Source organism: Marmota monax, unplaced genomic scaffold (genome assembly GCF_021218885.2).
Source record: "Marmota monax isolate L192 unplaced genomic scaffold, Marmota_monax_Labrador192_F-V1.1 WCK01_AAM20220418_F8-fsc00071, whole genome shotgun sequence".
In the NCBI taxonomy this organism is placed as follows: domain Eukaryota; kingdom Metazoa; phylum Chordata; class Mammalia; order Rodentia; family Sciuridae; genus Marmota; species Marmota monax.
The window spans coordinates 3200-147378 of NW_026695217.1; the positions used below are offsets into that span (position 1 = coordinate 3200).

The window sequence follows — 144179 nt, forward strand, 5'->3', positions numbered from 1 at the left end:
AGACTTAATGGAGTATCTCTTCCAGAACTTTCTGAAGTAAGGAGGCGATTAGCGTCTAACCCTCCCTGGCAGGAGGAAAGCACCCTGGTTTTCCCTCTGGGTTAAAACAGAGATCTGAGAAATTCCCAGGGTTTCCCTAGAGGGCCTAGCAGTCAGCTGGACCTCTGCTGCCACCCAGTGTCTCATGAAAGGAAAGTCCCAGAGGTATCTACTGCTAAAGACAAAGAATTACTAGGCTACTGCTAGTGAAGGAGCTGGGGCATCCCTAGGGTTCAGAGGATGAAAGCAAATGACTTCACCCGTGAGTTTCCCTTCTCCCAACTCTTCTCCTCCTCGGTAAAATCCATAGGGAATGAGCAGAAAGAGTACGCATTATCCCTTTGTTCTTCACTGTATGCCCCTTTCCTGCCCATGGACACCTCTGTGTGACCTTCTAACCTGATAACACATCAAAGGGTGCTCTCATTGGGGGTCCACAGCTGGTGTCTATATGCAGTTCCCAGAAGAGTTAGGATGGATACAAGCACCAGTGGCCTAAGAGAGTACGAAGTTTCCCAGTGGTGGACTGCTGGTGTAACTGGACAAAAGTGTCCTGACGTTGGCTGGGATGGTCTTTGGGAGACCACCAGAAAGTGGGAGAATGTCACAGAGACCATACTGAGTTTGGAATCCTGTGCTCCTGTTTCACTAAACTGAAGAAATGGAAGAGGAACGTGAAACAGAACCAAGAGCAACAGTTACACCTTCTTTACGTCACCCACTGGAATTTGAAACTCAGTCCGACTGAAGGGCAAACAATCTCGGAAGAAATTCAAGGTCCATCTCTGGAGGGAATAAAAGTTCAAGGGGAGGAGATCAGAGCTGAGCTCTCCCCCTGCCTTTCCCAGTCAAGGACACTCCAGCAGGCTTTCAACACAGGACACCAAACTGGTTTCTTCCCCAAAGTGGGGGACCCTCGGGGTGCTGTACTGGGGATGAGAGCCATCACAAAACCTGGCTGGTGGGAATGCCATCCATACACTTAAAAAGTGTGACCTTAAAACATAAAATATCGATACCAGGAAACCTTACTACCCCATAATTATGTGTTCAACTTATAATCTAGTTTTGGATAAATTGGCATCAAAGAAACAATAAACCCATAAATTTAGCAAATTGATTTTTGGCTAGCTGGGCATTCTAAAAAGCAGTCATTCTGTGAATGGATTTTTAGCAGTTGGCCTGCTTTTGGATTTGTAACCTAGGCGGTGATCACATCAGCCATGTCCATGTCTCAGTACCAACTAAAATAATCAGTTCAAAGCGACAAGTGCCAGGAGCAACAGAGAAGGCTAATACAGACCAGAAGCCTTTGTGCAGGGGTATGCGGCCATTCACAGTCAGGAAGGTGTGAGCAGGGAAGGGAAGGAGGTGCTTCCTTGGTAGCAAAGGAGCCCTCAGGGCGGCTGCTGACTTTACCCAGGACAGAAGGGAAAAGAGGTTCCTCAGGAAACCACCATGAATCAGGATAATATGCCTAGTAACAAGCATTTATATCATAGTTACTCTGCGATATACTTGATATGCATTTACTCCTGAATCGTCATAGCAATGCAGAGTTGGAAACTCTTATTACCACCCTGGGTTTGTAGAAGGAAACTGAGTAACAAAAGGTGAAGTGACTTGCTAAGGTCCTGAAGCCCCAACTGGTAGAACTAGGTTCAAACCCAGGCATCAGGTAATCCATGACAAATCGCCACCCCTGTGTCTGCCTCACTAATCAAGCTCTGACCTGAAAGTCCAGAGCCTCCTTCGGAAGATGGAAGCAAGGCAGGCACTTCCTGGGCCATAGACCCTACACAATCCTTCAGTGAGTGAAGAAAGATTGCTTCCCAGTCCAGTCGGGGTTCCTCCAAGGCCCGTGTGGAAACACACTGTGTGGAATGCTGGGCCACCTCTGGATTTCGAAGGCGGGTTCTCTCCTGCAAAATATTATTTTTTAAATTTAATCTGTATTGAACATTACAATTATTATTTTTTGGTGGGACCTGGGGGCCTGCAACAAGCTCAAACCCTGGGTATGATCTGCTTGCTCCTCTTTCCCAAGCAAGGGTCTGTGCACCCAGAAAGGCCCCATCTCCACCAGCTCGACTTACCAGGGCCTCTAGAAGAAAGAAACAGGGAGGATCCATACTCCAAAGAGGAAAAGTCTCTGGGTAGATCATTGACAGTTTGACATTTCTCCTTAGGGATTAATGATATTGGTCCAAGAAGATTTGTAACAAGATGTAAATTTCTAATATGAAGTGTTCCCTACCCCCAAGAAGGGCCTATCTGTCCAGATTGGCACCTGGGTCTCTGGCAGAAAATCCAGAAGCAAGGAAAGATGAAGAGGACATAAAAGGAACGTGTGGTGGGTGTGGGGAGCATGGAGTTGATTCGTTTTGCTTGTATTTTTGTTTTTGCTTTGAGAAAAGTGGCCCATGAGCAACTTCATTGTGTGTGGGCATTGGATGGCAGGGTTCTGGAAAGGGGGGCATTAGATAAATATTGCCAGAGACTGTTGATGGTTTGAATTAATTTTCTAATTATCATGACTGGATGGAATTCATTTGGTTGAGCATAATTCCACTGTAGTACTCAACAAAGGGATTGTGGCTTCAAATTTTTTTCAATCTTTGCGTTTTTCAAAGGAAAAAAAATGACCTAATGGAAGTCAGTCATAATTTGATATCCATAGGGGTTGCAAGACAGATCCCAAAGACACCAAAATCCACAGATGTCAAGTTTCCCATATAAAATGGCACAGTATTGGCATATGACCTACACAAATTCTTCTGCATACTTTAGATCATATCTAAATGACTTATATTACCTAATACAATATAAGTGATATGTAAATAGTTGTTATACTGAATTGTTTAAGCACTAATGACAAAGGGGGAAAACTATAATGTTCAGTACAGATTAAATTTAAAAAATAATATTTTTGATCCAAGGTTGATTGACTCCATGATGCAGACCCAGCTGGCACACAGGGCTGACTGAGTGCCCAGATCTCCTGGCTCAGCCAGGCACCTCTCAGTAGCTGGTGTTAAATACAGATGTTCTCCTGGAGAGAATCCATGCAACACTAGCCATTAAATATGGCCCTGCATCCTCTTCCATTTCCTCTGCCCCAGTGAATAGTAAGTTATTACAGTCACCAGAGGTCTTTAGCCAGGCTCCTTGAACCTAAGAGAATTGTAACAGAATTGTTTATTACATGACAAGATCTCAAAGTACAGGCTGCAAAACAAATGGAGTTTGGTCCAGCTGTTTTCAGAACATGCTACCCAGCCTTCTGTCTGAACCCATTGGTCATCCATCTTTGAACATTTTAGCCACAGTCTTATACTTTTTTTTTTTTTTTTTTGGTACCAGGGATTGAACCCAGGGGCACTTAACCACTGAGCCATACACCCAGTTTTTTTCATTTGTTTATTTTTTTAATTTTGAGACAGAGTCTCACTAAGTTGCCTAGGCCCTCTCTAAATTGCTGAGGCTGGCCTTGAATTTGCAATCCTCCTGCCTCAGCCTCCTGAGCCACTGGGATTACAGGTGTATACCACAGTGCCCCACTGTAGTCCTATACTTTTTAAACAAACATTTCCCTAAACCCTCAGTTCAAATCTCTTTTCAAATGTGTTTACCTGTGTTTCAAATGAGTTACCTGTTGCTTTTTTTTTTTTTTTGTCAATATTGCTGTTGTCTTTCTTTCTTTTTCTTTTCTTTCTTTCTTTCTTTCTTTCTTTCTTTCTTTTTTTTGTATGTGTGTGTCTCTAATCCTTGAATTAGGCAATGTTTCATTTAGAAAAACAGGAAATGCATGGAAAGGATGCAATACTGGTTTTCCCAGATGTTATCATTTACCTAGATAAACTTAAAGCAATCCATAGATATTTGAAGAAAACCTACCACATGCACAGAACTATACACAATGTTAGACAGGATCTTACTATAGTAGAAGCTCATTAAATAATTGTCAAATTAGTTTGAGTCAGAGCCCAACAAATGTCCCTACATTTTGTAAAGGAAAAATGTGGTCATTTTAGATATTAAAAAAAGCCTATAAACTAATGAATAACATAAAGTATAAACTAATAAATTAATTCCTATCTGGAAAAAGCAAATTGAATATTTTTGTTCCTGAATATATTCCCTGTTCTGAGGTACCTGGAATAAATTTTGGTTTAGAAATGGAGGTCATGTAATAATGGATCTCTGTGGATTTTAGTGGAAAGGGTGGTCTTGTGATAAGGGAGTTGATTTAAAAATAAATATAATTGAGGAGAAATGAGACAATAGTAGTAAGGGGATAATAGAAATTGAAAGAGATGTTAGAGATTCCATTTTCCATTATAATAATGACAAAAACCTGAAAAGTGGAAATTACCAAACTGCTTTCATTAATAGGAAACACTTTAATATGAAAATATTGACTCTATTGAAATTTAATTACCTAATATTCGCTTCTAGTTATAGTCTTTCTCCAAGCAAATCTCCCATGAGGGGTTTTCTACCTTTGATTTTTGTAAAGCAGTTCACAATTTACCAAAATATCCAACACAAAATCCAAGCTCATATTAATGTAAGTGCCTGAGTTGGATTACCCAGGACAGATGGGGAAATGACCAGAGAAATGATCCCACTCTCCTGATCCACAGAATGTCTGGGCTGCCAGCCACTTGCACCAGGGAGAAGTGGGCTGAGGTGGCAGGGTACCACTTCTGTCTGCAGGTGTGTCCAGCTAGTGACAAAAATCCACTCCCTGTGTGATTCCCTGTCAGAACAGTTTTTCCCCAAACTGATTGCAATTTGAGGTACTCTTTCCTAAAAGGAAATATATTTTTAAAAGCCAGTGAGAGCTTCTGAGACCAACTTAGGGCTGTCTTAAATATTCAGTCATCCTCTGAAGATCTGGATGAAGGTGTCCTAAGAGAAGAACTGGTATACGGGAATCTGCATGGTGAGAACAGAAAGCAGAGGCTGGGTTAGAAAGGGGAGAGTTTGATTATAGGCTGGAGCATTGTGCTGACATTAAAAATTAGGATGTTGAATAATATATAAAAGCCCAGAAAGTACAATGGGTAAAATGCAGATCTGAGAAGATATTAAGTATAACCATGTCTTTATAAACATTTGCGTAGAATTAGTACATAAGTGAAAACATCAGACATTGGCAGGGGCTGTCTCTGGATATCAAGAAAATAGAGGGATTGTGGATACCATAGGCCGTCCACCACAAAAGTACTAGAAATGGGCTCTCGTTGCCGTGTCTGGCATCACTGTTCATCTCTTAACCAGTTCCCAAAGGGGAATGAAATGCTCTCATTTGCCAGGTCTAAAGTGGAGATGAGTCATCTGCTCCAAATCCCATGATTGGAAGTGTGTGCAATGGGGGAGGGGAGGCATCAGGCCCAGAGTGTGGGTGGGTCAGCACCATCATGGCAAAGTCAACCCCTGTCCCCTCCAGACTCTGCGCACACGGCGTTCCCACTAGCACCATGCCTGGACACCCAGACTGTCAAAGACCAAGCAATAAAGCCCCACACAAGACCCAGGTCACTGGAGAACTCTCCTTGCCTTTCCATTTATCTACAACGACATTGGCTTTGTTTCATTTTTCCTTTTTTTAAAAAGGCCAACCTACCAGAATACAGCGGTTGTAAGTTTGAATAATTGTCAGAAAAGCAATTTTAGTAAAATAAATAAGCCACATAAAGGCCATATTTACTCAAAAGCAGAATCCTTGCCAAGGAAATTATAAAAGCAGGCATCTAGTGACATATCCTTTTTATATTGTTGCTAAGAGTAAGTTAATGGATTTGGGAATACAATTTTACTTGTGTGAAAATCATTTTATCAGTGAGAGGAAATCAAATGACTTAAGAATATACATTATTTGTTCCTTTAATAAAAGACAAGACCTACCTGGAAATTCATGGATGGGATAATAATGCAGAAACATTTTCATTTCCTCTCTTAGGCCTGTGTTGGACTCAACCTTGCTCCTGGCTCACTACCTCACCCTGCAATATATCAGTGGCAACATTTTCTACTACTGGATTTCACTAATTTTAGTTTGTGTGTTTATTCACATTGCAGTTACCCAATAATACCACTACTAGTCTCCATCCAACCAAGTGAATACATCTTAATTATGGAATATTAAGTGCAAAAAGCACCTTCCAATAATTTGCTTCCCATATTATATTGTTTAATCAACTAAAGGTTAAATCAATAAAATAAGAAATATGTATGCTTTAATTCGATGCACACATGTAATAAACATATGTGAAATGTGAAGCAAGAGAACAGTTATCTTGGATCAGAGAAGGAGGAGTATCGTTTTGGGGAACAAATATGCCATTTTCCAGATTTCAAAATAAGACAAAATGTATAAATATATAAAATATACTTACCATGTATTAGTTCAGATACAGAAATTTGTATTCCATCATCAAGTGCATTTCCAGCAGAATTTTTGTCATATCTGATGTTAAGTCAAGTTTAAACAGCGGCAGGAGAGAACCCGGCCCAGAGGGGCAGGGCAGGAAGATGGGGTTACAGGGCATTTATTCCCTGCTAATGCTTACAAGTTTCAAAGAAAAGAAGTGGTGTTTATAAGTTGCTGTTCTTTCCTGATATATTCATTACTGTATAATTAATTCATGGAATAACAGAATTGTTAGAACAGAAAGGGACTTTAGAGGTATGCTTGGAGCTCTTTATTTTTTGCAGAAAAGGAAACAGCAAAGAGTAGTGACACACACCTATAATCAAAGTGACTTGGAGATTGAGTCAGCAGATCTCAAATTCCAACAATTTAGCAAGATCTTATCACAAAATAAATAATAAAAAGGACTGGGGACATAGCTCAGTGATAATGCACCCCTGGGTTCAATCTCCAGTACTAAAATAAATAAATAAATAAATAAATAAATAAATAAATAAGCAAATAAATGGAAAAGGAAAACAAAATGGAAAGGAAATGGAATCCAAGAGAAATTTTGTGAATTTCCAAAGCCACACAGCTTGGTCAGAAGAGCACACAGAGTTGAACTCTCAGCCCAATGGGCATTGAAATGAATGCTATTGCTACCTTTCAACAATTATTTAGGACTGGAATTATGTCCATGACCTTGTTGGTATTGCTTTGTCAACATTCAAATGACATATGCAAAATGCCTGCTAAAATTCTAAAAGAGTTTATTTCTGAAATCACAGATGAGACAGATGCTATTTGTAATACAATTTTTTTTCTATTATTTTCTGAAAGTAAAAGGAATTTATGGCTCATGAACAGACTACTTTTTCTTTTTCTTGTTTTTTTTTTGAGAGAGAGAATTTTTAATATTTATTTTTTAGTTTTCGGCAGACACAACATCTTTATTTGCATGTAGTGCTGAGGTTTGAACCCAGCGCCGCGTGCATGCCAGGCGAGCACGCTACCACTTGAGCCACATCCCTACCCGGGAGACTACTTTTTCATATTAAAATTTTCATCAAAATATTCCCACATGCAGATGTATTAATGTGAGATTGTTAGATTTTTACATAAGTTGTTATTTATTAACAATAAAATAATATGATAAATATTCATTATTAAACATCAGCAAAAATATCTCTTCAGAAAAAAAGATGAATCAGCCTATCAAATTTAGTATTCATAGGAAATAAAATAATATCACCCTGAACATAAGAGACCATGTAATACGTGATCAATATCAAAACAGACCTGTCATTTACATTTTTAAAAGACATTGAAATGAATATTTTGCTATAAAAGGAATGCAAGGATTTCATAAAGCAGAAAGCATTGATGACATTCCTTGCCTTTGTCTGGAAAATCCTCCAACACCTTTCACTCAAAATGAGGATGATTTAAGCTCTGAGTGCCTTCCTCATTCAGCACAGGCCTTGGATAGTTGATTCCATTTTTCTAAGCAGAATTCAGGAAGTGGAGAGCCATTCAGCTCTATAGCTGATGGACAAGGGGTCCATCAGAAGCTAGCGTGTGAGGGAATGAAGAGAGTGAACCTCAGGAATATTTTTAACAATCACAGGAGGGCCACCACCCTGTGCTTCCATGGTGGCCCTGAGGGTCCATAAAGAGGAACCAGAGGTCTCTGCTATTATTGGAATGCAGGTTTGTATAGTCCAACACCTGTTTCCTCATTTCCTGTGCTTAGTCTTTGATTTCTATTAGAAATTACTGGAGAGGGTTTCTGATTGGCTCAACTAGTAAGTATTGATTAAGATTGTTTGGGCAGAGTCTGTGGCATCAAATTATATCATGGACCTCAGTTATCAGACGTCAGTGACTCAGGTGCATATATCTAAATCAGTTGGAGTCACTTCCTCTGTCACATATTGTTGCTGCCTCACACTGGCTGCCCCAGAAGGGACTGACGGATGGGCATATTCCGGGGGAGGTGCTGTGGATACCTTAGATGAAATGACTCATTTGTCTAATATATGCAGTACTTTAAGAAAATATACTCTCTCTCTCTCTCTCTCGGGGGATGTGGCTCAAGCGGTATGCGTGCAGCCCAGGTTCGATCCTCAGCACCACATACAAACAAAGATGTTGTGTCCGCCGAAAACTAAAAAAAAATAAATATTAAAATTTCTTCTCTCTCTCTCTCTTAAAAAAAAAAGAAAATATATTTTGTAGGCTTTTTGTAAATGTAACATAAGCTTTGTTAAGTAGCATCCGGGAAAGAGCATTGCTGCTCTGATCTTTTTGCTCTGAGCAATGGTAGGGTAGTTGTATTGTTTAGTTAATATCTTTGAAGTTCAAAAACACTTCTATCATAAAACTTTAAAGTATGTGCAGGAAAGAACTAAGGTAGCCTAAAGAGAGTTCTTGCCTTTGCCCTTACCTCCTGGGAGGCCATCTCTAAGGCTTAAGCCCTTGGAATGTCCTGATAGGAATGCCTGGGGGTCATTCAGATTATCTAATGAAGTAATTCAGGAAGAGCTTTTGCCAGGGTTTGAATGGCAGTGTCTCCTCCAAAATTCAAAATCATTATTTTTTGTCTATCAATCTCTTTGTCTGCAGTTGACTAGGATGGTTAGCATGATTTTTAGGGGTGGCTGGAGCAGCTTATCTGGGGTTCAAAAGCTATTATCAATATCTCTGCTTTCTGGAACTTCACTTGGTCACTGAAAGTCACCTACAATAGTAGCATTTACATCAAGGGAATCTGCAAATGCTACAGAGAGGGGATTTCCTCTCCCCACCCCTTTGGAGGGCCCACTGTTAAACATTTACCTACTTAACACATGTTTGTAAGAACACTATTTCCATATTCGTTGGCTGAGTTTTGTCATGAACTCAAAATGTTTAGGTAAAATTGCCTCCTTGATCAGAATGCTTGTCTCTGTCCAAACATTTTCCATCAGGTCTTAGTGTTTTTATGTTCCCAGTTGCACCTCTGGGATCACACTATGTGAGAAGGGATTAGTAGCCCCTGTCTAACAACTTCCTGAGTGGCAGACACCATGGAGTGTGGGATGGGGCAAGGAACACACTGAAAAAGAGTCCCTCGTTGTACAAACAGCATGCCTCTAAATCAGGGCTTCCCAAAGTATATCTGTGATGAAGGGACATCTTGTTTTGTTTGAATTTCCAATCCCGGTGGTCCGATATTTCTAAAAATACAATGAAGATTATTAGGAAAATAAAATAAATATAAAATCACAGGCACACACTTTAAATCTTGGATTTAAATTAATGACATTTTTGTTAAAGTATAATGAAAGTTTCTAAACTTTCTAAAGTCAATTCAACTTTCTAAATTCTACCCTTGATTTCTCAATTTCTAAACTCTTAGCTTTACTATTTAAATTTTTTCTCAGTTCTAAGGTTTTGAATTTTCCTCATTTTATACCAGAAAACTATTGTGCAGCACAGATCTGCGGTACCTCTGTACAATGACACAAGCAGGCTTCTTGAGTGTGAGATTTACTGTGTAACTCTGGCATGAAGGTTTCCCATTTGTATTCCATGTCACTAGACACCAGAGCTACTGAATGAAAATAAATTAAAATATTAAACCTGGTTTGATTTCACGTAGTGACTGATCATGGACCAGCCTTTGAATCCTAACAAGATTTTCCAATTAAGTAAACTTATCTATAAATCCACTGCATACTGATTTGGAAGCTAAATCTCTGACAAGCAATGAATGAACTCTGTTGGAATTACTTTAGAAGAACACTGTCCTTATGTGGCAATTAATCAACTCACCCACTAGATTGTTCAAATCAACTCTTATGACAACCCAGGCAGCACAACCAGGCTCATTGATGACATACATATTTTCTCTGAATATTAGGTTCAATGTTCCTCTTTATAACTTTCTTATAACTCAAATATTCAAAATGCCTCCAAAACACCAGGAGCCATGTTTAAAATAGTTTATGTATAATTTCTGCTAGGAAAGAAAAACCTGAATGAGATCTATCAATGCAATGGGTAGATACAGGAACACAAGGGAATAAACAAGTGTACAAAACTGAGCACCATGATTCATTTGTGAAAATTTGGTGGTGCTCATCACAATGGGCAGCATGTTTATTCCAAAAGAGACTTTTGAGAAAATATTCCTAGAATCTGGTTAATACTGATACTGCAGTATCTTACTGCTCATATGATCATCTTAACTAAAGTGGCAGAAAAGAAGCCAGAAGCTTTGGTCACCTTAAAGAAGCTGAAGTGCTGGAGGGAAGGACCAGAGCAGTTAGCTCCAGGCAGCCTGAGCTCAGGGTCATCTCAGGGGCTGATTGCACAGCCCCGACCAGCACCTCCCACGTTATCTGCTCAATTTCAGCAACACCCTATGAGATGAGCACTGGATTATTAGCCCCCATTTCATATTACAAGCAAGAGTCATTTCATGGGACGTGGATTAAAGATTGAATGCTGTATTCTAAAGAGCATATAAAAGTCTACTATTTGGGTTAATTGAAACTACCACAAAACTATTAATTTCGAATTTAGCATTTCCAAGGGAAAATATTTTAATCATATATTAATAATGTGAAGAGAGGTCAGATTATAAATTGTTATGTGCTGTGCACATGCATTTTAAGATGACTTTTTTTTTTAACCAAGAAGTAAACCTGTTAGGTCCCTAGGCCAAAGTAACTCATTTTGAATGTCAAAACCTGCTCACCCAGGCATGCCCTTTCCATTAGGCTAGTCGGAGAAGAGTCCATAGCTATCTAAACCACAACAAAGATGTCAAATAACTACAGGACATGATGAGTTATTCTTTAACTACTCCATTGGACATGACTATATAGTTAAGAAGTTTTCACCAGATGCTGCCGTGCCTTGTAGAAGGGCAGCCTGGCAGATATTCTCTATCAATAAACCTTTGCTTGAACTCACAGCTGGATATTTGCACCAGCTACCCTAACAAAACTAAGAAAACTGTTTGAAGTGGGAAGATTGTTGAAATGATTATTATAATCCTTAAGGTCATAAAGAGACAGGGGCAAAGGACAGGTAACTGATTATCAAAGAAAAGGAAATGGGTAGATAGCCCTTCCTCATCAACTGGTTGCTAACACCTCTGGGGGAGGGGATGGATAGAACTTTCCAACACAAGCTATTACCTCCTTGGGCTACTCTTTCCTGCCTTTTGGGCAAGTTCCCAGGGAAGAAAGAGGTGGGAGTTCATAAAAATGCAAGACACCCCCACTCTTGGCACCACACCAGCTCTGGATTGTCTCTCCCTCTCCTTCGAACTCTCTCTGTCTCCCTTCCCCTCCCCACCTCCCTCTCCAGTTTCTTAAATAAAATTTGCTTTCTGCTCTCACATCAGTGTTTCTCTGGTATTTAATCTTCAGCTCTGGGGGAATAAAGGACCCGATCCTGATTTTCAAGACTGGTATCAATACTTGTTAATATTAGTTTTAATCAGGGTTAGGGTTAGGGTTAGGGTAGTAAAGGATACTATACTAAATATTTTACGTATTTTCTGAGATAGGTTATATTATCCCTATTTTAGGGAAAACTAAACTTAAAGAATTTAGGCAAAGTATTTAAGGTCAAATAGCCCAAAAGTATTAAAACTGAAATCTAAACTCAAATCTTTCTGACTATAAAATTCCTTTGATATAACTGCTTTGGCTCACTTTAGAGGAGAATCCTAAGCAATTTGATATAAATTATATTTTATGCCTATTGTATAAAAAGTAGGAGAGCAGATGAAGAAACTTTACAGGAATAAAGGCCAATTGAAAGATTTTAGTCAGGAGGATGCAGGACTTTCCCATAGCTTTTCTGTCTTGACGGAAGGAAGAGAGGAGAAAAAAGGAAGAAAGAGAAAGAGAAGGGGAAGGAGAAGGATAGAGGAGGAAGAGAAGGAGGAGGAGAGGAAGAAAAATAAAGAAGTGGAGATGTAAAAGAATAATTATCTTTTCCAAGTGTATAAGGGGGGTGGGGGGATTGATCTGAGCTTAAGTTATCTTTTCAGGAATTAACAAGCAGGTGAACAGTAACAGACACTAAATGCTTTCTGCACTTCAAAAGGATATAGGAATGAATGGCATGAATGTGAATGACAGGTGGCCCTACCTTCCAGGAATTCTCAAACAAATGCATGAATATTTATGAATATGGCTCCTTCCCAGGAAAATGAACACCAAAATACAGAACCTGTGAACAGCACATCTTAATTTCACCCAAGAAAGGAGCTATGTAGAGACCTAAGGGCTTTCTGTTTTCATGTTTCTATTAATCTATTGCAAAGCAGTATATAAAAGTCTACAGAAATTCCACTCATGCTTATTTTTGATATTCAAGAAATACATACCCATGGGGGGGGAGGGGAATAACCATTTCAAAAGCCTAAAAGGTGAAAAGTCAATGTCTTCTATCTCCCCATTCCATTTCTACTCTTTGAAAATAATGATTAGTAGTAGTTTACATGCTCCCAGATACACTACACTTTTATGACAGCTGTATCTATATCATACTTTAAAAATTTTTTATTTAATAAAGCATCACACAGGTGGTTCTTTACAAAATTAAATTTTGTAAATTTACAGATGATCTATCAAATCCACTTCTAGGTAGGTATACACCCAAAAGCAGGGTCTCAAAGAGATATTTTTATACTCATATTCACAGGTGTAGTATTCACAGAAAATCAAAGGTGGAAGCAACCTATGGGATCACCAATGAATGGATGGATCTGCAAACTGTGGTTTCTCCATATAGTGGGATAGTGTTCAGCCTTTCTAACGAAAGAAGCTCTGGCACAGGCCGCACATGCATGGACCTTGGGACATCATGCTGTATAAAATAAGCCAGTCACAAAGAGACAAACGCTGTACAATTCCACTTATATGAGGCACCTAGAGTAGTCATTTGCAGAGACAGAGAATAGATCGGTGTTTGCCAAGGGCTAGAGGGAGGGAGGAATGAGGTGTTACTATTTAATAAGTATGAAATTTCAGCTTGGGTCAATGGGAAAAGTTCTGGAGAATGGGGACACAACAAAATGCATGTGCTTACATTGCAGAACATTAAAAAAAATTGGTTAAGACAGTAAAGTTTAAGTAATGTGGCCCTTATTATCACAATTAAATTTTTAAAAATGTATTCAAGGATGCTATTTTCACTGATTGGGTTTTCCCACAACACTATAGATTGGCCATTGGTAGGTACTATGAGCACTTGGAGTGGCCACATTGTGAGAGAGTATTGAATGAGTTTCCTAGTTCTTCTTAAAAGCTGTTCAAAGAAGGGAAGGACAAGGTGAGAAGAGGTTGACTACTGTATCAGAGAGCATGTTCCATGTCTGGAGGTCCTAGGGGAGATTTTAGAGATGTCCTACTCTCTCTTTCATGTATGATATTAGCACAGCCCCCAGCCAGTGCGTCCCCCAGCCAGCAAAGTCTGAGATGGCTAGGAAGTCCTTCCCAGTCCTTCAGTATGAGTGGATTGGGGAGGAGGGAAGGCTATGAATTTAAGTCATAACCTGGAGTAAGAAGGATTGGAATGCACTATTGTAAAACCTAAAATGACTGGAAAGCATGGCTTCTCTGAAAAATGGGGTTCAGAGATGGAGCACTTGGAAGACACTTCTTGATTGAGCTTCACTGAGCTCAGGATGCTCAGTCCACCAGGCACAGTGTTTAGGATGGTGTGCTCTTCCAGTAAAACTCTCTTTAGATGAGTATACAATAATCTGTCAGCTGACGTTTATGTTTGTCTGTAGTTACAACTAGGCTGTACATAAAATTTTTGCAGTCTTTTGTGAATGTATGGGTATTGAAAACAGTGAGAGGCAAGATGTCTGTTCTCAGGAACATGTATTATTTTACTTTCTGATTAATACAGTCATCTATCGCTCCAAAATATTTGTAGTAATTAATATTTCCATCAACTGTATAAAGGAGGAGCTTCTCTCGACACTAATAATTTCAAACATTTAAATCTTATCCAATTGAATTAACTAAGAATGGTGTCACTCATCATTACAAGATTAAATTCCCTTTGAATTTGGACTTCATATTTGCATTTAGGTCTTCCTACTTTTGTATCTTCACTCTGGTCTCTCTAAGAACCCTGAAATTGGAAGTAGGACCACTCTTCTCCTTCTTATTCAGACTACCTATGGAGAGAAAATAAAGCCGCATCCTTGCCCACTGGGACCCATTCTTTGGCACAAATTTGTTTGACTCCTAACCTAAAAGACATTTACTCTTTCCTTCAAAGGGCATTTCAATGTTATCAATAATGAAGTAATTTTAATGATTACTGTGTTGAGAGGGGTGTTGAAGTGAATCTTCCTTAATGATGATGTTGTCTGAATCAAAAAAGAATCATTTGAGAAATTTTAAAAAAAGGTTTCTCTCTCACTGAACTTTATGTTCTATAAACATGTTTTCGCCTCTGGCTTGTTTTCACTAAAAAGACGTTTCACTAATGAATATTTATTTCACTGCCACAAACAATAATGCATAAAAGGATGTATAAATGCTATCATGGGTATTGTTTCCCTTCCTCCATCCTCTGGTACATACCCATTCATTCTTTCTAGAACAGAGAGGTATTTGTTTGAAAGCTCCAAAAAGTGATGTCTAAAAATGAAATTACAAGATTTGTTTCCTTCTTTCTAGGTCTAGCATATCAAAATCCTTCCTTCATACATATTTCATGAAAAGTTAGAATATTGTAGAAGGTTTTGCTGAAGATACCAAGAATTTGCAATAGACTCTTCACGTTGCACCTGTAAAATAATGATTCTGAACACTAAATAAAATTGAAGGAAGAAGCTTGGGGGAAAAATGCAAAAAAAAAATGAATTGGTATCAATCAACTATCATATTTTAGAAATGTAAATCTGACCAATGTAGTCTGAAATAACAACAGATTAATAAAATGTTAATTTTGTTTCACAAACAACCAAATAATTTTTAAAGTTCTTGTACTTCATAAGGAGGTTTTGTTTTAACTTTGTGGCAGGCAGAATAATGACCCCCAAATATATCCTTATCCTACTCCCTAGAACCTATGAATAGGTAATGAAAAGTGGCAAGGCGGAATTGAGATTGCAGGTGGAAATTAAAGTTGCTGTGCAGATGACCTTGATATTATTTGGGTGGACCCACTATAATTGTAGGGTCCTTAACCGAGGGAGAGAGATCAGAACATCAGATCCAGAGATACAGTATCAGGAGGAAGTCTTGACCACTGCTACCTGTGAAGTTGGAGGAAGAGACCCCCAGCTGAAGACTTCTTGGGAGAGAAAGGATTCTCCCCTAGAGTTCCAGAAGGGAGCACAGTCCTGCTTCTAACTTGACTTTAAACCAGTGAGTTCCAAATTAGACTTCTGACTTATAAGATTATAAATTTGTGTTGTTTTAAGCTGCTAGCTTTATGATAATTTGTTACAGCAGCAATAGGAAGTACACAAAACTTTTGTTTCCCATTAAAGTTTTGAAGCATCAGTAAATACATGTCAAGAAGAACAGGTGAGCAGAAGGTCCTTTCTGTCTAAACTGCATTCTGAACATTCAACTTTGAGTTGAGAATTCAAGCTAATGACTTATTCAGAGGTCACTTATGTCTTGAAAAAAAAATTTTTCCTATTGCAAGAATCAGAAACAACGTTTAAACCATGCATATTCAAAGCATGTGTGACAACAGTGAAATTGTATAATCCTTAATATAATATCACTATGGCCTTATGGTTAGGTGGAAGGTGATTTAAAAAAAATTTTTCCATACAAACTGCAACATGAATTGAATCTGTTCTTGAGTAAGCTATCTCTGCCATTCTTCCTCTCTGTGCATATGAATGTGTCTCCTTGTAGGAATAGATCTACTCTGGCCTTCTGTATTCTGCCTTTAGCTTCTATATGATTTGGATTGGGAATGGCCCCCATGGCTCATGTGTTGAGGTTGGGTCCTCCATACAGCAATATTCAGACGTGGGGCTTTTCATAAAGTGATTGGAACCATGAGGGATCTGATCTCACCAATGGGTAATCAACTGATGGGTTCATAATTGAACGAATTATTGGGAGGTGGTGGAAACTGAAGGTGGGGTCTGGTTGGAGGAAGTAGGTCAGTGAGGCCATGCTCTGGAACAGGTATTCCTTGTCCCAGGCCACTTCATTCTTGCTTTCTGCTTCGTGGTTGCCATGAGATGAGCAGCTTTGCTCTGCCCACCTCTGCTGCCATAATATTCTGCCTCACCACAAACCCACAGCAAAGGGGCCGGGTATCTGTGGACTGAAATCTCTGTAACTGCAAGCCAAAATATACCTTTCCTTCTTTAAGTATTTTTTTCCCCTAGGTATTCTGTCACAGAGATAGAAACCTGACTAACACAGCCCCTTTGCCTATCTCTGTGCCAATGCTACCCTGTCTTATTTACTATAGCTTTATCTATTAGTCTGTTTTCTGTTGCTCTAACAAAATACTCGTAGCTTGGCTAAGCACTTTAAAGAGAGACTGGTGTAGCTCACATTTTTAAAGTTCAAGATTGAGCAGCCTCGTCTATTCTTCCCATTGGTGAGAGTCTCCCTGGTTATATCATGACATGGAGAGGGGCAGAAAGGAAAACTGACATATTCAGAAAGGGTCACAGGGTTAGACAGGAAACCAGAGAGTGGGAAGGACCAGTCTTGCTTTTTAATAGCAATTCTGCTCTCATAAGAACTCACTCCATGACATCAGCATGAATCCCTTCCAAGGGCAGGGAACTCAATGACCTAATTTGCCTCCCAGAGGCCCCATCTCTTAAGGTTCCACCACCTCTCAACATCCCCACACCAAGGACCGAGCTTTCAGCAGGTGTGCCAGTGGAGCGGGGCATGCACTCAAAACCAACACACCTCAGAAGATTTAATAAGTCTGTAAGAAGCAGCCCTTAAAAAGAAGGGCTTATTATAATAGCTGGCAAAAATAAGCCTTCCACATTTTTCTTCTTCAAAGCTGACACCTGTTTTTTTTTTTTCTTTAGTTGTAGATGGACATAATTCCTTTATTTTATTTCCTTTTTTTTTATGTAGTGCTGAGGCTCCAACCCAGTGCCCCATGCATGCTAGCTAGGCAAGTGCTCTACCACTGAGCTACAACCCCAGCCCCTGACATCTGTTTTTAAATCTTTCTCCTTCATATTATATTTTAGGATCATTTTGTGTCACTATTCTATTGGGATTTTTACTGCAATTGCATTGTGTATTTGGAGAGAATTGAGAACTTTATCAAACTGGGTTTCCCATCTGTGAACATGGAATGTTTTGCCATTCATTTATGTTTTCATAAATACCTTTCATCACATTATTATATAGTAGGGTCATGGGTTAAAATCTCATTTGGATTCTTTCCAGTTAAAACAGAGGATGTTTTCGAATTCAAGCAAGAGCTTCATCTTGCATCTGGTATCTATCTAGCCGCTGCTGATTTTTGCTTACTATTTTGTAATATGTCTGTGAAAAATTATATATGCACACATATTTATCACTGATTTTAGTATCTTCATAGTATTTAGTTACATGTATGTGTTACATTTTATTCAGGAAAACTCATAATAGACTTTTCTGTTGTTCTGTGTTTCTTGTAGTCAAAAAACGAAATGCTGCCAGGAACATCTTTATTTATCCATCAAGTGCCCTTGTGAGACTCCAGCTGGAGGATGAATTTCATGAGGTGAAATTTCCAGTGACAACATACACATTTAAATTCATACAAATATACTAAAATGCTTTACGAAAGACAAGAAATGTATAGCTCTGAATATACTCAGAATATGAAAATACTTGATGCCCATACCTCCACAAACCTCACTACCCTTAAGTTTTATCAAACTGTTACATCTGCTAGATAAAAGAATAAATATCACATGGTTACTGTACTTTCTGTTTATGAATAATCCTGGCATTTTTTCATATCAATTTGTAAAGTTTTTTAAATTATCAAGGGAATTAGCCAAGAGGAAATTCAAAATTAAGTTTTCTTAAACAAGTATTTTCAACACTAAATTTAAGTTAATTCAGGAGAAGAGATGATCTCCATCAAAGGAAGATATGAGGGACCATAATTTGAATCAGAAAGAAAATCAAAACAGCCAAATTAATTTTCTTTTCTTTTCTTTTTTTTAAAGAGAGAGAGAGAGAGAGGAGAGAGAATTTTTTAATATTTATTTTTTAGTTCTCGGCGGACACAACATCTTTGTTTGTATGTGGTGCTGAGGATCGAACCCGGGCCGCACGCATGCCAGGCAAGCGCGCTACCGCTTGAGCCACATCCCCAGCCCCTAATTTTATTTTCTTAATGGATAATTTTAAACAGGCAGAAAATAAAACTGAAGGCTAAAGCCAATTCTATCATCAATGCTTCAGTAAGACCTGGGATAAAAAATCTATAGAATTTTAGAGTAGAGCTGGCTGCATTGGTGTTTGCCTATAATCTCAGCAACTTGGGCAGCTAAAACAAGAAAATAGCAAATTTGAAGCTACTCTCAGCCATTTAGTGAGACTCTTAGCAACTTAGTGAGACCCTGTCTCAAAACAAAAAATTAAAAAAGTTGAGGATATTTGAGCTCAGTAGTAAAGCATGCTGGGTTAGATTCTTAGTATTTAAAAAAAAAGAATTTTATAGTTGAAAAGAGAATTCAAGAAAATCTGGTCTCCTCTCCTTTTACAGTAAGCCATTTTTTACAAGTTCAACAGAAAGAAGAAATATTTTATATAAATTTACCAGTAACAAAGTTTACCAGTAACAAAGTTGGCAATTAGTGACATTTGATAATATCTGTTGAGTGATAAAAAGATGAATGGATGAATGAAGGTGTGTAGGTTTTTCTGGTAGTATGGAGCTTTCTCCTTATATTGTGTGATCTGTACTAAGTTTGTGGGTATTCTGTACATTTCAATAACCCTAAATTTGAAGGCACTGAGCTTATTCTTTATTTTGGATTTGCAACAATCATCACTTGGGTTTGTGATTCAGAAATTAAGTATTTCCTAAAGCACACCTTACATCAATGACATGCAATACTGAAAAATACCAGACTTGGTTATATCACTTCATATTATTTTTCAGAGACTAAATACCTCTTGACTTCTCTGTACTAGTTTGCTAAGGCTGCTCTAACAAAGTACCATAAACTGCTTGACTTACAACAACAGAAACCCATTATTTCATAGTTCTGGAAGCTAGAAGTGCAAGATCAAGGTGCTGGAAGAATTGGTTCCTTCTGAGACCGTGATGGAAACTCCGTTCCAGACCCTTCTCCTGGCTTTTAATGATTTGCTGTCAGTCCTTCGCATTCCTTGTCTTGCAGAAACATCATCCTGATTTTTGTTTTTATATTCACATTGCATTTTCCTTGTGTATGCCTGTCTCTGCATCCAAATTTCTCCATTTTCTAAGAACACCAATCATACTGGAGTGACATCCACCCCCAAAGACCTCACTTTAGCTTGATGACCTCCATACAAGCCCTATCTCCAAATGTAGTCACATTTTGAAGTACTGGCATGTTTGGAGAGACACAATTATATATACCTAACACTCAATATTCACTTGATTACCCTTCTAAGATTTTGACAGGGCACAGTCTATTCTATTAAAAAAGCTTACTCAATAATCTTACTAAAGCAATGATTTTCACTATACCATGGGATCTGTTTTTGTAACATAGAAAATTGCATACATAATTTTTACTTCTACATTGTAATTACTTATATTAATATTTATTTAGATTTCATTTAAGTCTTAAAATTAGGTCAGGTATTACTCAAGATAACTATTTATAAATTCTTGTTGTGTACATGTATCTAGATTATCCATCAGTGAGGTTGTGTCCTATGGGAACATACTAGCAGGTGGTAATTACTGGATTTATATAGCATCTATTCTAGAGAGTGAGAAAAATACTATAACACCCCCCCCCCAAGTGCCTCAGTTTTCTATACACTCACAATAGGGTTAATAATACCCAACTATCTCCCCCAAGATCACAGAGATGTTGTGATGACTCAAGTACTCCCTAGAACAGATCATGTCTGTAGGGAGAACTTCTTATTATCGCCTTCGTTATGGTTCATTCGAGTTCATCAGTAAGAAAGTACTTGGTTAACTGCAGAATCCCCTGCGCTATAGACATTTTGTGGCTTTTCCTCACTGTATTACCCTCTACATTACCGCCAAAAGGAAGGTAGAGGAAGATTTGGAGTCTGCATTAGTGGGCTCAGGGAGAGGAGAGAGAAGAATGCAGGGAAGAGGCAAAGTCTCTTGAGACCCTGAGGTCAGTCTAGTCCGTAGATGTTTTCCAAGTTCCATTTAAGCACGTCCCAGGTGTCGTTAATTCCAAATGTCCCTGCCAACCCACAGCGGCAGGGCTCACCCCGCTCTGTTTCCAAGAAGGGCCCGTGGGTACTTCGGGAATCTTAGAACACAGAGGTGCAATCTTCCTACACACGAAATGCAGAGAAGGAGGTGGGAAGCCATGGGCCACAGAGCGCGCGGGAGCTCCGAGCGTCCAGCGGAGTGCTGGGGAAATCCTGCCTAACACTGTAGCGTCGTGGCCCTGGGAACCGGCCAGGGCAGCCTGTGGGCCACGTCCGCAAGCCACGCAGTCCCGCAGGTTAAGGACCTGCCCAGGGCCCGGCGGAGCATCCTTTACTCTCACCCTACCCCTGCTAGCGGGCGAGCGAGCACGCAGAAAGCAGGCTCATCAGCCTCAGCCTAGTCGGGTGGGAACCGACCGCGAGTCCCAGCCCGCAGGCCGCCAGGCCACCAAGCCGCGGAGCCCCTCACCGGCTTGCTTTGAGTCCCTCACCGCACCTCGCTACCCTGCGCCCCGCCTCGTCGGAGCCCCGCCCAGCATCGGTTATAGCCACGCCCTTAGCCACGCCCCCACTAGGGATGGGCACCGGCTCAGCCCCCTCTAGGACCTGCCCCGCGCCCCGCCCTTAAGGCTGGCCCCGCAGCAGGGGACCCGCCCTTTTCCTCCTTAGCCTATCGGAGAGTACGTTGCCGTAAGCGCCGACCAATGAGAGTTGCGGCAGTCACGCCCCACTGCGCCGTGCGTCGGGTTAAGAGCAGTGTATCCGCTGTCCCGCAGCTAGTCACACGCCATGTGGCGCTGCGGCGGTTGGCGGGTGCAAGAAGCACTGCTGCGGCTGAGGAGCTGGTGAGACCCTTGGGGTGGTGGGGACGCTGAGACTGGGGAGGAAACTTGCGGGGCGGCGGGGACCCTGGGACCAGGGAACGGGCGGTGGCGCGTGCGCGGGAGGCGTCAGATTCTCTGCCATCCCAGAACCTGGGGTGACAGCTCCTGGTTCTGCAGGCACCTGCACCCGAAACTTCTTGTCTAGAGTTCCTGAACTCCGAAACGCCTCCTGTAGGGTCCCAAACCCAGATACCCCAAGTCCAGAGGGAGTGCCCCTAGGGGACTGCCAAGAAATCTTTTTAGCTTCTGGGAATGGCAGAGCGTTTCCTCCCAGGAGTTTCTGTCCCAGCTACCAGGGCTGGGGTGATGTATCCGGGAAGTCTATGGTCTAAGGGGGAACCAGGCCCAGGAAATCATCTGACCCACCTTCCCTTTCCTGACCTCAGGTGATCCCAGGGTGGGTGGCCCTATGTGTGGGTTGTCAGGACTTTTTGAAGTGGAGTTGGTCATTGATGTAGATCTTAACGTGTAAAAAAAGTAACTGGCAGTTTATAGTTCTCATTAATAGATTCACTCCCATTTAATTTTTGTTATGAGGCAGAGTACTTTAAAGGCCTGAGGGTTCCACAAGCTATACTTTAAGCTGCTATATAAAATTGTAGCCTGGAATTGAACTTTTTTTTTTAATGACTCGATTTACAGAAAAATAAAGATGATTTAAAAAGTGTTTAACTTTCACACTAATCCACAAAATCTAATTTAATTTATGGTGCAGTCTAGGTACTTTTTGGCCCGTTTAGGGAAACATGGGGGTATCAATGATTGGGAGGCCTCTATGGACTGTTTAAATTTGGCAACAGGAACTTGATTCTTGTAGGTAATAGATTACAATGTATGTAGTAGGTTACCAGAAAGTATAAAGGGGGAACAACCTTAGTTTGGTCTCTCCGGGTTTTCATACATATTGTGCTTTTGGTAAGAAACAATTTATTAAAATTCTTCTCTAACTCATAATCTAAAATTTACTAAATTAATAAGGAAATGTGGGTTCATTTTATTGTATCTCCCTAATATTGCCAATGACTAGTGATTTCCTTTTCCTGGGTATATAACCTTTAAAACAAATATCTCTGAATATGGTGTTAATATAAATAAATATCTTATAAAACATGTTTGAGAGAGTAATTATTAAAAAAAAAAGTTGTGTCACCATTACTAGGCTTGATTTTACCCTGATTATAACCCTCTACTTCCTTTCCAGGTAATAATTCTCCTGAATTATAATTACTTCCTTGCTTCTTCTTTATATTTTTCCCAGCTGAATACATTCCTACAATAGTGTTACCTGTTTGAATAATACCTGCTTAGAATAAAATTGTTTTTTTAATCTTGTAATTTTTTTGTTTAACATTATGTGACCCACATCTTTTTATTTTTAATGCTATATTTTATTGAATGAATTATCCACAGCTTTTATCCATTCTCTGTTGATGGACGTCTGAGTTGGTTGAGATTGGGATTGTTAGGATTAGTGCCACCATTCTGTGTGTGTGTGTGTGTTGTGTTTAAGCACAAGTTTTCAAGGCTATAGAAAGAGGTGAAGGACTTGCTGAACTCCAACTTTTCTAAATACAGTGATACCACAAGGTTTTCCAAAATCATTCCAGTTTACACCCCTAGTCTCAGTGTATGAGGGTTCATGGTAATATTAAGCTTTTAAATTTTCACCAACTTGGTAAATAAGTTATGGGATTTTATTGTAGTTATTACTTTACTGTGAAGTATTATTGAGTTATTACTTTACTGTGAAGGCCTCTGAGAATTCTGTCATGGAAAGAAACCATTTCAACATAAGAATTGTTTGTATTCAATTAATGAAAACTTGTATATTGTAGTTATTTGTTAACATGTAAAAATAAAGTTTTCAACATTTCATTGATAATTGATATTATGAAATTTATCTGAATTGAGATATAAGGTTACAATGTAAAGAACTGTACTAGAAATTAATTTACTGACATGTTCAAGATTTTGGAGATGTGAAATGTAATTTCTCTTTAGTTAATCATCTTTATCACAGCAGTATTTTCAGCATACTGCTGAATTATGTTAACCAAACAATTTTCCTAAGTTGTTTTCCTGACTTTGATGATGTTTCAATGCAGCAGTACACAGCACAGAGTATGGAGGGGGATGAGTAACCCAGCTTGTGAGAGAGCGCTGCAGTATAAGGTGGGAGAAAAGATCCACGGCTTCACCGTAAACCAGGTACAGTCCGTGTTCATTTGCTCTTTCTAAAGTGAGGCAGATCATGTACACAACTTCTGCTGGCATTTGAGATTCTTCAGAGCCAAGACTGAAGATCTTATTCTTGTGTTCCCAGACCCTGAAGACCAACTGTGCAAATGAAATGGTCCCAGTCCCTTACTTGTGTCCCTTCAAGCCTGACACCTTTTCAGATTTTAGGAAGTGACATTCTTAGTAGTTTCTTAATCAAACACTAATGTTCCTGTAGCCAAATCTGGTGCTTCTCTTGGAGTGTGATCAATTAAAACTCAGTTTCCTATATCTGTCCAGTCAGGTTTTTGCATCAAATAGAGGACTAAACTTGCATTTAAACTTGTTTTCTGAGCCATCTGGGTCTCAAAATTTTGGAGAAGAGATTGTAGACCAGTATTTACTCAATGTATCTTAAAATGGATTTTGTTGATTTTTGGTTTTTGTTTGTTGTTTAAACCTTTTGTATTGATTTTTTTTTATTTAATGTAAGTTGAAAAGTATATATTTAAATATTTGGTGGTTGGCTTTGTGCTGCGTTATAAAATAAAAAGAAAAAAAGCTTGTAAGATAAGGCATGGCTTGATGAGCAGTGTGCAGAGGTGCTATGGGCCAGGGGAGAAGGAAAGCTGATGGCAGGAGAGGGAAAAGCTTATGATGAGGGTGATATTTAAGAAAGAAAGCCTCTGACTCTGGGCAGGCCAGTGACACGGGAATTCCAGGCAAGTCTAGGAACGATAAGTCATGAAAACAGGGTCAGTGCATTAAGTCCCTTGAAGGCCATACAAAGAAGTTTGGATTTATAGTACAAGTTACCATTTAAAAAGATCTTATTCAGAATGGTTGAGTCCTTTATTTTTAAATTAAAAAAAAATAACTTACTTTACGATAAACCACAATTCCTATTTGAGAAATAGTTACCCTGAAAGCTGTTATTAGGATAACTCACCATGTCTACAGATTTTGAGTATATTAATCACCTATGTTAAAGTGTAATAAACTTGAGAACATAAGTAGTAACTTATCTGTAAATTATGCAGGAATCAGCAGACTAGTTTATGTGTGTCATGTATGTGACAGGGCTCCTCATTAGATTCCAGTTCTGATTGCAGTTCTGTCAGTAACATCCTTTTTAATAATGGACAGGTAACTTTGATGAGCATTGAAAAAAGGGGATGGTAAGTGGTGTGTCTACCACAACAATATGGCGTTTGATTAAAGGAAAGAGGGCTGGCATAGTTGAAAGATAGGATACTGTCTTTAAGATTAAGAACTCTGGAGACGTATGTGGAGGCTTACCTAAAGTAAGATATGATTGCCCGCTCTTTTGCTATCCCCCTTCCCTGTGGAGTAAAGTTTCATTCATTTTCATTGAGGGCATTTATACCCTCTTGGTTCTTATCAGGAGGTCCTGGTTAAAGGTCCTGCTTATGTGCATGATCATCCTCCCAGGAGGGATCAGCAGCTGGTAATAACCCCTGCTTACCTCAGAGAACTCATCCTAAACTAGAACAAGCAAAGTTTATTTCTAGGAGAATCCTTCTACTTTCACACGCTCAGGGCCATTTCTACATTTACCTTCCCTGTAGGACAGTATTTAGCATTAAATAGCACATATGTGCAAAAGCCAGAGATGCACAGTAAACATGCGGAGATTGAGCCACTGCTATTTAGATGTGACATAGAATAATGGGGAAGAGCAGAGACACCAGGGAATCCTGGCTATGTGGCCTGGGCCACTTTTTCATCACTCTGAGCTGTGAGTTTTTCATCTACAAAAGGGGATGAGAAAAATCTCCTTCACAGGTTACATATGACATGTTTAGAAAATGCTTAAGCAAATGCTTAACTTAAAAAGGTAAGTGCTTAAGGAAAACAGAAACAGAAACATCAGCCTTTCTTCAGGTCTTAATTTTCTTGTTTGCAGGATCAGGGAATTGGACAAGATGGTCTGTGCATCTAGCTTTCAAGTGCTGGCTTCCTGGCACTGTCTAATTTAAAACAGAGCAGCCTGTTCGGTCCATGTGTTGAAGATAACCATTTCTCCCATGTTTTCCACTCATATTGCCTCTTCTTACCTCAGGTAACATCTATTCCTGAACTCTTTCTAACTGCAGTGAAGCTCAGCCATGACAACACAGGAGCCAGATATTTGCACCTGGCAAGAGAAGACACAAATAATGTGTTCAGGTGTGTGATGCACTGTACCAACATATTCTTTCTCTTTAAAGCATCTACTGTACATTAAGTAATTTAAAATGATATCACATGGATATTTTACTTTTATAGACAGAAAGACCTGAAAACATAAGGAAAAGATTACATGAATTTCTATCCTTATTTCAGAAACACGTTAAAATCTTACAGTCTGACTCAGTGATTTCAACATTATCAGAAATGATAATGCTGAAAGACTGTGATGTTAGAATAATTCTTTTTAATAATTGGAGGTGATCCCATGTTTAGGATTTCTATTGGACAGTATTAAGCTTAACCTTTCCCGATTTGTTTATCCTTTTTTTTCTTAGTGTGCAATTTCGTACTACCCCAATGGATAGTACTGGTGTTCCACATGTTCTCGAGCATACAGTCCTGTGTGGCTCTCAGAAATATCCATGTAGAGATCCTTTCTTCAAAATGTTGAACAGGTCATTATCCACTTTCATGAACGCCTTCACAGGTAAGACTAATCCTGAACCATAATCACTATTGGGTTTGCCAGATGCAAACACTGACATTCAGTAAGTGTCTATGAGTAAAGAGAGTTGTTGGCCATAGAATAAATCACTGATCTCTAATCTAGTGGAAAGATGTTAGAAATTTATTCCTTTAGGGTAGCCACATCATGGTTAGATCATAAAAACTGGAGTTTTAGAAGAAAGATATCTGAGCATTTTCTGAAAAAGTTCAGAGTAGTTTTTTTTTCAGGGAATATGGCTATATTTGGTGCCTATAGCATTATGGTTAATGTCAAGAGTGTGAATAGGCTGGTGTGCCCAAGTATTCTAGGAAGGAGTGAGATTAAAGTGTAAATTAAAGCAGTGCCTATGCAGAATTAACACTGCCTTTCCAGGAATATGAACATCTCTCTAAAGGAATTTGAACTACATAAAAATCTACTGAAAATTAGTGCTCATGTCTATTAAGGGAAAACCTTGAATCTGGTAGGTCTCAGCAAGTTGGGGTGACAGCCAAGGGTGGAAGTGAAGCGTGGATCCGGAGCTTGGGTTTTCTGGCTTCTGTTCCTCTGACAATTCACACTCACTGTTATGGTGAGGTGAGGCTTGAAAACAACTTCTGCAGAAATTTCTTGTATTTTAAAATCTTACTTTTCATTGGCCAAATGTTATTGTTATGTTGTGCACATGTATGAATATGTAACAATAAATCCCATCAATATGTACGGCTATGATGCACCAATAAAAATGAGGAAATTAACATGAAAGAAAAAAAGTTAAAAAAATAAAATCTTACTTTTTATTTGTACCCAGCTAGTGATTTTACTCAGTATCCGTTTTCCACACAAAATCACAAGGATTTTCAGAATCTCCTCTCAGTATATTTGGATGCAACCTTTTTTCCATGCTTGCGGGAACTAGATTTCTGGTATGTACAGATTAACTGATGGTTAACTTAGATTTTAGTATTAGAATCACTATTTTATTTATTTATTCTTTCATTTATTCATTTTATTTATTTATTTATGATTTAGGCAGGAAGGATGGAGACTAGAACATGAGGATCCAAGTGATCCCCAGACGCCTTTGATCTTCAAAGGAGTTGTCTTTAATGAAATGAAGGGAGCATTTGTAAGTATTTTTTCTTTTATCTATTGAGTTAAAATCATTTTACCTGTATAACATTTTGAAATATAGAACTGCTTGAAGGTAGTTAACATTTAGTTGTCTCACATTCTCATTTTAAATAATAACATTGTATTAGCTGGGTCAGCGCTGTGACCAGAAATGACCCTTGGTTGAAGGGCCAGGCATCATCGTGTGTCCTCTTGGCTTGGAAGACAAGCCTTGTCTGTCCTAGTCTCTGTAGGGCATGGTGTGGCTTGTGTGTTCCATGTCACTTCTTGGTTCTTGTGGCCTCTTTCATCTGGCTAATGTATCCTTTCATGCCCCACTTGGTGTCATGTCTTCCAAGACACCTTCTCGTCCTCAGGTCCTTATGGCTAGTGGACGGAAGGATCCTACACAGCCATTGTCTTGACGTTAGTGGTTCAGTCTTTCCCCCAGAGCATATTGAAAAGCCAATTGCTCTTCTCTTCCCAGAGAGCCAGTTGTTGGATCCAGTACACAGATAATGAGTAAATTAAATGTAACATTAAATCATAACTGCACGGATATCATTGATTACCTTTAGAATAGTTTTATTTGCCATGTGATATAGGGATATGGTCCAGAGTATGATTAATTTGCTGCATTGTAACATAATAGTGTGTTTTATAGTCATATATCACTTAGTGCTGAGAAAAGTATTAGTAAATGATTTTGTTGTTTTGTGAATGTCGAAGTATGTGCCCACAAACCCAGATGGCACATCCTACTACTCATCTAGGCCATATTGAAATATTATGGGACACCATTGCACTTGTGATTCATCATTGACAGAAATGTGGTTATGCAGTGCATGACTGTATTTTGCATATGAATTATTATTTTTTAAAATTTCAAGACAGATAATGAGAGGATATTCTCCCAGCACCTTCAGAACAAAATTCTTCCTGACCACACTTACTCAGTGATCTCCGGAGGTGATCCACTGTGCATCCCAGAGCTCACATGGGAGCAGCTTAAACAGTTTCATGCTACTCACTACCACCCAAGTAATGCCAGGTAATATTTTGTTTTATTTTTTATTCATTTTTCATAGTTTTGTTTATTTTATTTATTTTTTAAACCAACAGAAGCCTCATGATTTCAACTTATTTATTTATTTATTTTGGAGGGCTTTTTTTCAAGCAGATGACTGTTCTTGAGCCCTTGGTATCTCTGAATATCATTTTCAACTCACATACTTGTTTTTAGCACTCTTTAACATGGTGTTTTAAAGGATTAATGGTAAATTAAGAATTGATTCGTTTGTCTTCTTACACTGAATGACTTGGCTTCCCTCACATTTAGCAAAGAAATGTTCGCTTAAGAAGTAGGTGAGGCTTGGGAAGATGATTTGTTTAAGTTTCCTGCCTAACTTATTTTGATGTTCATTCTGAACATGTGTGGTGATAATGGTCATTGGCACACAACATGGTCATTCCAAGCAGTCTTTGGAGTCACCTTGATGGAGAGTTCCAGTGCTTCTCTTTGGCCTCTGTAACAGCTTCATTACTTGTAAAATGGGAATGCTTGTGATGGCATCCACTTTGTAGGGCTAATTTTCACAGTACCTGAAAAGCTGAAGCTTTCCCTTGGCACATTAAAGGGGAAGATGTAGTAATTGTTGCTGGCTTAATATATCACTAACAATTCTATTTACAAATAAATATTAGCGTAAAATCATACTTAACAAGGTTGTTCTGTAAAAAAATAAAATAAAATTTAGTTATGGAAAGTTTCAAGTATATATAAAAGTAGAATCCCCATACACTTATTATACAGATAATTTTTAAGTTTTTTAAATTAAATTATAGACATCACAATTGTCCACCTTTAAATAGTTTGTGACCCAAAAACATAAGAATGTTTTCTTGCATAACATTTTTACACTTATTCAAACTCTCCATATCCCCCAAAATGTGTTTTCAGTCCAAATGAGGCCCACATATGGCATTTTGTTATTCAGCATGTCCTGGTTACCTTCTCAAGGAGGACGATGGGAGATCAGGCCCGGCTTCCTCTAGACTTTTTCTACTTTCTGAGTTGTTCCACTGCTTCTTCGTGGTGTTTGTTGACTTTTCAAGAACTGAAACTTGGATTTCAGGACTTGGTTAGAGGCAGGTGAAGCCTTTGTACAGGGAATCTTTCAGGCTGATGCTCATGTCATTTGCTGCATTCCAGTCAGACACTCTGATGCCTGTTGATGCTCCACAGGCCTGCTGAAGTCAGCCTGTAGGAGGGTGACACCCAGCCTCTATATGGTGAGAGTTTGCTTCTCTCCACACAATCACAGGCCATCTGGCAGGTGGAGGTTCTGATACTCCATGAAAATTACCGCAGTTCCTTTTCACCTTATTGATAACTATTTCATTAATCAACTACTTTATTAAAGTTTGCTGAGTCTTTCCATTTTGTAATTACTTCTACATCTATTAGCTGGACTTACACAAAGAAGAGCTCTTCCTTATCAGTTGGGACTCTTGCGTTACCCTGAAATATGGTCTGGTGGGATGAGAACTGCTTTTTTTCCAACTTTAGTGGGACAGATGGTTGCATGTTGAAAGAGGCTTATTTCCTGTCTTTCCTGCCCTTCAGCCATCTTCATTTTGCTCTGTTTTTTAAATAACACTATGATCTTATGAAAGTATTTAAATATATATATCTACATATATATATATATATATTTTTTTTTTTTTGAGATTGTATGATCAGATGAAACCTATATATTTTCATGTTCAGAATGTCCCAGCTGTGAGCCTTGGTAGTTTATTTCTAACACTTTCTTAGCTTTCATTGAGCATCCCCATGCACATCCAGGCGCTTGTGCTCTGAATCTTCTGCTAGTCCTTTATCCACTGGATTCTGTGACTGAATGGCAAAAGGTATTGAGAGATAAGTGTCTCTAGGGATGTTGATTGCTAGTGGATTATCCAAGTCCTTGTCTGTACAATTTATTTCTAAACCCTTGAGCATAAAAGTTTTTAAGGAATCTTTAGGCTAATCCCCAAATCTTAACCGTAGCTCAGACAGCTTTATAGTAAAGAAAACAATCAACTCTGGCATTATAAGACTTCTCTGGTTTATATCTATAATCCGAAATTTGCAGCTTAAAATTGAATTTTATGAAATTACTTGTTTTTATCAATATTAGATCAATTATTGTAGTACTGTAGCTAGGGTGGTACAATATTTAACAAATAACTCATTTGGTTTTTGTAATTTCTTTATACTAGTTTTAATACAAAAAATATTTTTTGCTGCATTTGCATTTAATAAAGCCCTCTTATGGTTTGTGTTTTGTTTGAGCCACCTATCTTATTAAAAAGACAAAAGAGTCTATCAGTGTTTGCATTTAAACTAAGCAAAACAATATATATTGGTTGCAAAGTTTACTTAAACATGGAGAGGGTTGTTAGTTGTTATAATACTGCGTATTCTCTGTTTCATGCAAAAAAAAAAATCACTGCCGATTATTTTTTATTCTAATTAGTTATACATGACAGCAGAATGCATTTTGATTCATTGTACACAAATGGAGCACAACTTTTCATTTCTCTGGTCATACACTGTTATAGTTAAAGCTTTGTCCCAGGGTTTCATAAACTGACTTCCAGACCACTCACATATAATCAAATCAAGCCTTTATTGAAGCACACCTGTGGTGGCTGACCAGAACATAAAGCTGTTCCCCTGATCAGCCCCGAACAATTGCAAAGGCACTCCTTATAAGCCTGAAAACCGCAAAAGGCATGTTCAGGGGGGTCCAGCCAATGCAAGCAAGCCAGGTTACAGAAGCAGGACAGTGCAGTCAAGCGGAGGGAAGCCTAACCAATCACAGTTATCCCAGTCACCCCAGTTACAGAAACAGAGCCCGTTACCCTAGTTACAGAAACAATACTCCATTAGGTAGTTCCGTGTTCTTAAAGGTTTCTATAGCAAAAGAAAAGAACATCTTGCTCCAGTCATGACTCTTCTACTTGGCATGGTTGTTTTACAGGATGAAGTCGTAAAACAAAATGGAATCACATTTGCTCCTACTATCACACACAATGTTAGAGTCACACCATATGTGCAGTCATACATGTACCTGGGGTAATGATGTTCATCTCATTCCACTATCTTTCCTGCTCCCATGCCCCTTCCTTCCCTACCCTCCCCAAAGTTCCTCCATACCCCCCCTACCCACCATGGATCAGCATCCACTTATCAGAGAGAACATTCAACTTGGGTTTTGGGGGATTGGCTTACTTCACTTAGCATGATATTCTCCAGCTGCATCTATTTATCTGCAAGTGCCATAATTTTATTCTCTTTTATTGCTGAATAATATTCCATTGTGTATATATACTACAGTTTTCTTTATCCATTCATCTATTGAAGGGCAGGTTGGTTCCACAGTTTAGCTATTGTGAATTGAGGTGCTATGAACATTGATGTGGCTGTTTCACTATAGTGTGCTGATTTTAAGGACTTTGGGTGTAGACCGAGGAGTGGGATAGCTGGGTCAAATGGTGGTTCTATTCCAGGTTTCCTAAGGAATCTCCATACTGCTTTCCAGAGTGGTTGCACCAATTTGCAGTGCCACCAGCAATGTATGAGTGTACCTTTTTCCCCACATCCTTACCATACTTATTATTGTTTGTATTCTTGATAATTGCCATTCTGACTGAAATGAGATGAAATCTTAGAGTAGTGTTGATTTGCATTTCTCTAGTTACTAGAGAAGTTGAACATTTTTTCATATATTTGATGATTGATAGTATATCTTCTTCTGAGAAGTGTTTGTTCAATTCCTTAGCCCATTTATTATTTTTTTGGTGTTAAGATTTTTGACTTCTTTATATATCTGGGATGTGCATCTATCTGATGTGCATGTAGTAAAGATGTTCTCCAACTCTGTGGGCTCTCTCTTCATATTATTGATTATTTTCTTTGCTGAGAAGAAGCTTTTTTAGTTTGAATCCATCCCATTTGTTGATTCTTGATATTATTTCGTATATTTTAGGAGTGTGTTAAGGAAGTCAGAACCTAATCCAACATGATGAAGGTTTGGGCCTACTTTTTCTTCTACTAGGTGCAGGGTCTGTGTTCTAATTCCTAGGACCTTGGTCCACTCTTCAGTTGAGTTTTGTGCATGGTGAGATAGTGGTTTAATTTCATTTTTGCTACATATAGATATCCAGTTTTCCCAGCACCATTTATTGAAGAGGCCATTTTTTTGCCAATGTATGTTTTTGGCGCCTTTGTCTAGTATGAGATAACTGTATTTATGTGGATTTGTCTCCTTGTCTTGTATTCTGTACATCACTGTTGATTTCTAATCATTTAAACTAAAACAGACCAACATATTCCTTCAAAATTTTAGGTTCTTCACTTATGGTAATTTTCAATTAGAACAGCATCTGAGACAAATTCATGAAGAAGCACTGAGTAAATTTCAGAAAATTGAACCAAATACTGCAGTGCCAGCTCAGAAGCACTGGGATAAGCCAGTAAGTGCCTCATCTAGTTTTTATTACTGTTTTATCTTACCTATTAAATACATTGAAATGAGGATGAACTGTGTACTAATAGTTATATTCTAAAATGCAGTGGTCATTACAATATGCATAAGAGCTTTTTAAGACTAGGGAATTGTTATTTGTTTAGAAAGAAACTTAGTGAAAAGTTTCTTGTCTTGGAGCATTTTATATATCCACACATAACCCTGTTTAAGTTACCACCATTCAGATTCTCTTCCCACTAACGCAATACATCACATCATTTTGCAGAGGGAATTCCAGATAACATGTGGCCCACATTCACTTGCTGCAGACACCTCTAAACAAACAATGGTCAGCGTTAGCTTCCTCTTGCCAGAGTAAGTATACATTGCTAAAGATTTTACTAGCTGAAAACAGGAAAATACCCAGCATAGAACATTAGGAGGAGAATTTGAAAGTCAATTATAAATCAACATACAGCTGGGATTCAAGAGTCAAGCAGGTTTTAAGAATGAGAACAAAATGTCAAGAACATTTTTATAGCATTGAAAGTGGTTATGTGGTTTAATTTCATGGGAAAACCGTTTTTGTTAGCTGTCCAGCAGAAAAGTGATTTACTTCCTTCTATTTTAAAGCTGTAATCCTCCAGAGGAAAAGCTGCCTTAGAACTTCTAGCAATTGTTTATATTTGCATGGTCAAAGGTCTCTTTGATTGTGAGAATACTGTGATATCTTGCATGGAAAAATATACCACGTACAAAACTTTGTAATTCTAAAGACTGTGGAGACCAGGCGAGAACTGGTGCCTCGAGTATTGAGGACAGGGAGGACACCGGCTCAGTCCCACCTGTGGCTCCATGTAGTATAGCAGCTGCACAGTGGGGACTCTTTGTGTCCTCTCACCAGTCGTTTATTGTGTTGCTGTGATGTTGTACCTGTAATTGAAATAATGTATGTGAAAGTACTTGGCAAACTGTCATGTGATGAGCATTCAATATACATTTAGAGTATGGGGTTTGGAGTTAAAAAAAAAAAAAAGCAGCCTGATATATTAAAAAAATTTTCTCTTTTGTTCATATAATGATTTAAAACAAATGTGAAACACAAGAATTTCTAGAAGAACTTCAGTTTGTTTGGACATAAAATTGTTATTTTAGTAGTGTTTTTTAAATGACTTAAGAAACATTCATAATTGCTAAAGATTTTCCCTTTTGCCTACCCCCATTCTTTTTTTTCCCATAAAGTATCACTGACACATTTGAAGCCTTCACATTAAGTCTTCTGTCTTCACTCTTGGTTGCTGGGCCCAATTCCCCCTTTTACAAAGCTTTAATTGAATCTGGACTTGGCACAGACTTTTCTCCTGATGTTGGGTAAGTTTTATTATTGGCAATTTTGTACTGCCCCACCCTGGAACACTTAACACTGTCAGGGACATTTTTGTTGTTGTAACTGGAGGGAATGTTGTTTGTGTTTAGTGGGTAGAGGCCAAGGATGCTACTCAGTGTCCCGCCATGCTCAGGACATCCCCCCTCCTAACAGGGACCTCTGAATTAGGTTATGGATCCAGAGACCTTTGGCCGAAGTGGAAAAAAAATAGCATTTTTGAATTCTCAGAATATCATACTGATGCCTGTTTTAAAAGTCACATCATGAAGAAGTCTTGGAAATCTTAAAAAGTTTTTCTAAAACTCAGCAGTTCTACATTTCTAGATTTTGCCATAGTTCAAAAATTCTACTGATTTTTATAAGTATTTGAAAAGACATAAATATACTTTTGGCCAATTGTTATCTGAGAAGTGAGTATCTGAGAACATGGCTTTCGTGAGCTCTCTTTACTAGAACCTGCAGTTGAAAGTTCTTAGTTCTCATTTTTAAAGTGTGTTGCGACGTAATGATGAGAGTATGTGGGTTCTAACACACTTCCTGTTTCTGTTTTCTAGATATAACGGAAACACAAAGGAGGCGTATTTCAGCGTGGGCCTCCAAGGGATTGCAGAGAAAGATATTCAGAAGGTCAGGGACCTTGTGGATAGCACTTTTGACGAAGTAGTTGAGTAAGTGTGGTCTTTTGTAATGATTTGCTTTCTTCTTTCATTCAAGAGTTCTCTTCCTGGAAGGACTGTGGCTTCTCCATATTTTAGCCTTCTCTATATGGAACAAAACATGTTTTAGTAGTTGATGCTACCTGTAATGCTTGCACTTTTTCTTTTCACCATCTCCTTTCTTTAGGAAAGGATTTGAAGATGATCAAATAGAAGCTTTACTTCATAAAATTGAAATTCAAATGAAGCATCAGTCAACCAGTTTTGGACGTGCCCTGATATCGGTATGATTTCTCAACCATCTGGGTTTTGGCTTTGGTTTGGTTTGGTTTTGCTTATTTATTTGTGTGATTAGTGGTTCTTGATGGCACTGAAAACAGATTCATACTTATAGTGCTTTTCATTTGAACCTTGGAAGTTAGGCTATTTTGAAATCAGATATAAATTTAATTTAGTTTTATAGTAAATTTTTATCTTTTTACTAACTTATTTAATTGGCTTCTTGATATTTTATGTTTTAATGTGGAATAAATTTACATATAACTTTAAATGTATATGATATCTAGCAAATTCTTGGTTACAATTGTATTTTTAAAAGTAATTTAAACCTGTGCTTTTAATTTTTTAGAACAAAACATGGTTAAAATGAGTTTTTTTCCTTTTCAATGAACTAAAGACTTATTTTTTTGTTATAAACAATCATCCATATTTTTTTTAAATATAGAAACTAGGATTTCAGTAAAATATCATGCCTTCCACATTTACCGAGTAGTACAATGTTTATGGGATAGTACAATGTTGGTGGTATGCTATGTATAATTTAAAGTTTTTCGTTCTAGTACGTAGCTTCCTGCTGGAATCATGATGGAGACCCTGTGGAACTCTTGCAGTTGGGAAATCAGTTGACTAAATTTAGGCAGTGCCTTAAGGAAAATCCTAAATTTTTGCAAGAGAAAGTGAAACAATATTTTATGGTAAGAAAATTGGAGAATTTATTTCTTTAATTTTTAAGTTGGATTTCAAAATATTAGAAGGAACATTAGGGGAACATAATGTGTATATTTATGTAAGTTAGTTTCTAATAATGTATAGATGTCATAATGTCTTAATTTCTAGTTAAAAATGTAAATGCTTACACTAACATTGTTTTCCAGGTTTTAATGCAAGTTGATCTTTTTCATACTAATATCTGTGTCCATTTTTATATATGTATGTATTAACAAAATGTGTACATTTTCCTATTTTGTTAATGGAAGAGTAATATAAACTATAAGAACAGTTAAGTACACTGTATACTCTCTATTTTTATGACTGAGTTCTTTTGGTGTTTGCTTGCATTCCTGGATTTCTAGTCATTTATACTTGGCTTTATTCTTGCTCTAGATACTCATTAAACTTTTTAAAAGCTATGACTGGTGGGTCAGACTGTTGCCTGTTTTGGAGGGTAACTTTTAATATGTACCATTGTTTCAGACATAGAACATGATTTGATAACTTGACCTGCAATTTCTCTTTATTATAGGTTTTCATTATACTCTAATTCTCTTACTTTTCTTAATAGTATTACAAATGAGCATTTTGTATTTATTTTTTAGATTATTAAAATAATTGGAGAAACCAGTTACCCAACATTTATTTTTATATTAAATTAACATCTAATGTCCTAATAATATGCAAAGTATTGAATCAAAACTTGTTCCAGCCTTTCGGAAGTTGATAGGATAATGAATATTAAACAGAAATTGTTAGAGTTCTATTATTTTTAATTTAAACTGACATCCAAGATTTATAATACTAAAGAGTGCAAACAGTTTTTTTTTGTGTGTGAGTGGTGCTTAAGATTGAACCTTGTGCATGCCAGGCAAGCACTCTACCAACTGAACTATATCCCCAGCCCCAAATAGTTTCTTTTTACAACCAAAATTTAAAGGAAGTGTTGAATTTTTTTACAATTGTGGATAAGACAAAATGACTAAAATAATAATTCTAAAAAGAGTAACAGCTTATGTTAATTATATATGTTCTACATGACAGGTCTGGTTTTAAGGATTTTATGTGGCTTACATACTTTGATTTGTAAAGCAACCCTTGAGTTAAGTTTTATTATCATTGTTTTAAAAATGGATGAATTGCAGAACCAAGGACATGTGATACTGGTTTAGTAGGTCGGGCATTATTAACAAAGTCCCATTTTAACTTTTTTGCTATTGTGGTTGTTGCAGAATAATCAGCATAAACTGACTTTATCAATGAAGCCAGATGACAAGTATTATGAGAAACAAACACAAATAGAAACAGAAAAACTGAAGCAAAAGGTCGATTCTCTCTCTCTGGAAGATAAGCAACAGATCTATGAAAAAGGTCAGATATTCCATTGCTTGGTAATTCCCTTTCCTTCATGCAGACCTAGTGAACTGTTTATTAACTAGATAACAGTTGAAGGCAAGTATTATTATTAGATAGATAATAGTTGAAGGCAACAAATAATCATTGGGCACCTACAGAATTCCTACTGATGCACTGGGCTCAACTTTGAGATTCAACCCTAAATGAAAATTCATGTGATTCACCAGGAAAAGCAGGAGTAATTGAAAGTAGCTTTATGAAATTTATTCATTTTACAGATTTTATAAGTACTTTCTGTTTACCAGATACTGTAAAATGTCAACAAAGTTTTTCTTATTGTCACATTATTTAATTAATTGCCAAATGAACAGTATAGATAATATAAGCTGTAATGTGTTCAGAGAGGCAGGTTGCAGCGTGGGCACAGAGGACTGTGCTAGCCATGTGACACCATGAGGGTGTGTGTAGGTTAGACTTGGTCAAGACACAGAAGAGGCTGTACTTTTCACTGGCTTCCTAATTCTTGTGATTTAATAAAGACGCACACAGGCACTCATCAGCTTCTATTCAAGGCCCTCCTCCATTTGGTTTCCACTTGCTTCCCCTTCCTTTCTGTCTGCCCAACACTCTCCTCCACCCTACCTGCTTGCTTATTAGGAAAATTCAGATTACAATCCCCAAATTCTATCATTATACACCTGGTACAATAGGTAAAAATTTTAAATGCTACAATTATCAAGTGTAATCAGCATGTGAAACAAGTGGAACTCTTGCACATTTCTGATGGCAAAGCAAAATGGTACAGCCACTTAAGAAAACAGTTTTGTAATTTCTTACAGTGCTTCACAGTGCTGAAGTTCAGCAGTCTTAGTGCTAGGAATTAACTACAAAGGGCTAAAGACATTTCAAAACTTGAAACATTACAAATTTCCATCAACATATATATTCATACTAAAAAATATGACTCAATCATAATTTTATTCCGTTTTATGGCTAACTCAACATGGATGAATCTCATAAGCATTACACTAAGTGTAGTACATCAGGCACAAGAGAATACATACTGCAAGCTGGGTGTGGTAGCACGCACCTGTAATCCTAGCAGCTCGGGAGGCTGAGGCAGGAGGATTGTGAGTTCAAAGCCAGCCTCAGCAAAAGCAAGGTGCTAAGCAATTCAGTAAGACCCTGTCTCTAAATAAAATACAAAATAGGGCTTGGGATGTGGCTCAGTGGTCAAATGCCCCTGAGTTCCATCCTTATATACCCACCGCCCCAATGCGTGCAAAAAAAAAAAAAAAAAGAATACATATTATAGAGTTCATTTGTATGATGCCCTTAGAAAGGCAAAGCTATAGATACAGAGCAGATTAATAATTGTTTAATAAAGCCTATTAAAATTTTTACAACATACACACATATTTCCCCCCCCCACACCCCCAACACACACACACACACACACACAAGAAAGCAGCTTTGGCTGGGATTATGGGAGCAATTATTTGGCTCATTAGGAAGTATAAGTGACTCTGGAAAATAATCCCATTTCGATTATGATAAGATTGCATTTATATAATCTAGTAAAGGAAAACTTAATGGCAACTTGTAACCTTTCTTCTTGACACTTGAGTTCTTGTTTAGACAGAGCTATTTTAAGCATTTTGATGATGCTGATTGACAGGTTCTGAGCTTTCACTTTTAATTAAAGCCATAGTAAGTCCATAAGGTAAGTCCATGCTTAAGCAACAGAATATATGTTTCCTAAATTGCTAACATATTTATGGGCTGGCCTTTAAGGTCTGCTTTGTTTGAAGAAAGTTTAGTATACTACAGTACATCTAGTACATTGTAAATGATGCTAATATTACTAAAGTATGTTTTTTTTCTTACCAATTCACTGCCAAGTTCCTTTTAAGTAGGACACAGTGCAGCTAGTAGTGCATTTAATAGTTATTTCAGGTCAGTATGTCTTAAAATATGGACTTCAGTTCCGTGAATTAAAGTTTAATCCATAAATTAACACCAATGGGAAAAAGATGAATGAGTAATAAGTTTATTAAAAACTTTCATCTTGAAAAATATTAGTTTCTCTGTGTAATGTATTAAGTACTATGAAGGGGTAAAATTCTTACTGCGCCACAGAGCTTTGATTTGCTGGGAAAAAAAGAAAATATTTAATGTTTTTGACACTGTGTACACTCAAAGAAGGAGCAATTGGGTTGTCAGAGTAGTTGCAGAATGTTCTAGAGGAGGTGGGTCTTAGCTATTGGTGAGACTTGGTAAGGAAAGAGGTAAGAGAAGGCTTTTTCATATCACAGACACAGAGTTAGAAATGGAGTAGCATAAGATTGGGAAACTCAACTTGGTCAGGCGAGGGAAGGTCTTAAGGACTGAACTCACAGGGAACCTGGGCTCCTGACACCTCAAGGAGCAGAGATTGTCTGCTCCAGGTCACAGGCCTGAGGAGCGGGGAGTGGAGTGTACGTTCAACTTTTACTTTATTTTGGGCCCAGCCTGTAGAGTGATTAGTGCATGAGACGCTCACCTGCTCCCAGGTGCCATGCCTGAGTGGACTGTCAGGTAATCCCGTGCTCTCACAGAGGATGAGGGCAGCTGTGTTGTTCCTTTGGAGGTTAGCTCACCAGTCAGCAGGAGTATTCTATATTGTGATGTTAGTTAAACTCCTAGCTCAGCACAGCTATATCCTACAAACCATGTTTGTGAACAAATTCATTTGTATGCTTGTGTGACAGAAAAAAATTCTGGATTTTGTAGATCTTTTCTTCTCTTGGATGCTGTGGTTCTTCGGAATAATTTCCCAGGGAGAGAATTCCCTCTGATTAGATGCATGGATCATCAGGCGTAGGGAGTGTATTTTTAAATACTGCTGTCATTTGTGAAATTTATGTGATTATATAAACGTTTTACTAATGGAAGTGAAAATTTAAAAGAACACAAGTATTAAAGTTATTACTTTCAGTTCAGCAAAAAGTGGTTATAAAATAAGTTCATTCTATCCAATATAAAATTTTTAGTTTCAGAGGGGAACTTATTGAGCAAAAAAAAACCACTTCCCAATTAAATTTTGTTTTCAAAATAGTTGAGGAATGAGATTTAGAACAAACACCACTTACAAAGCAGATTTAATGCCTGTGAAATGTTCGCTTGGAAATGCAGATACCTTCCGCACCATAGTTGCTCACATACTCAGCACTTGGTCTGGGGTTGCTAATTTTGAATGTCAGATAATGAAAAGCAGAGAGGAGATCAGTTGGGTAAAATCTGTTAATTGTAGTCCTGAGTGTTTCATTTTCCCTTTTCTTTTTCTTTTTAGGTTTAGAATTACGGAGTCAGCAAAGTAAACCTCAAGATGCCTCCTGTCTCCCAGCACTGAAAGTCTCAGACATTGAGCCCTCCATGCCTTTCACAAGCCTGGATGTGGCCTTAACAGGTCTCACTCAACACTCATGTCACTAATGTCACTCATGTTCAGGGTGTATGAGTTTCTTGATTAAGTTAAACATCAGTTTCCATAGGAGAAGCAGGGTCACATTTTAGATGTTTTCCAGAAAACGTGACTGTCTTGCTCTTCATATGTCTTGTAAATTGTTCCTTATCTTCAATGGCAGTGACTTGTTTACTCAGTAACAACCTGTGTTTTTTTTTTCTATGAGTAGGTTAGAAGTGGCTCTGTAATTTGCTGTTTCTGGAAACAGATAAGGATTTGGGTTATGCTGTGGGTATTAAGTGGTTTTTAAAGGATGTAGGCACCCTTTTGGGTCCTTGGCCAAACTGTCTCTTCAGCTGAACTGTCAGTGTAGGAGAGAAGTGGAGGGATGAAGAAATGCTGCAGAAAGTGTAGGATCGACTGACTGGAAAGAGAGTTGAAGGCTGCTGGTAGCCTCCTGTCTCATCAAAGTGTTTTGCTCTGTGGTCTGTCACTGCTTTTGTTTTCTCAGAGTTACTTAATTTTACTTTGGCTTCTGGTTGGTAGCTTATGAGACATGTCTCTGGAATAACATTACTCTGGCCCCAGCCCCATACTCTGGAAGGTGTGGATGTCAAACTTAGCAGTGGGCATGGTTGGAGCTTACTGAACGGATGCCAGTGTTATGCATTAACTTGTACCACTGAGAATAGGAGTTTAGACTACATGCACATGTTGTTTTCTTGGAACAACTCAAACCTGCCTCTTATTTTTTAATAGTACTTGTTGTGTTATCATGTCTGATTTATTTGCATGTGTGCTTATGCATGTGCATATTGGCATAAGTTCCTTTATTCTGGGGAGTGGGGCTCTTGTCCCACTGATGTTTTAATTCCTGTGGTCTTTACTTACCAGTGAACCTCATTAGGTATTCATTAAAAGAATTAGCAAAGACCAGTCAGTTATCAGTAAAGGCTTTAGTCCCTCTTCTGGTTTCAGGTGTTGTGCTAGGTAGGAATGCACAAAATGGAATCCACAGCTCCTACCCACCAGAGACTTGGAGGTGTCCCGGACCACAGTGTCCTAAGAGCTCACAGAATGTACTGGGAGATACATAGGGGTACCACAGAAAGAGTCTCAGCTAAGGGCCAGTACAACCACTGGGGGAAGATGAGCAGCATTTAAAGTCAGTGAAACAGTCGGGTCAGATGTTGCTGGAATGACCTAGTTAAGTCACTGTGAATGAAGGGTAGGTTTTAGTAAAGGTGAGCAGCGGGCACTGGAATGCTGGCATAGTTAACTAATTAGATGAGCATAGCTGTTCTTCCATTCTGATTCTTCAAAAATTAGTGTCTGCTTTAGTGTCAAAGATCATTTCTGGGTTTTTTTGTTTGTTTTTGTTTTTTATCATAATGAAAGTACAAAAGGGAACTTCATGTAAACTGGAATGAGTGAATAGTATTTTTTTTTTGTTACTAAGTTTTAGACCTCCATTCTTGAAAAGCATAGTATTATTTCTTAAATATTAAAAATGATTAAAATTTTACTGGTTAAAAACGATTATTCACTTTGTTTTTCTAGCTGGAGAGATCCCCGTGCAGTATTGCGCGCAGCCCACCAATGGCCTGGTGTACTTCCGAGCCTTCTCTAGTTTGAACACACTTCCCGAGGAGCTGAGGCCGTATGTGCCCCTCTTTTGCAGCGTCCTTACCAAGTGAGTCTCAGACTTGCAACAGGCACACATTTATATAATTCAACACATCTTTGTGAGTTTTATAAATGTGTGTGTTCTGTGTGTTTATATTGTCTTAATAGTAACTACCTTTCAGTGACTCATTTTTCAAAGCTTACAATGTTATGGTATACTTTAAAATTTGTTTTCTTGTGGAAATTACATTTTCTTACTATAATGTATAGCATTAAAAGTTTATAAATCTATAGAGAATTAGGTAATACTTACAAATGGATCATATCAGTGCTATTTATCTATTAAGAGTTTAAAAAGGAACAGTTGTGTTTAATCAGGAAATATAAGCAGTTCAGTGCAGGACTTAGGCCTAGGTCTGACTTGCGAGAGCATGGTGTGCCTCCTGCTCCTGTGGTTTGCTTCTCTGCTGAGCTGACTTTGCAGGTCACTTCATTGTCCTCTGTAAGCAGGTGTCTGAATAGATTGGGAAACACTCAGGAGCATACATACACTGCTTGCTCCTTTTCTCTGTGCATGTCAGAGGCTGAAGGTGGCAGGATAAGCAGTAGACAGAGCCTTCCTTTGCTGTTCCAGGAAGACAGAGAGAACCTAATCACTGAAGCAGATTGTACTTTGTGGAGGTACAGATGCTTGCATGTGCGGAACACTGTGTGGCTGTGGGCACTGCACCCTGACTGTGCGTTAGGTCACGTGAAAAAGGGCCTCCACCTTTTGAAAGTGTCAGCCTTCCTAAGAGCTCCCAGTGCTTGTCTTGTAACATTTTTAGATATACCTCAGAGTTGTCCTCTTGGCTCAGATTATTTCTTGCCTTAGGAGCATTGGTGAGAATGTTTCTTTTGGAAGCATCAATGCAAAGAGTAATACTGTTTTTCTTTAAAAGTAAAAAGACTTATTTTGGGGATTTCTCCCTCAAGACCATCATATATTTGAATAAATGAAATGTTTCAGAATGTCTTAGGAGAAAATAGTACTTATCAACTATTTCCAATCTTAGGGCTGGTAGAGCACATGGAATTCAGACTTTTATCTTCAGTGCTAGACACTGGCTGCCAGAGTGTCTAGTGGCCTGGATCCTGGAAACGAGTTTCCTGAATAAGAGGAACTGGTTTCCACTCTAGAGAGAAGGCACATGAGCAGTCTAGAGAGTGTTAATGCCAAAATGCATCTGGGCTCTATAACCTCTGACATGTAGAAAGAGGTTTGGAAAGCCATGTTGTGAGTTAGTATAAGAAACTTGTAATTCAAGATGCACAATTTTAAAAGCGATGCAGTGCAGGTGCCTTGGTAATTGAGGAAATGCTGCTTTGCCATGACAGGCTGGGCTGTGGCACTCTCAACTACAGAGAACAGGCTCAGCAACTGGAGCTGAAGACGGGAGACATGACCGTGTCTCCCCACGTGCTCCCTGACGAGTCTGACCCGGATACGTACGAGCAGGTACGTACGAGCAGGTAGCATTCCACTTCAGGATCATAGCTGTCCTCAAAGGTTTGATTCTAAAGTGTATTTTTTTTTCTTTTAAATTACGCTATAAGTTCTTACTTGTTTTTTTTTTTTTTCTTTCATGATATAGGGTGTGCTATTTTCATCTTTCTGCCTGAATCGAAATCTTCCAGACATGATGCACCTGTGGAGTGAAATATTTAACAAGTAACTTTATTTGCAAAAGATGTTAATGCTTCAGATGTATCAGAAATGTAACACTGAAATGTTCTAAGAGTAGACTTCACTCAGGGTGTCCTTGTTGGGTTTCCTAGCCTGTTTTTACTTGTCATTCCTATGGACCAGTAAAATGCCCGAAGATGCTGAAATAGTCTGAAAACTTATACATAATAAAGGTTTCCATGATATTGAAGGGGGCACAGATGGATCTTCAGGAATTTATTTTGGTTTTTTTTCTCCATAGCCCATCCTTTGAAGAAGACGAACACTTCAAAGTGTTAGTTAAGATGACAGCTCAGGAGCTCTCCAATGGGATCCCAGACTCTGGACATTTCTATGCAACCCTCAGAGCTAGCAGGACCCTCACGCCTGCAGGGGACTTACAAGAGACCTTCAGTGGCATGAATCAGGTGAGACTTGGGAAGGGATGCTTGTTACTCTGGCTTAGCCACATCTTCCAGAGTTGCTGATTCTTTCTGGTAATAAGTTACGTATGTCAGAAGCACTAACTTTATAATTACCAAATCTCATGGGGAATAATTGTTTAACTCATTTTCCTCCTTGTGCAACCTCTATTCCAACACCACCCTACCTCAGCTGTCGATTGCCACACACAAGCACAACATTGGGACATGTCTCCTACAGGCTTCTGATATTGAGGGTTCTGCTTTTCAGACTGGGGCTCTGTCTGTGGTCTTGATCATTCTTGTGCTTGATTCCTTTGGTTCAGGTGAGGTTGATGAAGAGAATTGCTGAAATGACAGACATCAAACCAATCCTGAGAAAGTTCCCACGGATCAAGAAACATGTTTTAAACTGTGATAATATGAGGTAGGTTCCTGAGTTGTTTCTAAAGAAAGATCTTATTCATTCTATTTTATTGAGTGTGGTTTTTAGATATTTTTCACTTGAAATTATATAATTTTATCTTCAAGGAAGAAAGACTATTTGATATAAGTATAAGTTATAGAATTGATTCTAGACTTAACATTCTAATGAGCTAAAATCATTTGCTATGGAAATGAAAAGAATTTTGTTTTAAGTTCAATAAAAGTTGTGGGAGATGGAGAAGAAAGCAAGCTAATTTAATTCTAGAACTGTGAAGTAGATTTAAGACAAAGATTTAAAGTTATATGTTTCCAAAAGCAATGTTCCTTAAATAAGGAGAATGTGAAGCTGGATAGAGGTTAATTTGCTCAAGACCAGAGTAAAAGTGCAGTTTCTTATAAAAACAAAATTATATTATGGCCAGCTTACTCATGCGCATAAAGTTGGCCTTATGCCTTCAGGTTTGAGCATAATTAACTGTTTAAATCCTTAGCAGTTTATTTGCAGCATCTTATTACAGTGACCCTGACTTTGTACTCACTGGTCCCTGGTGTGAAAATGTTCAAGTCCTTGGTTTCACAATCCTGGCACCTTTCACCAATGGTTCCTGACAATCAGTGAGCAGATTCTGGGGTCATACTGTGAGTGGCAGGAGATGAGCCTGGCAGTCAGGGCTCTGGCTTGGAGTCCGGCAGGCCTGTTGCAGATTCTGGCCCAGTGCTCAAGCGTACGCCACGGCCATCCTGGGTGACTTAACCACTCAGGTCTTCTGCCTCTTCCGCCATAAAACCCTACTTTGCAGGCTTATCATAAGGAACAAAAGAACTAATATATCCAATTCCATTAGTTGAGTGCCTAAATGTTGTATTAATTTAATTATACCAGCCTTTTAGTTAAAATGGAAAATATATTCTACCAACATACTGTGGAGTTCAAATAAATTTTATACGTTAGTATTTGTGATTTTTTTAGAATTTGGAAAGTAGTATAAAAATATGTTTTGGAAGCATAGTAATTCTTGGCATCTTATAATTTTTTACTTTAGCAACCAATTTATATTTTCAAATTGATCTCTCTTCTGGATAAGAATTTTTAAAGTTTTGAGTCTTCTAATCATGTAAGTCTGAAGGCAGTACTGGCAAATGTAAATGTTCTTTGTATTCTCTTTGCTCTTAAGAGCACAGAATTTAGAGTCAACAACTTTTTCTTTACATCTTAATGACTATTTAGAAGATATAACACATTAAAATAAATATGTGAAAGTCTGATATCTTGAAAACACTGTAGAGATGTAAGATGGCTGTGTTATTTTCACATTTGGATAGTATTTCTTTTTAACATTTAGAATATTGTCTTATACAGAAACATTGTTATTCACTTCATATTTGTGTGATTTATACAAAATGTGAAGAATCAAAGTGTTTATTTTTTATAATAATGGTTTACTATACATAATTTTTTAATCAGATGTTCAGTGAATGCTACTCCTCAGCAGATGTCTCAGGCAGAAAAAGAGGTAGAAAAGTTCGTCAGAAGTCTTGGTCGAAGCAAAAAGGAAAGGAAGCCTGTCCGCCCACACGTGGTTGAGGTAACACCCTGGTCATAAAGCTGGTGGTCACTGGGCACCTTGCAGGCACCAGGGGTCAGTCTCAGTTTTTATATATATTAATCATTTAACTCTAAAACCATTTGATGTGAGGAAACTGAAGAGGTATCCGTAGATTTTCTAGCACTGGCTGAGTTAAAGGAATTCATGCCCTGTCATCTGCCCTCCATCCTGTGCTCCCCTGTTGTTCTGTGTCTTGCATTGAACAGTCCCCTGACAAGGAAAGGCAGAATCTGGTTTGGAATATGGCCATAAAAATAGCTGAAAACAATTATCTGATGAAGTCTCTCCCATTGTTAGGCTTTGGAAGACAAAGATAGTTAAAAAATTCTTTTGCTGTGACTCATTAGTTCATGGATTTTTATCTAAAGCAATATCAGTCATTAATAACCTGATCAATCTGATCAATTTACAAAGGTGGTTTTAGTCTGATTCACCATGATCAGTGAGAGGCCTTACTTTATACTGGAGGGTGTTGAGAATTGGAGGATTTTGCAGGAATGATTTCCAAGGTCCTCTCTCTCTGTTGATATTTACATCCCTTCTTCCATTTGTGCCCTGGTTCCCTGGCTGCCCCTTGTCTCACTAGCTTCTCTTCCTCACCTATGGGAGACGGTGTGGGGGCAGCTTCCTGTTGCTTTGTGACTCTGCACACAGCCCATTCGTGTTATACATCCTCTTGTTCTGGATGCAGTTTTATGACTAGAAAATGCAAAAAGAAGAAAAGAAATCTTAAAATATTTTTCATTGTGATGTACAACAAGGACTTTTTTCATTGACTATCTGAAAAAATTCTGTAAGTTCACTTCTTTTAAATGTCTAAATATTTGTTGTTTAAGAGTTAAAAATAGATCTCCCTGGATCCTTATCAGCTCTGTTTTACACAGTCTCTACCATATCTCTTTTGTGTGAGTTTTGGGTTTTTCTCATTTCTGCTGGAAATGTTTTACTTTCAGAAACCTGCACACAGTGGGTCTGGTGAATGTGCACATGGAAATGGCTCCCAGATCATAAGAAAGCTGATCACAGTAAGTGGCCACAAGCCCTTGACTCCAGAGCGAACCTTGCTGGTCGCTTTGCATGGGTGTCCTTTTACCTTCAGAGTGGGAGTGCTCCTCTGGGCCTCATCTGTATCCTGCTGGGCTGGGCTGTGTCCTTAGAATTGTTAGTTGTATTTGGTCACTACTACTCTGAGCCTTGTCCCTTAGAGACTGCCCAGTGAGGGCCCTGTTCCTGGGTAGAGGACACAGGCTCCTCCCTTTCCTCACAGTTTCCTGTAGCTCATGGTGCTTGATCAGCAGTCTGCCCTTAGTTAGGAAGTCCGATTGATCCCTCCTACCCACTCAGCTTTTGCGGTGAAGCCATTGGGCTTTGCTCATCACAAGATGACAGTTTAAAATGCTCCCAAAGAATCAGCTGTGATAGAAATGATGTGCAATGGAGTATTTATAGTTTAATGGTGACACTGTATTTTAAAGCATCACAACAAGTGTGGAATGTTTCATGTTAGTTTTAAAGCCAGAGGTTGTGTGGAGTGAGGTAATTGTGGTGCCTTGCTCTTAAGTAGGAGCATGCCATGAGTGACTCCCTCAGGGAGGTTGTAGTGCCTGTGGGCCGTGTTAGCTGCTGCAGCCTGGTGTGACCCAGCTCCTTTGTCCCTCAGGACCCCACTTTCAAACCCTGCCAGATGAAGACACATTTCCAGCTGCCGTTCCCAGTCTATTATGTGGGTGAGTGTATCAGGACTATCCCCTACGTGCATCCAGATCATGCCAGGTAGGTGCACCTTGAGTTCTATGCTTTAAGAACAGCATTTTTGAGCATATTAGAAAGAAGAAAGGCCTGTCTTGTCAAGCTCAGTTTTCATACTGACTTTGAGCACTGCCACGTGAGGAGATCTATCTGCTGACTATGCCCAGTTGGCAAGAACTCCTGTGGAAAAAATGCAAAGTGTGCACCTTGAGGGATCTGTACACAGCCCAACAATATGCCTAGTGTTAAATTAAAGAAAACATTATATTTATTAATGAAAATGTATTATAATTAGGCATAATAGTGCAACTGATTTTGCTATATCCCTATATGCCCATGATATGATTTGCTCAGTCTCATTCCACAGTATCTCTGCTTTCCCTCTGCTCCTTCCTCCTCCTCATCCCCTTGCTCTACTCTGCTGGTCTCCCTTCTATTATTATTATTTTTTTTTGTAATTAGTGCATTGTAATTGTATATAAAAGTGGGATTCATTATATTCATATAAGAAAATTGCATAATTTTATTTCTTTCCTCAGTGTTTTCCCTACACCTTCCTCCCTCCCTTTGCGTCTCATTCCTCTGCTCTCTTGTCTCCCTTCTGTTTTTGTCAGATCTCATTTTTATGCCGTTTTCTTTTCTTTTCCCTAGTTTCCACGTACAGGAAGAAAACATTCTTTAACTCTGGATTATTTCACTTAGCTTGATGTTCTCTAGTTCATCAATTTACCAGCAAATAACATAACTTTATTCTGTGTAGTCCCATTGTATATACGTGTATGTATACATTATTTTCTTTATCCATTCATCAGTTGACAGATACCTAGACTGGTTCTATAACTTGGCTATAGTAAATTGTGCTGCTGTAAACATTGGTACACATGTATTACTATAGGATGCTGATTTTAGTTCTTTAGGATAAATACAAGGAGTGGGATAGCTGGGCCATACACTGGCTCTATTCCTAGTGTTTTGAGCAATCTCCATACTGCTTTCCAAAGTGGTGGTACTCATCTGCAGTCCTACCAGTAATTTGCAAATGCATCTTTTCCCCACATCCTCATCAGGACTTGTTATTTGTATTCTCCATAGCTGCCATGCTAATTGGAGTGAGATGAACAGCTCAGTGTAGTTTTGATTTCTATTTCCCCAGTTGCTAGAGATGTTAAGCATTTTTGCATGTTCTGTTGCCCATTTGTATTTCTTCTTCTGAGAAATGTCTGTTTAGATCATTTGTCCATTTACTGATTGGGTTATTTTCTTTTTGATGTTAGTTTTTTGAGTTCATCATATATTCTGGATATTAATCCCCTCTTGGAATAGCAGGTAAAAAATTTCTCCCATTCTGTGGGCTCTCTCTGTATTCTCTTGTTTCCTTTGCTGTGCAGGAGTCTTTTAATTGGATGCCATCCCACTTATTGATTCTTGGTTTTATTTCTTGAGCTCTAGGAGCTGACATTTAGTGCTGCTACGATGGAGTGGCGAGCCTATGTTCTCTTTTAGCAGTCACAGTGCTTCTGGTCTAATTCCTGGGTCTTTGATAACTTTTGTTGACTTTTATGCAGAATAAGAGAGAGAGAGAGATCTAGCCTCATTTTTCTACATATGAATACCCAGTTTTCCCAGCACCATTTGTTAAAAAGGTGATCTTTTCTTCACTGTGTGTTTTTGGAGCCTTTGACAAGGGTCAGGTGACTGTATCTATGTAGATCTGTGTCTGTGTCTTCTATTCCATTGGTCTTCGTGTCTGTTTGATGTCAGTGCCATGCTGCTTTTGTGCTATAGTAGTATATATTTGAAGTCAGGTATTATGATGCCTCCAGCATTACTTCTTCCTCTGAATTGCTTTGGCTACTCTGTGAAGAATGTCATTGGTGTCTTGATGCAGATTACATTGAATCTGTAGATTGCTTTTGGCATCATAGCCATTTTGACACTATTAATTCTGCCTACCCAAGAATATGGAAGGTCTTTCCATCTTCTGTGGTCTTCTTTAATTTCATTTTTCAGTGTTCTGTATTTTCATTGTAGAAGTCTTTTACTGCCTTAGTTAGATTTATTTCCAGGTTTTTTTTTTTTTTGAGGTTATTGTGAATGGAATTGTTTTTCTGTTTTCTTTTTTATCAGGGTCATTATTGGAGTACAGAAAAGCTATTGGTTTTTGTATGCTGATCTTGTAGCCTGTTACTTAGCTGACTATATAAGCTCTATAAGTCATCTGGTCGAGTGTTCTGGGTCTTTCAAGTATAGGATTGTGACATCAGCAAACACAATTTGAAGACTTCTTTTCCTGTTTGTATGCATTTAACTTCCTTTTCTTTCCTAATTGTTATGACTGAAATTTCAAGAGCTACAATGAGTAGGAGTATTGAGAGTGGATATCCTTGTGTTGTTCCTAATTTTAGAGGAAGTACTTTCTGTTTTTCCCTTTTCAGTATGATGCCTATTTTTGTAAACAATTTATATTCCTTCAGTATTCCTGTAAAAATGCTAACATTTATAGATCTAAATGAACTCCTTTCAAAATGCCCAAGTTAGTCTCCTTATCTGTAGGTAAAAATTGAATAAGTGAAGGCTTGAAGCTTTAGGGTAAATGTGGCAGATGGAACCTGTGTGTTTATATTTGAACCCTCTAGTAACTCTGCAAAGTGTCAACAGAGTCTTAAAAAGCATAAAGCCACAGGTAGAAGGCATGGAGATGAGGTGGCAGACAGCATGCGGGGGCTTCAGGAAAACTTAGAAAGCAGGAATGCAGAGGAGCAGGGAGCTTGTGACTCAGGGAAGCTGCAGAGGGCGAGGGCAAGGAGAAAGCCAGTTGCCCAGCAGAGCAGAGAAGGCACACACTCCCTCAAGCAGGCTGCGGGATGATGGAAGCAGGAGTGCATATTTCCAGATCCCTCTGGGTAATTAGACTCCTTGCTCTGCCCGCCCAAGTGGAAAGCTTAGGGCCAGCCCTGGGACGAGTGACCAGGTGGACAGGAGGGAGTGCGTTCCGTGGAGGTGTCAGTGACAGGTACATGGGAGCCCAGCAGATGAATGAGCTTCTGGAGGCTGAGAAAAGAAAAGGGAAAGGGTTTAAGGTAAAAATGCCTTGTTCATCTCAACTGTGTTTTTAGTGTTTACATGTTAGTAGAAAATGAATATTTCCGTAGGCTGTATATGATATATGTTTCTACTATTCAGCAGGAAAATGTAAATTTAAAACACTTAAATGTTGTAAGAAGCTAGTTTTTGTATTTTATAATTTTCAACAAGTGAGCATATGTTTTTACCTAATAGTAAATAATTGAATATCTCAAGAAAAGATAATACAGAGATGGATAAAACCTGCAGCCCTGATGCCAGGGAAGAAGCTCTGTTCTCCAGGGCCTGCCTGTCCCACCTGTTAAAAAAGTGATAAGATTAGGAGAGGATTTTTCACAAAAATTACCATCATTATATATTAAAATATTAAACACAGTCCCAGTTCAGTCAGGGGACAAGCTGGCACTGGCGCTGAGTGGTGCCACCAGATCTCCCGATGGACTCAGGAGATACTAGGTGACGTCTCCATCACAGTCTTTCAGGAATGGGATCATGTCCACTCCTTCATTTTTCATCTGGCCTGTTTCATCCTCAGTGTTCTAGAAGACCACAGTCAGTGGTAGTAGGGATCAGGGACCTAGGGTCACCACAGTGTAAGTAACAGACCTGGGCTATTGCCATGGACTTCCCAGTTGTGGCTCCCTTCCAGGACATCATTGTTCCATTTGATCTTTTGCTATGTTAATATGCTGTCTAAAATCTTTTCCTCTCTCAGGGGGCCAACTGTTGTTATTCACAGTGGAAGCCATCAGGAAGTTAGTCTTTATTAAAAGACTAACTAAAAGTGCTCTATTGGAATATGCGTATTTTCTTAGATAGAGATGCCTATGCAGATCTATCCAGTTTTCCATATTGTGTGGGACATTTAATTAAAAGATCATTTGTACATTTGCCTTTACAATAATTACTCATTATTATTCCGTGCTCCACCCATCAATTTTGAAAGCTTTGGCTGTGTAATGACCTTTTTTCTTTTTTATTTTATTGCATCTCCAATTGGTATGGAGAACTGTGGTTTTCCCCCATATTTTAAATAAATTACATTCTTCCCTTTTATTTTTTATGCTGAGTATGTAATTTTCCTTTTTTTAGTGTGGACATATTTGAATGATTTGGGACTGTGTTTAATATTTTAATATATGATGATGGTAGTTTTTGTGAAAAACCCTCTCCTAATCTTAACACTTTTTAAACTTATTTTTTTGGCCATTGTCTTATGATTTTTCTTTAACTCTTGCATATTTTAGTTTATATAATCTAATCATTTTCTGGAAGTCTGCAAAAAAAAAACAATCAAAAAGTAAATAAAATTGGTAAAAAAAAAAATAGCTTCTTCCTACTGTATGAGACTTTTAAAATACCACATATGTATATAATAAGTTTGCTATGTAGAAGTCTTTTGAAGAAAAGTCTATTCCATCTCTATAATCTCTCTGGGCCAAACTCTGTGATCCAAGGAGCTATTTGAAAATTGTTCTTCCTCACATTCTTACTTTTTGTTCATTACATAAAAGAAAAAAAAAAAAAGTGGGACCATAATGTGGACATGTCATTGGGTTTTGGTTCCAGGAGTCCCTGCAGATACCATATATGGGTGCTCACATTCATTGCATGAAGTAGTATAGTATTTTGCTTACACCTCTTCCTTTATACTTTAAATGATATCTCAATTACTTAGAATACTTAATACAATGTGAATGCTGTTCAGATAGCTGCTCCACTGTAATATTGGGGGAATAATGACTAGAAAAACGTGAATTGCATGTTTATTGCAGATACTTTTTTTGCTGCTGTTAATTATTTCTGATCTGTGGAGCTGGGGTTGTGGCTCAGTGGTAGAGTGCTTGCCTTCCATGTGTGAAGCACTGGATTCCATCTTCACCACATAAAAATAAATAAGTAAATAAAACAAAGATATTGTGTACATCCACAACTAAAAAAAGATTCAAAAAATATTTCTGATCTGTGCTTGATTGAACCCATCCGTGGATGCTGCAGAGAGCCAACTGTATGTTACTTAGTTTTCTTTTCATTTAATATACTCTTGACATCTCTTCAGATTACATTACATGTAGTACTTCCTGTCAGCCATGTTGTTTTTAACTTGCATTGTTTAATACATTAATTCCAGCCTGAAGATCCTTGCACGTGTGATGACGGCTAAATTCTTGCATACAGAAATTCGAGAAAAAGGGGGTGCTTATGGTGGAGGTGCCAAACTCAACTATAATGGAATTTTCACTTTTTACTCTTATAGGTGAGTTGTCTTTTCACCACATCTCATGTGTGAACACACACACTTCGTTTTACTTCTAGTACTTGGCTGTATTAATTACCAGTGTAATTATATATCATCTTATATATAGGAGTGACTGTCACCTAACCACACCCAACGGTAGTATCCTTGGTCTTGCAAGGACCAGGAATAGGAGTGTAACATTGTATTACTTATTTTTAAGTAAATCCTCATTTGCTAATTGTCACATTAGCAACCTAAGAGCCTTCTGAGCCCCTCTCTGTGGTAGAGGCCTAAGGGAGATCTGTTTTAGGTTTTCAGAGACCTGCTCTGTGCCCAGGCCGTACCTAGATGAGGGGTGAAAACAGCCCATAGACCCTCCCCTCACGATCCCCAGAAGTTGCCTTCAGAACCATGATGGTGGGCAGAAAGGACTCGAAGTCTTTCCACTCAGATACAAGGAAATATCTCAATAATTATCCAACCTTTGGGCAAATTCTAGACTATTCTGAGTTTATCTTGTGGAAGTATTTTTGTTTAACCTTGAACTTTTCCACTAGTCTCCCATAATGTCACTGTGATTCTGACTTCCCTGCATCCATGTGTTTTTCTCTCCTGATAGAATCACAAAAGAGCATTTTAAAATAATTTGTCAATAAAATTAGGCAGGTAGACCATGTCACCAAATATAAGGAGTTTGTCATGAGGTTGTTGTGGTCAGATTTAACCTTCTGCAGAGTATAATTGCTCTGTCAGTGTGGTGTTTGGAATACGACACGTTAAAGGTAGAGCTGTTAACAAATAGAAAATGTCGATGAACTCTTAGTCAACATGTGATTTTCATTACTTTTTCCATTGGTAAAATCCTTCAGTCTTTAACTGTGGTTTTCCAGGGATCCAAATTCAGTAGAAACACTCCAATCTTTTGAGAGGGCTATCGACTGGGCTAAATCTGGAAAATTCACAGAGCAGGACATTGATGAAGCCAAACTCTCTGTTTTCTCTGCTGTAGATGCTCCTGTTGCTCCTTCAGACAAAGGTAATTTGAGTAAATAATGAAATCCTTGATGTGTGTTATTGCCAGCTAAAACTCGAGTTTTCTGAGTACTTGCTTCTTGGCATGTGGGGACTACAGGCAGCAACTCCGTCTTGTTTTTTTCACATCTCTGTCCTTTTTCCATTGTGATATGGTTTTCGTATTTAACAACCTAACAGTGACCTTGAAGTCATGCTTCCTGACAGCAAGTCAAGAACATGTTGATGTTTTACTTCAAATGAGTGGAATCATACAGCGAGGTCGAATTGCTGACCCAGTAAAACACCTTGCATTAGAGTTGAGTATTTTTGACTTGGCATGAGAACAGCCATGTCATCATGTAGCGCCATTTTGTTCACAGTATTACCAGTCATAGGTGACCCTTACCAACTCTTTATCCACACTCCAAAAGTGGGACTCTGTAGCAGAGGTGAGCATGGCTCTGTGGTAAGTGGAAGTCAAGGTTTGACCTCTCTGGGCCATGCAGACACCTGTTTGAAATACATCAATAAAGTAACCTCAGTGTCCCTGCCTGGTTGTGAGCACAGAGGCCCCCACTTGAGCCATACCCAGATAGCTCCTCCATCTGTACCTTTGGTTTTCCTTTCAGGACTGGACCACTTCTTGTTGGGTCTTTCAGATGAGATGAAACAGGCACACAGGGAGCAGCTCTTTGCCGTCAGCCACGATAAGCTGGCTGCCGTGAGCAATGAGTGAGTATGCGCGCTGTGGTGTGACGTGTCCAGTTAGTGAAATTCAGAAATGTGAAGACTTTCTGTAGACTTGGAGAATGTGTGTAATGTAGAAAATAGTTCAGATTTACTGTCTTCCTTTCAGGTACCTTGGCATTGGGAAGAGCACACATGGATTGGCTATACTTGGACCAGAGATTGCAAAAATTGCTAAGGACCCCTCATGGATAATAAGATAACTGGTCTCAAGTATTTTTGGCTGGACTCTGGAACACATTTGAACCTACATGTGTATAGGCTCTTAAAACTGAAGCCTCTGAGCCAGAGTTAACTTGGAAGATCAGAAATGTTACTGCTTTTCCCAAAAATCATGTTGATTTTAAAATTTGGCCAAAAGTACTGACTGGCAAGTTGAAGTATGAGGGAAGTATGGTCATCATGAAGAAATTGAAGTGATTATATAAATGAAGATTTTAAAACTTATTAATCCTAAAACATTTATTTTAAAAATAAAAGGCAACTTTGACCTACCTGTTTGTCATTATTTTAAATGACATTTTGCTAAAATTGAACACTGTAAACCTTCATTAAAAATTGATGAATAAGTGACAAGGGTATTCCAGCATCTGTCTGCTTGTTGCAATCACACCATGGACCAGCGGAAAAGTCAGCCCCACAGATGTGAGTCAAACAGGGCAGCCCGAGGGGAGTCCAGCTCAAGAACAAGGCATGTTCTATTAAGAAGTGTTAAACTGAGTTTTTCCCACTGTCTTTACTGGGACAGAACACTTCTCAGGACCAGCTCGCCTCTATTGTTTTATCCTCAGATTTTGTAAACAGAACTTTCTAAGTTGCTCCTTCCCTTCCCTCTGTGAACTCTTTCCCCCATTATCTGGAGTAACGTATTTTCTCAGTAGTTGAGTGGGCAGAGCTCAGTTTTTTAATGTGGTGCTGGTACATTGCCTCCTGCAGACTAGACCCATATGTGGACTGAACAGGAGGCAGAAATGCTTTTCCCTAGTGACTTATCAGTTCAGTGGGATTATCCCCATGCCTATGGACTGACCGTCCAGCAGCCCTTCAGAACCCTCTGAAGAGTTCCAACCTAGGCCCACCCAGAAGCATGGCTGTTTGTAGTCTGCAGGACATACTGGGAATCAGATTCTTTGTAACATTTCCCTTTGTGGTTTTAATGTGCAACTAGGATTCAAATACAGTATATGATAGCTTATACTTAAGGCATTTGTTCATATATTATTATTTTCTTTCTTTCTCTCTCTCTCTCTTTCTTTTCTTTCTTTACCTTGTCTCACTTTGAAGAGAGACTAAGAGCTTAGAGTTAACCTACCCACCACATGGTGTATCAGAGCCAGGCCCAGGCTGATTTCAGCATGGGCTAAAGGGCAATTCCATGTTTATTAATGACACAGTTGCTGTTTGGATGACTTTGTGCTTATTATTTCAATGATCCTCTACATTTTGCTAATCTCTGCCCAGAAAACTGCTGAGGAATCTTTTAGTGGCCACCCACAGATCTTGTTTTAAATTCAAGAAAATAAACAGTGCTCTTAAGGGTTTCAGCCATATGTTTAATTCCACTAGACAGACACATTTTGAAGCATGAAGATAGAATACAAGGGGGAGGAGACAACTCACTGGAATGGGTAGGGGTTTATGTCGCAGATGATTGGGATAAGATGACACTGGTAACTGATGCTTTCTGATTAGCTGTTACTGCCAACAATACTTGCGTAAAGTGCCGATAAATAACTTAAATGTTACAAAAAGATGGTCCCGGTAAGTTCCAGGCCTCACTGAACACGTCATTTTGATGGTCAGCACAGCACTCAGATGGCCGCAGGTTCCCCTTGAGTATTCTGGTCTTGCACGGGCTCCAGCTGACCAGAGTCAGACACGTCGAAGCTTGCCTTGTACTTGGCCAAGATCTTCATAAGAGGCCGCAGTTTCAGCCACCATTGTTCTTTGGGAATCCTGTGCCTAGGAAGGAAGACAAGACAGTGCCACCTTCCCTGCTGGAAGACAATTTCCAGCTGCCTCTGGCTGCAGCCAGGCCAAAGGAGACTTGTCAAAAAAGGTGGGTTTATGGAGTCACCTGACTAACCTTTGGATGATAAAGCCAATTTTCACAGATCAAATGAAAATATTATTTTTGTATTTCTAAAAGTTCTGCCCTGTTTCTCAATGTCTACTATTCTTTAACCTTGCTCTAGAAGAGCCCATGTGTTCCTTCAAACACTGCCATGCTTTACTTACAATCAATAAGATTGTGGTGTCCCTTTGTCCTCATGACTCCTATTATTCATTCTTGCTAACAGCTATGACATTTACTCGTACAGTACAGTGTTTAATTGACTTACTCAAAATCTGTTTCCTTCTTTAGATCTGCCACAGGTTGGAAAAGGACATTTCTTTTGCTTATTCCCAGCACACAGATGCAGTCGTCAGAAACACATTTCTTTCCTATGAGAGTTAAAAAAAAAAAAGAAAGAAATTAGGAACTACTAATGCATCATGTCGATAAAATGTCATGTGAAGGTGAGGTAAGAGTTGGATGCCTCAGAGCCACCTTGGGGTGGATGCAGGTAATTCCAGTTTTGACCAGTAAGCTTGGAAATCCTGATGTGTGCCATGGATTACATTTGATAATCAGCTGTGTATCCAGTGGGGACAGCCAGTGCACAGTGTGCCAGTGTCCTTTGAGACTTTCCCAGAGTCTCCTCCAGGCCCTTCAGGACTAGTGAGGAGGAAGGCCTAGGTTGTGGTGAGGCCTCCCTCCCTTGAAAGAGGCTGTTCACCTGCCACTTACCAGAACAGTGGCCACCACAGATAGAGGGAGGGATTTATGCAAAGAATGTTTTTAACAATGAATAAATATTTCACTAACTAGTGGAGTAAGGAAAAGTGAACTTAAATTGCAGAAAGGCAGACACTGAAAGTTAATGAGAGGAGTATCCACAAATGAAATCTAAGAAGTAGAAAGATATATCAAAGTATAAATTGATGTAGAAAAACTATCAAAGTAGAAGGAATTAAAGCCAACATCAGTTCTTCAATACTAAAATTAGGTTGGAACTGCTTATATCACCATCTTTACATAAGCTGTGTTTTTGTAAACCAGACTAGAAATTGTATAAAAACACACATCTGAGATGACTGGCCCAGAAACCTGTAGGGCAGGGGTGGCATTGACAAAAATTGGCACAAAAAGCCCATCTCAGGATTAAATGAAGACTAAATATGTGCTGCAGGCACTGAAAGAAGAATGTTATGGGAAGTTCAGTGACAATTTTTTTTTTTGAGAATTTTAAATGAATTGAAAGTTTCCTAGAAGATGCAATTTACAAAAATGATTCAAGAAAAAAGAAAAAAACACAAGTGTTTCTATAAATGTGAGAGAAATTCAGCTGTCAAATCTTTCTACAAAGAAAACTGTGTATTTTGATGGATGATTTCACTAGAAGATGCTTCCAAATATTCAAAAGCAAAACAAAGCAAAACTCCCATCCTCTACATACTTTGAGGGAATTCCTCCTTCAAACTTGACCCCAACCCTTGACAAGGACAGTAGCAGAGAGGACATTGCTAACATGTTCACAATCACTGACACAAAAAGCCTGCACATAAGAACTACAAGTTGAATCCAGCAGTGAATTAAAAAGAACATTGTGACCAAGTTAATTCTGAAATTTAAGGCTGGTCAGTTTAATTTGTCACACTAACAGATGAAAAACAATTATCTCATGATATATAATATGATAAATAACATAACCTTTTATAATTGAAAAAATGCCTAGCAAATAATGAAAATATATCAAAGACTAATAGTAAATATGAAATCACAAAGACTTGAGTTAAATACTAATGATAACTCTTAGGAAATGCTAAAGGCATTCTTGGTTCCCATCACAATTGAGAAGGGCAGGAGCTCGAATGTCACTATACCCAGTGAAGCCAGAGCTGACTGGGGATGAGAGTTGGTGACATCACAAATGTCTCAAAAAATGAGGGCGGTATATAGATGATATGATTGTACATGTAAAAGTGAATTTATAAATTCTTACATCAGGATTCAGAGCATAGAAAAGTTAATTTCTACATACCAGCACAAAATATTTAAGTACCATTTGTAACATTTTAAAAAAATTAAGACTCTAGGAATAAATATACCAAAAAATATGTGAGGTCTTATGAAGAAAAACAAAGGTTTGGGCTGGGATTGTAGCTTAGGGGCACAGTGCTTGCCTAACATGTGGGAAGCACTGGGTTTGTCCTCAGCACCACATAAAAATAAATAAAAAGGTATCGTGTCTATCTACAAAAAAAAAAGAAAATATTATATTAAAAAAAAGGCTTAGTGGGCTGGGGTTGTGGCTCAGAGGTATGCTCACCTAGCATGCATGAGGCACTGGGTTCGATCCTCAGCACCACATAAAAATAAAGATATTGTGTCCACCTATGATAGATAAAAAAAAAAAAAAATGAAAAAAAAAGGTTTAAGTTACTACCTGGCCTATGATTATAAAGTGGGGAAAAAATGAGATTTTTAATCCATAAATGGCACCCAAATAACTGATTACCCATACCACACAGGAAAAAATAAACTCAGATCTTAAGCTTCACATTAAGCAGATTAAAATAAATTACAAATAAAAGAACATTCTAGTAACAGAAAAGCCATAAAGGGAAAGGTGGGTGATATTCCAATAATATAGTAGCTTTGCCTCTATTAACCAGAAAATGCTGTGTACATGTTGGACTCTTAGCAACTAGCCAACAGAAAAATAGGCAAAACAGAGAAACAAGAATGTCATGCAACCTGCCATTTTCCTCTTTACCTGTTGAGTCCACTTCTCCAAGCCACAGTGAAACACCAAATAAAGGTCAGGGTATCAGATGTAAGCCAGATGGCAGTGACAGGACACTGCATGCCTGCAGGTGAGCATGGGACTGGTAAACTAATTTGAAGACCTTACAGTCCAGCAGAAACCAGGCATACAATTGAGCCAGTTCCCAGGGACCTGGGCACTACCATACTGTGTGGGATACTCAAGTGCCAGGACCAGAATGGTCAGCTGGCCTGGAGCAGCAGAGATGATGGATTTGCACGAGCACAGGTCATCACAAAAATTCTAAAATACTGAAGGACACACTTGGGTTCTGAAGGAGAAACATGATGTGGATACCACCTGTCTTCTGTTGTGGGATTCTGTGCTCTTAAAAGTTGTGAATGAAGCAATTAGTAAGTCCTAAGTACCTTAAGTAAAAGCTAATTCAAAGTGATTCTCATCGATAAAACAAGCCCATTTTACAGTCTTATTAAAAGTCTAACATTATGTGCAGCAGTTTCTGCCTAATAGATATAAAGCTACTAAATTACTGGAATGTCATCCACCACTAAAAGCAGGAGTAAAGTATTTTATTTTATTAATAGGATTTATATTTATTTTAATCTTGCAAGTCATATAGCAATGCTAAGACTAGCAAAAACTAAACAAAAAGCATGACCTTCCCATGACCTCCTACCTTTGCCATAGGACTCTTTCAGCTTAGTGGTGATCCATTGCATGGCTCTGGCAGAGATTTTGGTTCCAAAGTTTCTATCAAATGGAGAAGGTACTCCACCCTGTTTGTGATTAAGTTATTAGTTACAAAGCAAGCAGAAATGACAGTTTCTGTAGTTGAACAAGATTCACATTTTTAAGAGATGTGAACCTGCAAATATGGCATGGTTTGGCCTGTTTCTGTCTTGTTGGATTTGGTTGGGTCACAAACCCAAACTCTGATGGCTCACCTAGTTGGCAAGCCTTCCTTCTAATCAACTGGACCATCACCGACGAGTCCCCGAGTCCCCTCAGTATTGCAGAGTCTCACATCAGGGTTTCTTGAACTTATTTTGGGGTAAGGAGAGATGTCAGTTTCCTTTAAGAATCTGATAAACTGTGGATTTTTGTTTTTCCCCCCCAAATACACACTTGCCTATTTCATCATATGATTTAAGGACTCATGAACCTTTTGAAATAAATCAGTGGACCCTACTTTAAAAGTTCTCTAAAATACAAGGAATAGGAGGTAATGATGCAAACAGCAGAGACCTTCAAACTGGGAAACCTGGGACTACGTACTTCCCAGCTGAGCTCCAGTTGTTATTTGGGGGCACACTCAGAAATTGTAAAATTAAAGCTTACCCTACAGTTCTTTTCCAATTCATTCTGATTTTTTTTATAAATATCAAGTATCATTGGTCCAATATTCTACTTTAAATCTTATTAAACCCTATATTTAAGAAAATACTTGCTAGGCATGGTGGCACATGTCTGTAATCCCAGTGGGTTGGAAGGCTGAGGCAGGAGGGTTGTAAGTTCAAAGATAGCCTCAGCAACTTAGATAAAAATTAAAAGGGCTGGGGATGTGGCTCACTGGTTAAGTGACCCTGGATTCAATTACAGACACCAAAAAATATATATATATATTTTAATTTGTATACTATTTCCAAATGAACCAATGTCACTATTTACATGAAAGGTGAGAATTTCTTAAAATCTCCATACACTGTAATAATTATAAACGAGAACAAATTCTAAAGCTAATGAGACTTTTAAGATGGAATAATTCAGCCGCTGTTTCTAGTCACCCTAGAATTTACTTCTGAATACACATTTTTCCAAAAATGGGCATAATGAGGCATCAGTTGGAAGACAGCTCTCCTTCGTCTTGAGGAGCACAGAGGCCTCGGTGTGACCTGGGCCTCCAGCCCTACCTGCTGCATGTGGCCCAGCACGTTCTTCCTGCAGTCAAACACCCCTTTGCCTTCCTCCGAGTAGAGCTGGTAAATGAAGTCCGTGGTGTAGTTCTCACTGCAGCTCTCATTCCTGCCATGAACGGAAACAGCTGAGGTTATTCACCAGGCAAAGGCAAGCAGGGGTCTCCCAGGAAGCGATCTACCCGAGCAGCCCAGGATGCACAGCCACCTGTCAGGTGGGCCGCTTGGTCCTTCATCCCTACCGGACTAGGTATTTTCCCCTTTCTTCATAAAGGTCAAGGGGCTTAAAGAAAGATATGATTGGGAGATATCATGGGGAAAAGAAAAAGACGAGAGCAAAATTAAATTTGAAAATTGCCCTTCATTGCTTTATTTTTTTAACACTGGCTCAGAATAATGCTCTACTCAACAAAACTATGGTTTAAGTGAGGGCAAGTGAATATCAGCCTTGCCAGAAAATCACCCATTATTTAAATGCAAGTATATTTTTAACAGCATGCAATTGCCATATTTCTGTGTTCCTTCAGCATTTATAGTGAGAATCAGAGTGGCAAAGGAGTAATGAGTGCACCTTAGGTTTCAGATCACAAGATAGATTCTAAGAACCTAGGTCTAAAAAGGAAGTAAGATTAGAAATACTGTTTCATTACCTGAGCACAAGACCCCTCTGGATGGAGGTCTTCATTTTCTCTGTCAGGTGTTCCACGTTGGACTAGAAAGAGCATTTTGTTCATCAGACAATCAAATTATTAAGCACCTACTATGTGCCTACTCTAAGATCCTAAGTGCTAGAATAAAACAGCAATTGAGAGAGATGGCAGATGCTTTTATAGCTTACATTTATTTTATTTATTTGTGGGAGACTATAGTAGACAAAAATATATTAGTGATATATGTATAGTAGTGATAAATGCACCAGTAACAATAATCAAGATAATAATACATAGGGTGGCAACAGGGCTGAGTTATTGGGCATATTTATTTAGTGAATGGAAATCATAACTTCCACAAGAAATGCTCTCCAAAATAAGTGGATTTCCCTCTTACAGTTATTTATTTTATTCTGTGCATTTGCCTAATGTTTATACAATTATCCATTGTTCTTCATCTGTTTTCATGACTGTATTTCTTAGAGCTCTCAGAAAATAACTACCTGTTGCCTGATTTTATTTAAAATCTCATACAAATGCTTAAGAAACATTTTCTGACCAAGGAAAAATTTTATAGGCTCATGCATACATAAATTCTCTTAAAAAAAAATCGGTCTTGAAAGAATGTACAGAAACATTTCAGTCCAGCAAGGAAGATTACTAAAGGGCAGTAATTTCCTAATGACTCATCCTAAAAAATGTGTCATTGAATTTGTCATAATTACATTTCTTAACCATCTACCATGGGCCAGGAGCCAAAAGTGCCAATAAGGCACTGTCTTTTAGAGAGACCTCAAGTATTAACAGTTCAATATTGTCAATAAATTCATGCAATGTCCATGTCACCAAACATCTCATTACTTGATTTAGTTCAGAAACATAACTTGCTTAAAAACAGTTGCTCAACTTGTCTCATCTGTCCATGCTTATCCTTTTTCAAGGTGGAGTGGTCCATGCCTAGGCCTAACCCTACAGTCTGAGCAGACACTGTGGCCCTCATGGGCCTGCTCCTGCCTCCCCACCCAATCCGTGACCACCTGCTGCGGGTACTGAGGCTGCCACCAGCTCTGCCAAATGCCCACTGGTCCTTCCTCCAATCCAGCAGCCTGGTTCTGGCCAGGCCGGAGCCAGTCAGGGAAGAGCCTGGACGGACTGGCTGAACCAGCCATTGGCCTGAACAAACTGAAGGAAATGGGAAGCCTTAGGCCTCCTTCATCAGTCATCACAGATCTTAGGAGTTTAAAAGAGCTGCAGCAATGAGTGAGTCCTTGTGTCAATCAGGACTGGGTGCCATGATGCAATGTAGGTCCACTCAATGCAACCAGTGAGTCCTTGTGTCAATCAGGACTGGGTGCCATGATGTGCAATGTAGGTCCATCAACTGGTACATCCCCAGCACCGTAGGGCAAAGACCACTCTCCAGCTACCACAAACTCCCCACCCTTGGATCCACAAAGATTCCAGAGGCCTGGGACTGAGGTCATACATAATAGGCCTGCTCAACATATTGGATCCAGTTAAACAAGTATCACCTTTCAGTGACTTATGACACACATGAGACATACAGAGATGAAATCTCTGTACAAGCCTGTTTTCACACACAGGAATAAAAGGTGTCCTTGACCCTGTCTATTCACCCATCAAAAGAGCTCCTAATACTAAAGTCACAGAATCTGAATAAAACAAGGCAATGACTGAAGGGCATACAGCTTGGGATATTTTACAATACCATCTCCATCCCCTAAAAACGCAATCAGTGACAAATATGATTATGAACTCAGCGGTACCACATGGATTTTGAACTAAACAGTGCTCATGGGGGCCTGACCCTTTTACAAACCTGTAGATCTCTGATGTCAAATGGCTCTTCAAAAATGTAGGCAGCATCAGCTCCAGCTGCGAGGCCCCCCATGTTGGCCAGGTAGCCACAGTAGCCCCCCATGGTCTCTATGATGAACACTCGACGCTTGGTCCCGCTGGCCGACTGTTTGATTCTGTCACATGTCTGGTCACAGAAAAAGAGATCAGTCATTCCAACCCAGGACACTGGCTAGTGCCAGATGTGCACCAGCCTAGAGCCTTGCACCCCTCAAGAGGTATAGCAAGTCCCTCCACCAAGCCCGAGTGAGCAGTCATGAGCATTGGACATAGTGAGGAACAGTATGCACAGCTGCCTGGACCCTGCCTCAGTAACCTGAGCCAGCCTCTGCATTTATTTACCAGGGCCAGCTAGAAGCTATGATCACCCATGGTGGGGGCCTGGCCACTGTCCTTTTCCTGGGTGCCTTAGGAGGTGATGGGGAAAATGGTCACTCAAGACAGTTCACCTTTGCTTTTTTTCCTTGTTTTCATACTGGGGATTGAACCTAGGGACACTTAAACAGAGAGCCACATCCTAGCCCTTTTTTATATTTTGAGACAGGGTCTCCCTGAGTTGCTGAGGCTGGCATTGAAATCACAATCTTCCTGTCCCAGCCTCCCAAGCTGATGAGATTATAGGTGTATGCCACCACACCGAGCTCACCTTTGATTTTTCGATGTGCCCTTGCTAGTGCAAATCTAGATTTTATGCAAATGCCAACTATCCAGCTTAGTTGATGGAAATCACTACACTATGTTTGAAAAGCTCTGTCTGTGCCATTGGGGTTTTGTTCACCTTTAGTTCCGGCATGCATGCCACATCATGCTTAGGGGTACCTCTAGTCAGAGACAGACAGTAGTTTCTTAGACAAAGGCATCCAGAGAAGTCTTCCAGACACATGGGCACCTGGTCTCAAAATGAAACGTCTTATCATCCAACCTCCAGGCTCCTGGCAAGCAACTCAGGAACATCCAACTGCTGCCTCCTACCTGGGGCACAGGTCTAGGTGCCATTTATTTCCTCAGTACTCTGCCAAAGCTTCTAACCCCAGCCCCAGCACCCAATCTATTCACATAAAACTGAGATCCAACTTTAAAATTCAAAACTGATCAAATTCTTGCCTTACTTAAAATCTTCCACTAAGTACTTCAAGTACAGCTCAAAACCTTGAGATGGAACCCCTGTCCTGCCAGCTCCCATGGCCAGGTCCACTCCTGGCTCCAGCCCCTGTCCTGATTTGCAGACATGCTGCACTTGGATTGTCTTGGTGGTCTTCATACACTCTGGGCATGTGGTGGGCTGCACAGAAGCCCCCAGAGGTATCCTGATCCTAATCCTAGAATCTATAAATTAAGCTAAGGATTATCCAGGTAGCCTGTAAATGCCATTACATGTGTCCTTACAAGGGGAGTCAGAGGAGATGGGACACAGCAGCGGCAGACCAGTAAACACTGAGCAATATACCTCATGCTGGCCTGGAGGAAGGAGGAAAGGCCAGAGGCCAAGGCACCCAGCGCCTGCACCTTGACGTCAGCTTCCTGACTTCTGCCTTCAGAGAATAGTGAGTGCTTCTTGAGAGCACACTGGCGCATGCACAGTAACTACAACCACAGGAAACTCACAGACACTTTCTTCCCTCCTTACCTCTGACCCAGTTCAACGTCATTTCTTCAAGAAAACTCTCTAGGACTCTACAGTTCTGTCTTGTAGGGGCTCTTGTGACACTGGGTGCTTTCCTGATAGAAACCCCCCCAGGACGAGGTCCTGCAGTTACTTGTGAAGGTATTTGATTTGGGTGTCTCTTCCTCACTAGATTCCACAAGGGCAGGCATCTTGGGCTGGGCTTACCCACTGTAGCACAGTCAGCAGCTCCAGTGATGAGCTAGGTACTCAATGTCACAGAATGAAATAGATGCACATACCCCTGGCCCATCCATCAGCCAGTCCAGAGCCCATCATATAGGATTCCCTAAACTAGTCTCCAGGGCACTTAATGGAGAGTGAAGTCACTAGAGGACACAGCCCTGGGGAAAACTTCTGGGAAAATTTGTACTGGAAGAAAAACCACAAGCTATAGTTTAAATACCCTTAATATTTTACACTGGGTTTTCAAAACTATAAATGAAAGGTGAAAAGATAAAGAGGGGTTTACTACAGTGTTAAGACAGAAGGAAAGACAGTGGGCTGTACTGTGGGGACACAGTCTTGCTCTGCTAACAAGCTAGGAAGTCATATTTTCCTGACTACGGGATTCCCCCAAGGTAGCTGGTTGACTGCTGAACTCCAGTGACCAGGAGCAGCGGCTGTGCAGAGGCAAGAGGGGCCGGTGCCACTGTCTGCTGGCACAGAGCCAGCAAGTCTCATTTCCGGTCAGTGAACATGGGTAGTTAGTTCTGTGCTATTTGCAAATTGAGCAGTCTAAACTAACCCAGGTGTTCAAGGAGAGTAAGGCCCAGGCACTGTCCTGGGCCCTAACAGAGTTCAGTGATGGGCAGCTATTTTACTGATTTATCTGTGCTCTTATTTAACATGCAAAGAAACAGAACTCCAAGAAGGATAAGTGGGATATAAGGGAGCCTTGACCCTGGTGGTTATGAGCTGGGGACTCTGGAGGCACAAGAACCAGTTCCAGAAGGCAATAATGAAGATGTTTTCATAGGTTCAAGAGTCAAATGCTAGGATTGTGTGTGTGTGTGATGTGGTGTGTGTGTGGGGGGAGGTCCTCTCCTTTTCCTGCATTTTATTCAACCCAGAACAAAAACCTCGGATAAAACTGCTATTTTCTGAAGTTCTGTACCGAATTGAGCTAAGGAAACTCTCCAACAGCCATGACTTTTCATTGCAAACTCTGGAACTAACTCAGACATGAATGTCTAAGGGGCCCACAGGACACACTGAGTCAGAAGTTACCAGCGTGCTTGGCCAATATCCTTTTTCTGGTTTGGTGAGGAACAGTCTAGGCAGCAAAGGCCTTTGGAGCTACCAGATATTCTCAGGTCTAATGTACAGGAGTCACAGGCCATGAAGGCCTAGCACGTCACACATGCTGCAATGTGGACGCTGGCACCTGCTGGATTAGTCCCTACCCACAGGGTGCGGCAGTCAGTGAGCTCCTAGGGAGCCTCTTCATCTCTCTAGGAAGACTATGCTTCCAGGCAGTGGAATCCCACTTTTGTGCAGATGAGCACTGCTTCACTTTGGAGTCCTCATACTTACCAGGTACCTAAGCCCCCTTTCGCACGCTCCCATGACTTGTTCTGTGACGCTCCACTAAGGTCACACCTCTAGCTATTCAACTTCAGGCAGGAGCAGCAGGCCTCGCCAGAAAGGATGCCCACAGCTCACCTTGTTTAGGTGGTGCAGAAACATTATGCAAAGGGCTTTTATGTCTCACTTTGGTCAATACAAACAGGCTCTCCCTACAAGAAACTAGGAAAAATTACCTTATTACAGAAAACGTGACATAAAGCCAATCTCATAGGAAACAAAAAAATAATAATAAATTTGGCCCAATCATCCTAAGAGACTGAGTGGGTGGGTTTCCCCTTTTAATGTCCATTTGGGGGAAGGCAGGGGGTGAAGGGAAACTGAGAACTGGAAATGAGAGCTGGACCTCATGGCAATGTTCTTAAGGCAGAAGAATCAAATTGTTAAAGCAAACGCAACAAAGCAAAAGCGGACAGAGTTCTCTTACCTCAACCACTGCATCCAGGCCAGTGTCAGAGCCAATACTTATGTCTGTGCCTGGGACATTGTTGCTAATGGTAGCAGGCAGAACGCACACAGGGATGCAAAACTCCTCGTGGCTGTCGCGAGCATTAGCCATCATGATCGCGCTGGAGTAAGCCTGAAGCAGCAGGGCCACAGCAGTTAGCAGGCACAGGCTCGTCACCTGCCAGTCACTGGGTGTGGGCTGTGGTTCCAGGGATGTGACAGGGAGGGGCCTGAGTCGCCAGTGGGAAGCGGCTTCATGCAGGGCTACAGAGCCCACGGGGCCCGGATGAGCACTGCAGGAGCAGAGCAAGCTCCAACAACACCGGGCCACAGGGTGCAGCCTGTCCTCCTCCCCCGCTTCCCGCAGCAGAGGCCACAAGCAGTGGAGTCTGGTGGTGCAAGGCAGCAGCAAAGCAGGCACGAAGCAAAGCAGGGGTGGAGGCGGCACGAGTGTGTTAGTCATTAGACGGACAGCAGCTCATTTCTTGGCATCTCAGAGCGAGTGGGAGAGCCAATTAGGCTGGGATATCTAAGCACAACACCGATCCTGTAACTTCTGCAGGGAGGGGTGGGGAGAGCACAGGGCTATGAGGTCGACATCAAATGACTGGCATCACAGATGCAGAGCAGGGTCACCTGCAGGCAGGCACTGCGGCGCCACGGAGGGCAGAAGCGGAAGAAGGCGTGCAGATACGTTACCCGCAGCCTTGGCTCCGGGGCATAACTGCTGTTTGGGGAATCCGCTTCCCTCTGAAGGGAGCCTCCCTTTCAGGGGCCTCGGAAGAGCTTACATTAAGCAGGATAGATCAGCCAGAGTCCGATAACTGCTCTGGAATTCCAATGGAAACTGGCTTTGATGTCAAAAGGTGAGCTGTTCAGCCCCTAGTCAGGGGTTGAACTCTCTGCCTCAGGGAGGTAACCAAGTTAGTAGTAGGTTACAGGTCCACTTACCCATAGTTCCTAAATCCATGCAGCCTCCAACAGAACAAGGCATTTTTATGAAACATTTGCTGCAAATCTGACCCAGTTATAGTCTTTTTTGGTTCTACTTAACACATCTTCTTAGCGTGCTGCAGAAACTTCTATGATAAATGGCATGTGCTCTGAATTGCCTTTGTTTTTGTCAGTGCTGGGGATGAACCCGGAACCTTGTGCATGCTACCAAGTGCTCTGCCACTGAGCCACTGCCCCTGTCCTTCTGTATTGCCTTTCTGTAACCCCAAATATGCACAGCCTGAAGATTCTGGACAGTGGGCCGTGGACCTGTGCAGGTTAGTCCTTGGAGCAGTCAGTTTGGAGGTGACATGGGGCCATCTGTACTGGGTGACGATGAACGCAACAGGAGCAGGGTGCCCCCACGTGGCCCCCCCTCCCTGGTCCTCTGCCTCCATCCGAGCTGGGCCCATGGCTAGTCTCTGTGTGGCCTCTGTCTTTCCAGATTTGGTGTGGCAGTTAGTACAGCACTTGTTCATCTGGGGGAACCCACTGGCCAGTACCCATACTCTTTTGATGGGCTCCTCAGCACTTTCTAGCTCAGGGTCACTTGAGGACAGGCTGTGGGGAAAGCAGTTGTCTGAGAAAGCTGTTGCTGGAAGTCAAAGGAACACAGGCCATGGCCTCGGACAGAGTGCTCCCCGTGGGCCAGCTGGGGTGGGGTGGAGGAGGCGGCAGGTGAGCAGCAGGGTTAGTGACTTTGTTTCTCATGAAACCTCTGATGGCGGTGGTACTGCTGTAGCACTTCCTACCTTCTGTTTCCCATTGCTCCTTTTGATTCCTTCAATCTCTAAGCAAATGAGAGGAAAACTTTGGACAGGGCAGCCCCCTGCCCAGGAAGTCAGGACACTCCGAAGACATACAAGCAAGTCTTGCCTGCAGATCCTGAGTGAGCACCAGTGACTTGCCCTGCTCAGGGCTCCAGGGTGGACACTTTAAGACACCATCAAGCTACCCTGGATAGAGCTAACCACACCAAGAGCAGAGATGGGGCACAGTCATGTAAGAAGCCAATGACACGTTCAGGTTTGGTTTTCACCCCTTTAGGATACGTGGAAGGACTCTTAGCTGTTTTCTCACCCTTCACCGGGCTCCAGGGCCCAGAGCAATCAGATAAGGACCTAGTCATGGTTTTCAATTTCATGGTCACATCACTGACCAGGGATATTGGCAGGGCTATAGTCACTGCCACCTTTGTGGCATCAACGGCAGCTCGCGTTCAGCTTGCTTTGGTTGTATTGTTGCCTAGAACAAAGTGTTGTACGATTGTGGAGGAATAAAAAGTAAAGTTTAACAGAAAAGCCTACAGCTACCTCAGGAAAGTTTTCTAAATGCCTGCTCTGAGGTACTATGTGGGTTTTGCTCTACCCAGAAGACCCACTGATACTGCAGCTACAGAGATCCCCTTGAAGGGATGCATCTGCAAGCTGAGCATCACTGCTACCAAGTGGGAAAGGATCAGCGAAGACAATAATCAGATATCCAAAGACAATGATATCTGTATCACATAAGACTAGCTTAGGGTTTGTCAGCCTCAACAGGGTTGACATCCTGAGCCAGATCACTCCCTGTGGTAGAGACTGTCCTGTACCTCCCAGGACACTGAGCAGCATCCCTGGTCTTGGCCAGTGAGATGCCAGAAGCAGTCTCTCTCCCGGCTGCAGCAATCCAAAATACCCTTCAATGCTCAAAATGCCCCTTGGTGCAAAACTATCCACAGCCGAGAATCGCCAAGCTCCCTGAACAAAAGGAGTGATTTGGTATTGGAGATGCCCGTGGATTCTAAATGAGAAGGCCATCCTGGGCAAAGCAGGCAGCTCACACCAGTAGAAACAGAGCACCTAGATGTGAACGTGCAGGGAGCTCCTGGGACCTGTGTAGGACACCAGCTTTATGCTACCAATAAGGTGAGTGAGCTGATACTAACTTGCTTTGGGCCCTGACTCACCAGAACAGTGGCAGGAGGGACCCCGGGTGACCTGTGTAGAGTGCTGCATGCCCCATTTCCTGCAGAGGATTCGTGGTTATGACCAGCCTAGCCTAGCTTAACCCCAAATCAAAACGACTGGAATTGACTTCATTTTGCCCAAAAAACATATCTCTGGAAGAAGCCAATGACACATTCAGGTTTGGTCTTCACCCCTTAGGACTTGTGGAAGGACTCTTAGCTGTTTTCTCACCCCTCACCAGGCTCCAGGCCCCAGAGCAATCAGAGCAGTCACTGGCCTGGCCTTGGCCACCTACCTTGAGATGGCAGAACCAAGAGGACTTAGCTCCTTGGAGCCTCAGAAACAGCACATGAGGAAGACCACACACATCCCTTGCCATGTGATCATGCCTGAGGCTCTCAGGAATGATCAACTACCTGCTCCTTCTTTTTCTTTCTCAGACATCATTGTTGGTTAACCTAGCTTTGAGAAACTCAAACAAATAAAAGACCAAATTTAAGAAAAGTCACAAAAACTCCCTCTAAGGGAAGTAGGATAGATGGTTTGGGTTTTGTCCTCCAATTTATTTATTTTTTTTTTCAGATTTTCAACTATGTATCTATTCTCTTTCAACAATCTGGGAAGAAACAGTTTTTTATAGCAGAGAAGCTCAGAATCATAAGATAGGAGACTCTTTCTTTGGTGCCTAAGAGTGTGTATCAAGGGGACAAAAGCCTTGTCTGGCACCTGCAGAAGCTCCCACCCACAGCAAAGGATAGCCTCCAGGTCCCCACCCATCCTCCCCCCCCCCCCAGGTGAGCTTTAACTATGTGACAATGAGTAAATAAGCAACTCAAGTCCAACTGCTTCTCTGAGGAACTCAGCCTACAGACACCCCAATCTAGGCAGGGCAGGCGAGAGAGAAAGAAAAAGAAAATTCATTGTGGTAGACGCAGATCTTTACATTCACAAAGATCCATCCAGAGCCCAAATCAGTTGAAAGCAGCAAAAACAGTAACAATCACCAAGAAGCACATGCAAGATCTAAGCAAAAGATTAGTGACTGCAAACCCACAAACACCACTTTCAGCAGACAGGATCACACTGCTACAGTAACAAAGCAGAAAGAAGTTTAAGCACTTGAGAAAAGCAAGAAATAAGTGCTAATCATTACTTACCCTTGAGATCTTAAAAGCTTTTTGGCTTTTATTTACCAGCACTAGAAATAGGTTTTTTGGTGATAAGAGTTTCAAAAAAAAAAAACTCCAAAAACTTTCATAAGAACTAGATCTCACAAGGAAAATATAAACCAGAGACTTACTGAAATATTTGACAAAAAATTAAGTCAAAATTATTCTGATTTAGATACTGATCTTCAAACTCCCATATGAATTATCAAGGCTAACTACAAATATGATACATAGAATGTACTTCTATGTTTCCTTATTGCCTTCTGGCAAAAAAATTAAAAATCAAAGCAGCATCAATATTTTTAGATTGTAATTTAGAAATTGCCAATTAAGAGGGAAATGACATTGACAGCATAATGAAAAACACAACAAATGCAAACAGAGAATTCAATAATCAATGAATAAAATTACCAAATATTGAATTTCCATCCTTAGACATCAAGGCAAAGAACCACGGTCCAGGTTTTATCACAGTAAGATTTACAGACTGGAAGTAAATGAGGCTCAGCCAAAACAAACAAAAATCTTAATAGTTATCAAATCTCAGAGCTACGGTGCCAACACCATTCAATGGCCTTGGCAGTGATAGTGCCTCAGCTACACAGAAGAGGCTGCAAAACTTCGAGGAGCTAGATCAATTTTTTCAGCGGCAAAAGGACTTTGAATATACCTTAGGAAAAAAAAAAAAAACAAAAAGACAAAAGAGAAAGATTTCTTTAAGCCCATGCAGGCACTGCCCAGCTGCCTGGGGCCTATTTCTAGTGCACTGGTAGATAAAAGGGGCAGGCCTGAGGTTAGCAGCAGCGCGCCTGCTTTGCTGGCACGCGCACTTACGTCGGTGATAGTGTTCAGAGCTGTGTCTGACCCGATGCTGAAATCGGAACCGGGCACATTGTTGGAGACAGTGGCAGGAACCATAACCATGGGGATACAGAGCTCCTCGTATTTCTCCCGGGCCGCTGACAGCTCTAGGAGTCCCAGGTAGGCCTGTCAGACAAGTGTGTGTGATTGTGGGGCCAGGAAGCTGGGAGGGGCGCAGCGGGCACAGAGGGTATCGCTGGGAGTGCAAGCACGGGAGAGCCTCAGGGAGCCACTTCCAGCACAGCACACGAGGTACATATTGGGATACCACAGAACTACATTCAGTCCAAGGGTGAGAGGTTTGCTGAGTACAGAGGAGAAAGCAGGACATTATCAAGTAGAACACTAACTCTTATTGGTGAGAGGCTGATTACTTGAGGTTCTTACATTTCTTCAAAGTAAATCAAAAGATTATCACAGGACTGATCTTTATCCAAAAGTACATAATTAAGGACTGTAGTCCAACACGTGACTCTGTAAGAAACTGAAAAAGAAAATCTAACCGTGTGACTACCTTCCTCTGTAAAGAGCCAATGGGCTTCACATTGAAGAGATGGAATGATTTCTATAGACAGGAATCAAAACAGATCTCACCAAATAGGTGAGTCTCAGATAAGAAGTCAAGCTTTGGCTTCCACATTAGGTGTCTTTACTGGAACTGGGTCAGTCTTAGGCCACCTGCTATTCTTCTGCATTACAAACAAGCCAGTGGCAACGAGCCTCAGAATCCATAACCCAAGTTCCTGAAGAGCAGCCAACAAGTTTTGTGCTTGTGTGAAAACAGGGTCGATAGTCACATGTCCAAAACTATCAAGCAGGTTAACAGACAACGACTTACCTCAAATCCACCAATGATCAAGAGGGCATTGATACTATGAGCACGTATCTGCTCAGCAATCTCTTCCAAGAACTTCCCGGGCAGGGCACTAGAAACAAATGAACCAAGAGGTGAGGTCAGACACCATCCAGCTGAACACAGTCCCCCATGTGCATCACGCCTGCAGCCCCTCGGCAACCCCTCCGCCCCAGGTCTTGCCTCCCACCTCCCATCGTGGCCACATTCTTCGGCACTATGGCAGTGGACTGTTAGCTGCGTTTTTTCCGACCCTTTGTTGCACAGACAGCAGCAGAGTCTCAGGGAATGGACACCCAAGGCAGCAGTGGCCACAAGTCACATTTCGAGAGAGTATTTTCCACAAATATTTGAGAAGAAGCACTTCAGCTAATCCTGCACCTGAAAAGCCTCCTTCTGCCTTATTAGAAAACAATAAACCAAAGCAGCTTGTAATTATTAACAGTAATTGTCTAAATAGAAATTTGTAGCTTCCCAAGAACTTTTTTATTCAAAAAAAAAAAAAAAAATTTTTTTTTTTTTTGTACCAGGGATTGAACCCAGGAGCACTTAACCACTAAACCACATCCCTAGCCCGTTTTTATATTTTACTTCGAGACAGGGTCTCGTTAAGTTGCTTTGAACTCGCGATCCTCCTGCCTCAGGCTTCTGAATCGTTGGGATTACAGGCATGTGCCACTGCACCCAGCTTATAATTTAATCTCATACACCCACACTTGCTATCCAGGCTTACTTTGCTCGTACCCTTCTGGGTTTTTGCCTACTTCAAATGACATGATCAACAGTGTAACACCACGCAAACGATACCGTGCTCTATGTTCTGCCCAAGGTTCCATCTAACACCTATCCCTTGTCTTTCTTTCGGTGTTTTTTTTTTTTTTTTTTTTTTTTTTTGTGGTGCTGGGGATTGAATGCAGGGCTTTATGCATATGAAGCAACCACTCTACCAACTGAGCTCTATCCCCAGCCAGATCCCTTGTCTTCCTTTCATGCTTATGTGAGTATGTAAAGTACTTATATTTTTGACAGATTTATAAAAATTTGTAGGGCCAAAATACTCAAACAGAGCAAAAGAGTGTTTGTGTCTAACTGCAAAGTCCCTCCTAGCCTTCTGATGCAGATTTTGAAACATCATCAGAATCTGTCCAAAGCCCCCAACCTGTTCTGCCTGACTCAAGAGCAACGCCCAGCACACCGATGCTGGAAGTGTCTTGGCCAGTCTGCTGAAGCCTGGAAGTACCTAAAGATACATCTCCTTACACTAGAGCTTTCCAGGAAACCAACCCCAGGGCACATGGTCAGACTGGAAGACTGAACACAGGCAGATCTGAAGAACTAATCCAGCCCTATGGGACCCTGCTAGCAGTAGGGGATCTTGGAAGTCCTAGTTTTAAAGCAGAACAAAGGGTTGAGATAATTTTCTAGGGACAATAAGCCACTATCAGATGGAACCCTATATAACATTTACCTAAAAATTGCTTTCTTTCCATATCAAAATATAAACTATAATAATGACTGGCATTAATATTGCACCCCTGGGATAATCAAAGATGAAAAGAACTTTCACTTAATATTAAATAATACATCTCATTAGACTATCCTCCCCCCAGCAATGGGGAAACACTGAAGCATACTATAATTCAGAAAAACACATCAAAATTACTCATGTTATTTTTTTCAAGTGTGGAAATGAGCCCCAAGCCACTATGGGGTTCCCTTGTGTCATTCCCAACACCACAAACCTGCTCCAGCAAGATTTTAGTGCTTGTTCACACAGCAGGTTACTAAAGCCCAGTGAAACTTCCAATGAGTTGTGCGGTTTTGCTCTTCCGAAGTATGGAATGAAGAACTGATTGGACAAGAGTGTCCAAAAGCTACCTTCTCTCTCTTTCCAAGCCTGGGACTCACCCCCAGTTCCCAAACATAATCGGGTTCCCAGAGCGAGGATAGGTAGGTGCCCCAATGCCTCTTTGTTTAGGAATTCCTTCCAAGATATCAGAAGAGGCACCCACATCCAGCCATTCTTCTAGAACGTGCCCGTTTCTTCTTCTTTGGGAGCAGGTTGAGAGTTAAGATTTGGAAATTACCGTTTTGTCCCAAGAATGGACCCTCCTTGGCCAGTCCAACCTCCAACATCTGACCAGCCGATTTCTTTGATCTGAGAGGCAAACACAAACAGCAAAGTGAGAGATAAAAGGGACTAGGGACACTTTAAAAAGCAGCTCAGATTCCTGTACTTTCAATAGGCTGCATTCCCGGGAAGATTTTGAAGCATTACAAAACCATGCTCTCAAAGTGTTGCCGAGGGAGTTAATGGCCAGGACGCCCAGCTTCTGCCATGTGCCTGGGTATGTCAACTCCCCGGGGGCCTCTAACATGTGCTGTGAGGGCTCCTGCCAACGTATATTTGAAATAAAGATATCATCCCACTCCAGTGTGACTATCCAGGCCCATATGCAAGAACAAACGCGCGTGAGTGTGTGTGTGTGTGTGTGTGTGTGTGTGTGTGTGTGAGAGAGAGAGAGAGAGAGAGAGAGAGAGAGAGAGACAGAGACAGAGTATGTGTGACAGAGACAGAGAAAAAGACCGTGATGGGGGGGATCCAACATAATGCCGCTGAGAGCCACGAGTTGGAAGTTATAACTGCCAGTTTTGTAATTCTTTTTTAAAAATTTGTTCCAATGAGTTATACATGACAGTAGAATACATTTTGACACATCATATTGACACATCATACATAAATAGAGTATAACTTCTCATTCTTCTGGTTGTATATGGGGTAGTTACAGGAGTTGGGTAATCATATACTCACATAGGGTAACAATGCCTGATTCATTTTACTGTCCTTCCTACCCTCCCTTCACGTCCCCTCCCTTCATTCCCCTCTGTCTAATCCAAAGTACCTCTATTCTCCCTAGCCCTGCCCCCAGCCCCTTACTGTGAGTTAGCATCTGCTTCTCAGAGAAAACATTTGGTTCTTTGGGATTGGCTTAATTATTTACATAAAGCAAAGAACAGCTTAATACTAGTAAGTCTCCCAAAGCCTCAGCAGGAACAATGGCAGAGCGAGATGCCCTGAGGATGGCAGGGTTCCTAGTCCCCTCTCTGCTGCTCAGACTAGGACAGAGGGACCCTGTCTTACTGGGTGCTGTCCTTCAGCTGCCCAAGGTGTAAAGGGACTATGGGGTGCTCCCCAGGGCTACCAATTAGGTGACTGCACCCCACCTCTCCGCCGCTCCTGCCTCCTAGGCTGGTGCTGGCTCCTCTGACTCTTTTCTTTCAACAAGGCCCCAGACTGTGCTCCTGCTCTTGTCCTACCTCCACTCCACTGGGGAAATGCCAAGTTTGTTAAGTCTAACCTTTTGATGCTAAAGCCTCCCAGCTCACATTTTAGGCCACACCTCTGATGACACCTGGCCCCAGTGTCCACCTGCTTCCTGGACATCTTTCATGAACCTTGTTAAACCTCAGCTCCTTGTATTTCCTTGCAAGCTGGCAACCCCAGGCTTTCTCCTGCAGTTAACTGCATTACTGCAGTTCTACCCCTCCCATCGGCCCAGGCCAGAGGGGAGTAACCCTTCCTCCCTTTTGTTTTCTTTCCCCACAGCTGCATATTAAATGAACAAATCCCATCAACCCTGTCCTGAGAGTACATTCAGACCTTTGGACAATGCTACCTTCACTTCTTGCTCCCCTCCCCACAGCTAGTCTTGGTGCTCCCTGCTGTGGCCTTTGAAGAACACCCAGGGATCCTGGCAAAGCCCATCAGTTTGTACCACTCTCCTGCTAAGAACCATCCCATTTTAGCATAAAAGCTCAGCATAAAATCCAAGCTTCTTACTCCCCACTGTCTACCAATGATGTGACCCTAGCTTCCTTTCTGTCCCCACCCCCTCCTGCCACCCTCTCATTCCCCTGCCCGGGCAAGATGGCCACCATCACCCTAGAACAGCAACACCTTACCTTAGGGCCTTTGCACTTCCTTTCCTCTGCCCAGGATGAGCACAACAGGCTTAGGAGTCACCTGCCTATTCCAGACCTTTGGTCTAAAATCCAGTTCCCAGCAGCGGCTGGGTAGGACCTTCATGCAAACCTTGCTGGGCTCCATCACCCTCTTGACCTCAGTGTCTTTTCAGAACTGCTCCCAGTCTAAGAACCTAGATGGTTTACTGGATCTCTTCCTACTGTCACCTCTCTCTCAGAGGTCTGCCCTGCCCCCTTTTAACCTCCACAGTGTAAGGTATGGCTCCTGGCTGAGGTGTCTGCTCTGCAGTCCTCCCGCCCTGCTTCAGTCCCACACCAGGGAAACTGGGTTGAATCGGTCAATGGCTCTGTGCCTTATGTTCCTCAGTGAGATCAGGACAACATCTTAGATTTAGATGAATGCGGAAATGAGCTAATATATGTAAATCCTGAGGAATGCGGGCCAGTGCCAGCAGGTGAGAAGGGCGCACTGTTCTCATCTCACCGAGGGCTTGGCACAGCAGAGACCGTGCGCCCTGCCTGCCAGGGCCCAGTGCCAGGGACCTGACAAGTGCCCGTGATGTCACCACCACTGCGATCACCCAGCACCTTTTCAGGAAACTTGAAAACATGTCACATGTTGGGCTTAACTTGAAGGCCCAGACTCTTAACTCGGAGAAGGAGTCTCAAGCAGAAGTGACTTCTGAAGTGAAAACCTACTGTCATCACAGTGTCACAGAATCCTGGATGACAAATGTTGGAAGGCACCGGGAGCCTAGCCTCCCCACGTGCAGAGACAGTGTCACGTGCCTTGGGACTCTGGGGAGACTCACCTGGCCCTTGGCAAAGCCATCAAAGCCATCATAGATAGCCAGCATCTTGTGGCCGTCTGCGATCCCCACTCGCACGGCGGAGCGCACGGCCGCGTTCATCCCAGCAGCAGGTGCCCCCACGTTGATGACAGCCACGTTGCAGTTGCTCTACAGGAGAGGGCAGGCCCAGGTCATCAGGTATGCTGCACACCTTACACCTGGCCCACACCACGTCGGGCTGCGCTGCAGGTGACCACATTCCACAGTATCGTAAAGGTCACAGTGGGAAGGCCAGCCACAGAGCTCAAGGATAATCCTCCAGAAGCCAGCATTTAAGCTGGGGACTGTGTGCACGAGGGCAGAAGGGCACCCAGGCCCTGGGAGGACCGGGGCACCGGAGGCCAGTCACCTACCTTTGTGATCTGATCATCAGGCAACTTGATGGCCAGTCGCTTATAGATGTTCAGGTTGCCCTCAAAGCTCCTGAAATGAAAGGTTTTTGCTGAGTGAGGGCCAAGAACACTGGACACACCAGGAAGGAGCTCACTTGGGGGACAGGGCCCCACAGAATAATCCTACCAGATACCCTGCAAATGCCCAAGTGGCCACTTAGGGAGAGTAAGGCCCTGATGTTACACATGTCCTACAGGGAGCTTGAGAGGGCCTATGAGGGCCTACTTCAGAAACAGGCTAAGGAAAAATGGCATTCTTGAGTTCCTCTTAAGTTTCTTTTCAAAATGCAAGCAGCATGTCTCCTTGTACCTTGATCTCACTAGGGTCTGAACAACCCCTGCTAAAAACATAACAAAACAAAAATCAACTTATTTTTCTCCACCTAGTTATCTAGGTCTTTTGGGAAAGGATGAGCACAAGCTCTAAGCACAGTCTAGATGACCAAGCCCAAGGAATATAAATTCCTCATGAAGTAGAATGTTCTTCAAAATATCTCACCTTCCTCGGAGTCGTACAGCATCTTTAAATCTCCTCTCATCCATCGCCTTTTGTACATCCTGGGTCTTTTAAAAGAAATAAGAAAAAAATAAGGATGTGCCAAGAGTTACTATGTCCCTGGGTTGGGATTGCTGGGCGGAAAGGGTCAATGCCTCCCCAGCTGGACCCTCTCAGTCTCACTTTGGATGACCAGCAGCCCCAAGATTAGGTGGCCAGGCATCCAATACTGTGGTTAGCAGTCGGACTGTCAGTGCCTGGCTGTGAGCTCAGAGCCCTGGACCCACCCAGCCCAGACTGCTTCCCAGAAAGAGGAGGAGGAGTGGGACCTGTTGTTATGGCCTCCAATGCACAAGGATTTCACTCCACAAGAGCAAAGGAAACCAATCTCTCAGGGAAGGTTCTGAAAATTTCTCAATTTAATTCTGATAGGGAGAAGAAAAACATAGTCCCCAGCCTCTCTGGGGGCCTCTGTACGGGACCTGAGTGTGCTCACAGCAGGCCGAGGGGACAGAGGGGCTGGGGCCACACCAGTACAAAGGGTGTGACAGGAATGACAAGCTCCAGTGATCCCAGTTAACTTTAGGACCCTGGGCAAGTTACCCATTTCCCAACTTCAATCTCCTCGTCTGTAAGATAAGAGGAAAAACCCAACCCCTCTCCAAAGCTGTCTAAGGTTATTAAAAACAGACAGTTAGGAAAACACCAGACAAACTGTAGGGAACCAGCAAATGGCTCACTGTGGCCTTCAGTAACAAAACCTTAATATGATGGTTTCAAGAAGGAGCCAAGTTTTACGTGCCACCCTAATTTCTAGAACAGACACGAGACATGAGAAACAGGCTCAAAATCAATGAGCTGTGGCCTGTTAAGCCCATCACCCCTCACACACTTCCAGACACTTCCTGTCCTCCCGTCCCCAAGGACATGGACATGAACACGCTTGCACAACATGCCCACACACATTCACACATACATACACCTGACCACACACATATACAGACTTTCTTCCCTCCTGATGGCTTCGGGAAGTATATTTTTAAGGTGTATTAGGGTTACTGTGCCCCTTGATTTAATTACTTATCCACTTCTCCATATCATGAAAGGCATTCACCTCAGTGTCACTGGAAAGACCAAAGTTATAGTCACCAAAATATTTGGAAAAATAGAAGAGCAATTTCTAATGCAACTAACTTCACTGCCACCTCGTCCTACTGAACAAAGGTTGAAAACTTATAACTCATTTTTCCTCCATCCTGTTTCAGACATTCCTGTGGACAAAAGGGATGGTGCTTCCCAGAATGTCACCGGAAGCTCTTCCAGTGTCCCACCACAGATCTGAATGTCCTATGGGACAAACGGACAGGCAGGGAGTGACTGAAAGTGGAGAAATGCACCATGCCACACCTTCTCCCTGTGAAGCGCTACACTACACATTCCCAGCAGGACCATTTGCCTGCTCTTATTTTCCCAGCAGACTCTGGTGCCACTTGATCCTTTCTCTTGTAGGAGACACTCAAGGCCCCCAGAGCACACTGGTTCTTGACTGCAGACTCATCTTTGGGGATGTTACCACTGGAGTGCCCCTAGGATGGCAACTTATAAACAAGAGAGTAGAGACTGCATGGGTTTTATACACTATGACCCACTGGTCATAGATGGGTAGCCCCTCTCCATGCCCACCCACTGGCCACACTTACCATCTGCACACACTCCACCAGGGGCAGGCGCACAGCTTGGTTTCCACTCAGCGACACCACACAGGCCGGGGTCTCGGGGGTGGCCTCCAGCAGGGCAACGACCGCCTCCACTCCCATGCGACTAGCCTGGAAATGAGAGTGGGGACAAAGATGGCCCACCATCCTCTTCCACATCCTCAGCAGGAGGCACCGGTGGCCCACAGAGATCATGGCAAGGCTTTCTGCCATTTCTGTGCTCACCTCCCACCCTGCTTCCTCACCTCCGGTCCACCTCCCTGTAACACGACGACTCCAGTGAGAACTGGCAAGAGGGCAGCAGGACAAGGCGAGGGAGCAGAGAGTATTAAGACCTGAGGGTCTGGACTCGGGGTTCCCGCTGTCCCCTCGGGCCGACGTGTGGAAACCTACACTCAGAACACTGCGTTTCCACCTCTTGGGTCCTATTGTCCTGATCCTTTCTGAAATGGCACACTGACTTCCCCATCAACTGAGGTGATTTTAAACTGGGAAATCCCTCTAGGAGAGCAAGTCTCAAAGGATCTTTAACCTTAGGATGCAGACTGCTGGCATCTCAAGGGATGGGCTGCCCATCAGCCTTTATGACAAACAGGTTCCTTTAAATGTCCACAAATGTTTCCTTCCCAGAGACCTTGTGATTGGCACCTGCCATCCTCACTCACCAAAATCCTGTCAAATGCTGAAGGGGTCCCTCCTCTTTGCACATGTCCAAGAATAGTCACTCGAGTGTCGAATCCCAGCTGCTTCACCACAAGCTAAAGGGAAAGACTTCCATTAGAAGGTACCAAACTGTGATGTGGCACATCAACTGAGCTGTGGAGACAGTCACTGTGCTGAGGAGAGATTTCTCTACTCTTTCTTCAGAACTAAAGGCACAGATGATTGTTCCTAAAGAAGGTTCAGTGGAACAGCTAACAGATATATTTCCCAACTAGCTAATGAACATAACATTTATTTTCCAAAAAGCGCTGTTTCAAGTAGCTTCTATTTCAGGTATTTATATTTTTTGAAAATGTAAGCAATTTCTCAGTCACCTTCAACTTGCACAGCTGTCATCTGAATAACATCACCCAGGATTGTCAGCCCTGCATCCAAAGCAATGCCAGCTTCTGACGTGCAGAGGCAAAGTTCTCTAAGGACTCAGAGTCTTCCTCTCTACTAACAGCAGGGCTGGTTGCCTTGTGTCCATGGTCCCTTTTTGGCATAGTATTCCATGATTTAATCTCAGTTAAGTGAGAAGGAAAATCTTTGCCTTGGTTTTATGGATCACTTTTCGTAAACATTGGCAGATGTCTTTGATAGGTATGGGTCAGTGATTGAATATGGATGTGCAGTGCTGGGACTGAAATCAGTGAGAGAAATGTACTGAGCCAGCCTCATGCCAGCATCCTGCCAGACCCTGCCTTTCTTCATGGCCATAAAGACACAATGACTCATGGCCAATGAGGCAGCTTGTTGAGAATGTGCTCAGCTGATGCTCTGGGTTGGGGGAGGGACTTCTGCTGCTGCAAACAGAGAAGCCCAGGTCAGCTGCCATGTGGTCAGTCCTGCTCACCCTCAGAGCAATTGACGCTCAATAGCTGGAACTTCCTAACCAAAAGAACATGCTTGGTCACCTTATGTCTCTCCCTATTTCTGCTGGAGCCACATAGCCTTGAGGAATATCACAAGAGAGAACAGAAGAAGTGCCGGCCTGGGAGCTGTGTATTCCCCAGGCCATTGAAGTTACTAGTCATTAGGAAAAAAATTCTAAACTATCATGGACAAAAAAAAAAAAAAAAAATTAGTACTATGCAGTGTTCTAGATCAAAACCCTGTCAATCATGCTAACAGCTCCTGTTTCCAGGTACACAACAGAGTAAAAATGAGAAATTACACAAACTTACATCCTTGATTTTCTCAGAGGAAATGGGTTGATTTTGGGTATCAATTGCTCCTTCAGCCACGATGATAATATTCAGTCTTTTTTTTCGGGCACGGTTCTAAAGAAACAGAAAATGAAAACATTCGCATTCTTAACCTGTTTTTGACAACAACAAGAAAACCACAGAAGTTTGTCCCAAATTAAACTGGCCTATTTGTAGGCAGAAATCCTTTCAAGAAGTGCTTCCCGATGACACTGAAGGAACAAGGTAGCCTGGGTGACAGCAGGGAGGGCTGAGGGTCTCCGTGGGACTTAATGGCTTAAGTGGCATTGCAAATACTGGTCAGAATTGAACCCCCAGCCTGCCAAGGCAGGGGTAGAGTGCCAACTTGCTGATAGGCCACAACAGGGAGGTGGATCCCACACAGGCTGGACCCACAGAGCTGTGTCTCCCTGCAAACCACGTCTGGTCTCCTTTACACTTAGGGCTTCCTGCTACTCTCTAAGAGCCCCACCCCCAACACAGCCCACTCATATGTTGGGCCAGGAATCTGCTGCCACTGCGGCGAACAGGACTGCACACGCAGAGAAGTGGACCGGTGGGGCACGATAAGAAGGCGGGAAAGGACCCTGTGACAGTCTACATCTGTAATGTCCCAAAGTTCCATGTGTTGAAGGCCCGCTCCCACCCCAAAACACCACTGGGATGTGTTGGGACATTTAAAGAGAGGCCAAGGGAGAGAAATAGGTCAATGGGGGTGGGCCATGGAAGGGACACTGGGACCCTATCCCCTCCTCTGCCAGGCAAGTCCTGACCATGGACTGAGACCTCTGAAACCATGAGCCCCAAATCAACCTTTCCTCCTTTAAAGTTGATTTCTTCAGGTGATTTGTCACAACAACAGAAACCTGAATAATGCAGATCCATAGCCCAGACAGAGGGTTTGGGCAGCTGTACCTTAGTGGCCACTCATGCTGTCTGGACTCTCTAGTTGGTACTGTCGGTGGCACTGTCTTAGATACTTACAGAAGTCCCGTGAGCCTATAATGAACCATAACATGTAGCAACCACTGCATGAGGGAGATTAACTCATTCTTAAGGATACATTTCTGTAAGGTCTCAAATTAAAGACCATTGCGTAGAAAGTGTCAGTGGTAGCTGTGAGGACCCCTGGCCATGACTGCAGCCAACCCTGCCAGAACCAGGGTAAGACGGGTTGTTCTAACATGGCTCACTCTGATAACATCAGTGTTAAACTCATATTCTGTTTTCATTCTTGATGGATATGAAATGTGCTATGCTTTGAAGAATTTGGTATGCAGAAGCAACTTCTTACGGGTTCAAAGTACAGAGTGATAACTACAGCCTTGCTTAAAAGAGAAAAAGCAGAGATAATAACAATATCCATAAATAACTGGTTGGCTAAACAACCATCAAACACACCATTCTGGACTGATTACAAACCACAGTCCTCAGGACATTGAGGTGGGAAGACAGCCACCTTGCCTCTGTCATTTATGGATCGCCTCCTTGTCCTGTACCTGGATTGGACGAATGCATTCACTGACTCTTTGCAAAATCACTGAGGATTTTGCAAATTACAGCAGAGAAACTGGATGCAGGAAGGTGAGGTTACTTGTCCTAAACTACCCGTTGAGTGGTAGAGCCAAGGTTTCAACCTAGGAATTCTGATGTCTCAGAAAGGTGTAATAAATTTTATATTAAAATACATACAGCTTGGAGACATTTGAGGGCTTGTTTCCTAGGCTAATTCATTTCCCAAAATATTGGAAAAAATTCTTGCAGTGGGGCATTGATGATCAATTAAGAATAAATGACAGAATGATATCAAGTGTTTCCACATATGGATTACTTCAGACCACCCAGTCCTGCCTCTGCCAAAGCCTAAGGAGGATGCCAGTGTCCCTCCTCTGGTCATACCTGACAGCGCAGGGTATAAGTGTGGCATTCAATTAGATTTGTTGATGAGACAACACAGTTTAATCACCTGCAAATATGAGGGAAGTATCTAGAAAACAAATGACTGAACCAATCTTATTGCAGACTTTCTTTCTAACCAGCCTCCCAGAGTCTTCCTTGAAGGCTGTCATTGGACCTGTGGCCTACAATGTCACTGAGGATCAGGCCAGATACCTGACTGGCCAAGCTCACTGAGCTCAGAGATCTCAGAAGAAAAGTCCTGTATAATTAATTGCATATTCCCCAGGGCCCAGTGAACATGCCTGTTAAAAGGAGTAGGACCTACATCTCATGAAATCCAAGCCCAATGAAGATGCTGCTTACGTCCCTGGGTCAGAACCAGGGACCAGGGAACCTCTTCCTCAAATGGCAGTATTTGTACTATGTCAACTAACAGCTTGAACTTCAAAAGGATGCATGATTTCCCCTAGCTACAGCTCAGCTTTACTCAATAGTTTTTAACGTAGGCTCTTGTGTCAAAGCCTTACTGAACACGTGGCCATTCTTACAGGCACTATGTATGCGCTTGCTGAATACAACTAAATTTGGTCTGTGACACGGTGCTTGCACAATTTACCTATTGAAAAATTAATAACGATTATAAAAATAAGAGAAGGAAGGCAGGCATTGTGGCACACACCTATAATCTCAATGACTCAGGAGGCTGAGGAAGGAGAATTGCAAGTTTGAGGCCAGCCTCAGCAACTTAGCAAGACACTGTTTCAAAATAAAATAAAGGGCTGGGAGTGTAGCTCAGTAATAGAGGGCCCCTGGACTCAATCCCTAGTACTACAAAATAGGTGGGGGATTAACCCACATATTGAGATGCTATCCTAAAAGCTAATCATGGACTTAAGTGAGACCTCTAATACCCTAAGTATTAAGCCTTCTTGGAGGCAAACAAGCCACATTAACAGCCACAGTATGAGACAAATGTGCAGCTCACTTTGGACAGAGGAAGAAAGAAGCCTGGCTCATGTCAATCAGCAAACAGGCAAACCTCCAGATCCCACACCTTGGAGAAGGAAATGCCATAATACCTGACTCCTAGTGTTCTGGGGAAACTAAAACTGGAGAGGTGAACAAGGGTCTGTTCACGCTTGGGCACACGGAAGTAGCAAAGCCAACAAACAGATTCTCTTTCCAAATCTGGTTTCCTTTAATAGCCATAATCCCATGGAATTCACTTCTCAAACTAGGATTACTACCTTGAATGAAAAGCAACCAAGTGCTATGCTAGCTGCTCCTTCCTGGCACTTCAGGAGGAGACAGACACGTGGACAGCCCACAGAGAAGGCTTCTCTGCAACAGGCTTTGCTTTGTTTTACTATCAGCAAGTTTTCACTTGTTTAAAGAGCTGTCCAATTTGGCAATCCCAAAGGCCATTACAGATCCTAACTAAAGCAACAGCCAGAATCCCCCAGCCATGCATGGCAAAATCACCAATTACCTCTGAAAGTTTGACGCACATGTTTTCCTCCCAGCCCTCTTCTGGTGGAGACTCTGGGAGGAACACCCAGTCTGCTCCGCAGGCCAAGGCACTCACCAAGGCCAAGTACCTACATAAAACAAAATGACAGGATGAATACACGGAGCAGGAACCTTCCAGCCGGACTACCACAGGCACCCAAGCACAAAAACAAGCCAGGTCAGTTTGTCACACTGGACTTGAACCAGGAGATGCTGGCTTCTCTGGGAGCCACACGATATGGGGTGCAGGACGCTGGAGGAGACAAATGAAAGATCCTTTCCACTCAAATCGTGTCTGTAGATACGTACCCACAGTGTCTCCCCATCACTTCTAGAACGAAGGTCCTCTGGTGGCTGGAAAGATATAAAGGGAAAATCCAGTCATCACCAGTGGGAACAGTATGCAAAGTGAACAGAAAAGTGCTCTTCCAGCCAGGTGAGACAGAGTCTGCTGCCTAATGATGGCAGGTACCCAAGCTTCCAAAAAATGACTCATTTTCTACAAAAGCAAATGCCACTATAACAGTATTTCAGAATCTTATGAGCAGAGGGGCATTAGCAGCAATTGCAGGTTCTAGGCACGTACTCTACACCTGCTTGACCCTAAGACTAACTTGCACATTTATTCTATGCTCTTTCAAAGGTGATGATGTGCTGGGCAAAGGCAGGTGCTTCTGTCAAGAACCATAGCTGGATACATCCCATATAAAGACATGAGTGCCACAGATCAGCTCCATGAACACCCAGTGACTACTGTCTCTCCGAGAAATGCAACAGCCAACTGCTCTCAGCAATCCCTCCAAACCTGAAGAGATGAAGTGGTTTCCTAGGTGTCTACCACATTCACAACTGGTCTGCAACAGAGGCAAACAGGACAGGTACGTGAGGACTTGGGAGGCTCTACCCTCTGGGTACTTTTCCAAAATTCCAAGTCTCAAGCTTCTTGTCCTCAAAATGGGAGGCACTTGCCCTACTTCCTATTCCACATGATTTTTATGAATAGTGCTTCAGGAAATCTCAGTCGCCCTGAAGTGACGGGTAATGCCCTGCCATGAGTCTGGGCAGGCTCGGCTAAGCTGATGTGGCTCCGTCTATATTCCTGTTAACTGCAGGTTGGAATCCCAGCACAAGGCAATGCCTCCTTGCTCTCCAACAAGCTCACTCGCTCCATCCCTTTACCTGCAAGCTATTCCTTCAAGGAAATTTTGGGCAAGGCTTTGGATAATTTAATTTTGTTGTCTAATTTTTCTCCCACAAGTGCATTTCCTTCTATGATCATATTTTTTTAAAAAAGCAATATTTTAAAATTTAAAGTGAAAAGTAAACCAGAGAACAACTCTCTGTGCTAGGAACTGCACCATATTGACAGCCCTCCACAGCACCTTGGGCACAGCCAGCAGTTGTGTGTGAGCGCTGGCACATCACGTGCCTACAGTCAACACCCCTGGTTCCTGCGGAGAATTTTACCTCTGGGCAGTGGTCATGATGGCATCAATGACTTCCATAATCCTGTGTAAGGCAGAGTCCGTGCCGATGGTCATGTCTGTGCCACAGAAGTCGTTGTCGATGGAACCCACCATGCCCACCACGTTAAGGTAAGAGTAATTCGTCACGGCTTCCTCGCTGATCTTACCTGCATTAGAAACAAGCAACACAGTTAAGAGCTGCTCAGGGACTAGGCAGACAGCCACAGGTAAAGACAGCAAGGATTCTACACTTTTCTCTTCATTGTTTCCTCAGAAATATATGCAGCTTGCATCTGTAGACTTAAGGAAAGAAAAGCCAGGCACAGTCAGAAGTCATCACAGAAGCATGAGTGGGCACAGGGCACTTAACTAGAGCACTGAATTATAGAAATGAAAAGACCCACATGTTGCAATCAGTACATATGAACCTCTATTTTACCTAGCAACACCTTTAGAAAATGACATCACTACAAACAAGGTGACACTACAATCTCATAATTAAGTACTAAGACACAAATGCCAGCTTCACTTTCCTTTCTCATGGCTCCACAGGGAGCTAGCGAGTTGGTGGGTATCCACCTACCTAGCGCTCTCTGGACAGACTCACCTGGATCAGGCAGTTCTGCAAAAAAAATAAATTAGAATGGCCAAAGGAGCAGGGACAGGCTTTGGCCTGGACTCATGGTCACTATTCCTATTCTGTGCTACCAACAGACCTGTGTTAGATCAGACAAGGTGGACGGCAGGATGCGGGAGGCCCTCGCCACCTCTAGCCTGGTGGTAATGCTCCATTCCTAAGTACAAACCTGAGCACAAATGCGTGAGCTCACCTTCACATCTTTCATGCAGTTGCTACCAGCCTGAGCAATACACACTTTTAATCACACATCATATCATACAAAACAAACTGTGAAAGAGAGAAAGCTACAGGATACACAGGGTTCTCCAAAGTCCTTCCCTAGGTAGCATCAAAGGTGACTGAGGATGACAAGATGGCAGATCGTCATCGTCTAAACTCCTGCAACAACTTAGGTTTAAGTGACCCCAGCAGAGCCAGTGGAATGTACCACGGTGGCTCAAAGGGTGGAAGCTGGTGTCTGAGGGCTAGCGTGAGTCCCAGCCACTTCCACAGCTGTGCACTTCCCCTGTCACCTCTGACTCCTCATCTGTAAAATTGAGATAAGGTAAAAACCTATCTCAGATGATTGCTGTGGGAATTCCACAGGACTATCTATGTAAATGGCTGACTGTTTCCCAGCACACAGTAGGGCTTACCATCATCACTGCTATTATTTGAGAAACACAATTTAAATCCTGAAATGACAAGCTGTAAGGACCGCCACAATGATGCCCAATCTACTTGGCTACAGTTAAGAGGCTCACACGGTAAAAAGGACCCATAAATGTGCACAATTGCTATTTGTCCGTCATACACAAAATAAAACAAAGGCAAAATGTTTGCATTTCAAATCTCACTAAAGGCCAGGGAAGATGAATGGGGAAAACAGAAGCTCCAGAGGCCAGCATGAGCAGACAGGGAAATGTACCATTCTTGGCCAACTCCTCCAGCAGTTCGCTCCACTCCTTCCGGAAGATGTTGGCCCCTGTGAGGCTTCCGTCCCCACCGATCACGCACAGGTTGGTAATGCCCCACTGGACCAAGTTACCAGCAGCCTGTAAGCGACCTTCTCGAGTGTGAAAGGCTTTGCAACGGGCACTGCCAATAATCGTTCCACCCTGGAAAAGATAAAATCATGTGTATTGATCTCCTTTCAACTGGAAAGAAGGCCAGATGGATCAGCACATGCAGACTGATGAGTAAACATGGGACTTTCAATTTACACTTTCCTCGTTGGCATGTCTCGTCAGCCCACTGTGAAAGTTGGCGATTTTCTCATTTTTAGTCCCATATTGGAATTCTGTGGTGAAGGACACAGATGTCATGCCCAGAGTGGCCAAGAAGGTGTGGAGCTGAAGACAAAGGCAGCCATGGACCAAGTATGCAGAGCACTTGAAAGTCTGTGGTGTCACCACAGCTGTCTAGCAGGCCTGCGTGGAAGCTGTACCCACAGCAGGTGAGTGTGACCAGGTGCACACAGAGTGGCATGCGGCCACCAGGTGGTCATCAGCCGTGACCCCAGAAGCAACTTGTGCTGCTGTTTCCAGGTGACCAAGGCTCCTTCCCTGAGTCAGGTTGCACCACAGGTTCAAGCAACACCAACGGGGAGCCCGAGAAACATCCCTCCACCCTTTTCAGAGGCTAAATCTTGAGGAAACTGAAACCTTATCCCTCAAACTTCCAAGAGAGATGAATCATGACTTCTCATACTCAGCTGTTCAAAAAACTGAAGATGGTTTGTTTGTAGCATTTGGAGAAATGCAAGACTCCTTTAAATAACAAATACAATTATAAGAACTCCAGTTTGGACCAGCTGTCTCAAGTGTCTGCTGGTGCTTAGGAACAGTGTCATCTCCGGACTGCGCAGACTTCTATTGGGACATGACTTCCTGAAGTCCTGGCACTCACATGCTGGTATTCGTCTGGACACCAAAAGTGCACTGTATAACTCACGTTGTTTATGAAGACCCATTTTAAACCACACAAATGCATATTCTTTCTACATTAAAATCGCCACCATTTAATTGGCCAAGGCATTATGAGAAGTTCCCAATTTTGAAACTCATATTTACTAACAGCACCAAGAGTGATCTTGGTCTCACAATGCTAGTTCCAAGTGTGACTGCGACAGTACACAACCTGGCTCCCTCGGGGGCAGGCCTTGGGTGGGAGGGGCAGAGGTCAGAGCGGGGTATGCTGGCTCTCTGGACTTTCACTTGACAGAGAGCAGCTGGAGGATCCTGTGAGTTTTTAGACCTGGAAGAAGAGTTAAATACCCAGAAATACCAAGGTTGGAGAGATAAGATGGACAGAGCCATTACGACCCTCACCCTCACCCTCCAACCCAGTAAACACCTCCTATTATCCTGTCTCAATCACAATGGCAGAATGGAAAGTTCTTCTCTGTGGAATTCAGCCGACACAGCCTGAAGTCTTACAAGTATTGTTCTATCTAATTACTGATGGCTGTCAAAAGTTCCTTCACTTTCTGTCTAGGCACAGCAGAGCTAGGTGCAGACTGAGTCATTGGCCAGCATTACAATGTACATTCCACCAGCATCTTCTGAGCCAATGTGCTAGAGTTTGGTTTCTAATAAAAAGTACTCAAAATGAGTCACAGCATTTGTCTACACATTGTAAAAAAACAAACCACAAATTACGAGCATTTCATGAAGTCTATTCTTTTCCACTTTTCAACTTGGAGCCTTCGTTGAGCTGAAATGTTCCAGGAAGGTATTAGGTTTAATCTCAGAGTAAACAACTGTTCCCCCCTGCAGTGGAGATCACCTCTTCCTTGTGCACTACACAGAAATCAGCTCTGCCTGATCTAGAACAGTGATGCAGGCTCCCCATTAAAGCTGTGGCCCTCGGGGCTCCCAGGATTTGTTACATCCAGTGCCAAGAGACATGCAAAAACCTAATGAGTACAGAGATTTGCCACTGAACACACAGCAACAACACACAAAGTCACCTCAACTGTAGTCTTATCTAAAAAGAAAACAAAAATCCAGTTGTAGGGCCACAGGAAAACAGGCAATGACACACTCTGGATCATGGATACTTCCTGGGTTTACATTACGGAGAAATTCTTATTTTTTAAAATTTAATTAAATGGCAAATTAATAATGTTTTCATTCGATGCAAGCGGTAAGGAAATAACTAACGGAAGTCAGCATATAAATGTGTTTTCAGTGTTACTGAAGCCCAAGTAAAAAAGGTTTCAAACTAAAACAGTTCCTCAGAGAGACATCGTGGTACCTACCACTTGTAGGATGCTGGATACGCTCTCCCATTTGGCTTCCACAATGTTAGAGCCTCCATCCACCATGCCTTGGTAGCCCTGGGCGAGAAAATACAGGAGGTCTTAAAAATGGGTTGAACTTTGCAGTGACATTAATTTATCCCCAAATTACACAAAATGGAATCACAAATGGCTACAAATACAGCTTCCCCCACACATAAAGGTTAGAAGGCAGCGCGATACTTGGACTGGATGATAGTATTACACTGTAATGAAGCCTCTGAAGTTACCCTTTAATAATGGAAGCTTTTTCCCAGACTCATCCAAACAGAAAATCTGGGAATAAAGTGTTTTGCCTACTATGCCCTAGTTCTTAGTTCTTAGGAAAAGGGACACATTTATTGTGAGTCTTCATAAATTGACACAAACTCACACACAAACTGTTTACCAACACATTGCACATGTCAAAGCATCTTGTCAGGGTCCCAACTTGCCAAGGCACTGCAGGCTTATTAGGGATCTATTAAAGTTCTTTTTTTTTTTTTTTAAAGCACAGGTGAATAAGAATTCAACCTGTCTGATCTTGCCATTAGTGAAAATTATACTGCTTACATCCCCAAACATAGCATGACACACATTTTAAAAAGTGACATATTTCCAAAAATAATCTGATTATTTTACATAAAGAAAACAATTAAAAAGTAAAAAAGAATGACTCAATGGGCAATTAGCATAGCATTCAAAGGTCTCTTCATTGTACACATGTGGTAAGTTGCTAGGAAATGACTCATTCTTCAATTTGCAAAGTCATCACAGATGTAACATTTGAAAAGTAACTAACTGCTAACTGCAGTTTTAAACTGTCTTTAGGAATAAGGAGATGTTACCAAATTGTAGGTCTAATTTTACCCAAATGTATTATAATGTATAAATTCAGATGAGTTTTTTTCGTAATGAAATCTCCCTGCAAGGCTACATACTTATTTTAACATAGCAAAATATTTTTTACAACTTTTGGAATTTGTTTGCCAAGTCGGTTCTATGACTCATGTAAGACAAACAAACCACAATACCTTTAAGACTATATGTAGCTTTTGACCGAAAACAAAAACATTATCTGTCTCGTGGACCCTACTTCATAAGTGGAATCTAAGAGACCTGCACAGGCCGTGCCCAACCCACTGTCGTGCAGAAGTTTTAATGCAAGTCACTTGCTCACATCTAAGAACACACCACAGACTCCGAAGTCATTTCAATTTCTTGTTTGAAATCCTTTTGAGCAACGTCAGAATAAACATTAGTAACCGTCTAACTGATCACTTAGGAGACACTGCTTTCTTTCTTCTTCTTTTTCTTACATATATATCTTTTAGTTGTAAATGGACACAATACCTTTATTTTAGTTTTATGTGGTGCTGAGGATCGAACCCAGTGCCTCACACATGCTAGGCAAGCACTCTACCACTGAGCCACAACCCCAGCCCAGACACTGCTTTCTTTAGAAATAGTTTGGGCCAGTATTTTCAGGCATTTGTTGAATCTGCCATAAACAGAAAAAGAACTACTCCAGCTATAGGTGGCTTTCTCTTCTAAGAAGCATTTTTTTTTTTTTTAATTAAAGGCTCAAAGGGAATTTATGGGCTGGTGTTATAGCAAAATACCTCTTCTTCCAGAAATTTTGTTCAGTGCATCCGTGCATCTTAATTGGATGGAGCTTGTTTTTCCAATCTGATTTCCTGAATTCTTCAGTCAATAACTGTTTGAACAGCAAACATTCCAGCCACAACTGAAAAACAAGCTGCTGAAAATGATGCACTTTGAAAGCATTTTTCTAGATGCTGTTACAACTGACTTCCTGTGAATGAGGTTATTGCATTCAAAGATTTATCCATGGGCTTTCATGCTTCCATGTGTACACATTTTCTGTTAGTTTGCTAGCACTAGGACTCCCCTAGTTTATATCTGAATAAACCAAAGCATTTCACTTAGAGAACTTGAGAGTGAGCACACAGGGCCTCTGAATGGCTATGTGGGCTACATAATGGCTCAGCAGTCTTAACCTTGTTCAAGACTAGGCACTCAATAAAAGGAGGCAGCAGAAAGTTCTCTGTCAGTGATTTTCAAAGTTGAGGGCCATGACTTTCTTTTTTCCCTAGGGAATGCATATGTAGAACCTGAGATTGGAGAGTTCCTCCCCAACATGCTCACCTTTCCACTAGGGAACTAAAGAAATGCTCTTGTCCAGAGACCTGAACAGTCATCTCATAAAAGTGGGCATGTTGATTTAATTATTGCATGGAAAATTCCAACAGAGAAAGAAGCCTTAGGAGATGTCCTTGGTAAGACTTAGCTCTAAAATAGGCTGAACACAGCAAATCATTATGTAGTCCTGTACTTGGCACTTTGGAAAACAAATAATATGGTAACACGGTTAATTTAGCCCTCTGGCACTATTAAAGTCCTTTAAGTCAAAGCTAACAGTACACAACCTCAGTGGTCACACCAACAGAACAGCAGGAAGACACAGGTCACCGTCCTCCCAGAGAGAGGCTATCTCACAACTCAAAGGGGGCTCCCCCAGCCCCACAGCGACAAAGGTGGCAGTGGAAGTGGCAGAGGCAGGGGAAGGAGCTCATGATCATTTGCAATTTAAAAATGCTAACTGTGATGAAACTGGCTGAAGCTCCCAGCAACATGGAGCATGACACCGCTGGCTGTTGAGGACATGTCACCAGAGACAAATCACACTTGAAGAATTTACCCTAAGAGCTGGCATGCAGTGAGCATTCAATAAAAGAAAAGAAAATGCTCATTCCTGTAATTATGACTATGTCCCAGGACGTGTACTGGCCCGTGTTCCAGTGGAAAGGTAATAATGCATGAGGCAGAGGCCTAGGTCACACAAATGGGCTTTTTGTGAATCGATTTAAGCAACTTAAGCAATGCGGTCACCATGCCCGCATGTTAGTGGGGGGACAGCCCCCCACCCCACCCCACCCCTCAGACAGTGGTGGGAAGCAGCAGCACAGGCAGCAATGCAGAGGGACACACTCAACCGGGACAGTCGTTTTCCAGCAGACACAGTGGCTAAGCAGCTTCGGCTTCAATGAAGTTAAAAGAAACACAGTTACATTTAAAACATCAAAGAGACATGCCTGAGTGACACACCAGAGGAATTTTCAACATCGATGGGGGAAGGTGGAGGTCAGCGTCAGGAATGGGAGGGGTGAGATGGGGCACAGACATGTCCCTACAAGGTCAGCCCAGTCAAGGCCTGGCGTCCTGTTTCACCAGCGACCCCTGTACACATATTCCAAGAGCACAGGTGTTTTCTGGATTCCAGCATGTCTACAGAGAAGTCACCTCGCGGCCCCTCCTCCAGTGGCTGGCGTGCTGAGGCCAGAGAGGGGGCAGCAGCACTTCTGAGCAAAGCAGGGGACAGGTGCATGGGAGAGACTTTTGTGAGCCTGTCTCAGGGTGGCATTTCTTGCTTTTAAACACTGGAGAGCAGGGTGGTGCTTCCTATCCCAGATGACAGACAGTGTTTCCTCTGGCAAGGAGGGGGTTCCATTAGGAAAAGAAAATGATACCAATCTATTAATTAAAACTTCTTTATTAGTGTATTAAGTCAAGTCACAATGCTCAGGCCTGAACAAGGAACACTACATTTACATGCTGATAATTCAAGCTCATGGCAGATGGCCAGTTGGGGTGAACCTGGGCCTTCAGAGAGAAAGCTGGAAGCTGCGATGGAAGGGGGGACTCTGAGCCCTGAGGCCACAGGGAGGGGAAAAGGTGCTACCACAGCAGCTCTGGAGACCACAGGATTACCTGCCCATGCCGTTCTATTAGCCCTTATTCCTTTACTGTAAGGAGGGTTTACACAGACACATTTAAAATCTGCTCTTTTTAATAACAGTAAGATTAAGCAGTTAAAGTGATGGGATTACTCCTAGTTTTTATTTCAGGGTGTGCAAGAGGAGAGATGAACACTGATAATATTTACAAATGGCTGTTTATGAGTAGCATCAAACTAGTTTCTTTTTAAAATGAGAAACTTTTTGGTCATATTTAATGCTTCTTTTTAAATCTGCAAAATAGCTTTTGACAACAGGATATTAAACCCACATATCAAACTAAACTCAAGGAGACAGCCCTCTTCTGCAGGGTCTTCTTGCAGTCACAGCGGCTATCTGGGGGACAGCTAAGGGACACTTCCTACTCAGTGTGACCCACCCTAACCACGGCAGTCGGCTGGACACAGCCTTGGCCACAAACCATTGTTCTTGCATCACCAAGAAGTTAAAGGCTTTCATGTCTTTAAGGAAAAACCCTAGCTTAAGGGGAAGAACAAGAAGGAGTCAATAATCAGCAGACTACGTAGAAAAGAACGGGTTAATCCACCATCCCTCCCCAGCTCTCTGGCACGTAAGCCAAGGGCTTCGTAAGCCAAGGGCTTCGCATGCACCACACGTAGGCCTGCCCCAGATTTACAGGTCTGCAAGCCACAGCCAGATAGAACAGCTCAGGCTAATATGGTGCCAGACTTTTACCAGAAACACCAGCGCCTTCCAATGAATACACTTTCACACGCCCTCTACCAGAGAGGAAAAAAAGAACCTTCAATTCCCCTCTTTCATACTAACCTGCTTAACTGCTTTAGTCTAATGGTAACCTCCAAAGCTCTGGCAAAACACAGAAATTAGACTAAAAAAAAAAATTACAAATGCAATAAAATACTAAATGGCACCATCTTCTAAATTTGAGCCCACATATGTCAAGAATTGTGGTCCCCAATGAGGGTCGTTCTGCCAAGGGAACATTTTACCAATGTATGGCAACATTTTTGACTGTCATGACTGAAGGGTGGGGGTGCTCCTGGCATCTCATTGGTAAGGACAGGATGCTGCTGGATATCCTGCAGTGTGCAGACTCTGCTCCCTTCCCAGAATTCCCCAGCTCTGAATGTCATAGTGCTGAGGTCAAGAAAGAAGCTCCAAAATATGGGTACAGTCTCAAGAGCTCAGGGAGAAGGCACCCACAATTTCCAGCAGGTCTATAAACAAACCAGCGGCAGACCCTGACGCTGTGTCTGGTCATAAACAGCCCCCTTGTGCTAGTGTAGGGAGGCCTCTGCACTGGACAGAGGAAGACACAGGAATATGGGTTAATTTATTCATCTTGCCACCAAGATGCTTGCTATAGGTCTACAATCCTTTACCCAAACTCTCTGAGTGAGGCAGACCAAAATTCAAAAGACACTGGATTTTAGCAAGCAGTATGAACATTACTGCTGTGTAACCTGGGGCTCTCAGGAGCATGCACCACCTCAAACCCACCCCTACAGATGTGGGATTCTGAAGATTAAGGTACATATACACTGGGTGGGTGAGCCAGGATTTATAGGTAGCCTTACAGGCCAGCCAGGATGTTATTGTTGAGTAAGTTAGAAAAATCTTGCAGATTTTAGAATTTTTTTAATTTCAGAATTACAGATAAAAATTTTTAAATCTATAATAGAGAGGAAATGATTCTCCAAACCGATCAAGTAGATAACATTTATTGCTACTGAGCAAAGAGCCTGCTACTTGCACAAAGGCCCTCTGGTCTTAGGTGGTCTGAGAATCTGCTTCCAGTGAGCCCAACCAAGGTAAGGTAGATATTGAGGACTATCCTCCTGTAAGGATATGAAGAATAGAGCTCTTCCACTAAGATTACCTTTTGGGGGGAGACAGGGGTATCATGAGAAGTACCTCATCATCTTTGGATGGGCAATTTCAATTCAAAAGAGTTCATCTTTGGGGTGTTTCCATTACACTCCACTAAGACAGAATTTTAAAATCCAGGTACTACTACATTCAGATATGGGACAGCCTCTATCTAAGGTGCCCACTCCTAGTAAAATATTACCATGAAACTTAAAGTCGTCTTTAAACAACATCTGCACACAGGATTCTCTTTGGCAACATCTCAATGGAAGAACTGTGGAGGTTCCTAAAGGAAATGGGAGCTGCCCAGAGCCAGGACTCCTCATTCCCCCTCCAGGAAAGGATAGGAAGAAGAGCCCACACCAGCCAAAATTTCCCTTAGCCACCGCTTCAGAGAGGAAAGGACAAACACAGCCCCTACAGACCACTGGGTTCAGGCACCTTCGCTGCCTACCAGGCAGTGTGGACCTCAGAGCCCCAACTTTTCTAGTTGATAACTGTGACGGCTGATTTTGGGTGCTAGCTTGGCTGGATGAACGGCTGCTAGAGCCTTCCAGAGCACACTTCTATGAGGGTGTTTCAGGGAAGGCTGATGTGTGGGTCTCTGAACTGAGGAAGATCTGCCCTGAACATGGCACCATCCTACAGGGTGGGGCCTGATGGAAGAAAAAGCAGCAGGAAGAGGCAGCTTGCAGTCCTGCTGTGCCCTGCGGAAGAGTGCGTGTTTCTGTTGCCCATGGACCTCAGAATCTGGTTTCTTAAGTCTCTGAATGCAGACCTGTACCCAGTGGCCCTCTAGGCAGCTGTGGGCCTTCAGCCTGTGGCTGGGGGCTGCCTCTCTCACATTGAGCTTTCCAGATTCTTGCAGAGAGCAACTACTGATTTCCTTGGACTGCAGATGGCCATAGTGAGGCTTTTCAACCTCCGAGCTTATGGACCCGTCTAACAAATCCCCAGCTATAACTTTAATGAATACAATGATGTAGAGAATAAATCTGGTTTACCTCAAAAGAAAGACCACATGTTCTCAGTTACAAGCCCTTGAGATGTGTTCCATACCAATTCCTTAATTTTAAAATGTGTCTCGTAGACATAGGTCTGAATATCACCAGAACACAGGTGGACAACCACAGTGCACGGTGGCCAATAAAAACAGATACACAAGGGCCAGGAAGACAAAACCATTAAATCCAATCAAGTTGACCAGTTACTATTTCAAAGATGAAACCCTCGTATATCCATCAGCCTTACCAGGTCCCCCTTCTACCAATATCCAAACCCAGTGCAGAGTTGACCCCTGGTTTAAGGGAGGGATGCTCAGCCTCTGCACTGCTCACGTTTGAAGCCAGCTGGGCATCAGTGGTGGGGGCTACGTAGTCCATTTTAGAGTGCTGGATGGCATCCCTGGACTTACCCACTAGGTGCCACCACCAAGAACCCTTCCAAGAATGAGGTAACAAAAAGTCTCAAACATTAGCAAGTGTCCTTGGGGTCAGTCACTCCCCTGACCCTGGGCTGGGAGCCTGAGAAGTCAACACACCTTCCTAGCCCTAAAAATGAGGCGTAGTGACCCAGAGAAAATAAACTGTAAAGGATGGATCAGCTCCTTTCACTATGAAATAACAGAAATAACTTCCTTCCTCACAACCTGCACCCACAAAGTCACCACGAAGATCCAGTTAGTCGCTGTTGTGAAGGCATTTGTAAAACAGGAGCATTAACAGAGGCCAGGGATTGTAGCAGCCATTGAAATCACAAGGTTTCCTGGGAAAACCTCCTGTACTTTGTTGAACTTGAACACGTTTTGCTAATTTCGACAGAAAAACCTCATCTGAGGCTGCTCCAATTCCAAAGAGCTCATTCACTTATTAGGAACAGCTTCCAGGCCAGAACACCAAATTGTCCCTCCAGGTCTAAGGCAGAGAGCATACCTTACCTCTTAAAAGAAATAAAAAGAAAAGAAAAAGTCAAGGCTGCGGAAACCACTCAGGGTGCACAGGTACGCTATGCAGCAGGAGCAGGAAAAGGCAGCCAGTGGGTGTAGGTGAGAGACTTGGAGACTGAATGCAAACTGGAAGGTAGTGGGGTGGAAGGAAGGATGGTGCCCGTGGCACTGACACTAATGTGCTCATTCCAAGTCAATAAGCAGGGGAAAGCAGCCATCAGAGCCTGGCCAGAGCCCAGGAATGGAAATTCACAAGGGCAATTTGACCTTAAACCAATCCAAACACAAAATGATAAAACAGTGGTCTAGAAACTCAGAGGTTAAACCCATCATTTTAAAATTGCCCCAACCAGATAAGTACAAACAAAAACCACATAACACTTCAAAAAAAGCAAACAAAAACACAGGAAAATCCTCTTTTCAGCAAATGATAAACAAATGGTTCTGTAGACAAATGAGAGAAGAATGGGAACAGACATTTCACAAAAGGGGAAAATGAATTAGTAGATGTGCAGGGGAATCTCGCCAGCTCCCGGGAAGTCGCATGAATGCAGCCACACACGTATCTGGCAAGCATGGGTGGCACAGTGCTGGGTGGGGGTGGGCCTCAGGCTGGAGTTAGAAATTTTTGAAATCACTTTGGCCAGACATTGGCATTAAAAGGACCATGAGTTTGGACTCAGTCAATGCCAGGTCTTGGCAGGTAGTGATACAAAAACCCTAGATGGTTTTAAATATTATATAGATCTTGCAGTGCTATGGTGAATCAGGAATCATGGAAGTGAGGGCCAAGTACACAATGGGCCATCAATCCGATGGAGCATTTTGGATCATTTAAAGCAAGAGTTGGGCTAGGAGTAGTGGCACATTCCTGTAAGCACCAGCAAATGGGGAAGCTGAGGCAGAAGCATTGCAAGTTAGAGGCCAGCCTCAGCAACTTAGTGACACCCTGTTTCAAAAAATACAAAGGACTGGGGATGTGGCTGGGGGAGGGTGGGGGAAGCATCCCTGGGTTCAATCCCCAGTACCAAAAATAAATAAATAAAGGAAGAGTTGGAATCAATATACCAAACAGAAAACAGTCATAATGGCAGGTATAAAATACAGCATATAAATATATATTTGCTATACTTTTCAAGATGTACATATTTCCTTCTAGTCTTTTATATATACAATGCTGGGAGGAATCATACTCACTAATGGTCATCTTAAGAAAAATTCAATCTTAAAAATAAACATTCTCCTCTTCCCAGTTTTTTGAAGCTTTGACTTATAAATGTAAAAATTAAAGGTAAAATTTTCCAAATAGTTCTTAAAATAAATAATGTGGTTCAAACTCTATTAGCACCTTTCACCCAACTATTACTGATTCTGAAGTTGCCAAGACCTCAAAAGTCAAAGACTAGGTGCCATCCCTGCTATTTGGTCACAGATTCTTCATTCTGAAACTAAAGCCTGAACTGACACTAGGGAGGTGGCCTGGGTTTCATATGAATAATGAAGAGCTCAAAGTGGCTGTTTTACCCCATTTCTCAGAGTGCTTGGTCAAGCTCAGCCCACCCTGGAAAGGACTACATCACTTGTACATGAATAAGAGCTGCAGACAAATACCACCATTTGAGATTACTGATCCTCCAAATCAAGAAAAGGAAGTTGATAGCAAAATGACATGTGCTCAGTCTTATCTCCTTTCTTCCCTCACTTCCTGTGCTCAGCTTTGGGAGACAAGTGGGAGACAGGCCTGCAATGGCAGAGCTCTGAGCAGGTAGGAGGCACAGATAAACAATAAATGGGAAGCAAACACTGACCTCATATATAAAGTACACTTTGGCCCCCACGTATATTCCCATGCGCACCACAGCACGGACAGCAGCGTTCATACCTGAGAAAGAACAGGAACAATTGTTACTCAAGAGCCTGTGGCCCAATAACAGGCTTCTGCCATTAATTAACTGAGACTACAGGTAAATTGTGCAACCTCTCCTACGTTCCTTTTCCCCTATGTGAGAAGTGAGGGATTAGGGTAAGGATTAAGAGAAACAGGGAACATAAAGCAAGGTCACCCATCCATGGGTACAGTGGGTATGGGAGATATAGCCATAACAGAATCCAGAGCACTTTCAGTTCAGAACATAGGTGCCTGGGCTTGGTGTGAGTTCCCAAGATGCTCCACGTGCGGCAGAACAGAAGAGAAGACAGAGTCTTCTTAGAGTTAGCCACAGTCAAAGAAATCAATACTGAAAAGGGCAACTAGTCTGTAAGTTGAGGAGCTGAAAAACTGGTTATTTCATTACCAGCTATTAGTATAATAAACAATTAGGTGATGGCTTTAAGTGCAATATAAGTCATGCAATTCTATTAGAAGATAAAAACCTGCCTACTGTTAATATTAAACCTAACCAGGATAACTCAAGGACATCTTTCACATTTAAAAGAAACTAATGCAACAAAAGAAACAAAATGCAACGTGGAATCATACAAGTCCACTGGACTCGAATCTGCTTTGCTTTCCCCTTAAGTCCCATTTCTGCAGACTGACAACTGACTGGAATCGCCCCCCACAGGCATGGAACCTGAACAGTCCTGCATCACTGCTCTGGCTAATGAGCTAAGGGCATCAACAAGAGAAATAGAAGGACTGAGGACCAGGTCCAGAAAGATGCCTTCATAAGGGGGGACACCCAAGCGAAATTTCAGTCAAATTGCTACCACTCAACCACTCCCAATCTGCCTCCTCCATGTATTTACATTCTGGAAATAAATGTTAGAACTAGAGATGTCACAGAATATATTGACAATATCTTTTGGTAAGTAAATGCCCCATAAAAATGAGCTGTGGCTCTTCAAAAGTATACTGTAACTCATGAGGAGACTAAACTTGAGTATATTTATATGGCGAATTGGCCCAGAAGATGGTTTAAAAAATCCTCAATTATGCTAAGCCAGTTCTGCAATTCTGGAATAAGTCCATTACCACTTTTGAATGACAATATCCCTTTAGTGAAAAGCCTTGGGATTGTGTCTTAGAAATAAATGTATGTGATATACATCTGATGTCTATGTACATGTGTATATTGAGTACCCTTATTACTTCATATTAAAAGCCAGTTTACTGTGAAGAAATTTTAACAACCTGCTGAATTAACTGGGGCCATCTCTCAAGAATATCAAACTTGTTGGCATGGTGGGTGGCATACACCTGTAATCCCAGCAGCTCAGGAGGCTGAGGCAGGAGGATGGTGAGTACAAAGCCAGCCTCAGCAACAGTGAGGTGCTAAGCAACTCAATGAGACTCTGTCTCCAAATAAAATTTAAAAAAAGGGCTAGGGATGTGGCTCAGTGCTTGCCTGGCCATGTGTGAGACACTGGGTTGGATTCTCAGCACCACATATAAATAAATGAATAATAACAAAAAGAAAAAGGGTTTTTTTAAAATTTTTAAATACAATGAATTCTTTTATCCTGGTAATTTTCTCTTTCCCCTGTACTCACTCTTGCTCAACACAACAATTTTCTTCTGTGCCATTCAAACCAATACCTCCAATAGCTCCTGCCTATAAAAATGACATATTTTCCTAAACCTTCTCCCTGAATCATTATCCACACCAGAAATTGGCCACAATGACTGAAGCAATTTCTTTTTTGTGTTTTTGCAAATAACTTATCAATACATTCCGTTAACTTAATTACAGATAAAGTAACAGACACATAAGCCTCAGATGCTGTATGGCTATCTTCCTGAATATAGTTCCATACTTCTTTCCTATACACGATTTTTATACTTTTTATACTCAACATCAGCATAAATGTTTTGTTTTAAACCATTCCAGTGCCATGGTCCCTCACCCCCATGACTCCCGGCCCTGCAAGAAGAAAACTCCTCAGGGGGACTCTGAGACCTTGCTCTGGGGACTCTTCCTTCCTGCCTGGGGGCTGCAGGAAGTGCCTGTCAGCATCCCCTGTCAACACTCCTCTTTGGAGGCTCTTCCTCAGCCTCCCAGCTCCTGTACCTCCAAGAGGACTCCCTGGCCTCTCCCTCATCTGTCTCTCCTTATCCACTGCAGGGAGAAGCACCTGCCTCTTGGCACTCACATCTGTGGCAGGCATCTTGCCTTACACTTAGGGATAAAAGCAGCAATTTCCAGATCCTTCCAACAGACTGTGTTGTTCTAGGACTTAATGCTACAGACACTAAGAACAGGTGGATTAGCCACCAAAGATATACCTGTGTAGATAGATACTGGGTGGCACGAGGGGATAAACTGTACCACAAGAGCCCTTTTCCAATTTACTCCCCTTTACTCCCCTCTTCTCTGAAGACCACAGTTCCCCAGGGCCTTTCATAAAGGCATGTAAATGAACAATCACGGGATTGAGAAATGTCCAAGGAAAAGAAATAGCAAGAGGACTGAAATTTTTTAAAGCTGGACACAAAAGACAAGGTGAGCCTCCAGGGCCTCCTCCAGGCGCCTCCCCATCCCCCACCTGGGGGAGAAAACTGGTTTCCCTGGAGGCAGCTCTCCTAAGCCTGCAGCAGCCCCAGCAGGTCCTGCTCAAACCCCCTGGGGCAGGTGGTTGGGCCTTTGTTGGCATTTTCTAACAGGCTCCCAGCTGTTGTGGGAACCACATTGCAAGAAGCTCAGCTCTAAGCCCTAGGGGGTTTTTCACTTGCAAGTTACCCTAATGGAGAAAGCCAGCTGGTCTTTTTCACTCCTGCAGCTCAGGAGTTAGGAGCAGCCTGTTTGGGACCAGGCAGGAAGCCTGCTAAGATCCTGCCACCCTCCAGAGGTCCCTGAGAAAGCTGGGCTCTGAGGGGATATATTGATTTGCCCAAGGTAACAAAATCAATAAATGGTGCAGTGGCAATTTAAACCTTTCTTTAAAAAAAAAAAAAAAAAACTTAAAAGGCTCTCCAGTTTCACCTATTACAAAGACCAAGTGTAGGAATCACCAAAGGAGGCTTCAGAAGGAGGCTTCAGGATAAGAATGCCTTCAGGGGCCAGATTCTCATTTCATCGCTTAGGGGTGGGGCCTGATAGGATTGAAAGCTCCCTGCTTTGGGGTGTGATCTACACTGCAAAGGGCTGCCTCCCCTGAGCACTGTAGGTAGAGGCCTGAGGAAGGAAAACCTCAAAGTGTTCTAGGAGGGGTCACAGCAGGGAGCCAAAGTCTGAAGAACAGGAGGCAAGGTGGGAAGAAATAAGCAGGAGACCAATCCTTGAAAATCCGTCTGGTTTTACAGCCTTGTGGGTCAACATTCCCGGTTTCCTCATTTTGCTTAGGGCTGTCCTTGGGCTCAGCCACTAGGCCTTTTGGGACAAAGGGCCATTTCAGGGTTCTCTACTCAACACTCAAGCTACCGTTTTTAGAGACAGCCCAGTCCCAGTAGGGTTCATTCATTCTGTTTGGGTTTGGGTAGCCAGACCAGGGACACAATAAAGTTCATCAGCATTTCCGTGGGAAAATGTAATCCTCCTACTGAGCAGGAATCCTGGTATTGGGAAAGTAACCTCTTCATAATTTGCCAAAATCTAATCCTCAGTCCTCAGGGAACACAGAATCCAGGTATGGGAACCATAGACAAAAATAGACCTTGAGACAGCTAGTTAAGTGGAAAATAAGTGATAATTCAATGCAACAGAAAGGCCCAGATTATTATTTTCTTGATATTACACATTTTCATAGGTCAAGTGCAACTAACAGTGATCAGGTGATTTCTTCCCTGAGGTCCAGAGTCTTGCATGTGCCACCAGCAGGGCCTGGCAAGAAAGCACCAGGTCAGTCCTCATTTGTGGGCTACTCTGAGGTGGCCTCACAGTTTCCAAATGCTTGAGACTCTGCTCTGATAAAATCTATATTGTGCATCATTAGAAATGATTCTTTTTGAGGATATGGAAAGGCTAACTACACTGATCCGATCATTATATACCATATACACGCATCAAGATTGCAACACTGTGCCCCACAAATTAGTACAACACTGTACCCCACAAATTGGGCTAATTAAAAATAAAACTTACTAAAAATGAGAAAAATATTGATTTAATAAAATACTTAGGACCCATCCTTATACTTCCTTTCTTATCCAAATAGTGGAATAAATTTCCTCACTTGACCTTTGACAGTATTGAGCCACTTTTCTTGAATATTTCACAGTACTTGCCATCATTCACTCACGAATTTCAGTATTTATAAATTCCTTTTTGAAAAATAAAGTCAGGTTGCTGGCTTCTCTTATAAACGACAAATTTAAAATATGCCCTATCTTGCTACTAAAGTTCTCCCTAAAGCTTTCTCTTTGGATAACTTAGGCAGGTGGGAATCCCAGGAGGAATCCTGTTGGGATGGTGACTCCCTCATAGTTCAAAGTCATCAAGCCAGGATAGCCTCTCTTTCTGGCCTCCTGGACTGCCCAACCGCTGCTGCTGCACCATGGCTTAAGTCAGGGAGGGGATAACTGCAGACACATCTGTGAGGAGGCCTTCATTCATTCCACCATCTACAGAGTCACATGGGTTGTAGTCTCCTGCTTGTCAGATACTGCTGGGATTCAACATTGACAAAACAGACCTTGTTGCAGCTTGTTACAGTCAGGGGAGACCAATAAACATGACAGACAAATAAACTATATCCACTGGTAAAAGGGCACAAGTGCTAAGGAGAAAAATAAGCAGATGAGGACAAGAGGCTACCTAGGATGTAGAGGGTGCCAGAGAGGCTGCAAAAGTCAGGTAAGAATTGGAGAAGGCATCCCTGAAAACCTGGTGTTTGAGGAAAGATCTGAAGAAGGTGAAAGTTAGCCAGTGGGCATCTAGAGAAGAACACGCCAGGCCAGCAAAGGCCTAAAAGAGCATGCTGGAAGTGTGCGACCTTCAGGGTCCTCTGCAGAAGTCAGGACCATTACCAGCTGTTCCCCTGCCTTCCTCAAACCTCTCAAATAAAACTCATGGGGATCTTTTAACTACAGGTGGTAACATACCCATGTCTCTCTCACCACACTGTCCAGAGAAACATGTGTCTTGCCCAGATCGGGATGTGCGGTAGGTACCAGCACACGATGGATTTCAAAGACTTGGTGTGCAAATAATTTAAGTATCTTGTTAATACCCAAATCAATAACTATGTTCTGAAATAGTGGGTTAAAGAAAATGTTTTTAGGTGAAATATAATTTCATTATTTTCATTTACTGTGAATAATGTGGCAACCATATCAATTGAAATTACCTATAAAACACCAACTACCTATGCAAGCTTCATTCCCACTGGACAGAAGTGGTCCTGAGTGCTTAATCCCTGATGCATTGTGCACATCTCGCCACACTGATGACACAAAACTCTTCAAATCGGTGAATGGCCCATTTCAGGAACACCCATGGAATTTTAATTTCCTGTGGGTGGTTTTTCACAATCCCTCCCCCCCAACTTTTTTCTCTGCTATTATGAACACTGCTGTAAAAAAAAAAAAAAAATACCCTTTAGCCATCCTACCTGTATCAACCTCTGCCCACATACCCCAGACCCACCACCCCCTCAAACCTCCATTAGTGGCTTGATCCTGTTCCTAACAACTCTCTAACCTCAGGCTCTCTCAGGCTCCCTGCCCACTCCCTGCTCCACTCCAGAAAGCCACCTTTATCAGGGGTAGCCAGTAACCTTCACACAGCTTCCAGGTCACACAAGGTAAATCCAAAGTCCTCACCTGGTCTACCAGTGGCCAGGACCAGCCCAGGACCATTTCCTCCCACTAGCCCCAGGGCTCCCGCTTCCTGCTGGGGTATGTGAGCAGAGGTTGATGCACGTAGGATGGCTAAAGGGTATTTTTTTTTTTTTCACAGCAGTGTTCATAATAGCAGGGAAAAAAAAAGTTGGGGGAGGGATTGTGAAAAACCACCCACAGGAAATTAAAATTCCATGGGTTCTCCTGGAATAGGCCATTCACTGCTTTGAAGAGTTTTGTGTCATCAGTGTGGCGATGTGCACAGCAGCTTTCCTCCTCCATCTGCATAATATTAGCCCAGACCCAAAACCCTGAGAAGGAATGACAACTGACTGAGCTTGAGGTGACTGTATGTCACTCTTTTAGTCATTTTTCTAAACAGGAAACTTGTGGTTGAGTCCCTTATCTATACATTTTTAAACAATGTATGTTAAAAAAAAAAAAAGTCTCAAAATGTGTTCCAGAGGACACCATCCCAGGGAACTCCTGGGATGGTGTCCTCTGGAAAAACCTCAGAGGAGCCTAGTCTCAAGGACCTGAGCACCAGTGGCCTCCAAGTGCGAGGCTCAGGCCTCACCTAACCCCCACACTCAGCACCCACTTCTACTCAGGATCCTCAGGTGGCTGCAGAGGATAATAAGCCCTGGGGAAAACACTGACAGGGGCCCAGAGCTGTCCTGCATTGCTTCTTTGACACTTCCTATTTTGCCTGAGACTCTCATTAATGATAAGAGTTGGGGGAGGAAAGGGAGGCAGGGAGAGAAGACTGAGTGATTTTCAATGTCTTCATGCAGTAAATGCAAAAACAAACAAACAAACAAAAAAACCTAAAACAAAAACCAGGATCCTATCTCACTACTGGTAGATAGCAAAGCCAGGAATCAGGATCTATAAATAAGTCTCTTGAGTTTCAAGTATACTGTGCTACCATGTTTTGCTTCTTTCTTCTAAACAAGCAGTTACTGTAATTACAAAGAAAGTCCATGATGACAAAGGTACAAAGAATAGAGCACTAGTGAAGAGGAACTGCAGCCTCCCACAGATATTTTGTAACCCATAAAAATACACCACCAGATAAAGCTTGATTAAAAAAAAAAAAAAAGTAACTCAAAAAGTGACTCAATCATTTCCTTAACATAGAAGCATCTGTTCTTTATCCATATATGCATTTTAACATCATCACAACGGTAGTGGATGCACAGTTTTATAAACTGATGTTTGCCCTTTAACATGCTGTTAACTTGGTTTTCTAATTTTAATGGCTTCTGACAGCCTCTAAGATTGGTAGCGCTTATTTAAATAGCCCCAATTCTGCCTGCCAGAAGGTCTGAGTTCTCTACCAAAAGCTTTCAGCAACTGGAACCAAGGAGGAAAATATGCATTTTTGTGAAAGACAACAAGATGTCTTCCCTTAGGGTCATCTGCATATGGCCCACAAAAAATACCTGAATTCATAGAAAAGGATGCATTTACACAAATCCACCACTCTCCTACAGAATTGGGCTATGCTACAATTCTCAAGCACTGCTTCCTAGGCCCACTAATTTTTGCTAAGTTAATCATTACATTTTAAACTAAAATGATCCCATTAAAGAATAGGCACACAGAATTCCAGGATACTGAAGGGCCCCAGAGCTGTGTGAGACAGAATGCCAGGATTCTCAATGTGCATTTTACTAGGCTCATGGGCAAGCTCTGGGCACCAAAGGGACCCAAGCAGTACGCTGATTGGGTGCTCAATAAATGCAGTTGTCTCTTGGTATCTTCCAGAGTTAGGTTCCAAGAACCCCCTCAGATATCAAAAACATCAAAACCTTGAATGTTTCAAGTCCCTCTACAAAATTATGTAATGCAGAATTTTAATATAATCTACACAGTCCTCCCATGCACTTTAAATCATGTCCAAATTACTTATGATATTTAATACAATGTAAATATTAAAATTTTTTTTAAATATTTTTCAATCTGAGGCCGGTTGTATCTGTAAATGCGGAAGGCACAAATTGGAGGACAGACACTGAAGAACCAACTAGCACTCTGGTCAAGTCTGTATGTTCCTGCTCTGAGGATTAAAGAGAACTTTTGAGTCATTCACTTGGAAGACCTCATGACAAAGGAAATGACCTGGAACCCTAATCACCTGCCACTTCCTCAGGGGTGACTCCAGGTGGGGAACAATCAACAAACATCTGAGTATTTGCCACCTGTGCTGGGTGCTGGAAATACAGTCTCTTGAACAGACACAGGTGTACTCAGTCTGGCACCTTTTCACTGCAGCCATAAGGCCAGGCACTAATACTCAGCTCTGCAAACTCTGGAATGCCAGTTCATCTCAGGTTTCAAGTGCGTGTGTGTAAAACGGGAATAAGTTTTCAAGTGCGTGTGTGTAAAACCTGGGGGCAGCAAGCATGCTTCATAACACTAACTCAATGTTGGCTATTCTGTGATAAGACTTACACTATATGTACTGTCCATAAATTCGGCTTTAATGTTCTCCTTGCCTTAGGCAAAAAAGGTGCCTTTACATTCCTTATTGTCCACTACTTAACCAAAGGATGGACTTTGACTCCTGAGCCCTTCTACCCACCCTAAGGATGCATGTTGACTCCTGAGCATCTTTCACCTCCCCTAAGAATGTACTTTGACTCCTGAGCATTCATTCATTCTCAGCCCCACCATACACGAAACCTTGCAAACACTACAGCCTGTGTCTAAGACCATGGATAATTTTTGGTGTGTGAAACAATATTGTCTGAGGGTAGGTACTAGGTCATGGTAAACCTGTCTATACAGCAGAGCTTAATTTTAGATGAAAGTGAAATCAATTTAATATTGCAGATATACTGTAAAACTTAAGAAGATGAAAAAAATTGCCTTAAAATACTCTTTCTTAACGTGGGGACTAAAAAAGTCAGGAATACAGCTGGGGGACTTTTAGTTTTACTTTATGCTATATAAACTCCATTGGGAATAAAAGTGCTCAGTTACTTTGATATCAAGTGTGATGGTACATCATTTTAGCCACCTTGATTGTCATTACTATAAAAAGGCATTTTCTGTTCCACCAGAAAAAGATGTCCAAAGGCTTACTCTGCATAATTTAGAGAGATGGGTTCCGCTCACATTTGAGCATGACTAGATCACAAGACCTCACTGAGAAAAACCCCCTAAGAACACGGTTTAATGGAGAGTATGGGGGGGGGGGTAAGATTTCAAAGCTTAGTTTAAATCTTGCCAAACTATCTGGAGCCTCATGGCTTTGCCTAAATTACTCATCTTTCTGTGGGGAGAAAAACCCCATGCCAAAATTAAGAAATACATATCCTGGGGCTATAGGATTAGACCCAGAGATAGAAATTGTAAAGCTCTTAGTACATAAAATACACACACAAAAAAATAGTTCCTATAACTATCTCAACATGAAATTTTACCGTAATTCCATACCTGATTAGAAAATGACCCTAAAAATGAGACCAAATACTCATCCTTGCTCTCTAGCTATTGTGCAAAAATCTTCTCAAGGAAAATCAAGTACTAATATAGTCAAGACAAAATGGTGAAAGCATGGGAATATAATAGTTACCATCTCCAGAATAACCTCTTCTAAGGACTGGTAAACCTGTTACTGCCAAGGCCAAAGCTTCTGAGCATATATCTTGAGGCCAGTTTTCTAAGAAAGCAACGTGGCAACTCTCAAGCAGGTCCAAGAAAACACAAGACTTGGTGGTTTCATGGAGCCTCAGGAAAATGAATAATGGCTTCATCCTCTAGCAAGGGAGACTACGGTTGGTTTCTCCAGTGAGAGCCCAGAGCTGAAAAAGCACCAGGCCATTTTCCATGCCACCTGCTAAACTAAGAGCAGCCATCTCCCACTAACCAAGCACAAAGTTCTCAAACAATTTTCATTTTCTAGGTATCTTTTCTGCTGAAAGGGGAGAGATGGACATGTTAGCATTACATAAGCTACTAAGTATTTACAACCTCTCACAAATGGCAGATTCCGGATAAGCAACAGAAAACTGATTCTGCAAATTGCAGCAGTATCTCATAGGTCTGTACACCAATCACCAAGTATTTTGGCAAACACTGGGGCAAGTATTTTGACAAACACTTATCAATCAATACAGCATCTTCATCCTAAAGTAATCTTGATGTGCAGCCCTGATGGCTTGGAGACTAGTTCCTCTTCCTGTGGCTATGGCTTCTTCTTCAGCAGCCCAGGATAAGATTCAAAGTCTTCCTAACTTGACCTAGCACGAGGTCTCTGGAAAAAATGCAGATGCTTTTGAAGCCCTTGGACTGGGAAGCCACTCAGGTCACAAGACAGACCTCCAGGCTGCCCTACACAAGCACATCTTTAGGCGTTTATTTAAATAACTCAGGCGATGTTATCTCCTATTTCAGTCTCCTGTTTTTCCAACCCCAGCCTTTGCTATCTCACAACATTTTCCTTCACTAGGAAAGCAGCCCTTCATAAGTAATGTTTACACTGGGGTTCTCCTTACTATAATACCAATACTAGAGCAATCCTTTCTCGGACTGAGGAAGGCGGGCCCCCAAGGTGCAGGTGGTGACTGGTGCAGTGCTAACAGACTTTAAAGCAATCAGGACTGACTCACTGGGAACCCCCATCCCGCAGCGCGGGATTCCTCTGCTGGCGCACCTGACGCTAGGCTCCGGGGATGCTGCCCCTGTGTCCCTCGTGTCCCGGCCAAGGCGCAGGGGCGGCGACGGGCTGGGCATCACGTAGGCTCCCGCAGCGGGCGGGGCGGTGCTCACGACTCCCCAACCTGCCGCCCCCACGCCAGCTCGGGCCGGCCCCGCCTCGCCTCGCCTCGCTCAAGGGCGAAGGGAAGGTCACCCGCAGGGTGGGCAGAAGGCGGGGGTACTGGGCTCATCCTCTGAGCATCCCTCCTCGATGTGTAGCCTCAAAACGGGAGGAATGAGGCATCAGTGCCTTCATACTCATTTAGGAGAAGAGGGAGAAATAAAACCAAAACCCAGCTCAGGGAACATGTGTCCAGCCCGCGTGATCTTGAAGGCTCCAAGGGTGTGTTCACCTGAGACGCGCAGATCCACTTTATAGTGGTTGGTTTACTCTCACTAGGGATTTACATGGACCGGGGAACCCCACCGTCAGGGAACCCCGGCGCCCCACGTGCACCCCAGGCGAAAGGCCTTGTGAGTGTCTGACCACTCTCCATGTCGAAGGGTCCCAGGCTTGGGTCCCTTCCGCCTTGAAACCAGTCTCCGCGTAGGGGTAAAGGGCAGCCCGGAGTCCGCGCCCCGAGTGCTGGTGACGTCCCGGAGTCCCCGCTTCCTGGTCTTTCCCGTCCAGGGGAGGCTGGCAGGGAGGGCCTAGTGACCCATTTTTGTTTTCACTTTTGTCATAAGCCGGAAGACGACAGGAGGTCAGAGCAGAGAAACCTTTTTTAAAATCTCCCGGCGGAAACGTCGGGCGCAGCGGGTTAGCCGAGGCAGCACAGAGGAGGGACCCCCTGCGCGACCCCCGCCGCGTCCCGCAATGCAGCAGAGGAGACTACGCCAGCGCCGCGCGGGGGGCGCGAGTCGGCAGGAGGCGCGGTGGGGGGGGGGGAGCTGTTTTTCCTACAATTCGGGGGCTGGGAAGATCCCCAAAGGGTGGGTACTGTGGCATCCGGGGAGTCGTGCGGTACTCCAGCTCTGGCAGGGATGCCTGGCTCCATTCTATGACTCAAATACAGAACGACCTCCAAGGGTGGTTCCACCCCATTGCCAGTATTGCTAAAACAGACCTGGAGGTGGAAAATTAAATTATCTTCCCGATGAAAAATACTACCGCCATATTCTCCGTCCTCCGCACCCCGCCCTGCAACGAAGTCCCATCCCCGTCTCCCGTCGCCCCCAGAAACCCCAGATGGCCCTAGGTAACAGGGCTTCTCCCCGCCCTACACCATCGCTTCTCCGCGGTTCTCCCCTGTCACTTTCCCCATCTCTTTTCCCGGGCACTCCAGCCCCCATCCCTTCTCCTCGGTTCCCTCCCCATCCATTCTCCCCAGCCATCCTCCAGCAACGTTTCTCTCAAGTTCTTCCCATCCCCCTCCCCCCCGTTCCAGTAACCCCTTCCGCCGCCCTCCTCTCCCTCCCGGGTTCGGGAAGCGGGCGGGCGCGCACCTTGGGCATCCCCGCCGCTGGTTAGCACACCGATGGCTTTGCCGGACCCGGAGAGGTGCTCCAGGTACCTCGGGAAGGATCCCCTGGGGGTCGGTGGGACGTTGCTGGCCATGGCGAGGAGGCCGGAGACCGCCGGTTCGCTCGGGTGCGCAGCAAGCAGTGAGGACCCGGCCCACGCTCGCGGGCCTCGGAACCGCCGCCCAGCCCGCACCGGGCAGGAACCGCCTCCGCCCGCCCGAGGGCCAATGGGCGTTGGTGGGCGGGGCCGGCGCGCGGGCGGGGCTTGCGGGCACGCTGCCATCTGGGCGTGGGGTAGGAGGAGCACGGCAGGTGGGGGTCTGCAGCGCCCCCGGATTTTGTAGGTCGGGGGAGGTGCAGCCGCGGCGCGGAGGGCTTACGAGGAGCATCCCGGGGTGGGGAGACCCCAGGCTGAGAGGCCCGGGGTGGGGATGCCGCAGGTGGGCGGAGCGCAGCAGGTGGGCGAGAATTTCGCCAGCCGAACGTCGCCGCGTTGGGTAGGAACCGCTCTAGTGGGGCTCAGAGGTTCCGGGCGAGCCCGGATCGCCCCTGTGGTTGGGGTCCCAGTCGTCACAGAGACGCATGCACTGCTTCCCACTGGATTATTCCAGGAGAAGCGCCTTGGAACAGTGGGGTGCCCCAACGTTTTTCTCCGAGACCTCACAGGTTTCACCTCCTTCTGAGATCAGGGAGGAAGAACTTGTGAGCGGATCTTCAAGTTGATGGGAAAACGTGGGCGTTGAGGACTAAGTGATGACAAAGCTGTCATTTCTTGGGTCGTCTTTAGAACTCTGGCGCATCTGGGTCCTCCAGCCCTGGACTGGCAGAAACAGAAGGAAAGAGACTAGGAGGACTTATGGACGCCACCCTCTGAGACATCCTCGCCTCCAGGCCTGGTCTGGAGAATCCGCGTGGAGCAGGAGAAGGCGCGACAAGGAAGCCAAGGGGCTGGAGAGTAGGACAGCTGCTCCTATCTGAGGAAACCCAGAAAGGCATTGCCTGCCAGATAGCTGCTCTACTGGAAACTACAACTTCTGAAATGTTTGTAGTCAAAATCTTGTGCGATTGATGAGCAGTAAGTTAATTTTTATGGAGCTTCACCTAGTGCTGTGGTGGAGATGTCTGCCTCAGGAAACAGTCTCTTGAGATACACATCTCCTTCAGTGGTAATCCCAAGAGTTTCATAAAAGGCCCCACACCGTGGTGGCAGTCCGCGAACCTTCTTTCTGCACAATAAATGTTGAACGGTAAAGAAAATAAAGAGACTGAACAAAGGCTGCAAAAACAACGCAAACTAGTTTTTTACGTTAAGTCAACTCTAGACAAAAGATGGTGGTATGCGAATTTACATGGGTTTTGCCTCCTGCTTTGACTCATCTCTCTGAGCATCAAAAAATAATAAATCACAGTGGTGGTGCCTGCATGGTCTAATCTCTGCTTAGGCTAGAATTGGTGGAGTGGTTCCTAAGCCCCAAGATCATCAGAATCACCTGGCCTCTCCACATCCCTGAAGTCCAATTTGTAGGAATGCACTCAGGGAATACACATTTTTAACAAGCTCCTTAGATTACTCTGATGAATGCATAATTTGAGAGCTGTTGCTCTAATGAATTAGCATAAACACTATTATCCTAATAATGAGGAGAATCACCGTTTTTTGTTTTCCTTTTTTAAAATTTGTTCTTTCTAGTTATACAAAACAGTAGAGTGTATTTTGACATATAGGGACATGGAGTATAAATTCCCATGTTTGTGGTTGTACATGATGTAGAGTTACATTGGTCGTGTAATCATATATGAACATAGGAAAGTTCTGTCTGATCCATTTTACTCTTTCCCATTCCAATGCCCCCTCCCTTCCCTCTATTCTGCCCTCCCCAATAGAGTGAATAGATGGGCTTATTTCACTTAGCATGATAGTCTCCAATTCCATTAATTTACTGGCAAATGTCATAATTTCATTCTTCTTTATGACTAATATCCCCTTGTGTATATGTACCACATTTTCTTTATCCATTCATCTGTTGAAGGGTACCTAGTTTTATGGCTTAGCTATTGTGAATTGAATAACAGGTGTTTGAAGTTGGCAGTGGCAGTGCCATTTATCTTGTTAAGACAGGAGGTTCCAGGCTTTAAGCACTCTTACCCACAGAGGTTTCTGTAGCCCAGGGCCTAGGATCTGTGCTGTAGGAGTGTCAATCATTCATTCCTTTCTAGAGCAAATAATATTTTAAAAGATGGTCCACACTGAATTTTTAGTCCATTGCCCTTTATCTTCTCATGAAATTATTTTTATTACATAAAATTAAAGAACTGGTCATTGGTTATCAAATTGTCTGAAACATAGAAAATGATAGGTACAACCTCAGGTTAAACATAATAATGAGTTAAATTGTGGCAAAAATGTAAACTGGAATAAGAATCAAGTACTGTTTTAGTTAGAAAGATATATTCACATGAAGATATATACACCCAGTATATATAAATAAGTGAAGAGGCAGGCTTAGAAGCAGTGCGAGCCTCTGTGTGTACACAAGCCTAGGTATTTTTAGTTCCATTCTCTTGCTTGTTCTGAATATTGTCCTCCCCCCACACTTAAAAAAAAAAAAAGTATGGGTTTTAGAACAAAAATAGTGAATTTAAAACAATAGCTGGGCCTGGTGGTGCATGCCTGTAAACCCAGTGAAGTTCAGGCAGGAGGATTGCATACTCAAGGCCAGCCTCAGCAATTTAGTGAAAACCTGTCTCAAAAGAAAAAATAAAAAGGGCTGGAATGTGGTTCAGTGGTAGAGTACCCCTGAGTTCAATCCCCAGTACCCAATGAAGAAGCAGTGTGATTTAGAGTTGTCTGCTCCTCAAAGTTACGTATATTTTTCAGAAGCTTGAGTCTACGTTATGAAGAGTTGTGGCTCAAGTACACAATTGATCATTCAGCCATGGTCATGAGGAGCTCTAGCCCCACGCTCAGTTGATTAAAATATTAATAAATGACAAGAGTTAATAGTTAAAAATAGCCATCACTTATTTTTTTCTTACTTTTTGCATTACAGTATTTTAATAGTTCTTTAACTGGAGGATGTTTTTAAAATTTGGCCCTTAGGAAAGAATCCTCTACTTCAGGAGGGGACCTTGCGTCTCTCCTAACTTGTGTAGCTTACACCAGCGGGAGGTGGTGGGTGTGTTTTACTTCTGCCTACCACATTACCCCAAGCTCTGTGGCTCAAACCAACACACAGTAGTTTTGTGGGCCAGGCCCTCAGGCAGGCTTCACTTGGTCATTTGCTTCTGGGTCTCCCTGAGGCTGTTACAGGTGTCAGTCCCTGTCTGAAGTGGTGCCCGGAAACTCAAAAAGGGAAGGAACAGTTTCCAAGATCACCACCATGGCTGTCGGTAGGATTCAGGTTCACTCTGGCCACAGGCTGACATCAGCCCTCGCTAGGCTGAGTCTATCATAGGAGTATGTGACAAGAACCAGTGAGACTGGGCACCATGAGTAACTCACAGCCATTTCTACCTAGCCTCAGGGGAGACCTGCTGTCTTTTTGACTTGTTAGTTGGGGCACTGAGTCCAGCCTTCCAGTGGTGTGAACACAGGGGACCAGAGACCACTGGAAGTCATTCTTGGGGCTGCCAAGGGCAAGGGGAAGTACAGTACAGGCTGGGAGTGGATGCCTTTCTTGCTCTTCTCTGCATGGACCATGAAGCAGCAGCCTGCCCCGAGTTCTGAGCTTCTGGAAAGGGGAGCATTTCACCAGGTCAGCAAGCAGACTGAATACTGCCAGGAGGGAGCCCCACTTCAGGATGCCATCCTTGCTGGTCTGATATCATTAAGCTGGGGCCTCTCCCCTGCCCACAGTGGTCTCCCAGTGTCTGGGATATTGGTATCTCACCCCTGCAGGGACTGTCAATGAACTCCGGTCTCTGTACCCCCAGTCTTCCTCGCTTCCATTTCTGGTGACTTCATCTTCTCAGCAGCTCAGGCTGAAACCTTAGGGCACTTGCCAGCCTCTGACATCTGAAAGCCACTGGAAAATCCTGCAGGCATACTCTCCTGGGCTGCTCAGCACCTGTGTCTAGGCCACTGTCCCTGACCTGGACCAAGTGAGAGCTTCCTCTCTGCTCTGCTCCACTCCCCTTACTGTGGGTGTCAACACAGAAGCCAAAGTGGGATGACTAAAATGTCATTCAGAGCCCTGTCCCTTCTCCAGTGACCCCCATTCACTCAGGCTAAAGGCCATTCTCTCTGCCTGTAGAACATCCCGCTCCTTCCTGTGCCCTGTTCCCCCAGAAGCTTCTCTAATCCCACCAGCCCTGCTCTGCCCCAGGTCTGTCCAGGCGGATGAAGGTCTCAGAGCCTCTGCACCTGCTCTTTCCTCAGCCTCAGGCACTGGCTTCTCACACTCACCCCATCAGCTTGCTCAGTCATTGAGCAAGGTCTCTTTCATGGAGCACCCTGTTAGAAACTGCAGCCTCCCCACACCCTCCTCCCCTTCTCACTCTCCTCCAGAGGTGTGGCTCGCTACTGTCACCTGCACTGCGAGCTTACCTGGTTTCCCCTGTTTACTTGGTTCCTTGGCAGGTTTCCCCCACTGGACTCCAAGTGCTGTGAATACAGAAGTCTTTGCTTTTTCACAGAGGCAGTCCCAGGTCCTCCAACAGGGCCTGGCATACACAGAGCTGTGTTAGCTTTTTGTTGCTGCGACCAAAATACCAACAAGAGCAACTTAGAGGAGGGAAAAGGTTTTTTGGCTCAGAGTTCCAGAGGTTTAGTCAGCCCTCTGATTCCACAGCTCTGGGCCCAAGGTGAGGCAGAATATCATTGTGGAAGGATTTGGAGCAGCCCTGTTTTCCTTGTGGCAGTTAGGAAGCAGAGAGAGAGAGAGAGCGAAGGGGCTTCAGGGAAGATGCACCTTCCAGGGCAAGCCCTCAGTAACTCTGCTACTCCAGCCATGCCCCACCTGCCTACACTCACCATCCAGTCCATTCAGTGGGGTAGACTGATTAGGTTTCAACTCTCATAGTGTAATCATGTCACCTCCAAACATGCTGCCTGCACACAGGAGCATCTGGGGGACACTTCATGTCCAAACCATACAGGAGCACTCCATCAGTACTTACTGAATGAATGAATGAAAGGGTGGGTGGATAAAGAGTGAGAGGATTTCTCACAGAAGGGGTGGGGCGTCCCTCTACCTGCTGCAGTTGCCATGGCTAGGGACAGAGCCTGTGGGCCATGGTAGACTCAGTACCAGGCCCCCAGCATGCCCCATCGTCACTCAACCTAAGGTAACCTTAACCCCCCTGGAGTGTCCCCTTAGCATTATTAGAAACAGTTTTTTTCAGTAATTAATATATTCAGGCCCATTTGTTACTTTCCTTTTAAATGCCCATCATCTTTCATTCTTGGAATCCTCCACTCCTGCTCCCACAGCACTGTATTCCCCTCTTTGGGAATTCCTGCTGTGTAATAAAATACTTCCAGGGGTTGTAGGAAGTCAAGAACAGCGAGATCAGGTGAGGCCGTGAAACCCCGCGCCTCTCCTCACTGCCTCCGCCATCCTTGCTCCTTCTTACTGGGATGGCCCAGGACAGCTTGGCTCAGTGTCATCAAAATTGAATAAAAACATAAGCAGCTTAGGAGATTGTGGGTGCTCAGGGTGAATTGCTGGGCTCCAGCACTGTCCTTGCCACTGTGGACGCAGACTCTCCGGGATCCAGACTGAGACTCTGCCCTACCTTGGCCACTCCCTTCTGCTCCTACTCCTGGGCTGCCTCCGGGCTAATGTGCAACCACAGCTGCCAGACATCCTCTCTATCCTGTGCCTACTCCACCCTCCTTCTCACCTGCCCTCTCCTTCCTGAGATTGGGTAAATTCAGGAGGAAGTGAAGTCATCTGCTGGACTAGGAGATCCTCAACCCTTGCCTCTCCCTCCAGCTGCAGGTCAGACTGCCTGTCCTTTAAACTAACTTAGCTCTCCATCTGGCAGTTAAACTTTAAATGACTTAGGAAACAGTTGGATGTTTCCTAATACTTTGAAGCAGGATCATGCTATCCTGAAACAATATCTAGAAACTGGAAAAAGAAAAAAGGAAAAATGTTTCATTTCTGTAAAGTATGAGGCCATTAAGAATTTTGACTTCTCTGGGCCATTTCATCAATGAGTAAGTACACTAAAGCTTTTTTCCCACAGAATGACTTTATTTCCTTCTTAGCGTTTTGGTATGAGTTGATTAATGGAAACGTCCTCATCTTCCAACACTCAATGGAACAGGAAAGCAAGAATAATCATGGTGTTAAATAAAGTAGACAATAAATGACTTGCTTTTTCAGGAACATCACTAGGCATTTCCATAGTTACTTAAGAAAATTGAGAATGAGAGATTGGTCTCCACTGGAAAATGAGTTACATACAAATTTTCCAATTAGAAGAAGAAATCAGGATTCTAGCAGCATTACTGTCAGGTTAAATACGTTCCATGCTTCAGTTGTGAAATGCTACATCTGAATATTTATTCTCGTATGTTACACATAGACCTGTGACCTCTGTTTGTGCTTACGAATTTGAATTTGTAATTACTAGTTCTTAAAGCTCCCTGGTAAAAGGGACCTTGGTACACTGTTGGTGGAAAAGTAAATCAGTACAGCCATCATGGAAAACATATATGGAAGTTCCTCAAGTAATTAAAATAGAACTACCATGTGATCCAGCAGCTCCACTACTGGGTATGTATCAAAGGAGATGAAATCCGCATGTTGCCCCTCCCCCTGCACCGGCAAGGTAGAGAAAAGGCCCAACGGCCCTTGGCGGGACAGAGCTTCCAATCACTCCTGCAAGGTAGGCGGACCTGCGACCCACCAGCAGAGGAGGAGCAGCGACCTGCTGAGAGGCAGAGCCGCCCCCTCCCCCTGCACCGGCAAGGTAGAGGGAACTGTGACCATGCACAGAGCAGGCCCAGCCGCCTGCTGAGGGGCAGAGCCGCCCCCCACCCCTCGCGCCTGCCAGGTAGGGGAACTGTGACCACGGACAGAAAAGGCCCAGTGGCCCGCGGCGGGGCAGAGCTTCCAATCACTCCTGCAAGGTAGGCGGGCCTGCGACCCACCTGCAGAAGAGGAGCAGCGACCTGCTGAGAGGCAGAGCCGCCCCCTCCCCCTGCACCGGCAAGGTAGAGGGAACTGTGACCACGCACAGAGCAGGCCCAGCAGCCTGCTGAGGGGCAGAGCCGCCCCCCACCCCTCACGCCTGCCAGGTAGGGGAACTGTGACCACGGACAGAAAAGGCCCAGTGGCCCGCGGCGGGACAGAGCTTCCAATCACTCCTGCAAGGTAGGCGGGCCTGCGACCCACCTGCAGAAGAGGAGCAGCGACCTGCTGAGAGGCAGAGCCGCCCCCTCCCCCTGCACCTGCAAGGTAGAAGGAACTGTGACCACACACAGAGCAGGCCCAGCGGCCTGCTGAGGGGCAGAGCCACCCACCACCCCCCGCCCCTGCCAGGTGACCACCGACAGAAAAGGCCCAGTGGCCCGCGGCGGGACAGAGCTTCCAATCACTCCTGCAAGGTAGGCAGGCCTGCGACCCACTGGCAGAAGAGGAGCAGCGGCCTGCTGAGAGGCAGAGCCGCCCCCTCCCCCTGCACCGGCAAGGTAGAGGGAACTGTGACCACGCACAGAGCAGGCCCAGCGGCCTGCTGAGGGGCAGAGCCACCCCCCACCCCCCGCGCCTGCCAGGTAGGTGGAACTGTGACCACCGACAGAACAGGCCAGACCTGCAACCGAGAGACAGAACAGGCCCAGTGGCCTGAGGAAGGGTAGAGCCGCCCCCCCCCCCCCGCACCTGCAAGGTAGGCGGACCTGCGACCCACTGGCAGTACAGCCCCAGAGGCCTGCAGAGGGGCAGTGCCGCTGCCTGCACCTGCAAAGTAGACAGAACTGTGACCACCCACAGAACAAGCCTAGCGGCCCGCAGAGGGACAGAGCCGCCGCCCGCGCCTGCGAGGGAGACTTTGCAACTATACAAGACCAATATAAATATATAGGGGGAAAATTCAATAACACAACAGTTTCACTAAGTAGAAAGGAACGCAAACAGTATGAAGAGACAAGGAAAGAAAGGACCACAAGCAATGCAGGTCAACTCAACATTAGAAGAGGTAATAGCTGCAGCAGATGGAATGTCAGATAAAGAATTCAGGATATACATGCTTCAGATGATCTGGAGTCTCAAGGAAGACATCAGACAGCAAAATCAGACAATGAAAGATCACTTCAACAATGAATTACATAAACAAATCCAAGAAGCAAAAGATCAACTACACAGGGAAATAGAGGTTATAAAAAACAAACAAACAGAAATCCTAGAAATGCAGGAAGCAATAAGCCAACTTAAAAACTCAATTGAGAATACTACCAGCAGAGTAGAACACTTAGAAGACAGAACATCAGACAATGAAGATAAAGTATTTCAACTTGAAAAGAACATAGACAGCTCAGCAAGACTGTTAAGAAACCATGAGCAGAACATCCAAGAAATATGGGATAACATCAAGAGACCAAATTTAAGAGTCATTGGGATACAGGAAGGGACAGAGTTTCAAACCAAAGGATTGAGCAATCTATTCAATGAAATAATACGAGAAAACTTCCCAGACTTGAAGAATGAGACAGAACCCCAAATCCTAGAAGCCTACAGGACGCCGAATGTGCAAAATCATAAGAGACCCACACCTAGACACATTATAATGAAGATGCCCAACATACAGAATAAGGAGAGAATTTTAAAAGCTACAAGAGAAAGGAAGCAGATCACATTTAGGGGTAAGCCAATCAGGATAACAGCTGATCTTTCAACACAGACTCTGAAAGCTAGAAGATCCTGGAATAACATATTTCAAACACTGAAAGAAAATGGGTTCCAACCAAGAATTGTGTTTCCAGCGAAATTAAGCTTCAGGATGGAGGATGAAATTAAAACCTTCCACGATAAACAAAAGTTAAAAGAATTTGCAGCTAGAAAACCATCTCTTCAAAACATCCTTGGCAAAACATTACAGGAAGAGGAAATGGAAAATAACAATGAAAACCAACAGTGGGAGGTAGGACACTAAAGGGGGGAAAATAATCAAAGAGGAAAACAAACCATGTTTAGTAACATAAATAAACAAATATGGCTGGAAGAACAACCCATATCTCAATAATAACCCTAAATGTTAATGGCTTAAACTCACCAATCAAGAGACACAGGCTAGTAGAATGGGTCACAAAACAAGACCCAACAATATGCTGCCTACAGGAGACGCATTTGATAGGAAAAGACATACATAGGCTGAAGGTGAAAGGTTGGGAAAAATCATATCACTCATATGGACTTCGGAAACAAGCAGGAGTATCCATACTCATATCAAATAAAATAGATTTCAAGCCAAAGTTAATCAAAAGGGATAAAGAGGGATACTACATACTGCTCAAGGGAACCATACACCAACAAGACATAACAATCATAAATATATATGCCCCAAACAATGGTGCAGCTATGTTCATCAAACAAACTCTTCTCAAGTTCAAGAGTCTAATAGACCACCATACAATAATCATGGGAGACTTCAACACACCTCTATCACCACTGGACAGATCTTCCAAACAAAAGTTGAATAAGGAAACTATAGAACTCAATAACACAATTAATAACCTAGACTTAATTGACATATATAGAGTATACCACCCAACATCAAGCAGTTACACTTTTTTCTCAGCAGCACATGGATCCTTCTCAAAAATAGATCATATATTATGTCACAGGGAAACTCTTAGACAATATAAAGGAGTAGAGATAATACCATGCATCCTATCTGATCATAATGGAATGGAACTGAAAATCAACGATAAAAGAAGGAAGGGAAAAGAATACATCACTTGGAGAATGAACAATAGGTTACTGAATGATCAATGGGTTATAGAAGACATCAAGGAAGAAATTAAAAAATTCTTAGAGATTAATGAAAACACAGACACAACATATCGGAATCTATGGGACACATTGAAAGCAGTTCTAAGAGGAAAATTCATTGCTTGGAGTTCATTCCTTAAAAAAAGAAAAAACCAACAAATAAATGATCTCATACTTCATCTCAAAATCCTAGAAAAAGAAGAGCAAAACAACAGCAAAAGAAGTAGAAGGCAAGAAATAATTAAAATCAGAGCTGAAATTAATGAAATCGAAACAAAAGAAACAATTGAAAAAATTGACAAAACTAAAAGTTGGTTCTTTGAAAAAATAAACAAAATCGACAGACCCTTAGCCATGCTAGCGAAGAGAAGAAGAGAGAGAACTCAAATTACTAACATACGGGATGAAAGAGGCAATATCACAACAGACACTTCAGAAATACAGAAGATAATCAAAAATTATTTTGAATCCTTATACTCCAATAAATTAGAAGATAGTGAAGGCATAGATAAATTTCTTAAGTCATATGATCTGCCCAGATTGAGTCAGGAGGATATAGACAACCTAAACAGACCAATATCAATTGAGGAAATAGAAGAAACCATCAAAAGACTACCAACTAAGAAAAGCCCAGGACCAGATGGGTATACAGCAGAGTTTTACAAAACCTTTAAAGAGGAACTAATACCAATACTTTTCAAGCTACTTCGGGAAATAGAAAAAGAGGGAGAACTTCCAAATTCATTCTACGAGGCCAACATCACCCTGATACCTAAACCAGACAAAGACACTTCAAAGAAAGAAAACTACAGACCAATATCTCTAATGAACCTAGATGCAAAAATCCTCAATAAAATTCTGGCCACTCGGATACAAAAACTTATCAAAAAAATTGTGCACCATGATCAAGTAGGATTCATCCCTGGGATGCAAGGCTGGTTCAATATACGGAAATCAATAAATGTTATTCACCACATCAATAGACTTAAAAATAAGAATCATATGATCATCTCGATAGATGCGGAAAAAGCATTTGACAAAGTACAGCATCCCTTTATGTTCAAAACTCTAGAAAAACTAGGGATAACAGGAACATACCTCAATATTGTAAAAGCAATCTATGCTAAGCCTCAGGCTAGCATCATTCTGAATGGAGAAAAATTGAAGGCATTCCCTCTAAAATCTGGAACAAGACAGGGATGCCCTCTCTCTCCACTTCTGTTCAACATAGTTCTCGAAACACTGGCCAGAGCAATTAGACAGACGAAAGAAATTAAAGGCATCAAAATAGGAAAAGAAGAACTTAAATTATCACTATTTGCAGATGACATGATTCTATACCTAGCAGACCCAAAAGGGTCTACAAAGAAACTATTAGAGCTAATAAATGAATTCAGCAAAGTGGCAGGATATAAAATCAACACGCATAAATCAAAGGCATTCCTGTATATCAGCGACAAATCCTCTGAAATGGAAATGAGGACAACCACTCCATTCACAATATCTTCAAAAAAAATAAAATACTTGGGAATCAACCTAACAAAAGAGGTGAAAGACTTATACAATGAAAACTACAGAACCCTAAAGAGAGAAATAGAAGAAGATCTTAGAAGATGGAAAAATATACCCTGTTCATGGATAGGCAGAACTAACATCATCAAAATGGCGATATTACCAAAAGTTCTCTACAGGTTTAATGCAATGCCAATCAAAATCCCAACGGCATTTCTTGTAGAAATAGAGAAAGCAATCATGAAATTCATATGGAAAAACAAAAGACCCAGAATAGCAAAAACAATGCTAAGCAGGAAGGGTGAATCAGGCGGTATAGCGATACCAGACTTCAAACTATACTACAGAGCAATAGTAACAAAAACAGCATGGTACTGGTACCAAAACAGGCGGGTGGACCAATGGTACAGAATAGAGGACACAGAAACCAATCCACAAAACTACAACTACCTTATATTTGATAAAGGGGCTAAAAGCATGCAATGGAGGAAGGATAGCATCTTCAACAAATGGTGCTGGGAAAACTGGAAATCCATATGCAACAAAATGAAACTGAATCCCTTTCTCTCGCCATGCACAAAAGTTAATTCAAAATGGATCAAGGAGCTTGATATCAAACCAGAGACACGCCGTCTGATAGAAGAAAAAGTTGGCTACGATCTACATACTGTGGGGTCGGGCTCCAAATTCCTCAATAGGACACCCATAGCACAAAAGTTAATAACTAGAATCAACAAATGGGACTTACTCAAACTAAAAAGTTTTTTCTCAGCAAAAGAAACAATAAGAGAGGTAAATAGAGAGCCTACATCCTGGGAACAAATCTTTACTCCTCACACTTCAGATAGAGCCCTAATATCCAGAGTATACAAAGAACTCAAAAAATTAGACAATAAGAGAACAAACAACCCAATCAACAAATGGGCCAAGGACCTGAACAGACACTTCTCAGAGGAGGACATACAATCAATCAACAAGTACATGAAAAAATGCTCACCATCTCTAGCAGTCAGAGAAATGCAAATCAAAACCACCCTAAGATACCATCTCACTCCAGTTAGATTGGCAGCCATTATGAAGTCAAACAACAACAAGTGCTGGCGAGGATGTGGGGAAAAGGGTACACTTGTACATTGCTGGTGGGACTGCAAATTGGTGCAGCCAATTTGGAAAGCAGTATGGAGATTTCTTGGAAAGCTGGGAATGGAGCCACCATTTGACCCAGCTATTCCCCTTCTCGGTCTATTCCCTAAAGACCTAAAAAGAGCATGCTACAGGGACACTGCTACATCTATGTTCATAGCAGCACAATTCACAATAGCTAGACTGTGGAACCAACCTAGATGCCCTTCAATGGATGAATGGATAAAAAAAATGTGGCATTTATACACAATGGAGTATTACTCTGCATTAAAAAATGACAAAATCATAGAATTTACAGGGAAATGGATGGCATTAGAGCAGATTATACTAAGTGAAGCTAGCCAATCCCTAAAAAACAAATGCCAAATGTCTTCTTTGATATAAGGAGAGTAACTAAGAACAGAGTAGGGTCGAAGAGCAGGAGAAGAACATTAACATTAAACAGGGATGAGAGGTGGGAGGGAAAGGGAGAGAGAAGGGAAAATGCATGGAAATGGAAGGAGACCCTCAGAGTTATACAAAAGTACATACAAGAGGAAGTGAGGGGAAGGGGAAAAATAATATAAGGGGGACAAACGAATGTCAGTAGAGGGAGCAGAGAGAGAAGAGGGGAGGGGAGGGGAGGGGAGGGGAGGGGAGGGGAGGGGGGATAGTAGAGGATAGGAAAGGCAGCAGAATACAACAGACACTAGTATGGCAATATGTAAATCAATGGATGTGTAACTGATGTGATTCTGCAATCTGTATATGGGGTAAAAATGGGAGCTCATAACCCACTTGAATCAAATTGTGAAATATGATATATCAAGAACTATGTAATGTTTTGAACAGCCAACAATAAAAAATTAAAAAAAAAAAAAAAAAGAAATCCGCATGTTGGTGACATCTTGGCTGCTGTGTTCCTGCAGCCTTATTCACAAAAGCTGAGACAGGAAGTCAGCCCAAGTGCTCATTGAAGACAATGGGTAAGGAGAAGTCTCCCACACCCCCCCCCCACACGCACATACAATGGAATACCACTCTGCCTTAAAAAACAAACAAACAAACAAACAAAAAAAACGAAGAAAACCTTGTCATTTGTGAAAACATAGATGAAGCTGGAGGACACCATACTAAGGGAAATAAGCCAGTCATGGAAAAATACATGAACTCACATACATGTGGAAACTGCAAAAACAAATTAGTAGAGAATAGAATGCTGATAACCAGAGCCTGGAGAGGGAAGGAAACAATGGGGAGATGTTTGTTAAATGTCACAGAGATAAATAAGAGGAGTAATTTCAGGAGGTCTGCTGAACAGGGTGTAGAATATAGTAATAATATATCAAGTACTTGAAAATGACCAAGAGGGTAGATTTTTAAATGTTCTTTCCATAGAAAGTTAAGTACCAGAGGTGATAGATATGCAATTAGTTAATCACTTCATAATGTACATATATATCAATATATTACATCGTATATCATAAAAATGTATAAATTTGTCAAACATTTTTCTAAATAAATCAAACTGTTCTCATTGTGGAAAAAAAAATTTAAGAAAAAAAAATAAAGCTCTCTTAGTTCCAATTCAGAACTGAAGTGGTTCAAGTCTGGGCATTCAAGGACAAGCTAGCATTCCCGAAACCAAAGCTATAAAAATTATACTTTTCAGTTTGCAGATGTGCCTGGCCAGGCCACACCCCTGTCAGTGGCACATGGCCAGCGTCCAGCTGGAGTCTTCACTTTATTTGCAAGATTCTGACATATGCCACGGACCTCTTCCTCTACCCAAAAGCACCTGCACACCTACCCCACGTCATGTGGCAGTGTTAGGGGACTCCTGAGCTGGTGCTGAGTCTGCTGAAGGGGGAGGAGTAGGACTGGACAGAGTGAAGCCCAGGCCAAGGGCAAGGGCAGAACTGTGGTCACGTGTCAGGGGCAGGCATCTCCGAGTTGTCATGAATGGCTGGGATGCCCTTTATATTAGTTCAGAGTTGGTGGTCTTTGAGCCCAGGTCAAATTGACTTTTTGGCCCAAGGTGTAAGCAATCCCACCCACCAGGGTGAGAAATTGGGGTCTTGGTCCTGAGTTGGGGACCAAACATTGGCATTTGTGTGATTCATTTCTGTGCCTTCCCCAGCAACGCCCTATTTGAAGAGTGGTCACTTCAAAGCTCCAGCTATTTTTATGGGTTGAGAGATGGCCATTTGAACACTCCTTGGGGACAGCTGATTCTCTTTCTAAAAAGCTTTCTACAGTAACAGGCCATTCCTCCAGGGCTGTACAACATCAGAGCTGAGCTTCTGCTACTAATGAGCAGACACAGATAACTTTTGTCACTTAATGTGCTCTGCCAGGGCCACCTCCTTCCTGTGAACTGTTCCTCCCTCACTTGCCTGAGGTCCTCAGCGGGTGGACTGACCACTTAGGGAGATGGCTGGCTCCCTCTGCCCAGGCCAGGGGAGGAACATGATTCAGGCTGGTTCAGCAGGCACCTGTTGATCCCTCCCAGAACTGATGAGGAGATCCATTTCTGGGGTCATCCTCTCATCAGGTGGAGAGAGCCCATGTGGTGAAGTCAAAGATGGCTATGAGAGAGAAGAGGTGTGGGGAGCGGGCAGAGAGAAGCACAGGAAGACAGAGACAGAAAAAAGAGACAGGGTAAGAAAATACACAGCGTTCTTTAAATTTGCTTCTCGCTAAAGTTACCATCTAGGAAATAAAATCCCATCAATCAGCATGGCTGAGGGAATGGCAGAAGTTTGGCTCTCTGGGAGTTTTGTGGATCCACATGACGGCTGAGGCTTGCCTGCCTTCAGGGTCCTTTAGATGGAAGCATAGATCTGTACCTGTGGAAGCATTTTACCTCCAGTCCCATTTTGTATGTGGTGGAACATGATCCCCCACCCTACTTACATTTCACTTTAACCTTTTAGGTATTGGTGTTTTTCCAGCCAACAGAAAGCTGGAAGGGGCTGTTGGGATCATGTAGTTCAGCCTCCTCACTTGATTAAAGGGGGCAAAGGCAGGAAGCAGGGGGCATGTGTTGATGGAGTCCACATCACAACTGTATCTAGAGAGAGGGTCCTTTTTACACACTCAAGTAAGAAAATTGTTGTTCAGACCTTGAATTTTATTATTCATTCGACTTATATCTCTTAATCCCTTATTACCATTTGGAATTGATTATGGAAGACTGAAATGTGTCCATCCCAAAGGGCTGCCAACATTGCCCAGAGAAGGAAGTCCGTCCCATCACCTTCACCTGTGGATGTGGGTCTGTTTTAGTCAGGTGTGTTTGTGTGTGTATGTGTGTGTATGTGTGTGTGTGTGTGTGTGTGTGTGTGTGGTATTTTTGGTCCCTGTGAACAAAAACCCTGACAAGAACAATGTAGAATAGGAAAAGTTTATTTTGTTTCCTGGTTTCAGAAGTTCAGGCTATGGCTGGCAGAGTCCACACCTCTGAGCCCAAGATGAGGCAGAATGTCATGGTGGCAGGGTGTTGCAGAAGAAAGCAGCTCAGGACGTGGCAACCAGGGAACCAAGAGAGAACTCAGAGGGACAAAATATAAACCCCTAAGGCATGCCCTCAGTGACCTACTCCCCAGCCATACCCTACATGACTAGAGTTACCATGAGTTAATCCACATCTGTGGATTAATCCACTGATTAGGTTACAATGCTCATAATCTAATCATCTCCACTCTGAAGATGCCTGCATTATCTCACACATGAGCTTTTGGGGGCATCTCATATCTAAATGATAACATTCCACCTCTGACCCCCAGATAATAAATGATTAGATTATGGGAGGTCTGACCTAACCAGGGGATTAATCCACTGATATGGATTAACTGTGGGCAGGTAGGGTGTGACCAAAGGAGGTGGGTTTATATTTTGTCTGGTGGGTAGAGCTCTCTGCTTTCTAGTTGACATATCTGGAGCTACTTTTCAATGCCACACCCTTCTGTCATGATGTTCTGCATCACCTTGGGCCCAGACCTATGGAATCAGCAGACCATGGACTGAACTTCTGAAACCATGAGCCAAAATAAACTTTTCCTCCTCTACATAGTTCTTCTCAGGTCTTTTGATCACAGTGACAAAAAAGTTCACTATACCAGGTAATCTTGGGAACACACAGCCTTGGCCTGAAGGTGGGTGTCTGGAAGTGGGATTCTTCCCCACCAACGTCTTCTGAGATTGTTTTCATGAGAAGTGGTCTTTCTCTTCTCCAAACTCCTTGACATCTTGTAGTCATTATTTCATGCTAAACATCACATTCTGATCCATACAACAATTATGGATTCACCTGACTTGAAGTTGCTCCCAGGTGCCCAGTGTCCTGCTCACTTCTGATCTGGTCACCATGCCTAGGCGCAGCAGGTGGCACAGAGTCACTAATGGATGCAAGGTTCTTTGGCAAGTGAGTGCTCCAGAAATGTGAAAATCACCTGAGACCTGGTGCCACGCTCCTACGTAGTCACTTGGAAGAGTAACCCAGTTCCCTACATCACCGTCATTAAGTAAAGTTACATTCACTCTCGTCTCAGTTTTTGTCAGCAACTTGAGCTAGATAGAACCACTTTGTGCCTTTAGTGTTTAAGAATAAAATTCTAGGGATTTTCTTTTTAAAAAATCTGGCTTTGTTATTTTTATTATCTATCACCTTAGTTCTTTGTCATTTTATTATTATTTTTTTGTCAAGAGCCTCAGAAAGACGCAAAGATGTCCCTGCTGCACTGCAGCTACAGAGAGGGAACATTCTTTGTGAAGGGGGCTGGCAGAGATGGGTCTGAGAAGTGCTGCATGGAGGCAGTTAGGCACAAGGACCCACAATTGGGTCCTAAGCAGGGTTCCAATGCCCACAAGTGTCACGTGGTTCTCTTTTCCCTTCAGATCAAACTCCGCATGGAAATGTAACTTGGACAAAGCCTATTTCAACATTTTGGACTCCCTCCTATTTATTAGTTTACTGGTGGTGCTGAGGATCAAAGCCAGTGCCTCATCTGTGCTAGGCAAGTGCTGTACCACTGAGCTGCCTCCCAGCCCCATCCTAATGCTTTGTTTCCTTACTGCCTGGACACACTTTCTTGCCCCTTCCTCCAGGTCTCTCCTCCTGTGTTAGGGAGCTGTCCTGGGCCCAGGAGACCCTTAGGGCTGCCTCCCCTACCCTCTGTCTGAGCCAGGACACATTGCTGCCTGGCCCCCAATTCTGCTGCTTCTCCCCACCCCAGTATCTGAATCTCCTCCTGGCAGATGCACTTGTTAAACAGAAGCCAACTCTGGACAGAGTCCGCAGTAGCCTCTGGGACCTGCTTCCTGCCTGTGGTGGTGGAGGCGCCATGACCACTGGGTGCCCCTTTCTTCTCTGCTCACATCAATTCTTGTTGATTTCTGGTTTGGCAAACTGTTCATTAGTAGCAAAACATGAAATGCTTTTAAAATTTTTTTCTATTTGTTCTAATTTGTTATTCATGACAGTAGAATGCATTTTGATACATCATATACAGTGGAGTGTAATTTCTCATTCTTCTGGTTGTACATGATATAGAATCACACTGGTCGTGTAGTCGTATATACACATAGGGTAATAATGTTCAATTCATTCTAATATCTTCTTACCCCAATACCACCCCTCCCTTAACTCCCCTCTACCTGATCTAAAGTATCTCTATTCTTCCCTAGCCCCTCATCCTTACTGTGAGTTAGCATCTTCGTATCAGAGAAAACATTCAGCTTTTGTTTTGGGGGGATTGATTTATTTCACTTAGCATCATATTCTCCAGCTCCATCCATTTGCTGGCAAATGCCATGATTTCATTCTTCTTTAAGGCTGAGCAATATTCCATTGTGTATATATACCATATTTTCTTCATCCATTCATCTGTTGAATGACACCTTGGTTGGTTCCATAGTTTATCTATTGTGAATTGAGCCGCTATAAACATTGATGTGGCTGCATCACTGTAGTTATGCTGATTTTAAGTCCTTTGGGTATAAACCGAGAGGTGGAATAGCTGGGTCAAATGGTGGTTCCATTCCAAGTTTTCTGAGGACTCTCCATCTTGCTTTCCATAATGGTTGCACCAATTTGCAGTCCCACCAGCAATGTATGAATGTACCCTTTCCCCACTTCCTCACCAACATTTATTGTTGTTTGTATCCTTGACAATTGCCATTCTGACTGAGGTGAGATGAAATCTTAAAGTGGTTTTAATTTGCATTTCTCTAATTGCTAAAGACGTTGAACATTTTTTCATATAAGCTCATTAGTTGCCAGGGGAAAGACCCAGGCTTTTGATATTAAGAGCTGAAAACGAAGTTTTGCTCTGGGCTGTCTGATCCAGGAGAAGGAGGTGCATTTTACATCCTTTTCTTTTCTCATTTATATATTAAAAAACATAATAATACCTGTTCTCTCTGGCTCTGGAGAATAGAATTGTATTAATCAGCTCAGGCTGCCATAATGAAATACTGCGGGCTGAGTGGTGGGAACAGCAGCCATTTATCTCATCCTTCTGGAGGCTGGAAGCCTCAGATCAGGGTGCTGGCAAATGCAGAATCTGGGAAGGGCCTCGTCCTGCTTTGCAGATGGTCTCTTCTCACTGTCAGAGAAAGTGGGCAGGGTAGGGGGGAGAATCTCCTACAGACATTACAGCCTACTGGAGTAGGAGCCTACATTCTTTAACCTGAACTATCAGCTTGAAATCTTAGTTCTAAAACTATCACATTGGGGTCAGGGGTTTAAAGCTTCAGCATGGATTTAAGGTTGAGGGTGGGGCACACAAATCCGTACATGGTAAGGAATAAATGCCTTCATGATTTATGAAGTGTTTCCACTAGATCCATTGGTGAGGACAGGACTGAGAGACCCGGATAGTTCTCACTGCACCTGCTGTGAGTGGCAGGTCTGAGGTGGCAGGAAGCCCATGTAGCTACATGGGGATTTGCAACCTGCACTGCTATGGCAGTGGTCCAGAAAGGGCACCTACAGGGGACACCAGCTGCAGAGACAGGGGGGCTCTGTACATTCATTTGTTTTCTGTTGCCAATAACACAACTACACAGAGTTAGCAAGCTCTAAAGAAAAGGGGACTTATGGTTCTGGAGGTGCATGGTCCAGGGGCTGATTGGTGATGAGTTTCTCATTGGCAGAGTCCTGAGAGGGCACAGGGCATCACTTGGCAAGGAACAGGGGGCACGTGCATGCATGAGTTTCTTCTGGTCCCTTTCCCTCTTTGGACAGTGCCACTAGGATCCAATCATGGGGCTCCACTCCAAAGAGTCCATTGAATTCCAATCACCTCCCCAAAGTCCCACTGGTAAACACCAGGGTGAGATTAAGTTTCCAACCTGTCAGAACCTCATAGGGTGAATGGAATTTCAACACACAAACCTTGGGGAACACGAATCTCAGATTCCTCAATGCCTAAGGACCTTTGGGAATTGTTTTTGAAAAACTAGAGTCAAGAGAGAAGAGGTCTGTCTGCTGCACAGGTGGGGCTCCCTACGGTGACACTTACAGACCCTAGTTAGGGAACACCACCCATTCCCTCATCTCCACACTGGACTACTAAGTGGTGAAGACCAGCCAGGGAAACGGTGGTCAGACATCTTTGAAGATTCCCCAGTTGTAATCTCGAAGGTCATTACTAACCAGAGGGGCAACTTGGAAGGATTCTAATGCCATGTCTGAAATGGCACTTGTCCCTGTTATCCTAAAAAGCCACCCCTCCTCTCTCAAGCCTGTCAGAGGCTGAGCAAGGACAAGGCGATGCTGTTCCTGGCCAGAGGCCAGGCTGATGTTTTCCCTGTGTGCAAGAGTGTAGACGTGGGTCTTTCTTTCATTTAACAGGGCGAGGAGAGCCATTGCCAGCAGCCATGACACCATCTTACATTAACAGATTTGCCTCACATCCAATGGGGTCAGGAGACAGACCAAAGAAGCCTAACCGTTGGCATGGATGACAGAATAATTCCGGGGGCAATCCATGATTTTTTTTTTTTTTTAGAAATATTAAGGTAATTGCAAGAGCTGTTAGAATTGATGAGATTAAGTTAAGTGCCAATATCCAAACTAGCTGACTTTTGTAAGCTAGCAGTAACCAGGCTAAAGGAAAAAGGTTCCCGTCACAATTACCCTGTCTGCAGAGATAGGGGAGAAATCCAGCCAGCTCTGCTAGGGCTTGGCTGTCACATTCCCCTGTGACAGTCTCAGAGATCCTGGTCCTCCCTCCTTTCCCATGGCCTCAAACCCAGTCCCAGAGCCTGGGCAAGGAAGCAGTCCAAGTTGTGTCTCTTCCTCCCTCGACCTCTGTCCCCTTGGCCCAAGCTCATGAGCGGCACTGAGAACTGCCCCCCTCCCCGAGGATTCAAGGCTCGGTGATCCAGTGACCACCATAGGGAAAATGCAATAGCATCTCTTACCAGAGGTGTGGGCTTTCCCGGTGGACAGGAAACAAAAAGCAGTGTGTGGACCAGAGGGCAGGTGGGGTGTGTGGGAGGAGGAAAGGGGTGTTGGACAGTCTGGAGGGGGATTTCTACTAAAGCATCAGGGAGTAACATGGAGAGAGCGAGAGAGAGGGGGAGGGAAGAGCTACTGACCACCCTGTCCAAGGCACCAAGTCAGCGGCCCAGAGTCTGTGTGCCCTGGCCCCAAAGCACTGCACAGAGCATAGCATTTTGGCTGTCGGGACTTCACAGTTCTCTTCCAGAAGGTGCCCGTCCTCCTCTTCTTCTGGTCTTTCCTCTCCATTTTTAAAAATAAGATTTATTTTTAAATAGACTTGCTTTCTTGTCTCCCAAGCTGTATCCTGGTGACATTCCAGAAATGACTTCCATTTGCTTGGCGACAGGTCCTCCAATTTCCTCCGCTGAAGCACTTCTGGAACTCTTCCCTGGAGATGGCTCATTCCGGATCCTGTTTACGAATTCCTGGGATTCTCAAAGTGCATTATTTTCCCCCTGGCTTTTACTCATTCCTTGTGGCCATGCTCCTCAGGTCTGCTACCTGCAGCCTTGTTGCCCTGCCTGATTGTTCCTGCGTGGCCGGGGGTCCTGTCGAGTGGACCTGTGCTTGTGAATGTATGTGCACACACTACACAGCTAGGCACAGAAGCCTACCTCGCTTGTATTCCTTGCTTTTGAAACTGAACCTGCAGCAGGCAGGGAAGCCAAGGGAGGGGATGGCCTATGTGGCCCTTCAGTGACTCTGGCCTCCCAGCCTCCGGCCAGCCTATCTTCCAGAATAGAGGACATTTTTGGACTCCCAACTTGCTTCCCGGGCCTTGGGCCCTGCTCCATGCACCCATCTCTTGCATCTCCAGGACACCATCTCTACGCAGGGCCCACTCCAGTCAGCTCAAGGGCAGCAGTGGCCTAAAGTCCCTGGGATTGGGGAGGAATGATAAACACACAGACAACTGGAAAAAACAGCTGTCGAGCAGAGGTGACCAGGTCCTCTGGAGGCATGTTTGAGGGACCCGAGTGAGATGAAAGCTGGCTTCCTGGAGAAGGTGACCTGAAGGACAGACTAGAAGGAGTTGGAAATGAGGCACCTGCTCTTAAAAGAGCCTTGAGAAGGTGGGGAGAGGGCAGAGTTATGTGGGGTGCTGGGCAGTACCCAGGAAGGATCTGGTTGAGTTCAGGTGGCAGGGGACAGCCAGGACAGGCAGAGAGAAGGACTGGAAGAGCAGGTAAAGGGAACCGGTGGAGACAGCAGTTGGGCAGGCACCCCAACAGGACGGACTTGGTGATTTTCAGTATGGAGCCACAGAGGATGGAGTTAGACATGGGGAGTCAGGGCTTCTCCATTAGGAAAGCAAGGTCAGGTTTTAGTGCCCTGTTGTCTACCCCGGGGGGCCAGGCAAGACCTGCCCTCTCACTTTGCGGGACTGAGACTTGGATACTGTTCTCAGTGTGTGTCCACTTCTGCTTCTCTGACCTCGGAGCTGACATCACTGCTTGTCAGGAGAGCAGACACCAAGTGCTCATTAGTGGAGATGGGTGGCTTTTAAGTGAAGAACACTATTAAGGGAATCATGGGACGGTGTCTGGCAGTGAGGCCAGATGCTGCCCCTTGAGCCCTCCCTCTCCATTAGGTCAGTAGCTTAGTCATCCTGGTGGGGCTTTGGACTTCCTTGTATGGCCAGAGAAGTGGAGCCAGAGGGTGGTGCCTGGCCTTCGACCCCACCCCTGGACTTCTCCAGTGTCTGTCTGGACCTCATTGGGCAGATTCCAAAGAGCAGGCTGCAGAGAGAGAGAAGCACTTAAAATAGCCCAGGCTGCTTTCCTTTAGCTGCAGAAGCTGACTATGATAGCAAGCTGGGTGGGGCTGGGGACAAGTCAGTGTGGGGCTGGAAGTGCTCCTCTGTTTGTGGGCAGTGTGATCAGCCTATTAGGTCGGTGGGGAGCAGCATCTTTTGCCTAATTCAATGAAATAGAATTAAACACACACACACACACACACACACACACACACGCCTCATATTTAGTAAGCTGGCAAAGTTTAATTTAGCTGTGTGTGGGTAACATAAATTTCACTTCTCTGTGTGATTTGTGTTTTTTAAAAACATAATTTCAGTAAATGGTATTTTAATAAAAACGTTAAAATATTTTGAAAGTTTCTTACTGATTTAGGAAATGGTGCATCTGTTTTCTCTTTCTCTCTCTCCTCTCTGAGCTCTTGCTGTTTCTGTTATCCCTGCCCCTCTCCCTGTCCCCTCCTCCTATGGTTTTCCTGCCAGGATGCCTCCTCATTACTTTTTAAGGACAGGGACCTGGTTGCCAAAGGCCCACATTGCATGAGAAACAGCAAGATGAAGGGTCATGGTATTCATTGGGAAAATGCCAGATTCATTTATGGGGCATGTATTTCAAAAGGACTTTACCCCACAACCATGATAAATATTTGAAGATAGGTTTTGCATTTTTTTTGCATAATGTTCAATAGAGACTCCCCATCTCATGTCTTGCTTGGAATGTTTTCCACCAGGCAAACTGACCTGTATGTGCACTTCCATTTTTGTTATACACAAACTAACTGGACCCCACCCACTTTGTCTTTGCTATATTCCCTAGCTAAATTTGGAATCCAGAAAATACTTGCGTATGTACATGTATGGAAAGCCATTTCAAAAAGTAAGTTTTATATGAGTGTTATAATTACTGGATTATTGAGAAAGCAAAATCCGATCCAAGCTGACTGGGATTTCATCAACTGGTGGCATCTGGTGAGCTTCTGCTGCACAAGCCAACTGGTTCCAGCTGAGAACCTTCAGAGTCTCTCCATCCATCCACACTGGATGCCTCCAGCCCTTCTCACACTTCAAAGGCTTGAGTTTTTCATTGTAATCTGAAAAACTAGGTGTGTGTATGTTTGTGGTATTGAATTATTCTTTAGACTTAGCTCAATATATCAAAATCCACTCTTAGGAATTCATTTCCATTTCTTTTATTGTTCTCTAAGACCTTGATACTCAGAGCATGGTCTGTGGTTTGTATCCACCATCCTCAGATGTTGAGTGATAATAGTCTAAATCCTGCCCCCAGACCCTGGATCATAGAGTACATTTAAATAGGACTTCTGGGCAATTCTTATGCATAGTAAAATTTGAAAAACACTTTAATCACTTCTATATTATTTATTATGAATCTAGCAAAGTTTTTAGAGAATAATCTTCAGGTTATTTAGAGAATAATTATTTGGAGAATAATCTTCTAATCGTTGTCAGGCTTTTGTATCTTTATCCACAGACACAAGGATGTATGCCTCTGACAATTGTGTTCTGCCTTATCACCACGAGATGGCGCCAGAGCCCTACCAACTGTGAAAGAGGCAGGCCGGAAGGAGCGTTGTCAGCCGTCATGCTGAGTCTCTGATCAGGAGAGAATGAATCACAGATGGGGATGTTTTCCCAGGAATTTTGTTTCCCACACCTGTAGGAGTTTACCGGTCCCCGACAGGTAAAGTGTCTTTTTGCCCCTTTCAATAAAATGTTTTTGATTTTTTTCCCATCTCGAGTACAGACTTAAAATAGTTTGTAACTAAGTTATTATAGGAATTTATTCTCCTTTAGAACATCAAGATTTATGGAACCATCTCTGAACTCAAGTGTTTTAGAGTGACTCTGTCTACTTTAAAATTCAGAAAGTCTATTTCTTGTTGCATAGTTTTCAGGCCCAAATAACAACAAAAAAGTTTAAATTTTTTTTGTTTGTTTTATTAATATTTCCCCCCTGACTTGCAGCTTTATTGAGGCATAATCAATGCACAGTAAACTGCACATATTTAAAACCTACAAACTGCCGAATTCTGACATATGATTACACCAAGGAAACTTAGACCACAAAAGAAAATGAAACTGTTGCTCTCCACCCCCCAAAGTGTCCCTGTGCCCTCTTCTTGTACCTCCTCACCAGAAAGACCTGCTTGTTGTCATTATAGATTTGCTTGTATTTCCCAGAATTTTATAAAATGAAATAATATACTGTATGCTCTTACTTATTTATTTATTTATTTTGGTCAGCTTTTCTCACCCTACAAGATGGTTTTGAGATTCAGTCTTGGTCATGTCGCATGTATTAAGAGTCCATTCTCTTCTGCTGCCCACCAGCATTCCACTGTGTGGATAGCTTATAACCACTTTACTCACTTGTTGATGGATATTTGGATGTTTCCAGGTGGTAGTGGCTGCAAATAAAGCTTCAGTGGATATTAGTGTACAAGTCTGTATCTAGGGAAGAAATGCTAGGGTTATATTGATGGTATTTGTTTACATTTTTAGAAAAACTGTGAACTGGTTTCCAAAATGGCAGTACCACTGAATGTTTCCATCAGCAGTATGAGAGTTCCAGATGTTCTCTGTACTCACCAACACATAGTAGGGTCGATTTTTAAGATTTTAGTTTATGTGTAGTGGTATCTTGTTTTAAATTGCATATCCTTATCAATTCATAAGCTTCAGGATCTTTGCATGGGCTTATTTGGACATCTGCAATCTCCTTTAGAAAAAGGTCTATCATTCTGAATCTTTTGCCTATTTTAAAGTTGGGTTCTTTGTTTCTTTATTATTGAGTTGCAAGCATAGTTATAAGTTAACCATATGAGTCTTTCACCAGACATATGTTTTACAAAATAATCACCACCAGTTTTTAATTGAAGATTACAATAAAATTTCAGTTTTGATAAAGTCCAGTGTATCATTTCAAAAAATTATGTTCATGCATTGTGTGTCGTATCTGAGAAATATTTGCCTAGCTCAGATTTCCAGTTAATTTTTGTCTATGGTGTGAGGTAGGAGTTAAGTCTGATCATTATTATATACAAAATATATATTTCATTGTTCCAGAAAAACATATTTTGAAAAGATACTTCTGTTTTCATTGATTGCCTTTATGCCTTTATTTTTTGGAAATCATTTGGCCCCATAAGTCTGAGTCTGTTTTTGTACCTTGTTACTATACCACTCATGTGTGTCCATTCTTTTTCTAATACCACATTCTGTTATTTTAGCATTTAGAATTAAGATGGTATGCATCTACCAACTTTCTCTTTTTCACTGATTCATACCCTTTTTTAGGACTTGCCACAATAATTGCTTTCTGAGGAAATTTGGCTGCAGTTCAAGTTCACTTTTTATGTTCTTCTCCATTGGCTTTGTTCATTTATGGGAGTAAAACTGCTTTTCACCAAGTGGGAAGCTGAATCTTGTGTCCTGACAAGAGAAAATTTACAGTTAGACACAAAAAGCCAAGCAAGAGAATTTTATTCTAAGTGAAAGTGAGGCTCAAGCAAAGAACACTCTCAAAAAAGCAAGAGACTGGGTCGTCTCTGAGCAAAGAATGGCAAAGGAAACTTAATGCTACTCTCAAATTGATCACAGATTTATGTTTGCTGTGGGAACTGGGGCCAAATTCTGGAGTCTTCCCCAATCTGAAGCTTAACTCCTCCTCCATGTCATGCAGGGGAGTGTTTGACCCTGGCTGGTCCTTTTCATCACTGTCCTGGTAACAATTCTATTGAGGGGCTTCATCTACAAGTCAATCCTGTGTTCATGCAGGTGCTGGGGTCAATGACCAGGCAAACCTTGTCTTAATGCAACTGTACTACTAATGAAGTTTCCCCTCTGAGCATTGAGGAAACCCATGCCATAAATCCTAACTGTACAATGATGCCAGTAGACCCTGGCAGGAGCCAGCCCCATTGATCTGCCTTAGAAACATGTTCAGAACACAGGTTTCTCAACGGATCCTCTTGTTTTCAGCTGTTTATTCTCAGGGTTAGTGCACTGACTGTTTTCCTATAAGCTACTCGAGTATTCATTGGTCTTAAAGGTAAATTAAAGAAACCCCTGGCCCCAGCTGTGCTATTAGTTTGCATTCCAGGTTCACCACGAACTACTGCCTAACATTTCCTTTTCGAAGATTGGAGACCTTGAATCATATAACAGGGAGAGCGGTGATGGAATTAAATCATTTCTACTTCCGTCTCTTTAGGGATATGGGCCTATAAGGTAGGTCCTTGCTAGTTGTCACTCAAATACTTTGATTATGAGTAAGGCCAATCAAACCTCTGATTCAGTAGAAACAGACAAACACCATCTGGGGGAAGGGTGCCCTATGAGAGAAGCAGGAAGGCAAGAATATGGGTACAAGATTCATACGATAATAGACACAGAACACCCCAATACACCATTGAGCAGAATAACAGCGATTTCTCCCACCTGAAAGTTCTGGAAAACCAAAATGTCCACAGGATAGGGCAATGAGGACATAGCGTGTGCATGGGAGTGCAGATCTCTGAGGACTTAAGTCCCATCTTTGTAGTTGCCGGGAATGGGCTCGAAACATCCCGTCTGGCGATGGTGCAAGGCCCTCCCTGGGGTGCTATGAGGACATCCGGAGACATTTGTTTTTATAAAATGGCTTTTCTTGAGTGTCACCTTGATGTTAAGGAGAGAAAGAGCTATCTCCGTTTCATGGAGAGCTCTTTGAGTACAGCTGGTCACAGCTTCCATGTGCTGTAATACATCCTCTAGACCAAGGTGTGCGATGAAGAGAGAAGCTAAATGGTCAGATCAATGAAAATTACCCCTTTCTATGCTGGGACCCTGGGGGAGGTTTGCAGGTTGTCCTGTTCTTTGTGTCCACCTCCCTTGCATCCATGGGTACCTGACAGTGAGCCTTCAAAATCAGCCTGAAGGAAGCCAGGGCCATAAATTGGCTCCACATACCCATGCTGGACGTCTAATTCTGGACCTGAAGAACCAATTATTCCCAAGCCAACCATCAGCCTTTAAAATCACAATATGTTGACACTGATATCCTGGGGTCTGTCAGAACTCTCAGGTGTAATTAGGTCATTTGTCATAAATGTGGCTGCATTTCTCCGAATAGACTTGGGCTCTCTGGTTTAGATGTCCTGTGGTGGGTGTAAGCCGTATGTATTCATCCCAAATGTGATAGTAACCATCCTCATGTCTGGGTCTTTCTGGATTAACTGTGGGAAATGAGGAGCAGATGCACTCAAGTCAACTTGGAAGTTAGTTTGCTGTAAAGGGAAGCTTTTCCTGGGACCAGGTGTAACAGAGTTGCATTTGTAGGCCACAGTGTAACATCTGCATGGGTGGTGACTGGTGACCAGCACATCTCTTCCTTTTTTTCTAGCATTAAGGACTGTAGTTTTCCCTAGTTGTTTCCTGGTAGGGAGACCCCCACCAAGGGAGCATCGGCCTATTGTTCTCACTGTGCAACCACTGATGGCATCAAAAGGAAAGAATGAGGTTCCTCCAGTGGAAAACAGACCAGCTGTTGTCTGTTAAGACATCTCCAACGACAATGAGCTGGACACTCAGTCATCCAGTAAGGATGGGTGAGCCACCGAGTTCCTGGGTCTCTTGAGCACATCATCTCCTCTTGGATGGTTTTCTTATCACAACCGTAGGAGCAAAAGTTGATACCATTCCTGCATCTGTATCTGCACACACACGCACACACACAACCTGTAGAAACACTATATGTGTTTGTGGAAGTGCCCACTATGATGGTTGTATAGTGACAGAATGATGTTTCTCAGTGGCTATCCCCATCATTAAGTGACATTTGGCTGTATATCCATACAATATATTTTCCTTTAGCAGGGAATGACTGTCACAGCCATGACCTTATTGTATTAAATGCATAGGAACTGGCATTTGTACATGGAGAGCAAAGTCTTATGTTTCATACATGCTCAAAAATCCCTCTGGTCCAGAAATGGACCACTTCTCAGCACAGATGGTATTGAACTATTAAATTAAGAGGAGTTATCAATCATGGTGTAGGTTGAAGCTTTCCTTTATAACGCTGGCAGGAATGCTACTGAATGGTGCCCATTATACATCTGGTCAGCCAGGACACAAAGATAATCATGAAGTCTAGATGCTTCATAATCATGTCTAACCCACAAGACATTGAGAATAGAATGTCTGAACAGGAATAGTCCTGGTAAATGTGGTGAGAATGTTTCTATGAAAGAGAATGAGAGAGAGAGAGAGAGAGAGAGAGAGAGAGAGAGAGAGAGAGAGAGAATGAGAGACAGAGAGAGAAACAGTCTAATGCTATTACAAATGGCCAGTCATAGTGCTGCTCCAATGAATGACTCATTTTCAGTTCCTGTTCTAGGTGGGAAGTGAGTTCCTGGAAATAGTGAGCCTTCAACCCCACCCTAATTGCCATGGTAGAGAGATGAAAGCAAATCCCCTAAAGGGAACACAGAGGGAGTGTCCTCAGCCTGGAAGGATAATTTGTATAAGCCTCATCCAAAATGTTCTACAACACACAGGAGAGAGGATCAATTCAGCATAAATTACTACATATGCAGATTATATTTTGAATAAGTTTAGAATCAAAGATGAAACTTTAAATTGAAATCTTCTCAGTGTGGATGAGAATTAAGCAGAGGAAATAGCCTGCATGGGCACGAGCCTTCCTGCCGCCATGTTGGATGGAGGCTTCACCCAAGTTTCCTTGAGAGTCAGGGCAGGGACCCAGCATCCAGTTAGCATCTTCATCACTCCTATATTATACTCAGGTCTATAAAGAATTTGTTCTTTTGTTGTTGTTGTTTCATAAAACTGCACTTAAATGAATTGCTTTATATGTACTGAGTTGGCATTAACTGGTGGTGAAGAATCTGCTGCCAGAGAATATCAAATCAAGTTCAGAGGCCCTGCAAGAATTTCATCTTTAAGAAGGTAATTTCTGATGAAGGATGCAGGTAATACTTTATTTTTCATAACCATCATTACTCAGTTCTAAGTGTTTCTCTTGTCCTAATGAAGACAATGTGTACTTTTGCGAGATGAATTAATTATTACTCTGAGCTCTTTGAACAGATTCTTTTAAGAAGATGTTGCATCATGAGGACTATCTTTGGTACTAAGAGTTCCCTGTGGACATGTAGTCTCAATGTTTATTTGGTCCATTATGG

General features: G+C 42.5%; 2 protein-coding genes and 1 non-coding gene across 6 annotated transcripts; 1 reads left to right on the top strand and 2 right to left on the bottom strand.

The window, feature by feature from the left end:
* The first annotated feature begins 21559 nt into the window (after window positions 1-21559).
* Pitrm1 (pitrilysin metallopeptidase 1) lies at window positions 21560-56207 on the top strand. Of its 2 annotated transcripts, none has more exons than XM_046432108.2 (27): window positions 21560-21695; window positions 23840-23942; window positions 26035-26141; window positions 26480-26631; window positions 27443-27557; window positions 27664-27760; window positions 28635-28795; window positions 33141-33267; window positions 33547-33635; window positions 34503-34631; window positions 35202-35315; window positions 35491-35587; window positions 36143-36277; window positions 37526-37664; window positions 40981-41097; window positions 42655-42787; window positions 44098-44218; window positions 44355-44431; window positions 44688-44853; window positions 45174-45274; window positions 46739-46859; window positions 47834-47905; window positions 48541-48653; window positions 53845-53970; window positions 54843-54988; window positions 55596-55698; window positions 55823-56207. In XM_046432108.2, exons 1-27 carry the CDS (start codon window positions 21640-21642, stop codon window positions 55914-55916), a joined length of 3111 nt encoding a protein of 1036 aa, XP_046288064.1. In that variant the 5' UTR covers window positions 21560-21639; the 3' UTR covers window positions 55917-56207. The 2 variants fall into 2 exon arrangements, with proteins under 2 accessions (XP_046288064.1, XP_046288065.1); XM_046432109.2 differs by having other exon boundaries at window positions 21636-21695; window positions 23843-23942.
* A 1038-nt stretch (window positions 56208-57245) lies between these two features.
* Window positions 57246-114314, bottom strand: Pfkp (phosphofructokinase, platelet). 3 transcript variants are annotated; one of them, XM_058575059.1, is made up of 23 exons: window positions 114114-114314; window positions 102052-102125; window positions 92612-92689; window positions 90278-90467; window positions 88732-88897; window positions 87574-87618; window positions 87245-87353; window positions 83836-83931; window positions 82612-82704; window positions 81932-82057; window positions 80235-80299; window positions 79697-79766; window positions 79305-79451; window positions 76596-76666; window positions 74494-74581; window positions 73629-73781; window positions 68664-68816; window positions 64949-65113; window positions 63109-63170; window positions 62456-62567; window positions 61222-61321; window positions 58056-58158; window positions 57246-57675 (listed from the first exon to the last, which is right to left on the bottom strand). In XM_058575059.1, exons 1-23 carry the CDS (start codon window positions 114223-114225, stop codon window positions 57525-57527), a joined length of 2529 nt encoding a protein of 842 aa, XP_058431042.1. In that variant the 5' UTR covers window positions 114226-114314; the 3' UTR covers window positions 57246-57524. The 3 variants fall into 3 exon arrangements, with proteins under 3 accessions (XP_058431042.1, XP_046288021.1, XP_046288022.1); XM_046432065.2 differs by lacking the exon at window positions 68664-68816 and having other exon boundaries at window positions 114114-114312; XM_046432066.2 differs by lacking the exons at window positions 68664-68816; window positions 102052-102125 and having other exon boundaries at window positions 114114-114257.
* On the bottom strand, window positions 62841-62914 carry LOC124084789 (small nucleolar RNA SNORD103/SNORD85). The gene has a single exon (XR_006849243.1). It is a non-coding gene; the product is annotated as a small nucleolar RNA SNORD103/SNORD85 (small nucleolar RNA).
* Window positions 114315-144179: the final 29865 nt, after the last annotated feature.

Excerpts from the sequence above, each read along its gene's own strand:
- Pitrm1 (XM_046432108.2), top strand. The coding sequence starts at position 21,640 with ATGTGGCGCTGCGGCGGTTGGCGGGTGCAAGAAGCACTGCTGCGGCTG. Across the intron at positions 26,142-26,479 it reads GACACAAATAATGTGTTCAG|TGTGCAATTTCGTACTACCC; the intron begins GTGTGTGATGCA and ends TTTTTTTCTTAG. Across the intron at positions 36,278-37,525 it reads AAGTGAAACAATATTTTATG|AATAATCAGCATAAACTGAC; the intron begins GTAAGAAAATTG and ends TGGTTGTTGCAG.
- Pfkp (XM_058575059.1), bottom strand. The coding sequence starts at position 114,225 with ATGGCCAGCAACGTCCCACCGACCCCCAGGGGATCCTTCCCGAGGTAC. Across the intron at positions 87,354-87,573 it reads GTGATGGGGAGACACTGTGG|GTACTTGGCCTTGGTGAGTG; the intron begins GTACGTATCTAC and ends TGTTTTATGTAG. Across the intron at positions 61,322-62,455 it reads TGCTGGGCCACATGCAGCAG|GGTGGAGTACCTTCTCCATT; the intron begins GTAGGGCTGGAG and ends AATCACAAACAG.